This window comes from Sturnira hondurensis, unplaced genomic scaffold (assembly GCF_014824575.4).
Source record: "Sturnira hondurensis isolate 20B ecotype Veracruz unplaced genomic scaffold, ASM1482457v3 Scaffold0006496, whole genome shotgun sequence".
In the NCBI taxonomy this organism is placed as follows: Eukaryota; Metazoa; Chordata; class Mammalia; order Chiroptera; family Phyllostomidae; genus Sturnira; species Sturnira hondurensis.
Window position 1 is genome coordinate 20,391,209 of NW_028079127.1, and position 133,899 is coordinate 20,525,107.

The 133,899-nt window shown below is 57.7% G+C and overlaps 8 protein-coding genes and 1 pseudogene across 20 annotated transcripts in view; all 9 read left to right on the forward strand.

Annotated features, from left to right (window-relative positions):
• The first annotated feature begins 229 nt into the window (after positions 1-229).
• On the forward strand, positions 230-21,821 carry IP6K2 (inositol hexakisphosphate kinase 2). 2 transcript variants are annotated; one of them, XM_037049790.1, is made up of 7 exons: positions 230-338; positions 12,056-12,387; positions 14,138-14,206; positions 14,323-14,545; positions 15,425-15,600; positions 20,412-20,587; positions 21,050-21,821. In XM_037049790.1, exons 2-7 carry the CDS (start codon positions 12,186-12,188, stop codon positions 21,548-21,550), a joined length of 1,347 nt encoding a protein of 448 aa, XP_036905685.1. In that variant the 5' UTR covers positions 230-338; positions 12,056-12,185; the 3' UTR covers positions 21,551-21,821. The 2 variants fall into 2 exon arrangements, with proteins under 2 accessions (XP_036905685.1, XP_036905686.1); XM_037049791.1 differs by lacking the exon at positions 14,138-14,206 and having other exon boundaries at positions 231-338.
• Positions 16,285-19,046, forward strand: LOC118989506 (endogenous Bornavirus-like nucleoprotein 1; annotated as a pseudogene).
• Positions 21,822-23,652: 1,831 nt separating the features above from the next.
• On the forward strand, positions 23,653-33,653 carry NCKIPSD (NCK interacting protein with SH3 domain). The gene is made up of 13 exons (XM_037049792.1): positions 23,653-23,823; positions 26,234-26,343; positions 26,569-26,773; positions 26,912-27,002; positions 27,206-27,696; positions 28,875-29,045; positions 29,207-29,293; positions 29,379-29,517; positions 29,604-29,684; positions 29,817-29,945; positions 30,039-30,131; positions 30,233-30,405; positions 32,748-33,653. Exons 1-13 carry the CDS (start codon positions 23,653-23,655, stop codon positions 32,949-32,951), a joined length of 2,145 nt encoding a protein of 714 aa, XP_036905687.1. The 3' UTR covers positions 32,952-33,653.
• Positions 33,654-37,498: 3,845 nt separating this feature from the next.
• On the forward strand, positions 37,499-74,169 carry LOC118989508 (cadherin EGF LAG seven-pass G-type receptor 3-like). Of its 7 annotated transcripts, XM_037049800.1 has the most exons (54): positions 37,499-41,243; positions 42,704-43,354; positions 43,770-43,995; positions 44,302-44,417; positions 44,744-44,832; positions 44,938-45,095; positions 45,525-45,688; positions 45,803-45,928; positions 46,016-46,185; positions 46,854-47,039; positions 47,588-47,704; positions 48,085-48,256; positions 48,388-48,529; positions 48,635-48,755; positions 49,033-49,216; positions 49,524-49,625; positions 50,927-51,021; positions 51,243-51,452; positions 51,681-51,876; positions 52,083-52,238; positions 52,633-52,807; positions 53,429-53,596; positions 53,821-53,947; positions 54,035-54,241; positions 54,478-54,652; positions 54,878-54,990; positions 55,424-55,503; positions 56,019-56,142; positions 56,478-56,594; positions 56,696-56,844; positions 57,068-57,183; positions 57,500-57,658; positions 58,168-58,368; positions 58,942-59,830; positions 66,549-66,707; positions 66,791-66,930; positions 67,124-67,234; positions 67,791-67,954; positions 68,135-68,299; positions 68,374-68,526; positions 68,708-68,790; positions 68,874-69,021; positions 69,299-69,412; positions 69,530-69,607; positions 69,956-70,051; positions 70,144-70,250; positions 70,424-70,493; positions 71,354-71,446; positions 71,534-71,635; positions 71,996-72,088; positions 72,840-73,025; positions 73,242-73,296; positions 73,563-73,699; positions 73,902-74,169. In XM_037049800.1, the coding sequence occupies exons 1-54, from the start codon at positions 37,499-37,501 to the stop codon at positions 73,914-73,916; spliced, it is 12,195 nt and encodes a 4,064-aa protein (XP_036905695.1). In that variant the 3' UTR covers positions 73,917-74,169. The 7 variants fall into 7 exon arrangements, with proteins under 7 accessions (XP_036905695.1, XP_036905688.1, XP_036905689.1 ...); XM_037049793.1 differs by lacking the exons at positions 66,549-66,707; positions 66,791-66,930; positions 67,124-67,234; ... (15 more) ...; positions 73,563-73,699; positions 73,902-74,169 and adding exons at positions 49,842-49,856; positions 61,593-63,308; XM_037049794.1 differs by lacking the exons at positions 37,499-41,243; positions 42,704-43,354; positions 43,770-43,995; ... (29 more) ...; positions 58,168-58,368; positions 58,942-59,830 and adding an exon at positions 64,726-64,836.
• Positions 74,170-74,247: 78 nt separating this feature from the next.
• On the forward strand, positions 74,248-76,628 carry TMEM89 (transmembrane protein 89). Its single transcript, XM_037049801.1, has 2 exons — positions 74,248-76,082; positions 76,442-76,628. The coding sequence occupies exons 1-2, from the start codon at positions 75,789-75,791 to the stop codon at positions 76,625-76,627; spliced, it is 480 nt and encodes a 159-aa protein (XP_036905696.1). The 5' UTR covers positions 74,248-75,788; the 3' UTR covers position 76,628.
• A 4,398-nt stretch (positions 76,629-81,026) lies between these two features.
• Positions 81,027-91,438, forward strand: UQCRC1 (ubiquinol-cytochrome c reductase core protein 1). Of its 2 annotated transcripts, none has more exons than XM_037049803.1 (13): positions 81,027-81,139; positions 81,394-81,534; positions 85,669-85,755; positions 86,937-87,066; positions 87,254-87,452; positions 88,000-88,079; positions 89,070-89,185; positions 89,400-89,543; positions 89,708-89,868; positions 89,974-90,059; positions 90,368-90,456; positions 90,756-90,831; positions 91,251-91,438. In XM_037049803.1, exons 1-13 carry the CDS (start codon positions 81,071-81,073, stop codon positions 91,313-91,315), a joined length of 1,443 nt encoding a protein of 480 aa, XP_036905698.1. In that variant the 5' UTR covers positions 81,027-81,070; the 3' UTR covers positions 91,316-91,438. The 2 variants fall into 2 exon arrangements, with proteins under 2 accessions (XP_036905698.1, XP_036905697.1); XM_037049802.1 differs by having other exon boundaries at positions 81,028-81,139; positions 81,391-81,534.
• Positions 91,439-94,916: 3,478 nt separating this feature from the next.
• On the forward strand, positions 94,917-125,378 carry COL7A1 (collagen type VII alpha 1 chain). Of its 2 annotated transcripts, XM_037049804.1 has the most exons (118): positions 94,917-95,140; positions 95,692-95,872; positions 96,540-96,699; positions 96,786-96,879; positions 96,971-97,132; positions 97,333-97,496; positions 97,573-97,702; positions 97,805-97,921; positions 98,023-98,169; positions 98,255-98,371; positions 98,452-98,601; positions 98,681-98,809; positions 99,236-99,379; positions 99,465-99,590; positions 99,692-99,835; positions 100,275-100,394; positions 100,531-100,674; positions 101,032-101,157; positions 101,257-101,403; positions 101,654-101,776; positions 102,161-102,307; positions 102,559-102,693; positions 102,778-102,924; positions 103,007-103,143; positions 103,413-103,539; positions 103,616-103,762; positions 103,846-104,018; positions 104,122-104,163; positions 104,247-104,273; positions 104,352-104,396; positions 104,473-104,535; positions 104,964-105,035; positions 105,131-105,166; positions 105,309-105,344; positions 105,497-105,568; positions 105,677-105,754; positions 105,993-106,019; positions 106,097-106,150; positions 106,270-106,332; positions 106,425-106,484; positions 106,608-106,643; positions 106,842-106,886; positions 106,972-107,007; positions 107,366-107,410; positions 107,494-107,529; positions 107,660-107,692; positions 107,903-107,935; positions 108,096-108,149; positions 108,233-108,292; positions 108,385-108,420; positions 108,518-108,598; positions 108,699-108,734; positions 108,919-108,963; positions 109,217-109,288; positions 109,531-109,575; positions 109,814-109,840; positions 110,012-110,041; positions 110,170-110,250; positions 110,326-110,361; positions 110,436-110,471; positions 110,546-110,626; positions 110,877-110,912; positions 111,288-111,350; positions 111,437-111,481; positions 112,428-112,463; positions 112,535-112,570; positions 112,688-112,783; positions 112,906-112,941; positions 113,029-113,064; positions 113,170-113,217; positions 113,549-113,584; positions 113,693-113,806; positions 113,887-114,087; positions 114,183-114,218; positions 114,294-114,347; positions 114,534-114,602; positions 114,679-114,723; positions 114,836-114,898; positions 115,045-115,089; positions 115,423-115,458; positions 115,578-115,613; positions 115,761-115,805; positions 116,024-116,056; positions 116,134-116,196; positions 116,288-116,323; positions 116,403-116,483; positions 117,020-117,088; positions 117,194-117,229; positions 117,303-117,344; positions 117,450-117,494; positions 117,583-117,627; positions 118,236-118,271; positions 118,354-118,413; positions 118,529-118,636; positions 118,810-118,881; positions 119,038-119,073; positions 119,369-119,428; positions 119,549-119,593; positions 119,803-119,838; positions 119,952-119,987; positions 120,068-120,124; positions 120,268-120,339; positions 120,812-120,883; positions 121,089-121,124; positions 121,369-121,449; positions 121,696-121,749; positions 121,823-121,876; positions 121,950-122,012; positions 122,431-122,493; positions 122,598-122,714; positions 122,892-122,969; positions 123,065-123,118; positions 123,267-123,315; positions 123,903-123,935; positions 124,083-124,169; positions 124,324-124,413; positions 124,548-124,745; positions 125,033-125,378. In XM_037049804.1, exons 1-118 carry the CDS (start codon positions 95,056-95,058, stop codon positions 125,047-125,049), a joined length of 8,808 nt encoding a protein of 2,935 aa, XP_036905699.1. In that variant the 5' UTR covers positions 94,917-95,055; the 3' UTR covers positions 125,050-125,378. The 2 variants fall into 2 exon arrangements, with proteins under 2 accessions (XP_036905699.1, XP_036905700.1); XM_037049805.1 differs by lacking the exon at positions 110,436-110,471.
• Positions 125,379-126,365: 987 nt separating this feature from the next.
• On the forward strand, positions 126,366-126,755 carry UCN2 (urocortin 2). Its single transcript, XM_037049951.1, has one exon. The coding sequence runs from the start codon at positions 126,366-126,368 to the stop codon at positions 126,702-126,704; it is 339 nt and encodes a 112-aa protein (XP_036905846.1). The 3' UTR covers positions 126,705-126,755.
• Positions 126,756-128,136: 1,381 nt separating this feature from the next.
• The window catches only part of PFKFB4 (6-phosphofructo-2-kinase/fructose-2,6-biphosphatase 4), a 29,854-nt gene continuing 24,091 nt past the window's right edge, over positions 128,137-133,899 (forward strand). For 2 of the 4 annotated variants that reach the window (XR_005067013.1, XM_037049806.1), the window contains exon 1: positions 131,646-131,810. Coding sequence is in view for 2 of the 4 variants with exons in the window: in XM_037049806.1 (XP_036905701.1) it covers positions 131,714-131,810 (97 nt within the window). In the remaining 2 variants the exon portion in view is untranslated. Of the gene's footprint in view, positions 128,218-131,645; positions 131,811-132,634; positions 132,720-133,899 lie in introns of those variants that run through there. The other 2 variants (XM_037049807.1, XM_037049809.1) reach the window with 2 other exon arrangements.

Here is a 133,899-nt window from a genome sequence, read left to right on the forward strand (position 1 = left end):
TCCCGCATTGCACCCATTCGCCCGGAGCCCATCTGTCCACTTAGCCACCCCCGCCCCCTCACTGACCTCTTCGGCCATCCTCCCTGGGGAGGTAGATAAAGCTCCGCCCCGTGTCCCGCCCTGCCCCGCCCCTCCCGGAAGATGCCGCAGAGAATCCTGGCACCTTAGCAACAGCGCTTTGGGGACTACCCAATCCGCCAGTCGGGCTCCCAGTGCGAGCCAATAGCGAAAGTCGTCGGGAGAGAGGTGTGGGGGGCGGGGTTCGCCGAGGCCGCCGCCATCTTGATGGGAGAGAAACAATAGGACAGAAGCACCGCAGGCCAGGGCTGTGGCCGCAGGTACCGCCCGCTTTTCCGCGCTTCTGGCTTCGTCGCCCTGGGAGCTTTGAGGGAGGCTTTCTCCCGGCTTTTGTGGAGCGAGGTCACTGGCCACTCGGGGAGGGGCTCCTGTTATTGTGGTGCGGGTGGGGGTGGCTGGGAGACTCCCAGGATCTTTGTGGGGCCGCATTTCCGCGGGTCATTTGCGAGACTGTCTTCAGGTTATGGGAAGAGCAGGTCCACCCTGGTTGTGATGGGCAGTATCTTCCCTGGTCGGGGGAGGGAGGCGGGCTCCCGGGTCTTCGCGGGGTTCGGGATCCGCCTAGGTCACTGGGGAAGTGTCCTCGGGTCTTTGGGGGAGGACCTCTCCCGGGCCATTGCGGGGTCTCCCCAGGACGTGCGCGTCCCCGGTCTCCCGGGTCATTGAGGGGGGTTTTCCCTGGGCGGAGGGGTCAGCCAGCGCCTCACGTACTGTTGTCACCTGGGGCCGGCAGGTGCGCAGCCATTTTGAGTGTTGACCGGCCCGGGGCCCGTCCGCTGGTGTCGTGTCGTCCGGTGGGGCGATCTGCACGCCCAACCTGGGTATGCAAAACAGGCCTAAAATGGGTCACCGGGAGCTCTCGTTTCGGCCACACTGGATTTCACAATGTTAGTTGTCTGCGTGCTAGTGACTTGTTTCATTTTACGGTTCGGTCTCATGAAGAAAGCGGCACTAGCAGATAAATGAACACTAATGTGAAAATAAAATATAGAAGCTAGTAAAATCTAGTGCTCTTAAACGCCAGGGGAAATAGAAGTAGGTGCTGCTTGAAATAAAACATTTTATTTCTTGTTCTAGAAAACGTACCTAGAACAAGAACAACATAAAAATCATCTGGAAGAATAGTTTTAAGAAAAAAGTACTGAAACTTTTGAAAAGTGGTAACAAAAATGTTGCTGATAACCAGTTTTATGATAGGTTTCATAAAGCACCATGATTACTGTAATTTTGAAGAATTCTAGTATTTAAAGTATTTGCTGTGCTTGCATTTTCAGCAGGGTAACATTTTAAGTGAACTAAGATTCTTATTTACATAGGTTGTTGCTGGGGAATTTGTATAATGGCATTCTGTAACCTGGTGTTAAGTATTTAAAGAAAGTTTCAAGGTGGCATTGTTTTAACTGTAGCCACTATCAGAATTGGAAACTGGGTATCATATATTTGACATAATAGGCCAGTTGATCGCTTAATAACTTTTTCTTTGGAGAAAAACATCATTTGAGCTGTTAACTGTTACTCCAGTTGGTTTACCTGCCTTGTGATTTTACCTAACAATTCATAGGAATTGTTAGAAATCAAGTGGATGAGAACTAGGCCTAGAGTTGATATAATTGTAAAAATCAATTTAGCAGATGTAATTGACTTATTTGTGTTTCAAAACATTGAAAGCGACAGACAAGCCCTGGCTGGTGTGGTTCAGTGGGTTGAGCACTGGCTGTGAACCAAAGGGTCACCAGTTCAATTTCCAGTCAAGGCACATGCCTGGGTCAGGTCCCCAGTAGGGGGCGTGTGAGAGTCAACTGCACATTGATGTTTCTCCCTCTTCTTTTCTCCCTCCTTTCCCCTCCCTCTAAAAATGAATAAAAATCTTTTAAATTTTTAAAAGATTTTATTTATTTATTTTTAGAGGGGAAGGGAAGGAGAGATATATCAATGTATGGTTGCCTCTCGTGAGTCCCGTGCTGGGAACTGGCCTGCAACCCAGGCATGTGCCCTGACTGGGAATCGAACCCGGATCGTGTGGTTCACAGGCCCACGCTCAATCCACTGAGCTACACCAGCCAGGGCTAAAATTTCTTTTAAAAAGAAAGTGGCAGGCTAGTGCAGTGTATACGTGTAGCAGCCCTGTGTCAGCACAGCGGAGCAGAGCAGAGGAACAGTGCTGACTGACAAAACCAAACTGGTTTCCCTTGCAGTAGGTACCGGAGCTTTCGGAGCTTTCGGTATGCACTGCAGTTGTCATTGGTATCTAGGCAACCACGTTGAGCCTCCCTGAGGCCAGCTTGCTAAGGTAAAAATTTTCCATTGTTTAGCTCATAAAGAGGATGCACTTGGGAAGAATATGTCCTTTAAGTGTTGTACCAGTGAGATAATTACCCTAAACAAATCGATCATATTCTTACAGAGTAGAAAATAAGTAGATGATTACTCTTACATGATGACATTTGAAAAAACTTAAATTTTATCTATTTTTAGAGATAGGGGAAGGGAGAGAAACATCGATTGGTTATCTGTCATACACCCCTGACTGGGACCAAGCCTATAACCCAGGCCTGTGCCTTGACTGGGAATTGAACTGGTGACCTTTTCAGTTTGAGAGTTGATGTCCAACCAATTGAGCCACAGGGACTGGGGCTATTGAACATTTTCAATTCTGCTATTATGAATAGAGGTTTTCATATAGGCAGTGGAAGATAATCCTTCCATGTTTTCCGAGGTGAGTGCCTCTGGGGGAGAGGAGCCGAGTTGTTCTCTTACCCTCTGTTTAGGGTTTGGGTTTTTCTTGCTCTCTGTCCTTATCTGAGTGTGAGAACCCAAGAGCCTCTTCCCCAAGCCCTTGCCCTTTGTAGAGCTTACCCTGGACTTTAAGGGACAGACACCCACCACCTCTCCAGGGCTTGAGGACGTGATGGATGCTTTTCCTACATTGGGTGTCAGGGGAGGACTGTAAGCCCGGGGTGCAGGGGCCTGGGGCATTTGGACAAGTGGACCTTGCACGGATGCCAGCTGGCAGCTGAGAGAAACTCTGGGCCCCCCAAAACTGATGCATGTAGCCAGGTCTGGGGCAGGTGAGGGCTGGGATAGAAAGGAGCAGGCTCCCCCTCTCCCAGGAATAACTAATCTCACTCTCAAAAAGTGTTTTTACTTTGAAGATATCTTACTCATGTAAGTTCCTTGTATGGAGCCAAAGAAAGGAAATAGTGTGGTAGATGACAAAAGTGGAAGTGCCCCTTTTGCCCTCCCTCCAGTCCTCAAATGTGCTCTTGATAGACTGAAGTCACTGTCCTTATCAGAAGCCAGGTGATTTGCTTCAGAACTATGGGTACAATTGAACTTGATTTCCCCAAAGAATTTTTCAGTATTTTGCTGTACTTTATTTTAGAAAGAAATCTCAGAACTCATGAAGAAATTTGGCAAATGGTCCCTGTGATGACATAGTGCTGTGACCTGCTCCCCCTCGCCCCACCCCCCACCCCAATTTGGTTCTTCTCCTGGCTGGGTGTGGAGGGCCAGGCTTGCAGTTCCAGAGTGGTTGGGTGATAAGAGCTGCCAGATTGGTGCCGTGGACCTGGGATGTTTGTAGACTTTCTAGAGGGGTATTTACCTGAGTGAAGTGTTGTGAGGTTCCAGAGGAAATTGTGTCCCCTGAGCACAGGATCTGGCAAGTGCAGGTACACCTTTATCCCTCCAGTGGCAGGTGCCACACTCGGGGGCTCACCTGGGCAGGTTGAGGCCTGGGTTCTGTGACTGCCAGCACATGAGGACTGACTCATTTTTGTCATCCTTTTTTTCAGAGGGTGAGTTCATGTGTCATCTGGTTTGGGAACTGACTGAGAGATGAGCATTGCTCAATATTGACCACAGGCAAGGAGCATGTAATCTTGTCTAAAGCTCAGGGGGTTTTACTTATTGACACAGGAGAGAACTGTGCACCGCATAGATCGAGACCTTAGGTTTCAGCCATAGTCTGCGAGGGTCACCTCTGTGTGTTCCTGTTGTGTAGGTTTCTTGCAGGTGGTGGGATTTGTATGTTACAGCAATGAGAAAGCGACTAAAGATGGAGATTTACCCTTTTTTAAGGAGGACTGAAAATTCTTGTGTGTGTGGAATACATTAGCTTTTTATTTAAAGAAATTTGATATTCTGATAAAGAGGACATGTGAAACCTTAGATTTACTAATTTAGATTTCCTTAAGGGAGTAGTGCTACAGTTTTAGCTAGAAAAGGCTTTTAAATTGCTAAAGCTGTAATTCTAGCACAGTAACTCTGATTAAAGTATTTCCAAGTACCTGAAAGTGTATTCTCCCTGGGCCCCGCCATCTTGGGGCCCTCTGGGCTGTCATTCCAGTCTGGTCTGATGAGGCAGAGATGGGGCAGTATGGTTACACTGGTGGTTCTAGAGAGGAGAGACAATCCAAGAGATTGCTATTTCCCGTAAGGAAAAGCTTGTTCAGATTTTTGGAGCAGAATTTGCTGTTTTCTTTGTCTCTTAGCATTGGAGGACGGATCAGCATTATGATTTTCACGAAGCAGATCTACTCTCAGACCTGAAAACTGCAGGTGTCAGTGTTAGGTAGATGCAGGGCTTTTGTGTCTTGTCTCACTGGCCCTGCTGCTGTGGCAGAGCCACTGCTGTGGCATGGTGGTCAGCCAGCCAGCCAGGCTGCAGTTCCTTTGAACTGTGAGGGTAGGACTGTGAGTCCAGCATTCTTAGCAGTGACTCATTCATCTCAGGTACCTGTGTTTTTCGTGATGAGGCCCAGGTGATGTGGTGACGTCATAGTGCGGCAGTGTACCCTTCTATAAGGGAGGTAATCGTAGTATCTACTCCATAAGGCTGTTGTGAGAGTTAGGTTCTCTCCCTAAATGGCAGCTCTCCTCTTTGGCACGGTTGTGTCCTATTAACATTGAAGGCTATTATCTAACTTCCTGGCACCTTGTACACACCTTAGGGCCAGGGCGTGTTGGGGTTGTTATCTTCACTTGTTTACATGTGGTCCGTGTCCCAGAGTCTCCGTCATGGAGTGGAGCTCTGAGCATGCATGCATTGTAGGTAAGATCAGTGATTTTTGTGGAAGAGTTTAAAGTCTCCAAGAGCTAAGCAGATCTGGGTTTTCTCGTTTTAGTTTTCAGTAAATTCCTTTATTCCCTCCTAATGTCCTCCTAATTAAAAGATAACATGCTTTGAGTTTGAGACTTTTTCAAGAGGTTTGGAACATTTAAAAAAACTGAAGAGAAGGGAGTAATGACATAACTCCTTAGTAAAGACAGATCCAGGGTTTGTGGTACCTGAAGTTTATATAATGTTATATAATTTATAAGTTTATAATTTTAAATGTCATTTTTAAACAAAAGAAGTTACAATTATGAAAATAATTAGGTAAGGCCCTGGCCAGTTGGCTGAGTTGGTTGGAGCATTGTCCCATTCACCATATGATTGTGGATTCAATCCTGGTCAGGGCACATATGAAAGGCAAGTGATTGATGTTTCTCTCTCTCCCCCACCCCTTCCTTTCAAAAATCAATAAACAGCTGTGGCTGGTATGGCTCAGTGGATTGGGTGCTAGCCTGTGAACCCAAAGGTTGCTGGTTCAATTCCCAGTCAGGGAACATGCCTGAGTTGTGGACCGAGTCCCTGGTTAAGGGCTTGAGAGAGGCAATTGATCTATGTCTCGTACACTGAAGTTTCTCTCCCTCTCTTTCTCCGTCCCCCTCTATAAAAATAAATAAATAAAATATAAATAAAATAAAATAAAATAAAAAATACCTTTGGGGTTTTTAAAAAGGTTTTTTAAAGAAGAAAATAAATAATTAGGTAAGAAAGTGACTGTTTAAATTTGCCCTGGCTGGTGTGGCTCAGGGGACTGAGTGCTGGCTTGTGAATCAAAGGTCTCCAGTTTAATTCCTGGTCAGGGCACAAGCCTGGCTTGTGAGCCAGGTCCTCAGTTGGGGGTGTGTGAGAGGCAACCTATTGATGTTTCTCTTGCACATTGATGTCCCCCCCTTCCTCCCTCCCTTCCCCTCTCTAAAAATAAATAAAATTAAAAAATAATGTGTAGTTATGAAAGTTTTATAAATTCAAAAATGCGTAAATAAAATATAATCCCTTTATTGGAGTATAATTTGTATACAATAAGATTCATCGATTTTAAGGGTATAATTTGATGAGTTGTGACAGATTATGCACTCATGTAATCACTTTCCCAGTAACAGCATAGAATATTTCATTATACCTTAAAAGCTTGCCTGGGCCCCTTTGCAACCAATTTTATTCTGTCCCCTGGCAACTGCTTATCCACTACTATAGTTTTGCTTTTTAAAAAAATTTTAATTTATTTATCTTTAGAAGGGAAGGGAAGGAGAGTGGGAGAGAAATATCAATGTATGGTTGCTTCTCATGTATCCCCTGCTGGGAACTGGCCCCTGCTGGGAACTGGCCTTCAACCCAGGCATGTGCCCTGATGGGGAATCGAACCGCAATCTTTTGGTTCACAGGCCCGTGCTCAATCCAGTGAGCTACACTAGCCAGGGCTTAGTTTTGCTTTTTATAGAATTTCATATAAGTGGAATTCCTTTGTGTCCTTTGTGACTTTTTCCACTTAACATAATGCTTTTGTGTCAAATCTTTGTTTACATGTATCAGTATATTATTTTTCACGAATGGTTCATTCCATTGTACAGATACACTGCGATTTGTTTATTTGTACACCTGTTTGATGAATATTTGGGTTTTTCCTTTTAGCTATTGTGAATAGCACTGCTATGAACAATTGTGTACAAGTCTTTGTGTAGACATTTGTTTTTATTTCTCTTAGGTAAATACCTATGAGTAAGATTGCTGGGTCATATAATAAGTATATGCTTGATGAGAAACTGCCAAACTGTTTTCCAAAGTGATTGTATCTTTTTGTATTTCTCCCAGCAGTGTTTGCGAGCTCCAGTGACTGGCCTTTGTGGTGAGGTTGTGTGGTGTGTGTAGATGTGTGCAGCTGCCAGGCGTGGCCCAGGGGCTCAGGGAAGGCTCAGAGAGCGGAGGTGTGGGTGAGGAGGGCTGTTTCTCCATCAGGCTAGTGTCCCTCACACCATCCCCGCTGACTGCCCGAACTTGAGGCTTGTCTTCAGGCAGAATAAGCAGCCCCAGCAGATCCCATTTGTAGCCTCATTAACTAAATTCTAGATGTGTGAGCCGGAGGCTCTCATGAGTCAGGGCTGGTTTATTTGTAGTATTTTAAAAGTTAAGAATATTCAGTATTCTTTCCAGAAGATTCTTAAACCAATATTATAGATTCAGGGGTGTGGGCTATGAGGGAAAGCTGTGTCCTAGCCCAGGATGAATCCTGCTCTGTGTTCCTTATCTGTTCCTAGTTTCATGGACAGATGTGTGAGACAATATAGGAAGCTCAAATAGACACTAAATCTGAAGCCAGTGTTTTACGGTATTCCCTGTCTTCCTAGGTACAGTGTCCATTCATTTCATGGACTTCACAGTAATCATTAGTACTCCAGGATTCTTGGGAAACTGAGCTTTAGACCTCAGATATTTGAAAACCATTAAGAAATCCTGCTGCTCAGACCGCTGTGGAACAGAGAGAGAGAATAGGGGGTGAAAGAGAGCAGGTGCTTTGGGTGCTTTTCTTTTGAGGCTTCTTAGGGAAGTCGATCCTTCATTTTCCTAAAGGGGTAGGATCTGAGGGCCCGAGAACAGAAGCCCTACTTCTTGGTCTGCAATCCCAAATGTGAGAAATATGTTCTAGTGAAGTCATACTTATGTTTGTGTTGAAAGATTGAACATAACTGAAATAAAAGAAGTATAAAACGACTCACCTTATTAGGTGCAGTGCATTGATAGTTACTTGTTTTTCCTTTTTTGTTGTTCTTACATGACTTTTATTTTTCATTTATTTAAAGATTTTATTTATTTATCTTTAGAGGGGAAGGTAAGGAGAGAGGGAGAGAAATAACAATGTATGGTTGCCTCTCCTTCGTCACCTGCTGGGAACTGGCCCGCAACCCAGGCATGTGCCCTGACTGGGAATCGAACCTCGATCCTTTGGTTCACAGGCCCGAGCTCGGTCCACTGAGCTACACCAGCCAGGGCTTTGTTTGTTTTTCCTTCTTGATTAAAACATTAATTTGCTAACACAGCCCACAGAATAGAGATCTACTCCAGGCCTCCCCTCTCTATTTTAAAGACCAGAAAATAGATGATAAAACTTAAAGGGAACCAGGGATTTGGAGACTTCCTCCAAGTAATTAAGTCACAGATCTGGGACCACAGTCTGGCCCCACCTCACTACAGGATAATTTTGCCTGACGTTTGTGAGTTCACTCTGTCATCAGACTTGGCTCAGGTTCGAATGTGCCTTATTTTTCTTGCTTCTCTACTCAAGATAATGATTCTTCTCCGGGGATCAGTGCCCTGTGGATCGCCAGAGTTGGGTGCGGAGGGGAGTGTGGCAAAGTGCCACATCATACCCAGCAGCTAATGATCACAGTGGGGATCTGGGAGGAGGAGGCAGGGACCCTAACCAGGCCTTCCAGCCTCCAGGCACACCCATGACCCATACTCTAGAGAGCTGCCATGAAGGACTAGTTTGTTTCAGATTTGTTATTGGAAATGGAAATGGGTAAGAGATGCCTGGAAAGAGATTTTTCTGTTTACTCGAATACATGTAGGAATCTTGAACAGAGCTGGAATGGGATTTGTATTGTTAGCATTGATCAGATAACAAAAGCAGTTTTACACTTTTATGAAAGATTTGGATTCTGTTTCTAAAGCCTGGCCCATGAGGAGTATCTTGTACCTTCAGAATTTGATGATTGTGGTACCTGGTTCGTGCTTGGGTACTGGAAGGCTGACCATTAGTCAAAATCAGTAGGTTTCTTTTGGCATTTCTTCTACTCAAGAGGTCTTTTCAGTTAGATGAGTATGAACTAGTCTCCATAGACACAGGGAAGGGACTTGTGTGGCCAGGCATCTCAGAGCTCCACCTTATGGAGAGTGTCTGGAATGGCCGGGATGTACTCTTCTAGAACTGATTGCCTGTGTTGCTTCTTGGGTCTCTTCTCAGCACATGCCCTCCTGAGAGCTTCTCTGATGATGAGAAGGTAGGGCCAGGTAAGAAACCAGGACCTTTGGTTTTTCTGCTCTTTGCATATGGGGAAGCTTAATGATTTCTAATTCTTGAGTCCAGTTAGGACCCACAGTTGGTTCTCTCTGAAAGGAGGAAGTAAACACCAGTTTAAACTTGTTAAAAGAGGCTGTAGTCATGTGCCACATAGCGACATTTCGGTTCGATCAACAATGTGCCAGATTACAGTAGAGCTGAAAAATTCCTATCACCTAGTGACGTTGCAGCTATGTTAACGTTGTAGCACAACGCATTCCTCACATGTTTGTGGCAGTGCTGGTATAAACAAGACTGCTGCACTGCCAGTTGTGTAAAAGTGTAGCATATACAATTATGTATAGTGCCTAATACTTGATAATGATGATAAATCACTGTGTCACTGGTTTATATTTTAAAGATTTTATTTATTTTTAGAGGGAGGGAGAAGGAGAGGGAGAGAAACATCATTGTGCAAGAGAAACATCAATCAGTTGCCTCTTGAACGCCCCCAACCAGGGACCTGGCCTGTGCCCGGGCATGTGCCCTTCCCGGGCCCTGATCAGAAATTGAACTGGTGACCTTTCAGTTTGCGAGACAACACCCAGCCCACTGAGCCATACCAGTCAGGGCACTGGTTTATGTATTTACTACACTGTACTTTTCATTATTATTTTAGAGTGTATTCTTTCTAATTATTAAAAAACAAAGGTTTGCTGTAAAAAGTATGTGTGGTATGTTGTCAGCAGCCTCATACACCCTGTGTTTACTATGCCTCTTGATTGCATCATTTTTTCTTGTGCTTGATTTAATCTCATGTTGTTTTGTACAGTAACATGCTGTACAGGCTTGTAGCTTAGGAGAGATAGGCTATACCATATATCTTAGGTATGTAGTAGGCTGTACTATCTGGGTTTGTGTAGGTTCACTCTGGTGTTCATACAATGAAAAAGCCAATTAATGATGCATTTCTCAGAACGTACCCTCGTTGTTAAGTACTTGATGACTTGTATTTTATAAATATATGGTGAAAGCACTCTCATAGGACAAACTAAATGATTTCCCAAGTGTGTGGGAGTGCACACCAAGGCAGAGACCCTGAGCCCTATAACAACAGTCCTGTGGGAGCATCCAACAGATTGAGGTTCATCTGGGAGCTGTGGCTTATTGTCTCTTGCTCTGGATGGGTTTCTTCACCTCCCCAAATCAGGGTTATTGTTTGCAACAGAGAGCAGTGTCTACCTCTTGGAAAGCATCATGAGGACTAAGTGAAGTATGTTTCTGCATTGAACCTGGCACGTAACCTATTACATGCCATCTCCATCAGTGGGCACATCTCCATCAGACCATCTTCACCACCACCACCTCAAGTGGCATATTAGGAACCAGAGGAATTCCCAGTGAGAAACACTGTACAGATACTGAAGTGTGGCCCAAGCCCTGTAAGTAGGGCTAGCAGTGACTGTGTAGTCCACAAATTACAGGCAGAAAACAGAAAACTTGCTTGACCTGCCCTGAAACAGTTAACAGCTGTATATAGGCATGCTTTGCTGAGACCCAGTGTGTTTGGGGGTGCAGAGTCAGGTGTAAGACCCTGGACACCAGAGTGGGAGAAGACTGATGCCCCAGGAGAGCAGCTTTGGTCTAAAGGTGAGCCCCAGCTCAGTGGATTGAGCACCAGTGTGTGAACCAGAGGGTCGCCAGTTGATTCCCAGTCAGAGCACATGCCTGGGTTGCAGGGCCAGGTTCCCAGTGGGAGGCAACCATACATGATGTTTCTCCACCTTTCTTTCTCCCTCCCTTCCCCTCTCTAATATAAATAAGTAAAATCTTGTTTAAAAATTTAAAAAAAAATAAAGGTGTGCTCCAGATTTGGAGATTAGGGTAGAAATGATAAAAGTAGTCAGTGACCTAGAATGCTGTGTATCTTTTTAAGGGGAGTTGGCCTCGATTTGTTTTTAGATACAGATGTTAATTATTAATGCTAAGTCCAATCTCCACTGCTAATAAGGTTAATGAAGCATGTCTTTGGCCTTGGTCGGGGATGCATTTTTATATGCGGGGCGGGGGAGTAAATCTTACTAGATGGTGTGTAAGCAGGTTTTCCCTTTAAATGCATTTCATAAAAACATAATTAATGACCAAGAGTAAACCCCAATGCAAACTGTGATCATGTAGATTTATCATCATTTGTAGCAAGTGCACTGTACCGGTGGGGGACATTGATAATGGGGGAGGTTAGGCATATGTGGAAGCAGGGAAGTTATATGGGAAATCTTAATTTTGCTGTGAACCTAAAACTCTTCTAAAAATGTTTATTAAAAATATATAGGTCTCGGGCCTGCGAACCAGACGATCGCGGTTCGATTCCCAGTCAGGGCACATACCTGGGTTGCAGGCCAATTCTCGGCAGGGGCCAGTTCCCAGCAGGGGATGCATGAGAAGCAACCATATATTGATGTTTCTCTTTCTCTCTCCTTCCCTTCCCCTCTAAAGATAAATAAATAAAATATTTTTTTAAAAAAAATATATATATAGTTTATGAAGAGACTTGGACATCTGTCACCTTAAGTTTAACAATTTTATTAGGAAATGGTAAGATCCAAATATTAGGTTTGAAATTGTGACTCCATCTCAGTGGCTAAGGCAAGGGCTATTTGGACATCTGGAGCCCGTCCCTGTTTGTTGGCGTCTGGCCCCGCCCTGCCAGAGCTCTGGCTCTTTGTTTCTGCAGGTGGAGGCGGGGCTGGAGTGGGCGAAGTGGGCCAGCGCCCTGCGTGAGCTCAGTCTGTTTTGCTACTGAAGGAGGGCTACACTCTAAGGTGGTTCCCAGGCCTCTTCCAATTCCTGTTGCTGTTTGCTTCTGGCAGAGCGTCTTGACCCACGCGACTAAGGAGTGGAGGCCAAACATACCGACCCAGGGACGGAGGACAGACGGAGAACTCGCTGGCTGCTGGACACTGCCACCTCCCCCTTCTCCCTGCCGCCTGTGTTTGGAGAATGAGCCCAGCCTTCAGGGCAATGGAGGTGGAGCCCCGAGCCAAGGGCGTCCTGCTGGAGCCCTTCGTCCACCAGGTTGGGGGGCATTCTTGTGTGCTCCACTTCAACGAGACAACTCTGTGCAAGCCCCTGATCCCGAGGGAGCACCAGTTCTACGAGACTCTCCCAGCTGAGATGCGCAAATTCACTCCTCAGTATAAAGGTGAGCCCCAAGCTGCTGGTGCAAGTCGAGGAGATGTGAGGCCAGGCGATGCAAGGCATTGTGACCTGCAGAGGCAGCCATCCTTGGAGCCCTCACCCCCTCCCACTCACTATGTGTTTTCCCTCCTCCTCCTCCTCCTCTTGGCCCTGAGCCCAGCACCTCACACCCTCAGTTTTCAAGCCCTGGTAAGATTGCTCAATTCTCTGTTGTTTGTGGATTGTTTTGAGTTTATTTTTGGTTTTTGGTGGAAGTGTAGTTGTGTTTTATGTTCAAGTGTCTCTTGGTCACAGTAATCCATAGACCCCATGGGGGACAGCGGGGGAAGACTTTGGGAGGATTTTACCCAGAAAACTTGCTGCCTGCTTGTTGTCCTCCAGAAAACCAGAAGCCCCGGTAATTAGGTAGGCTTGGGAGCAGGGTTGAGTCAGATGGAATGCAGGAGTGGGAGGCCTGTGCTGATTAGCTGAAGCCCATTACTGTTACCGAATGTCCCTGAAATTGCTGTTACAATTTTTATTCACACATGGTGTCTCTTTCTTTTTGTAATGCATTTTGGGGGGATATCCCAGCCACCAGCATGGTGTGGTCTTTCCTGGGGAGGTGGAACTCCTTTGTAAATCAAGAAAGAATCCATTAAGGAAATTAATTTAAAATTGCATTTCCTGGTTATACAAAAGACTCTTGAACAACTTAGTTTCTTCTGGGACTGTTGAAACATACTCTTTGGAGACAGAATGTACTGGGTGCCTCTCTCTGTATTCTGAATATGCATGTGTGTTGTGGGGATGGGGGGTGGGGAGCTGGGGGCCCTCACTTGGTCCTTCTCTGTTGTTTTTTCCAGGACAAAGCCAAAGGCCCCTTGTTAGCTGGCTGCCCCACCCCCTTTTTCTCCCTGGTTGTTTTCCCATGGACACAGGGAAGTGTGGTCCCCGGAATTTCCCACCCCAGCTCCTCTGCGCCCAGAGCCGGGGACCACTTCAGAAGTGTCGTCTCTCTCTGAGCACGCATTCCCCTGCAGCAGGCGGGCAGCAAGCAAATTGATCCCGGGCCAGACAGGTCTGGGAGGAAAGGTGTTCAGCCAGTCGGTTGTAAGGCGCTCGTCGGCACCTGCTGAAATGCTGCCACTTGACAAACTCTCCTCAAAGACTGACTAAATTACACATGGCAGGTTCTAGAGACTGAATGGGGAGAGCGCTGCTTTCAAGGCCACCTCGCGTCCGTCGGTGCTCCCAGCCCAACCCTATTGCCTTGTGTTTCTTTTGTTCTTTTGTGACTTGAGACCTCATGAGACCAATAAAGTAACATTGGAGAAGGACAAAAAGGCTTGGGGCACCCGCCGGGAAGGTGGTGCTACAAGAAGCCTTTGCTAGGGTGTCTGTTGTGCTGTGTGGTTTGTTTTGTTTGCTCCTTTATTTTGTTTTGCTTGCCCAGTCTCCCTTTACACTTGAATGCCTCTTATCCCTCAGGGAGACCTGTATTCTCTGTGGTCGGGCTCTGCTTTAAAGTAAGCCTTGAGGCCATCAGTGTTTCTGTTTAGGGCATAAAATTTCCCACAAGATACAAAGAGTAAATGTTTTTACATCTCTCTTAGGACTAGAAGAATTACATAAAAATTAATAAACATTTTCAATGATGGAAAAATGTGTCTTGTAATTCTTTGGCTCTTGCCTTGTTGAGTGCATCAGAGAGGAAGACTCTGGGCCATGTTTGCTCCCTAATCACTTGTCTTGTATGGTGTCATCTTTTCTAGCTGTTTTGATATTTGTTAGGTTTGCAGATGAGTTTGGGGCCTCTGGCAACATAGAGACTAAGGAACAGGGTAAGAAAAAACCCCACAACTGTTACAATCCTGTAATTTATAACACATGTGGAATTAAAAGTTCTCCCTGCTTCTGTGGAATTAAACATCCTCTCTGCTGCTCACCCCCTTTCCAGGTGTGGTATCCGCGCGCTTTGAAGAAGATGAAGACAGGAACTTGTGTTTAATAGCCTATCCCTTAAAAGGGGACCATGGAACTCTGGACAGTGTAGACAATTCAGACTGTGAACCAAAAAGTAAGCTCCTAAGGTGGACAAACAAAAAACATCATGTCCTAGAAACAGAAAAGAGCCCCAAGGACTGGGTGCGGCAGCACCGGAAGGAAGAGAAGATGAAGAGGTGGGTATACAGGTATATACACTGGTGGGAACCTTGACTCTGGGAGGGAGGTATCGGGGGATCTTAGCTACAGTTCAGTGCCCTAGACCTAAGGACTCACTTAATGGCCTTAGTAGGTAGGTGCCTTTTCACTCAGTGGCCAGTTCTCCTCATGGCATGCTCAGCTTTTCTTTAACTGACTCTGCATTAAATTATGCCATTTTGGGTAGACGGCTGTAGTGACAACTGTAAAAGAATTTCAGTCACTTGTTCCTTCTGTGCCAGGGCCTATGCTGCATCCTGGGGTTGTAGCAGTGACCAAGACAGCCATCTGGTTCAGGTTGCTCACTCACAGAGGGGAGAAAATATGGTCTGCTGGGCATCCCCAAAACTCAGGAGTCCATCTAGGCTGGGTCTCCCACATGCCACGCCTTGACAGAGCTCGTAAAAATGTAAATTGAAGTATGTATATATAGTATAGCTAAGTAGGCTGACTTGAGACCATGGAATTTCAATTCAGATTTCCCCAGTCAGGGAACCAGGATGTACCAGAAGCCAAGGGGGTTACTGCCTAGAAAAAGGGAAATGCAGGCTGCCCTGTAGGGCTGGGCAGCGGCAAAGGCTATTCTTGCACTGTAGGTTCTCCTTATGTTAGATAACCAGTGAGCTGGCTTCCTAATTTAAAAAAAAATTTAACTTTCTTGAGGTATAATATACATACGATGATAATACGTACATGAAATATAATACCCATTTAAAGTGTTTAAAGTGTTTCATGTACAATGAAACCACCACATCAAGATACCAAGCTTCCTATCACTCTAGAAAGTTCCTTTGTGCTTCTTTGGCCCTGAATTTTGATGAGATACTGTGACTTATTGGCTCCGTATCTCTTTATAGCCATAAGTTAGGAGAAGAATTTGAATGGCTAAAGAAATCTGAAGTCTTATACTACAATGTAGAGAAAAAGGGGAATGTAAGTTCCCAGCTTAAACACTATAACCCTTGGAGCATGAAGTGTCACCAGCAACAGTTACAGAGAATGAAGGAGAGTGCAAAACATCGGAACCAGTACAGTATCCTTTGTTCACAGGACATCTGTGCCTTGGGGAAGGCAGGGGAAGGAGCCCCATGGAGCTTGGAGAGAGGGTTGGGAGTTTGCCGTCATGGTTGTGCCAGGACACTGCTGTGTCATAGCTGTGGGCTGGTACCACCCTCCTCAGGGCCAGGGGCTAATCTGGGCATGCAGGTGGTGGGGCAGGGGGTGGAGGGTCTGGGGGGGCGGGGAGTGGGTTCTTGTGAAGGGGCCAGCCTGCATCAGGGGTCTTTTAGCCTAGAGTGCAAGGGGCAGGTTCACATTTCAGACTCCTGTGGAACTCCTCAAAGGGCGCCTACCTGCCAAGGGCCCACCAGGGTGGGGGCACTGAGCAGGCTGGCACGTGAAAAAAGCACAGGGTCCTTTTTTCTCCCCTTTTACCCATTAAGCTATGTTACAGAATTTTGTTGATCTTATGGGAGGAAGTTCCTCATAATTGAGTGTGATTTATTTATAATTTTATTCATTCTTACTGAGAAGGGAGGGAGAAGGGGAGAGAAACATTGATGTGTGAGAGATACATCTATCAGTTGCCTCTCCCACGCCCCCTAGTGGGGACCTGGCCCGCAACCCAGGCATGTGCCCTGACGGAATGGAACCCGTGGCCCTTTGGTTCACAGGTTGGCACTCTGTCCACTGAGCCACACTAGGCAGGGCTGTTTTATTTATTTTTAATATTTTATTAAAGAAAAATTTAAACCTGTTAAAAATGGACTGGGTTGAATTTTTAAATACCAGTCTCCCAGATTCAGCAGCTAACCCACGACACAGTCAGCTTTGTGTCACGACCATCTCTGTACACCCTGTGCCCTGCCACCGGACTGTTTTGGAGGCCCTCTCGTGTGTAGTGTTTCGCCTCTGTACACTTAGCGTGCCTCTCTAAAGGATAAGGATATTTTAAAACATTAACACTATTACTACTCCTTAAAAGTGGACAGTAATTCTTTACTATGAAATTGTTCGTTTCTGTCCATATTTTCCTAATTGTCTCAGAAATATGTTCTTATTCACCTACAGCCCTCTGCTCTACCAGCTGAACTATCAAAGGGAGTATGTGTTTTTATTGATGGTGTCTTTGAATGAATGTGAGACTCACGTGTTCCATTTGGTTGAAATGTTTTACATCTTTTTAAATACCCTTCTTTTTTTTTTCCTTCTTGGAAACTTCTTGCCAAGGAAACTGGGTCTTCTAGAGTTTCCCACTATGTGGATTTTACTGATTACGTTCCTGTGGTGTCTTTTACAGGTTGCTCTGTCTCCTCTGTTTCCATGAAGTTGATTATTTGATCTACAGGCTCGATCAGATTCGGGTTAAATTTTGGGGGGTGGGGACAAGAGCCTCTCAGGGATGGGGTTGTTCATGACCATCAGGAAACAGTGTTTAGTTGTCTTTCTCTTTTGTGTTGTCATTGCCTTAGATCTATTTTTTTTCCGTTAAGTTAAGTGATTTTCTAATTTTGTCATTCCTTTGCTCATTAGCTAGAATCCTACTATAAAGAAAAACTTCTCATACATAGTAATTGGTAAATACGGCAACTCGGCATCCAGTGACCCCATCCAGTAGTGACTGAAGAGGAACTAGTTTCTAAGTTCACGTGAAAAGTTTAGACAATGTCCAACTGCTGTGGATCAGCCATTCCTGATGTTGGTGAGCAAGAGGACATCGAGAGGGCTGCTAAGTCAGTGTTTGATCCAGAGCATTACTCAGCATGTCACCTGCTCGTTGCAAGCCTCGTGTTCTTAACGCTTTCTATTCAGTGGTCTGCATGAGAACTTTCTCTCAGTTGGTGTTGGGAGAGAATCTCACCTTACTGCCCTAATTAGTGGGGAAAAGGAAACAAAAACTCCTTATGGAACAAATCTCAAAGGGAAGACGACCACCCCCACCCCAAGTTTACATCTCTGGGATTGTCCTCAATTATTTGGTATTGCTCTGACCTTTTTTTTTTTTTAGTATTTATTTATTTTTAGAGAGAGAGAAAGGGAAGGAAAAAGAGTGGGAGAGAAATATCAATGTATGGTTGCCTCTAATGTGTCCCCTACTGGGGACCTGGCCTGCAACCCAGACATGTGCCCTGACTAGGATTTGAACTGGCATCCCTTCGCTTCACAGGCCAGTGCTCAATCCACTGAGCTACAGCAGCCAGGGCTGCTCTGACCTTTTGATTGGTGTCATTATTGGATCAAATGACAGAGTAACAGTGAATAGTCTGCAAATCCAGAAACATTTCAAGACACTGGTGGTTATTCTTCAACGGCCTGCCCATGGGGAGCAAGCAGATTGACCTGTTAACTATGACGCAGGTCCTGCTATTGATGGATAGATTCCCAATAATGGGTTGGATCTTATGTGTTTGTTATGCTTAACAGGGAGTTTGAGTCTCCTCGCAAGGAAATGCTTGATCAAATCTGACTCAGAGCAAGGAGGGCACAGGTGACAACATATTACACAATTCAGATGTTCCTAGAACAGCATGGACGGGTCCATTGCGCTGCCCCCCCCCCCCCCCCGGTGTTAGTGGTACCGTAGTGTTTGAGGAGGTGTCTAAGCTTGTGAAGAAGGCACTCAATCAGTATTTTGAATATGGAGGAGCATCGAGGTGCTCCGCCATGTTGGAAACTTCACCGTGCATGTCCCAAAATCTTGCCACAGTGGCAAACTTTTGGCCTTGGAGATCAAATCCAACATGTTATGGCCTCAAGGCCCCTGATACCATTCTGGGGCAACTATCACACTACCGCTTACTCACATGGTATCAGTGAGAAAGGTCTGGAGAGGCTCAGTGTCCTAAGGCAACATGGCATCACAGAGCATGAATCATTTCTTGAATATATATTCAAAACAAACTTTTCCTCATCAGCTACGTGCTTATCCTGAGGTAAAGTTTATCCAGGAAGGGAAGGCAGGTTAAACTTTATTTACTAGATATGTATTTGGAATAATGGGTATGTTTCTTAACATCCTCCGTAAGTGACCAGTGATGGTTTTTGGTTTTTGGTTTTGAGAGAGAAACATTGCCTTGTTCCACTCATTGATGCATTCTTTGGTTGATTCTTGTATATGCCCTTCCTGGGGATTGAACCTGCAACCTTGGCATACCTTAGCTAACAGAGCTACCCTGCTAGGGTGACCAGTGGGGGGCTTTTTAGCTTCATTATGAATCTGTGAATTTAAGCATATTTGACATTGCATTTATCTTTATTGATGCTCAAATTGTCTCATGTTTGGCCAGTGGAAGATCTTTTATTTGATTTATTTTTAAATTTTTTGAAAATTTTACTTATTTTAGAGAGGGGGGGAGGGAGGAAGAGAAACATCAGTGTACATGAGATACGTGGGTAGGTTGCCTTTTGTTCCCTCCCATCTGGGCACCTGGCCTGCAACCCAGGCATGGCCCTGACTGGGGATCAACCCGGCTTCCTCTCAGGTTGCAGGCCTGTGCTCAGTCCACTGAGCCACACCAGCCAGAGCAAGACTTAAAAAAAAATCTTTACCCAAGGATATGTTTTTACTCATTTTAGAGAGGAAAGGAAAGAGAGAGAGAAATGTTAATGAGAGAAAAACATCAATTGGTTGCCTCCTCTACAAACTTTGACTGGGGCTTAAACCCTGACCTAGGTATGTGCGCAGACTGGAGATTGAACCCGCAACCCTTTGGTGTATGGGACAGTGTTCCAATCAATTGAGCCACCTGGCCAGGGAGTGTCAGATCAGCTTTTATCCTCACCCAAGGGTATGTTATATAAATTTTAGAGAAGCAGCGGAAGAGAGAGATTACTGTGAAAGAGAAACAACTCCTGCGTGCCACCCTGACTAGGGGCACATAGTGGGAGACTTTTTAAATAAGCTCCTGTGTGATCACAGCAGTCTGTGATAGATGTCTGTCTTTTACTTTCTGGTACGGAAAGATGTCCAGGGTCATGTAGGTTTCCTGTTCCAGGTGTGAATTTAGTTAGTTATTCCTCTTAAGGCAGGGGCTATAAACCTTTTCCGTAAAGGGCCAGATAGACATTTTAGGCTTTGCATGCCACACTCGGGCATTGTAGCATGAAAGCAGTCATAGATAATGAGTATGACTGTACTCCAGTAAAACTGTTTATGGTCACTGAGATTGGAATTTCATTTTCACGTGCCGTGACGTATTTTATATATATTTTCTGAACTCTTAAAATCGTAAGAACCATTCGTAGCTTACAGGTTATATACACAAAGAGTAGGGGCCGCAGTTCAACCACCCCTGCTGTAGGGGTGCTGGTCTGGACCTGGGGGTGTGCACACATCTGGTCACCATTTCTAGACCTTTACATGCAGCTGGGAGGTAGCACTCATTTTAGAGAGAGACTCCTGATGAGTTCATAACTGGTGTCTCCAGTTTGTTTTTAAATTTTTTAAATTGATTTTTAGAGAGAGAGAGACATTGCTTTGTTGTTCTACTTACTCTTGTGTTCATTTGTTGATTCTTTTATGTGCTCTGATAGGGAGTCAAACCTGCAACCTTACGTATCGGGACAAGCTCTAACCAGGGCTCAGCCAGGGCTCTAGTTCATATTTAAGGCCTGTGTTGAGTCCAGACCCAGGCTGTTCTCAGGCAAGTTCCCTGACAAGAACCGAAGATGCCTTTTAGCCTGTAGTCAGCCTTGGGCTTCTCATGGGAGATGGCAGGACTGATGGGACCCTCTTTGGTCCTGGGTTTCACTGGGTCCTGTGTACAGGCATTATACCCTGGGAGTGCCAAGGACCCATGCAGCAGCACCTCCTCCTTTAGAGGGGGGTTTTCCTTAACCACTCAGAATTTATCTTACTGGAGAACCTGACCTCCCGGTATGAGATGCCTTGTGTCCTGGACCTCAAGATGGGTACACGCCAGCATGGTGATGATGCTTCAGAGGAGAAGGCAGCCAACCAGATCCGAAAATGCCAGCAGAGCACATCTGCGGTCATCGGTGTGCGCTTGTGTGGCATGCAGGTGAGAGGAGAGCTGGTGTGTGGTATGGACTGGCTAGGTCATGCAGTAGCTGCAACTCCCCCCACCCTGGTATAGTCCTATTTTCTCAAAAAGATACCAGATTTTAATAAATCAGGCACTCTGGTTTGAAAAGATACTACGCATGCCTCAGTGATTCCCCTTTGGGGCTGGCCTGCCTGGCAGAGTGCGGGGTCCAGACACAGGAGAGAGAGAAAGGCAAGAGGGTTAGGTCCTCTCCACCAACTATGTACTGAACAGGTGGCTGGGGAAACCCAAATCAGAGGGCTGGATCCTGAGTGACTATTGATCAGAGAGGATAGTGTCTCCTGTGACTCAGCAAGTCAAAGGATCTGATCCAGGGCTGTCATTACTACAAACCACTCCCCAGGAGTGAGCCACTAGCCCAGGGTCTGGGCTTTGAGGTGGCGGTCAGCATCTGACTTGTTGGTCTTTCTTCCACAGGTATACCAGGCAGGCAGTGGGCAGCTCATGTTCATGAACAAGTACCACGGACGGAAGCTGTCTGTGCAGGGCTTTAAGGAGGCACTCTACCAGTTCTTCCACAATGGGCGGTACCTGCGCCGTGAGCTCCTGGGCCCTGTGCTTAAGAAGCTGGCTGAGCTCAAGGCTGTCTTGGAGCGACAGGAGTCTTACCGCTTCTACTCAAGCTCCCTGCTAGTCATCTATGATGGCAAGGAGAGGCCTGAGGTGGCCCTGGACTCAGATGCTGAGGACTTGGAGGACCTGTCAGAGGAGTCAGCTGACGAGTCTGCTGGTGCCTATGCCTTCAAGCCCATCGGTGCCAGCTCAGTGGACGTGCGCATGATCGACTTCGCACACACCACCTGCAGGCTGTATGGCGAGGACAGTGTAGTACACGAGGGCCAGGACGCTGGCTATATCTTTGGGCTCCAGAGCCTGATAGATATTGTCACAGAGATAAATGAGGAAGGTGGGGAGTGAGCTTGCTGGCTACGACAGCACTTGACTCTCTGTATCCCAGGTACAGCTGTGCTGTGTCGGGGAGGTGGCCAGTATGGCCAGGCAGTGTGGCCTCTGCAGCCTGGAGCTGATGTTCAGAGGCCTCGGTGAGTCCCAGCCTGGGCCAGCCCCAGCCACGCTTGGAGTCTCTATTTATTTTAACTGTTTCTTCAACATTCCACATTTGATGATGCAGATACCTCTTTCTTCCCTGAGTGTAAATGTTCTAATACAAACCCTTTTGTTAATTGTACACAGTGCTGCTGTCGTTCTTGCCTGAGGCGAGCAGCCTACTCCCCTCCCAACCCTCAGAAGCCTCCTTGCCACTGTCTCCACTCCATGGTGTGGTCCTCAGACCCCTAAACTAGCACCCTGTGGTCACCCAAAAAGGACCCTCACACATATTTTAGCCGGATTCCTGTGGTGTCTGGTGGCCTTGTGTCCCAGCACCAGCTATGGACAGAACTACACTTGATACTGGTCTTTCTCTGCCCTCGTGCAGCTTAAGCCAAACTTGTAGCAGCTAGTTGGCTGGACATTGTGATGTCAGAGGTCATGGGAGCAGTACTGGGGCCTCAAGGATCTACCAGCCTCTGGTCTGTTGGCAGCCATGGTCTCTAGTGAAGGGTCCTAGGAGGTGGGTGCTCAAAAAGGTCTGTTGCAGGTTGGTTGGTTCCACTCTGCCACCTGTCACCACTCCTGTGCAGCCCTGAGCCCCATTGCAACTGTGCCAGTCTTGGCCTTCATGCAGCTTTAGCCAGGGCAGCCCCAAGGAGAGTGACTTGTGCTCTTTGCTAGGAGGGTTTCTGGGAGGACGAAGTGTGGCAGGAGGTTTTGAACTGCTGATCTGGACACCGAGGAGAAGGGCACGGACCTGGTGCCAAAAGGCAGGGTCTGGATGTCCAGTTTTAGCAGCCTCTACCCCCTCTCCTGAACCTCCCGGCATCACCTCTCCAAGGCCCACTATGCCTTTGCCCACTATGACCAAAAACAGGCCAAGTGCATACACCAGTGTGGTTGTATGGGCCCCTCCCTGGGCCCAGGCTTCCAATGGATTAATGTGGCAGAACCAGCCCCTGTAGAGAAGTCAGATCCCCAGAGATCTCTCTAGGTTCCCCCCACATAGGACTTTAAAGTGCTCTCCCGGTCAGGACTGACTTGTAAAGTGAGTCAAACAAGCTTTTATGGCCACACGTCACCCCACTCTTCATCCTCCACCAGCCCTCCTGTCTTTTTATAAGGGAACATCAGAATTGGAGTTGATTCCTGTCTAATGTGAAACATAGCTTCCTGTGCATCCGGCTGCTGTGAGAAGGAACTGAGTCCCACGCAGAGGAAACAGGCGGCAGGAAGACACTAGGGCAGAGAGGAAGAGAGTTGCTAGTTGAAAGGAGGTGGGGTGGAGAGGGAAGATGGGACGGCTTTGGACCGGAAAGTCCCGACCTGGTTTCTGTTTTTAAGACCCCTTCCTCACTCTTGATTCCCCATTGCCCATCACTGGCGCAGTCTGCTGCCGGGGCTGCCACTATATCAGGGGTCCTATGACCTAAAATACACCGAGGAGACCCGGGTCCCGCGAGAACCTCGAAGTGTCAGATCAGCATTCAACAGCAAAGGGACAAACAACACGGGGTCGCCGTCCTTATTGTTACGTCAGGACTCACTACCCACCCCAGGGGGGCAGGGACGTTAAGGACACAGGCTCTGCCGTTGGGCTGCGGATGGAGCGCTCCTTCGGGAGGTACTAAGGTGCCTAAACACTCGGGCTTGAGCAGGGTAAAGGAATGGAGGGCTGGGCAGCAATCGCCGCGACTCTGGGAGGGGTCGGGGGTCGGGGCTGGGGCAGGGCCCTGGAGTCCGCCCAGCCCAAGGCTAACGAGTCGGTGAACTGTGGAGCTCTGCGGCCGCCAGGCGGCTCTGCGCTTGCGCGCGTGGGCTGACACACTTAGGGGCGGGGCTGCGGCGGGCGCGCGCGCGCACGCGTTTTGTGTCACGGGGCGGGGCGGGTGCGGCGCTCGCGGCCTGAGTCTCGGTTCCACAGCCCCCGCCGCCTACCCTGCCCCAGCGCGGCCCGGCTCGGCCCCATGTACCGCGCATTGTACGCCTTCCGCTCGGCGGAGCCTAACGCGCTGGCGTTCGCCGCGGGCGAGACCTTCCTGGTGCTGGAGCGCAGCAGCGCGCACTGGTGGCTGGCGGCGCGGGCGCGCAGTGGGGAGACGGGCTACGTGCCGCCCGCCTACCTGCGCCGCCTGCAGGTGAGTGTGCCCCGTCCCCACCGGCCCCCCGCGACCCTTAGGTTGGGTCCTGTTACTGGCTCGCACTACCAACCCCAGAATGCTGGGTCCGAGAAGGAGTTTGAGAACCTGACCCATGGCTTCCCCTGGTCTGACGATGGCCCCGTTTCTTTCCAAACCCACCAGGACTAGGACTCCAAGAGCTCGCACCTCCACATTGCACCTGGCCCTTGACAGCCAACTCTAAGGACTTCAGACCTACCAAAAACCTGACTCTGGAACTCTGGGATCCCCGACCCATTGGGATCCCATAGCTGAACGCTCATCTGAATAGAATTCAAGCCCCACCGAATTCTGACCAATTCCCCAGATCCCTAATCGGTCCCTTTCCTGGATCCCAAGGACCCCACACTCTTGCCTCCCACCCTCAGACCCCAATTGGAGCCACTGCTTCCACCATGGAGACCCGGCTACCCTGGACACTTTCCACAACCATCCTCCCTGTCCTCACCGCCCCCCAACTTGAGCCCTGGAGCCATAGACACCCCCGTCCCCTAGATGACTCCCAAAGCCCCGAGACTTCAGTGTCTTTCCCTGTCCTGTACTCAGCTACTCCCTAAGCTCTTCTAAGACCACCCACCCCCTCTGAACCAAGGCTCTCAACTGGAACTCCCCCATTCCCCCAAGTCTCAGGTCCTGACTTTTCAGACTTCCTCTTCTTTGAAAGTGGGGGAGTTCCATGCCTCTTTGTCCCCAGCCTGGAGTGGGGGCTGTTCCCATTGTGAGGAAGTGAGACCTCCCCATGGCCTCCCCTGTTCTGACTGGGCTCTGTATCCTTCCAGTGGACACTACAGCCCTAGTTCCTGTTTCCCCAAGAATAGTCCTGCTGTTGGGGTTTGGATGCAGTGTCACCAGCTGGTCACTTCTGACCACAAGGAAAGAAGGCCTGGAGCCTCCAGGCCTGGCCAGTGCCCGACACCCCCAAGGCCTTCCTAGTCCCTAGACTTAAGGAAACATCCTGTCCCAGCCCAGTTAAAGACAGAAATGACAGGGTGAACTTGGAGATGTCCTCTGGTCTTACCAGAGGAATGGGCCCTGGGCAGGGGACCCTCGGCCTTATCCCACGTAGGGGTGCCTAGTGGGCAGTGGTGGACATCAGGGATGCTGGGTCTGGGGCGAGCATGTGAGACCCAGGCTCTCTGGGGCCAGGGGGCTGCTGCAGGCCCCCGAGGAAAGGCCCGCTTCTTGCACCTGGGCCTGCGAGGCCCCTCCCCGGGCCAGGGCCGGTAGGGCTGGGTGTTTGGGGAAGGCAGAGAGGCTACCATTCGCTCCGCGTCTTGATTTCTCTCTGCATCTCCCTGCCTCGGACACCCTGACGCGCTCATTCTGACTCTCCCTATGTGTGTGTCTTTCTCCGATTCTCTCCGTCTGTCTCAGGCTCTCAATTTCTTTCTGCGTTTTCTCCCTTTGCCTGTCTGCCTCCCCCGCCCCCCCCCAATCTCTGTGTCTTTCTTCCTCTGTGTGTGTAGGCCTTTCTCTTTCTGTTACCATTTCTGACTCCTGTCTCCCTGCACTCTGGCAAGCCCTGTGCTACCTGCAGGGCTTTGCTGACCTCTGTGTCCATATGTCCCCACAATGGAAGCTTTGCTGCCCTGTAGGGATGACATCCCCTCAGTTCTGAGGCTTCTGTGTAGCCTGATGGATCATGTGTGTCAGGGACGGAGAAGGGGTGGAGGTAGCCGGTCCCACTGCTGCCACCCCCTACTCCCTGCCCCATGCCTGGCAGGCTGGGTAGGTTGGGCCTCTGAGTTGCTGGGGTCAACAAAACAGAATCTGGGACAGGTTCTTATGTCTCATCCTTTGCCACAAACACAGAACTGCTGCTTTTGGGGTGGGTCTAGAAGATTCCTGCACCAGCTTGGGGGGATGAGAGCTGGTTCAGGGGTAGGGAGAAGAGATCCCTTTGGCCTGTCATCAGTTACTAGGACCTGCAGAAGCCTCTGTGAGATCAGGGATGTTCTGGAGTGTGACCTTGGTTTTCTGAGCCATCAGCAAGGTTCAGGGTGATTTGTTAAGGGCTCCAGACTCTGCAGGCTCCCTGTGTGGCATCTCAGTCTGAGCTCTGGGAATAGTCAGGCCTGGGGATAGACCAGGTGTGTACTCCTGGCCTCAAGCCAGGGGTCCCTGGCCTGTGTGTTTGCTCTGGACTCCTGGTTTTCGGAGACATCTTAGCTGAGAGCCACACTGTAGGCTAAATGCCTGAGCAGGGCCCCCACATGCCAGGCCTCAGCTCCCTGAGTGACGCAGTTTGAGAACCCCATGTCGCATTCTAGTCCAGCTTTCTGTTTTCACATTTAGCATTCCAGGCCTCAGCTGTTGTGGTTCTCTGTTTGCCCCAGTTCTAACTGCCCCGCCCCGCTCCCCCACCCAGGGCCTGGAGCAGGATGTCCTCCAAGCCATTGACCGGGCCATCGAGGCTGTACACAATGCAGCCATGCGGGATGGTGGCAAGTACAGCCTGGAGCAGCGTGGAGTCCTCCAGTGAGTGGGGGTGGTGGAGGGCACCTCCCAGTGAGCACAGTGGGTGGGGTCCTTCAGTGGGTGCTGGGGAGGCACTGGGGTAGGGCTGAGGTTAGTGTAGAGCGGGGTGGAGCATAAGGGAGGTGGGGGGGCCTGGGCTGCGGGGGACCCATGCATCCCACAGGGAGTATGCAGTGACTCTGGGAGTTAGGAGGTGACAGCTCCAGTGATCTCCCTGTCCCTTAGGAAGCTGATCCACCACCGGAAAGAGACTTTGTCCCGCAGGGGCCCCTCTGCCTCCAGCCCTGCAGCTATGACCCCATCCACAAGTGACCATTATCTGGATTCTGCTGCTGGCAGGCAGCCCAACGGAGTGTGTCGTGCTGGGTTCGAGCGGCAGCACAGCCTGCCTAGCTCTGAGTACCTTGGGGCAGACAGGAGCCTCTACCAGGTACATGGTGAGGACAGCCTGGGGAAGGGAGGTGGGTGGGCTTCAGGCCTTTGTCCAGAGGCCCAAAGGGTCCAGGAGCACGGGTAGGGCAGCCCAGATGGCAGCCTGCCCTCTCCGACCTCACTTGTACCCTCCCAGATCCCACCACAGCCTCGCCGAGCAGCACCTGCCACACCCCCTCCACCCGTGAAGCGCCGAGATCGTGAGGCCCTGGTGGCCTCGGGGAGCGGTGAGAGGCAGGGCTCGGGGAACTGTGGGGGCTCTGTGAGCTTGGAATGCTTGCTCTGCTATGTCAGGGAGTTGGGGGCCATGGGCTCAGTGGAGAGGGTCTGGCAGAGGAACTGGGCCCTGAACCAGGGACAAGGGCTCTGGGCGCCGAGGGATAGGGCCCCTGGCGGCTACCCCAGCATAACATCCACTCTCTGCCCACAGGTGGCCGCAACACCACGCCCTCCGGGGGCAGCTCTGTGTCCAGCGGCTCCTCAGTCAGCAGCGCCTCCCTTGACACGCTCTATACTGGCTCCAGCTCGTCTGAGCTGGGCCCCAGCGGCTCACCCACACCCCCGCCCGTGCCCCGCCGCAGTTCTCATACCACTGTGTCCCAAGCTCAGCCCCCTCCCTCCAAGGTGCCAGCCCCTGAACCCCCTACAGAGGAGGTGGCAGTTGATACACCCTCAGCCCCTGATGAGCTGGAGGCCCTGGGTGCGCTGAGCCTGGAGACCACAGAGGAGAAGGCGGTGGCTGAGACGGTCGTGCCCAGGACCATCGGGGCAGAGCTGATGGAGCTCGTGCGGAGAAACACCGGCCTGAGCCACGAGCTATGCCGCGTGGCTATTGGCGTCGTGGTGGGTCACATCCAGGCCTCTGTGCCAGCCATCTCACCAGTCATGGAGCAGGTCCTCCTCTCGCTGGTAGAGGGCAAGGTGAGGATGGGCTCTAGGGCCAAGGGCCTCCCCATCCTCATACCACCCTGCCACCCCCACCCCCACACTTATGCCCACCCTTTAATTGACAGATGCATATTGAGCTCTAGCTCTGGGCCACCACCAGTGTGCTGGGTGCTGGGACATTTAAGCTGATCCCTTAAGCAGAGTGGGAGGAGGAGCATTCTAGGCAGGGGCTCAGCCTGGACAAAGGCCCTGAGGCAGGACTGAGCCAGGCTCACAGGAAGCAGTGGGACGAGGCCAGCATGGCTGGAACACAGGGAGTGAGCGTGCAGGTGGTGTGGGACCAGATGTGGCCAAGAGTTCTCTCTGGCTTCAGGGAAGGGATGGACGTAGGGCGTGAGTGAGGGCAGTGCCTTGCTGACCTTGGCATTGGAGAGGAGGGGGTGCTTCGAGGACTTGATGGAGGCCTGAGTACTTAGACGTGAGTGAGGTGTGTGGGCATCATAGGGTGGGGCCCTAGTCAGGGAGAGGGATTGGAGGATAGCGAGCCCAGCTTGCACAGTGGGGCTTCCTGGGGCTCCATGGTTCCTGCAACTCAGGTTTGGGGTCAGGGGAGCAGTGGGTAGATGGCTTGCCTGTGCTGGGCATGGCTGGCACTGCTTGGCTGGCAGAGTTCGAGGGGAACAAGGGAGGTGGGTAGATGACAGGCCTGGTGCCCTTTGAGTAGAACTGGAGCTTGGGGTCTCAGTCTCATTTGAGCGGTGACAGAGGCCACAGCCACCTCGTGGAGGAGGTTTATCCAGATCTGAGATGAGAGGCAGTCTGCTGGGAAACACGCACACACGCGCTTCGAGCAGAAGCCTGTCCCAGGAGGTTATCCAGACTGGGGGCAGTGGCGTTACCTGGAGGAGGATGAGGAACTGGGCTGGTATTTGTGGGAGCCCTGATGTTGAGGGGTGGCCCATGGGAACAGATGTTCTTGGAAGCTTGAGGGGAGCAGTGGTGAGGAGGGAAGATAACCTGAGTCCACTTCCCTCACAGGTCCTAGGACACTGACCAGGGGCAGCTCTGGGAGGTGAGGCCTGGATCCCTTGCCTGACACAGCCTGACTCACAGTGACCCCATGACCTCAGGGCCTAGGTTGGGCTCCAGTTTGGGGGCTTCCTGGAGATGGAGGAGAGCTGGCTAAGCCCCACCCCGCCCTTTTCCCCCAGGACCTGAGCACTGCCCTGCCCTCCGGGCAGGTCTGCCACGACCAGCAGCGGCTGGAGGTAATCTTTGCAGACCTGGCTCGGCGGAAGGATGATGCCCAGCAGCGCAGCTGGGCCCTATACGAGGACGAGGGCGTCATCCGCTGCTACCTGGAGGAGCTGCTGCACATTCTGGTGAGGGGTGGGGGCCCACAGCTGTTCCCAGCGTGCAGGGCAGCCACCCCCACCCCGCGCCGTTCTCCACTGCTCAGGAGTCTCCCTTCATGTACTCAGCTCGCTCACATGTGGCCGCAGGGCTCACACTGAGTGACTGGCACACTTCCTCCTCCTCACAGACTGATGCAGACCCTGAAGTTTGCAAGAAAATGTGCAAGAGAAACGAGTTCGAGTCTGTCCTGGCCTTGGTGGCCTACTACCAAATGGTGTGTGTGAGACAGAGGGGCGGGGCCTGGAGGGACCCGGGTGGAGGTGGGCCTCCAGGCGCTAAGCACACAGGTCCCCTGCCAGGAGCACCGGGTGTCACTGCGGCTGCTGCTGCTCAAGTGCTTTGGGGCCATGTGCAGCTTGGATGCAGCTATCATCTCCACGCTGGTGTCATCTGTGCTGCCGGTGGAGCTGGCGCGGGACATGCAGACAGACACGCAGGGTGAGGCAAGGGGATCTTCTTGCCGTCTGGAGAGGGGGGGGTCCTGCCATCTGTAGGGATTCTGACTGCCTGTCTTGCCCCCTCAGACCACCAGAAACTCTGTTATTCCGCCCTCATCCTGGCCATGGTCTTCTCCATGGGGGAGGCAGTGCCCTGCGCGCACTATGGTAAGAAGGCCGGTCACTGACCAGCTCACTGTAGGGAGCCCAGAGCCAGCTGGAGCCAGGATCTATGGCCAGGGAGGCTGGGGATGTGGAGCAGAGGCCAGGGCTGCAGACTTCCGTTTGCCCCTCTCTCAGAGCACCTGGGCACCCCCTTTGCCCTGTTCCTGCTGAGCATCGTGGAGGACGGGCTGCCCTTGGACACCACAGAGCAGCTGCCGGATCTCTGCACGAACCTGCTTCTGGCGCTCAACTTGCACCTGCCAGGTCAGGGTGGGGCCCGGCCTCGAGGTAGCTGGCCACTGCTAGGGGCTCTCTGGACGCAGCCCTACGTTCACCCACACCCATGTCCCTCCTCAGCCCCCGACCAGAACGTCATCATGGCCGCCCTGAGCAAGCACACCAATGTCAAGATCTTCTCTGAGAAGCTGCTCTTGCTCCTGAACAGAGGGGGTGAGGGCCCAGGAGTCCTGTGATTCCATGACCCCATGATTCCTGGGGGTGACTGGGCGCCCCACGAGGACTGCCCTGACGTCTCTTCTGCCGCCTCCTAGATGACCCTGTGCGCATCTTCAGGCACGAGCCACAGCCGCCGCACTCTGTCCTCAAGTTCCTGCAGGACGTGTTTGCCAGCCCCACCACGGCGGCCATCTTCTACCACACAGACATGATGGCGCTCATCGACATCACCGTGCGACACATCGCGGACCTGTCGCCCGGAGACAAGGTGCCCGGAGTGGTCTGCCATAGGGACAGTAGTTGTGTAGAAACTGACACAAAGTGGGGGGACATGACGCTGAACGGAGACAAGGGATGGGGCTGCTCCTGGTGCCAGGTAAGCATGGGAGCCCCCCTGATGTGCCAGGCCCCAGAGGAGCCCGCCATGAGGTGACATAGCGGGTGGTCTGTCCGAGAAAGCTGGGGTGGAGGGAGTGGTGGGTGGTGCGGAGAGGAAGTGGAATGTGGAGGCTGCGAGAGCTTCTCCAAGGAGCGAGGTACACAGGCCCATGTTTGGGGAGGGCCCCTGAGCTAATGGACACCCACGGAATGGCCCATGAGGAAGTGGCTGTTGCTGTCTGGTGGCAGTTGGATGGGCGGGTGGGGGGAGCCTGGGGGAGGGAGAAGAGCTTGGGGTTGGGTGTTGAAAATGTTTCAGGTGGGGCTCGATGCCGCACTCATGTTGAGCAGGCGATGGATGAGGCGCTGCTTGCTGAGGTGGGGAGGAGCCTCGACATGGGGGCGGTAGGAGGGCTCGAGTTATGTTTTGAAGCGTCAAGATTGAGAAGTTCACTTCTAGACGTGTAGGTACAGAGGACGTCAGGGAGGCAGCCGGGACTGCAGAGACACCTTGGCGTTGTCTGTGCGTAGGTGGAGCAGGAAGCCTGTGGCAGTGTGACTGTGTCACAGGAGGGACAGTTCAGAAGGAAGCTTGGGCCCCAGCACGAGACCCTGTGGGGTAAGCAGGGAGAAACCCAGGAGGAAAACCAAGGGAATGGAGCCCAAGGCCACGTGTTTGGAGGAGGGAGTGAGCTGTCTGCACAATTAGGAGCCTGAGTAAGATAAGCACTGAGAATTGGCCACTAGATTAGCCACACAGAGGTCAGTGGTGGTGTACAGGCCGTGTCTGTGGAGTGGAGGGAAGAGAACGTGAGTGGGGGCGTTTGGAAGCAGTAAGTGGAGCAAGTCTGAGCTTCTGTGAAGGGGAGCAGGGAAGGAGGCATGACCGGAGGGAGGGCACAGAGAGCCAGGGAGGGTGCTTTAAAGATGGGAGAGTGGCACACCTCTCGGAGCCAGAGAGAGCCAGAGGGAACCATCCGGGAAGTGCGGAGCACTGGCTGATGTATTGCAGGGCAGGGTGGGGGATGCTGCAGAAGGCGAGTGGGTAAGGTCATGGGGTCCAGGCCCGTGTTGGCGGAGGGCCCAGACAGCTCCTTGCAGTGGGGGCAGGGGAGGTGCCAGTGCTGAGAGAAGACGGGGCTCCCTGAGAGGGGGCTTGTTTTCTCAAGTGCAAGGCCAGCTGATGGGGAGCGGTTTGGGTTTGCAAGACAGAGATGGTGGGCAGTGGCACTTTGAGGAAAAAGTGAGCACAGCTGAGAAAAGCGGGGGCAGCCCCAGACAATGTGTGTCTATCAAAGTTTGTGGTCGGGAAGGAGGTCGAGGGCTGCGCTCAGCTCTGCAGCTGTCTGCTGCTCAGGCACTGAGTCTGACCAAGGGTGGGCGTCAGCAGGGTGCTGCTGCCTAATCTGAGGTAGAGAGAAATGAGGGATGGTGGGGGCGCAGACCCAGAGAGAAAATGCTGGGTCAGGTCAGTGCACTGGGGCCTCAGGGAAGGGAAGGAGCAGCTTGGGGTGTCAGGTTGGAGCGGCTGGTGGAGCTCTTTAACCCAAGGTGCGGGGAGGGTGAGTTGGGGTTGGTAACTGGAGAGGGATTCAGAGCAGGTGGAGGCTGTAAGGTGATGGGGTGGGGTGGGGTTTCGGGTGTGTGCAGAGAGACAGGTTAGAGAGGATGCCTGCAGGTTTGGCCTGCGCATCTGAACGGACAGCAGTGAGTTTGACGGGGGACGTAGGGCGTTGAGGTCCCTTTGAGATATGCAGAGATGACCAGTGGCAGTTGGATGGTTCTCTTCTGGAGCTCACAGAAGTCTAGGCCAAAGGTATGGGTGTGGGTCACGTTTGGAGCTGTGGGTATGAATGCGATCTTCCAGAGTGAGGGGACAGTGAGAAGCAGAAGTCCCCTGAATTCATACAATGTTACCACGAGAGTGCAGCATTGGACGGCGGCAGGGGCTCGCCACTGCTTCTTGCCACTTCACTGAGCCAGGACTTCTTGGGCCAGCCACCTTCTGGGACTGTCCGTGTCTCCGCTGATTCGTTCACTTACTCACTTATTCAACAGCTATCAAAGGCCAGTTCTGTGCCAAGTGTACTCTGGGTGCTGGGCATGTGACCCTGATCTTCACTGGTGTGAGCTGGTCCACAGCCCCAGGGTCCATGTGGCTGCCACGGGGCCTGTCTCTCTCTGGCAGCAGTGCCTCCTTGGGGTCCGTGAGCTTGCCCGCTCTTCCCACAGCTGCGCATGGAGTACCTGTCCCTGATGCACGCCGTGGTCCGCTCCACACCCTATCTGCAGCACCGCCACCGGCTCACTGACCTGCAAGCCACACTGCGGCGTATCCTGGCTGAAGAAGACGCCTCACCCCAGTGCCAGATGGACCGCATGATTGTTCAAGAGATGTGCAAGGAGTTTCCAGTGCTGGGCGAGGCCCCCAGCTAGCACCTTCCTTTCCTCCCTTCCCTGCAGCCCTGGGCAGGGATCAGAGGACTTGGGGCTTGGCCCTAAGAATGTTTTGCACTGACAGTGTTAGGGGGTGTGGTGGTGGAAGGGACCTGAGCAGGGCCCCCCACCTGAAGTAGGGCTAATGCGAGGGGCCAAGTGCAGAATTGAGGACCACACTCTGGGAACAATGCTGGGGCAAAGGTAGTTTGTGAGCTGAAGTCCATCTGCCCTAGGCTGCCTGTTCAGCATGTCCCCCCACCCCCCATATACACATGCACACTCAGAGTCCTGCTGCTGCTGCTGCTGCTCCAGGCTGGGCCAGAGCCCCTGTCCCCACCCGTCAGGTCTGTGTCCTGGGCTGCAGCCAGCCATGTCCTTGGGGTGAGGGGATTTCCCACCAGCTCTGTTTTTTTTTTCTTTGCCTTAGCTTTGCGGTAAATGCTGCTCATGCGCTTCTCCTGCCCCTGGGGTGGGGGGTGCTACCCCTCACTCCCACCCCCAGGGGCCTTGGCCAAGCTGCTGCTTTGAGAGCAGAATCTTGGAATGGGCCACCCATCGAGCCTCACAGAATGGAGTGATGACACTGAGAAAGCCAATGACAGATTCTATTTTCTCTGTAAAAATGCAGACTGGAAAGCCGTGTGTATTTTCCTGTGTGTCACTGCTCACCTTTGGAAATAAATCACAGGCCTCTGCAAACAGGCTTCTCAGTACAGTCCTGGGTGGTGGTGGGAAGAACATGGGCAGGGGCACTGGGACCTCAGAACCCTGTCATTAGCTTGCCCTGGCCGCTCCAGCCTGATGTGGTGGTCCCTAACAGGCCTGTCCTTCAAGGTCCCTAGAGTCCTGTTGAATTCCCACTTCTGAACCACAGCCACCGAGTGCCTTGTGGTCTTCGTACAGGTGACTGCCCCTCTGGGCTTCACTTAAATGTTTCTTTGCCTTGAATGCCCTCTCTCTCTCTCTCTCTCTCTCTCTCTCTCTCTCTCCCTCCCTCCCTCCCTCCCTCCCTCCCTCCCTCCCTCCCCCTGACCCCAGCCCTGGCCTTTCTGAATACCTGGGCCTTGTCCAGCTCTGTTTCGTCATGGGCCCAGCGAGATCTTTCATTATTCAGCTTCAGCAGAGATTTGATCATTATGGGGGGGGGGGGATTCAAAAAGAATAAAACAGGTACGGGTGAGATCTGCACTGTTTGAGGGGAATTAGGGCAAAAACGTTATTTTCCTTACTCGCTCCCAAGTCAAAAGCTCTTGAAGTGGGGGCAGGAGAGTCAAGAAGTTTCTGCTCACTCACCAGAGTGAGGTGTTTTTTTTTCTTAAGATGTATGTTTTTAGAGAGAGGAAGGGGGAGAGAAACATCAGTGTGCAAGAGAGAAGCACTGGATGTCTCTCATATGCACACAGACCAGGGACCATACCCTGCAACCAAGGCATTTCATTTCCCCTGACCAGGAATCAAACCGGCCACCTTGGTCTGTGGCGTGACGCTCAACCCACCAAGCCACACCAGTTGGCAGATTTTTTTTTGGGGGGGGGGCAGGGGAAGGGAGAGAAATCTCAATATATGAGATCAAGCAGTTGTGTCTCACAGGCCTCCACCTGGGGGCCTGGCCCCCAAACCAGGCATGTGCCCTGACCAGGAATCGAACCAATGACTTCAATTTGCAGGCCCACAGTGAATCCACTGAGCCACGCCAGCCAGGGTCAGAATGGTTTTGATCAGTTCCCTTCATTTCTCACCAAGATAATTTTTTTTTAAAAAGATTTATTTTTAGAGGGGAATGGAGGGAGAAAGCAGGAGAGAAACATCAGTGTGGTTGCCTCACATGTGGCCCCCACTGGGGACCTGGCCCACAACCCAGTCACATGCTTTGGTTCACTGCCCATGCTCAATCCACTGAGCTACACCAGCCAGGGCTCATCAAGATTTTTTTTTTAATTTTTAGATTTATGTTTAGAGGGGAAGGGAAGGAGAGAGGGAGAGAAACATCAATGTATGGTTGCCTGTTGTGTGTCCCCTGCTGGGAACTGGCCTGCAACCCAGGCATGTGCCCTGATTGGGAATCGAACCTCGGTCAACTGGTTCGAAGGCCCGAACTCAATCCACTGAGCTACACCAGCCAGGGCTCATCAAGATTTTTATCAAGTGATTGCACACATCCAGAATCCCTGATACTGGGACTTGGGTTCTAGACCTAGCCTTTCTCAGCGGAGCACTGAAGGCAGAGGACTCTCCCAACGAAACCAATGCAGTGAGCAGCACAGCGAGGTCAGGGGTAGGCTTAGGCCCTGGGAAACAGGTTCTTAGGAAGCTGAGGCAATTACATTTGACAGGTAACTCACAGGAGCAAAGCACGGGGACCGATGGGGAGATACCCTTAACTGTCCACTGTCAGAAGGTTAAGCACAGAGGCTCCCCTGGACCTGAGCAAGGGCTGAAATGTTTGGCTCCAGTGAAAGCTCCGTGTTGCACAACATGGTGATTTCTCTCCATCCTGGAGGCATTATGCCTCCCTTTCTCTTTCCGAATGGAGACTCCGGGCTCACTTGGGGTGCTGAAGGCCGAGAACCATGATTCTCCTGAAATACTGTAATTCAGTGGAAAGCACAGGTCCTTGGGAAGCTGAGGCAGGAACATTTGAGATCCTCTGTGCTTTGCTGTCTTCCCCGTGTACACACCTCGTGGGAGGGGGAGGGCTGTGATGTGTCATCTGTCCCGATGCTGGCACTTACAGTGTGGCCCTATGGGCAGGAGGACCAGAGAAGCTGCTGCCAGTTTTCACGGGACTGTCCAAGGGGCCTTTGTTTGACAGGGATGTTTGATGGGGATGCAGATGCTCCTCCATCACGCCCTTAGGAACCCAGACCACACATCCTGCACAAAGCTTCGACCTTAGGGGGTCCTCAGAATCAGAGACAGGAGACCAACACTTGAGCTCATCCACAGGCTCTCCACCGCAGCTTAGGCGGTGGAACCCTCGGGAACCCCGCCTCCCGGAAGCAAAGATGTCAGGGCCAAAGAATGCACTGATTGGTTGGTGGTGATGTCATAGTTACCGGTTGGGGCGGGACAGAGACCTTTGGTAGGGGTCCTCTGCCTGAAGCCGAAGCCGCGCCCCTTGGAGCGTTTGGGGTCCCAGACCTGACCCCTCCTCCGTCCTGGTAAACCCACACCCTCTGCATGTGGAGGTGCAGCCCATTGCCGCGGCTGCCTCTGCACGCCGGTTGGTAGAGCTGGATAATCTTTCTGGCTATCCTGGAACCCGCGGACCCCTCTCCCCAGACAATGAGTCCGCCGTCAGGGGCGGAGCCTCCCATTGTGCCAGTAGACACAGTGACTTTCTGATTGGAACGCTCAGGCGTTCACTCCCCGCCTCACTCATAGCCTCTGACATCTATTCTGCTGCGTCTCCCCATTGGCCAGCCGATGCCGACCGACACCAGGAGTTGCACAGCGCGGGAAGAACAGTATTAACCTGTGGGGAGAATTGAGCTGTCATTAGTCCCTTCAAGGGAATAAGGGACGTTGTCACAGTGAGCTAGTGGTCGGGATCCGAAGAGCCGGGCCGGCAGCTGTGTGGCAACGTCGGCCTCCAGGTGGCATCCCAGAGCACTCAAGGCCTGTGACCTGGAGAGGCAGGCGCACGTAACGTGTGGTGGAGAATCCCCCAGCCACGGGAGAATACTGGGGGCCGTCTAGGCAGGGGAGAGTTTGGCCTCTGCTTCCACCTACGGCGGGTCACCTCTCGTTCCTGCTCCTCAGGGGAGCTCCAAACAAGAAGGTGGTCGCGGCATTTCATGAGTTAAAACTCACTGATCGAACAGTTAAAGCTATTGTTCGGGCTGCTGGCGCCCCAGGTACCGCGCCCCCTGCAAACATCGCCCCCTCTACCCCAGGATTCCACATGATATCTGCCCCAGCAAGAGTCATGAGAACTCTCATTGAGAAGCAAATTTTCAGACCAAAATCCGGGACAGCGTTCGGAACTAGTTCTCAGGAAGGACAACAAGAGGCCCGTAAGCAGAAGAAAGGCTGGGAGACGGAGCAGGGACAGCGCTCTAAAAGGAAAGAGGCGGGTGAGGGCGGTGGCCGTGAGCAAAAAGAGATCCAAAGGCTGTCCCCGCCACACCCTACTCAGCACCGTGGGCAGCGCTTATGCTTTGCCATTAATAAAGATGGCGGCACAAGCTTCAGTAATCAGAGCTGCCATGCGCGACGGTCTGTACCACCGGATTTGGGGCTTTGGGGCGGAGGTGGAACGAACCATCGCGGCGGCCGGGAGCCATGTTGGAGCGGCGGGAGGCGGCAGCAGCGTCGGGGATGCTGTGGTGGGGACGGCAAAAGCCGAAGCCACACTCCAGAGGGGCTCTGGCAGTGGAGTAGATGGTGGCCAGAGGGTGGCGGCGGTGGCGCGGAGAGACAGACCGAGAGGCGGGGGGCCGGGGCGGCGGCAGGGGCCCGGGAGGGGGCCCAAGCGGCGGGGTGGGCCCAAGGCCTGGACCGGAGTGGGGAACGGTGGAGGCCGTGTGGGGAGGCGGAGGGTGATGGCGAGGCAGCCACTTTGGTGGGGCCTCAGGGGGCCGACGACCCCACTACTCCTGCTCCTCCTCTCTTTGTTCCCTCTCAGCCGGGAAGATCTGGGGGCCGGTGGGGGCCAAGGCTGGGACCCGGGGGTACCTGCAGCTACGGGGCCAGGGGCTCAGATCGGCGGCAGGGCCTTAGCTCTTTGTCCCGAGCTCCCCGGAGCCCGAGAGGATGGAGAGCCTGGCCCGGGAATCAGGGAGCCCATTTTCGTGGGGCTCCGAGGAGGAAGGCAAAGCGCCCAGAGTGGTCGAGGGTCTCCTGAGCAGCCGGATGCGGGGCTTAGGGCGGAATACAGGGTTCAGGCATTAGGCAGCCCTGGGCAAGAGATAGGACAGGGACCGGGGTCTCTGTTATGCTGGCGCCCAGAGGTCTCCTCTTGCAGGCGGACAGGACTCTCACGAAGAGATAGCTTGTTGCCACAGGCTCTGTCCCCAGGGGTCCCAGGCCCAGAGAACAGTTTTCCCTTCCCTTCAGACCTTGTGGTTCGGCCCCGTGGTTCCAAGCTGGTGTCCTCCCAGAGGAATGCTGGGAGAGGCGCCCCCAAAAAAGTAGGAGCCACGCGATGCTGTGGAGAATTGTGGATGCCGGGACACAGGGGTCAAAGCGAGAGAACCCTGATATCCCGAGCCAAGAGGACAGTCACCCGGGCGGACTGTACTCCCGGAGCTACGGAATCTGGCCCTGGGCTGGATTCAGCACCGCGCACGACAAGGACAGCTCCTACTTCTGGTTCAGCACCGCGCGGTTATCGGACAGCTCCCGAGCCCACGCCCAAGCGCATGCGCTCCCGTGGTCTCTTCCGCCGCCGCCGCTTCCTTCCGCAGCGCCCGGGGCCGCGACCCCCAGGGGCCCCCGCCGGGCAAGAGCCCTGGAGAATACCCCTAGCAGGCCGGGTCCGACCCCGTCGCGCTGCGAACCGACACCCGCAGTTTCCGCAGTACAACTACCAGGCGCTAGTGCCCGAGAACGAGGCAGCGGGCACCGCGGTGCTACGCGTAGTGGCGCAGGACCCAGACTCAGGCGAGGCTGGGCGCCTAGTATATTCCCTGGCTGCGCTTATGAATAGCCGCTCGCTGGAGCTGTTCAGCATTGACCCGCAGAGCGGCCTCATCCGCACGGAGGCCGCTCTGGATCGCGAGAGCATGGAGCGCCACTATCTGCGCGTGACAGCACAGGACCATGGCTCGCCGCGCCTCTCAGCCACCACCATGGTGGCCGTTACAGTGGCCGACCGCAACGACCATGCGCCAGTGTTTGAGCAGGCGCAATATCGGGAAACGCTTCGTGAGAATGTGGAGGAAGGCTACCCAATCCTACAGTTGCGTGCCACCGACGGCGACGCGCCCCCCAACGCCAACCTGCGTTACCGCTTCGTGGGGCCACAAGCTACGCGCGCTGCAGCTGCCGCTGCTTTTGAGATTGATCCGCGCTCAGGCCTCATCAGCACCAGCGGTCGTGTGGACCGTGAACACATGGAAAGCTATGAGCTGGTGGTAGAGGCCAGCGATCAGGGCCAAGAACCTGGGCCGCGCTCTGCCACTGTGCGTGTGCACATTACAGTACTGGACGAAAATGACAACGCGCCCCAGTTCAGTGAGAAGCGTTACGTGGCTCAGGTGCGTGAGGATGTGCGCCCACATACAGTGGTGCTACGCGTCACAGCTACCGACCAGGACAAGGACGCCAATGGAGTAGTGCACTATAACATCATCAGCGGCAACAGCCGCGGCCATTTTGCCATCGACAGCCTCACGGGTGAGATCCAGGTGGTGGCACCTCTGGATTTTGAGGCAGAACGAGAGTATGCTTTGCGCATCCGGGCGCAGGACGCAGGCCGGCCTCCGTTGTCCAACAACACGGGCCTAGCCAGCATCCAGGTGGTGGACATAAATGACCACACTCCTATTTTTGTCAGCACGCCCTTCCAGGTATCTGTCTTGGAAAACGCACCCCTGGGCCATTCGGTCATCCACATTCAGGCAGTGGATGCAGACCATGGGGAGAATGCCAGATTGGAGTACTCCCTTACTGGTGTGGCACCTGATACTCCCTTTGTGATAAACAGTGCAACTGGGTGGGTCTCTGTGAGTGGCCCCCTGGACCGTGAGTCTGTGGAGCATTACTTCTTTGGTGTGGAGGCCCGAGACCATGGTTCACCCCCTCTCTCTGCCTCAGCCAGCGTCACAGTTACTGTGCTGGATGTTAATGACAATCGGCCTGAGTTCACAATGAAGGAGTACCACCTACGGCTGAATGAGGATGCAGCTGTGGGCACCAGTGTGGTAAGTGTGACCGCTGTAGACCGCGATGCCAACAGTGCCATCAGCTACCAGATCACAGGTGGCAACACTCGGAATCGCTTTGCCATCAGCACCCAGGGTGGCGTAGGTCTGGTGACCCTGGCTCTGCCACTGGACTACAAGCAGGAGCGCTACTTCAAGCTGGTGCTAACTGCATCTGACCGTGCCCTTCAGGATCACTGCTACGTGCACATCAACATCACAGATGCCAACACTCACCGGCCAGTCTTCCAAAGTGCCCACTACTCAGTGAGTGTGAATGAGGATCGGCCAGTGGGTAGCACTGTGGTGGTCATCAGTGCCTCTGACGATGATGTAGGTGAGAATGCCCGTATCACCTATCTGCTGGAGGACAACCTGCCCCAGTTCCGCATTGATGCAGACTCCGGGGCCATTACACTACAGGCCCCACTGGACTATGAGGACCAGGTGACCTACACACTGGCTATTACAGCCCGAGACAATGGCATTCCACAGAAGGCAGACACCACTTATGTCGAGGTGATGGTCAATGATGTGAATGATAATGCTCCGAAATTTGTGGCCTCCCATTACACGGGCTTGGTCTCAGAGGATGCCCCACCTTTTACCAGTGTCCTGCAGATCTCAGCCACTGACCGGGATGCTCATGCCAATGGTCGAGTCCAGTACACTTTCCAGAATGGAGAAGATGGAGATGGAGATTTTACCATTGAGCCCACCTCTGGCATCGTCCGCACAGTGAGGCGGCTGGATCGGGAGGCCATTCCAGTCTATGAACTCACTGCCTATGCTGTGGACCGAGGTGTGCCCCCGCTTCGGACTCCAGTCAGCATCCAGGTGACAGTGCAGGATGTGAATGATAATGCACCTGTCTTCCCAGCTGAGGACTTTGAGGTTCGGGTGAAGGAGAACAGCATTGTGGGGTCGGTGGTGGCCCAGATCACTGCACTGGACCCTGATGAAGGTCCCAATGCCCATATAATGTACCAGATCGTGGAGGGGAACATCCCTGAGCTGTTCCAAATGGATATCTTCTCTGGAGAGTTGACAGCACTCATTGACCTGGACTATGAGGCTCGCCAGGAATATGTGATTGTGGTGCAGGCCACGTCTGCCCCTCTGGTCAGTCGGGCCACTGTGCATGTTCGCCTGGTTGACCAGAATGACAATAGCCCGGTACTCAACAACTTCCAGATCCTCTTCAACAACTATGTATCCAACCGCTCAGACACCTTCCCCTCAGGCATCATTGGCCGCATCCCAGCTTATGACCCCGATGTCTCCGACCACCTCTTCTACTCTTTTGAGCGGGGCAATGAGCTGCAGCTGCTGGTGGTCAACCAGACCAGTGGAGAGCTTCGACTCAGCCGCAAGCTAGACAACAACCGCCCACTAGTGGCCTCCATGTTGGTGACTGTCACAGGTAAGGGGTAGAGGCAGGCAAAATCCTCCCAGGACCCAGTGACTTCAACCTGTTCAGGCTCAGGGACTCCACAGGGCACCACAAACCAAAGAAGGATTTCCATGTCTTCTAGAATCCCTAGAATCCTGTGGTTCCTGCACCCTACAGGATCTGCCATAGGCCTCGCAGATTGTTTCCATAGTCCCTGCTTAGGTTCTTGGGAAGTCTCTGCAGAATCCCAAAAGTTCTAGGGCATCTAGAACTGTCTACTACCCTAGGAATAGCCCTTCTCCCTCCAAAAGCCTGGAGGTCCTGGGATAATGCTCTAGAGCTTGCAGGAAAAGCCAGCCGACACCACACCTCTGTTCACATGATGGGTTACTTTGGGTGCACTCTGACCCTCACCCCATGTGTGTAGGAGAGGGAACCCAATAGTTTCAGTGGTCGAGAACGGCAGCTTCATGCAGAAAGTGGGCCCATATTGGCCTGGCTGCTATCCAAGGGACTGACCAAGTCTCTGCTTTGGAAAAATATTTGGAGGTCCACCTGTCTCTTTCCTGCCTCCAAAACCGCAGGTCTTCACAAAGCCCTCCCTGATAGGAGGGTGTAGGTGGGAGAGGCTCTTGCAATCCAGCCTGCTGGAGGCTGTGGAGGCTGGGAGACAGAATTTCCTGGTGTTTGCTCCCCAGTCTGGAGCATGACTCCTGGCACTGCCCCAGAAGGCACTGCCACCATTTGTCACTCAGTTTACTGAACAACCAGTCCTCGTCGACCACCTAGTGTGTGTATAGTCTGGGGACAAGGCACATGAGCACCTCATCTACCCACTAAGATTGCAGGACCCAGGTCTGTGGTGATGGGCAGCTTGCTGGCCTAAGAATGCTGAAGGTGGAGGAAGTCAGGGTGCAAGACCTGCCGGTTGAGAGGGAGCTTTTGACCTGGAGGGATGGGGTTGAGTGGGTCACAGGGTCAGTGCCCTTCTAATGCCACGGGAAAGTAGTTAGCCGACCAGAGAAAGCTAGGGGACGGGTGATCACTGACCCAGAACTCTCTTTGGTTTTTTTGAGATGTGTTTGCTCATTCTGCAATGTTTGGCAATGTGGGCGGATGGGTGTTCAGTGGCCCTGGCTCCCCTTTGTGTCCTGAGTGGGGGTGGCCTGCTGAGCATGATAACTGGGGGGAGGGTGTTCTGTTGGAGGAATCAATTCGCCACCCATGGGCACTGGGGGTAGGGTTGCTGGTTAATCCCTGATTCAAGCCCCTCCTTGTGTTGGAAGGAGAAGAGAGGAAGCAGTAACTTGTTGATACCAGACACTGCCAGAGCTGGTGGTCACAAGCCCCAGAACCCCCTGTCTCCTAGTACCGTCAGCCTGCTGACTCAGGTGCTGGGGAACTGGGCAGTCACTGGCCCCAGCCTCTTGTGTCCTTGGGTGGGCAGCCGCTGACCCCAGGCTGACCACTGCCCCTACCCCTGGCCGCAGATGGGCTGCACAGTGTGACAGCGCAGTGTGTGCTGCGTGTGGTCATCATCACTGAAGAGTTGCTGGCCAACAGCCTGACCGTTCGCCTGGAGAACATGTGGCAGGAGCGCTTCCTGTCGCCGCTGTTGGGCCACTTTTTGGAAGGCGTGGCCGCGGTACTTGCCACACCTGCCGAGGACGTCTTCATCTTCAACATCCAGAACGACACGGACGTGGGGGGCACTGTGCTCAATGTGAGCTTCTCAGCGCTGGCGCCACGCGGGGCCGCGGCTGGCGCTGCGGGTCCCTGGTTCAGCTCCGAGGAGCTGCAAGAGCAGCTGTACGTGCGCCGCGCCGCGCTCGCTGCCCGCTCCCTTCTGGACGTGCTGCCCTTCGACGACAACGTGTGCCTGCGCGAGCCCTGCGAGAACTACATGAAGTGCGTGTCGGTGCTGCGCTTTGACTCCTCTGCGCCCTTCCTGGCCTCGGCCTCCACGCTCTTCCGACCCATCCAGCCCATCGCAGGCCTGCGCTGCCGCTGCCCACCGGGCTTTACGGGAGACTTCTGTGAGACGGAGCTCGACCTCTGCTACTCCAACCCCTGCCGCAACGGCGGTGCCTGCGCGCGGCGGGAGGGCGGCTACACTTGCGTCTGCCGACCACGGTTCACAGGTGAGCTGGAGGGGGCGAGCCGGAGCTGCGGGAGCTCGGGCAGAACGCGAGGGCCGAACCACACACAATGCAAGTGAGGACCGGGATCTCTCGAACCAACCCCGGGCCAGTTGGGCGCGGTGAGAGCAGCAGCCGAAGAGCCTGGCCCTGAGAGGGGCCTCGGTCACAAAGGGTTAAAGCCGGGGCTAAGGCTGTCAAAGAGGCGTGGCCGTGCACATAGGCGGGGCGGTGGTGCTCTGTTTTAGTGGACTGGGCGGGACCACGGAGGGGCGTGGCCACCGGGCGCCAGACATTGCAGAAGAGTGGGAACACGCCTGCTAGCCCGTGGCCTTGGGAGGGGGGGTGGGCCCGGGTGGGCCCGCCCCGCCCCCCGGGGAACACTCCAGGTTGTCCTGACCGTGGCTTGACCCCCTAGGAGAAGACTGCGAGCTGGACACGGAGGCCGGACGCTGCGTGCCTGGCGTCTGCCGCAACGGGGGCACCTGTGCAGATGAGCCCGATGGCGGCTTCCGCTGCCAGTGCCCGGCAGGCGGCGCCTTCCAGGGCCCACGCTGCGAGGTGTCGGCTCGCTCCTTCCCGCCCAGTTCGTTTGTCATGTTCCGGGGCCTGCGGCAGCGCTTCCACCTCACGCTGTCCCTCTCGTAGGTGCCCGCCCCGTATCTCCCTGGTCCTCCACACCGTCCCTGCTACCTACACGACCCTGACTCAGATTCCGGACTGCCCAACCCCGCAGCCCCACAAGCCGCCCCTCCCTGACGCTCTGCCTGAGAGTCTCAGAGCCTCGCTGCTCCTGACATCACTGCGCTGGCGGCCCCACCCTCTCATCCCAGCTTGGGTTTGCTCCCTCACCTCCCGCCCCGCCCCCTGCCCACCAACCTGGTCACAGGGATGGTGGGTGTGAGGAGGTATAGGCTTGTGACTAGCCCTATCCACTCCACCCCACACAGTTTTGCAACGGTGCAGCCAAGTGGGCTACTCTTCTACAATGGGCGCCTGAACGAGAAACATGACTTCCTGGCCTTGGAACTCGTGTCCGGGCAAGTGCGGCTCACATATTCCACAGGTGGATGCCATGAGGATGTGTGTGGGCAAGTGGGTGCACGTGTTGGTAAGATAGGGGCGTTTGCAAGCCCCGAATCCCTTGGGGTTTGCCTCCCTGCCAGATAGACATCAGTGAGGACCTGGTTTCGGGGGAAAGCCCATCTCTCCAAGAAGGGTGGGCTGCTCCTGTCTGTCCAAGGCACTCTGGTCCAGTCAGCGTGGTCATCAGTGGAGGGAAGTGATCTGATGCATCCAGGGTTATCCTAGAAGTAGCCATGCCTCCATGACTTGGGGGAAGGTGCCAACTTAGCAACTCCAGACAACCCTCCACATGCATCCCCCAAATAGGTGAGTCCAACACGGTGGTCAGCCCCACAGTTCCAGGGGGCCTGAGTGACGGGCAGTGGCACACAGTGCATCTGAGATACTACAACAAGGTGGGCACCACCCTTGGCCTGGGAGTAAGGGGGAAGCTGGGATGCCAGGTCTACCCCTCCGGGGTCACTGTGGGGTCCTGTTGAGTGGTGTGTCTGGGTCTCCAGCCCCGGACAGATGCCCTGGGGGGTGCTCAGGGCCCCTCCAAGGACAAGGTGGCTGTGCTGAGTGTGGATGACTGCGACGTGGCCGTGGCTCTGCAGTTTGGTGCTGAGATTGGAAACTACTCGTGTGCGGCTGCTGGCATGCAAACAAGCTCCAAGAAGTGAGGCCCCCCAGCCCCTGATTGCCATGCCCCGTGCTTTCCAAAGCCCACCCCAGTCCTTCACCAACCCACTTCTCACTCTAGCCTGCCAGACTCTACTTCCTTCCCCCAAAGGCAAGATTTTCCTCCCCCGACTAGGACCCTAAAACCTTACCTCACTTCTCTATCCACTACCCCAGGCAATCTACACACCTCTCCTCCTAACCCTCACCCCTGCTCTTCCACATTTCCCCAGACCCTCTGCCCATCATGAGCTCTCCTTCGCATCCCCAAGTGAAAGAAGGCCTCAGCTGCTCCCCCAGCCTGGCCTTACCCTCCCTCCTCCATCACCTTGCCCTCCGAGTCCTACCCCCTCCACTTCCTGTGGCTCCTAGGAGCAACCCTGCCCTGGCTCCAGTCCCGCCAATGACGTGGGCCCCTGACCCCCAGGTCCCTGGACCTGACGGGCCCTCTGCTCCTGGGGGGTGTTCCCAACCTCCCCGAGAACTTCCCCGTGTCCCACAAGGATTTCATTGGCTGCATGCGGGACCTGCACATTGATGGCCGCCAAGTGGACATGGCGGCCTTTGTTGCAAACAATGGCACCATGGCAGGTAGGCCATGTCCCCATCATAGGGAGGAGGCGGAGGGCTACGTGGACCCCCTATGTCTGTCTAGCACTTGTGCCCCCTCATGTCTCATGTCCTTCATGTGTGTTCCTTTCCCAGGCTGCCAGGCCAAGCTCCACTTCTGTGACTCAAACCCATGCAAGAACAATGGCATCTGCTCAGAACGGTGGGGTGGCTTCAGCTGCGACTGTCCTGTGGGCTTTGGTGGCAAAGACTGTCGACTCAGTGAGTAGGCAGCGTTGGGTAGGAGGGGACTGTAGGGTAACTTCTCCTCAGGTGGGGCCTGTGACCACTTTCCTTTTATCCCCTCAGCCCTGGATCATCCCCACCATTTCCGTGGCAATGGCACATTGAGATGGGACTTTGGAAATGACCTGGCTGTGTCTGTGCCGTGGTTCCTGGGGCTGGCATTTCGGACACGGGCCGCACAGGGGGTCCTGATGCAAGTGCAGGCTGGGCCGCATAGCACGCTCCTCTGTCAGGTGTGTCTTGTCCTCCCGACCCATCCCTCGACCTTCAGCTCTCATCACTGATGCTGCCAGCAGCGCTCCTGTTGGTCTGGGGCCTGGTTGGATGGCACCCTTCTCTGCCGGGTGTGCCGACCCTGCCGGCTCTGTACTGGGCTCTAGCCCTCGGCTCTCCTTCCCACCATGATACCCGCTGTGGGTGCAGGACGTCAGCACAGCTCTTGTGCTGGCTGCACCACTCCGCAGCCTCCTGTCCCAACTTTCGGCCCTCATCCTCCTTCAGCAGCATGGTGTCCCTGGGCAGTGTCCCTGGGCGCGGTGCCATATGTGCCAGATACAGCCTTGCTGCTGTGGTCCTACTCTTTGATATTCCTTTTTTTTAAAGATTTTATTTCTTTATTTTTAGTTAGAGGGGAAGGGAGGGAGACAGAGAGGGAGAGAAACCAGGTATGGTTGCTTTTCATGCACTCCGAACTGGGACCTGGCCTGCAACCTATGCATGTGCTCTGAAATCGAACCAGCGACCCTTTGGTTCACAGGCCGGCACTCAATCCACTGAGCCACACCAGCCAGGGCTACTCTTTGATATTGTTGACCTGTGAGCCCACTGATCTCACCTCCTGACACTCCCAGCCCCAGCCCAACTTGGGGCTCTGACCCCAGGTCTGTCTCTCTACCCACAGCTGGATGGGGGGTTGCTGTCCGTGACGGTGACCAGGAACTCAGGCCGTGCTGCCCACCTCCTCCTGGACCAGGTGACTGTCAGTGACGGCCGGTGGCACGATCTGCGGCTGGAGTTGCAGGAGGAGCCAGGTGGCCGGCGGGGCCACCATGTCCTCATGGTCTCACTGGACTTTAGCCTCTTCCAGGTCTGACCTCTGACCCTGGGGTAATCCCTTCTCAGTCTTCCAACCAGTCCACCAACCAGCCCAGGCCCTCTCAGCTCCGTCCCCTGCACATAGACTGACATTTTTCTCGCAGTCTGCCCACGTCCTTGTGCCCTGCTCTGAGCTGCCCTAGCACTCACTGGCCAGCCAGGAGGGTCCACTGCCAGGCCTTCCTCACGTCAGGGAGACTACCCAGATTTCTGGCTTGGTCTTGGGGTAGCCAGCACTTGGCCTAACTCCTGGAAACCCTTTCTGGTCTCTGCCCCGATCTCCCCGCTCACAGCATAGGACTTCAGGGTTTGTTCTGGATCCCAGAGAAAGGGGCCTGTCTGAGCCCATCTCTCCACTGGAACCTCCCTGATATCCACCTCCCGTGCTCCAGCAAGTCCTTCGTGCTCAAGAGCAGCTGGCTCCCAGACCATGCCCCTGGCGCCAAGGGACAAAGTGTGGTTGCGCAGGGCTAGGATGGGCCCAGACTGAGGTAGGGCAGGGCTCCCCCGCCCCCGGTGCTGACTGTGCCCCTCCTCCAGGACACTGTGGCCGTGGGGAGTGAGCTGCAGGGCCTGAAAGTAAAGCGACTCTATGTGGGAGGCCTGCCCCCTGGCAGTGAAGAGAAGGTTCCTCGGGGTCTGGTTGGCTGTATCCAGGTGGGGGTCCACATGGGAACATGATATGGGACATTAGGGTGAGTGGGCAGAGATCAGGGGGTCTTGGGACCTGAAAAAGCTGCGTTCACATGAGGAGCATTCGGGGGTGGGGGTGCTTTCAGCCGTCAGAGACAGATAAGCCTTTGGGTACTGTCGGAGGTCAGAGTCTAGCTCAGATTATCAAGGGTCCTCAGAGGTGGGTGTCAGGGACAGCACCATTAGGGGTCCATCGGGGGCTGAATTGGGGATTTGGGGGTCAGGGTCTGGGGGTTTTAGGGAGACTGCATGTCAGGAGTCATCAGACCAGGTGGCTGGCTCTGCAGGACTTGGGCCTGAGGTGCTTTGACATGGGTCTCACCTCTGGCTGGCTGGACTCACAGGGGGTATGGCTTGGTTCCACGCCTTCGGGGTCCCCGGCCCTGCATCCACCCAGCCAGCGAGTGAACGTGGAACCTGGCTGTGTCGTGAATAACTCCTGTGCATCTGGGCCCTGCCCACCCCACGCCGACTGCCGAGACCTCTGGCAGACCTTTTCCTGCAAATGCTGGCCAGGTGGGACCTGGGTGTGTGTGTGATCCGGGTGGGAACCCAGGGCTTCTGGTGAAGACTGAGGGACCTGGTGAGCTTGGAGGGGGAGGAGCCTGGGAAGGGTGGGGGCCTGAGCTCTCTGACCCCACCTACAGGTTACTATGGCCCAGGCTGTGTGGACGCCTGCCTCTTGAACCCCTGCCAGAACCAGGGGTCCTGCCGACACCTCCCGGAAGCCCCCCACGGCTATACCTGTGACTGTGCAGGTGGCTATTTTGGGCACCACTGTGAGCACAGGTAAAGGGCTGGGGGCTGAGAGGCTGGGAGGACCTGGTGAGAGGGGGTAAGGAGGATCTCTGAGCTGGAGACATGGAGACACCTCACCTGGCTGTCTATCCCCAGGATGGACCAGCAGTGCCCACGAGGCTGGTGGGGGAGCCCGACCTGCGGCCCCTGCAACTGTGATGTTCACAAGGGCTTCGACCCCAACTGCAACAAGACCAACGGGCAGTGTCACTGCAAGGTGTGGCTGGCCCCCGCCCCCGTTAACTCTTCCCTAGCTATGATGTCTGATTCTGATCCATCTTGCAGGCCTCTGCCTCCTGACTAAGTCTCTGACCCATTTACCTGGCCTGTGACCATCCCTTGTCCTTGACATCTAACCCCTCTCTGAAGTTTCATTTGAGGCAGTCTTCCTTCTGGCCTGTGCTCCTTGTTCTCTTGACCCTTCGTCCTGCATTCTTCTCCTGCCCCCCGAGCTCTGACCTCTGATCTCAGGTAACTGACGTGCTCTCAAACAGGAGTTCCACTACCGGCCGCGTGGCAGTGACTCATGCCTCCCGTGTGACTGCTACCCTGTGGGCTCCACCTCCCGTTCCTGTGCCCCCCACAGTGGGCAGTGCGCTTGTCGCCCAGGGGCCCTTGGCCGCCAGTGCAACAGCTGTGACAGTCCTTTTGCAGAGGTGACGGCCAGTGGCTGCCGAGGTGAGCAGGCGCCACCCAGCTCCACATATGGAAGGCTTCCTGCCTGCAACCAAGTTTCGTGGCATGCTTGGCTTCCTGGGTAGGGACTCTGGGGGGCTTCTCTGAGGAGACACTGACACCTAGGGGTCTCCACATTTGCCCCAAGTACTTTGATGACCCATCACTGAATCTGACAGGCCAGGTCCTAGGAGGCTAACAGGGGAGTGGTGGTGGGGTGGGCCTGGGTTGAATGGTGGAGGGACAGTGGGTGTGGCTGTCACTTGTCCCAGCCCCTGGCTGGTTGGCTCAGTGCCTCCTTTCTCCCTAGTGCTCTATGATGCCTGCCCCAAGTCCCTGAGATCTGGAGTGTGGTGGCCCCAGACCAAGTTTGGCATTTTGGCCTCAGTGCCCTGTCCTCGGGGGGCCCTGGGTGAGTACCTGGGAGGTAGGAACATCGCTGAGGGTGAGGGTGGTCCTGTCTTTTGACTGCTAGGGCCACCTCTTTTCCTGAGTTGGGTGGCCTTGTTCCTACAAGAGGTGGGAGTGGGGTAGGGGTCCACGTGGGCCCCTCACTACCTCCTAGGGGCTCTGGGTCTCTCCCTGCACCTCACTGAGCCTCCGTCTGTTTCTCTTGGCTTCTGGGCAGGATTGCGGGGTGCAGGTAAGGGGTACGTGTTTGCTCAGGTGTGCTGCCCCTCCCACTGCCAGAGCTTTCGCAGATCCCTCCTGCTGCCTGACGTCCCTGCAGACCCCTCCCCACTGCCTGAGGTCTCTAAGAGCTACTTCCAATTTCTTGAAGTCTCTAGAGGCCCTCTTCCTGCTGTCTGAAGACCCTAGGGCCTCCTCTCTGATGCCCCAGGTCCTCAGAGACCCCTCCCCACTGCCTGAGGACCCTGGTAATCCCTTCCCACTTCCTGAGGTCCCCACAGGTATCCCCCTGCTGCCTGAGTTCTTGAGAGATGAACACCCCCCACCTTTGCCTGAGGTCCCTGCAGTGGCTGGACAGAGACTGTGTGTGCATGCTCGTGTGCGTGTCCTTCTGTGCCTGCGCACGTGTCTGTGAGTCTGTCTTGGGGGGAGAGGATTCTGTGTTATGGTTAGCCATCTTGCTGACGGCTACAAGCTCCATGCTGGGTCAGGGCAATTTTTATACAACTCCTGTCCCACTCCCATGGACAGTGGAGAGATGGCAGCAGCAAAGTCATCACTGGGGCAGTTAAAACTCCTGTGGGAACAGAGATCCCTGGAGAATCAGGCCTGTGTCGGCAAGTGTGTGTGTGTGTGTGTGTGTGTGTGTGTGTGAGAGAGAGAGAGAGAAGGCATCGTGTGTCTGTGGCTTGTCCTGGTGCACACTTCTGAGGGTGTGCAGATAGGCTCATTGGGGTGTGTGCGTGCTCAAGTATGTGCTTGCCTCGGGCCACCTGTCTGTGAACCTGGCCTGGCCTGTATGTGTGTACATGTGTGCATGGACCTGTGCACAGTCCTGCCCTTGTGCTCACCCTCATAGTTGGTGGTACAGAATGGTCCACAGACCTTTCAGGAGTCAACTGACAAGCAGGTGGGGCCTGCCTGGCCCTGGGGGCTGGGGTTGCTCCACCCAGAGGTCTAGCCAGCAATGCCTACACTCTGGTCTCTGACTCGGAGCTTCCCCTGGGAAGGGAGAAGGTGCTGTGGTCACCTTCTTAGGAAGGAACGCAGGTCCCAGGCCTGACCAGGCTCGCCTGCCCCCAGGGACTGCCGTGCGGCTGTGTGATGAGGACCAGGGTTGGCTGGAGCCTGACCTCTTCAACTGCACCTCCCCTGCCTTTCGAGAGCTCAGCCTGCTGGTGAGACTGCCCAGACCATGCCCTGCATTCAAGACCTGCCTGGCCCTGGCCTTAGCCCCGGTCTCAACTGCCCCAGGCCTGTGGTAGGCCCCAGCCGTCATGCCCCAGCCCTTGACCTGGGCAATTCCTGGTTGCCCTTGAATCTGGCCAAATCCTTCCTGTGAGGCTTTTTTAAAAGGCCTAAGGGACCACAGTGACCACCCCCACCTTTGTCCTGGCAGTTGGATGGCCTAGAGCTGAACAAGACAGCATTGGACACTGTGGAGGCCAAGAAGCTGGCTCAGAGGCTACGGGAGGTCACTGGCCAAACTGACCACTACTTTAGCCAAGATGTTCGAGTCACTGCCCGCCTACTGGCCCACCTGTTGGTGTTCGAGAGCCACCAGCAAGGCTTTGGGCTGACAGCCACACAGGATGCCCACTTCAATGAGGTAAGGCTGTGCCCTGTGTCCTTGCTCCCCTGGCCCTCAAGCCCTCGATCCCTTGCTCGGCCCCTCCTGGCCCCAGGGAACTGAAAGCCCTGGGTTCTCCCTCTTCTCTGGTCCTCCCCAGACCCATCCTCTGCCTGCCAGAGTCCCTCTGAGCGCCTGGCCAGACCCCTTAGGTCTGCCCTGACCCCTCACTCCTGGCTGAGCGTAATTCCCTCCCCCTCCTCCCAGAATCTGCTGTGGGCAGGCTCTGCACTGCTAGCTCCGGAGACGGGGGACTTGTGGGCAGCGCTGGGGCAGCGGGCCCCAGGGGACGCCCCCGGCAGTGCGGGGCTGGTGCGGCATCTGGAGGAGTACGCGGCCACACTCGCCAGGAACATGGAGCTCACATACCTGAATCCTGTGGGGCTGGTCACGCCCAACATCAGTATGTGGCGAGCGGGGGCGGGTGGTGCTGCGAAAGGGTGAGGACCAGGAGGTCTGAGGGCCTGGTGGCTAGGCCCTCTCAATGCTTTGCAGGGACCCACTCTGTGCTGATAGCTAGGAGGCTCTGGGTTGTGGGGGAGGAGTGAGTGGGACCCTCAGCATGGGGAAAAGATCGTTGATGGTCTCCTTTCTCTTCCTCCTGGGCAGTGCTCAGCATAGACCGCATGGAGCACCCCAGTCCATCCCGGGGGACCCGTCGCTACCCTCGTTATCACAGCAACCTTTTCCGAGGCCAGGATGCCTGGGATCCTCATACCCACGTGCTACTGCCTTCCCAGGCCCCACGACCAGCCCCACATGAAGGTAAGAGCGTTGGGTGACCCCTGGGCCAGGTCCTGTTCCCCCCCCACACACACACACACAGCTAGATACCACCTCTGCCTCCTGCTACTTCTCCCCTTGCTGGATCTTCTGTGAGAGACTCTCTCGTGCCAGCCCTCCACCCCACACCTGGCCACAGCACTCGCTCACCTCACCAAACCCTCTGCCTCCCCTCAGATGCCCTTCCCAGGCCTGATAATCAGGATCTGTCCCTGGGGTCCATGCTCCCTTCATGGGCTCCAGCTCCCCCACCCCCAAGTTCTGGACCTGCAGAGAGGGAATTCCCAGGCTGGATGCTGGGTTGAGTTCAGAGCTAGATTTATGGGTGCCCAGGGTTGCAGGTCATTGACATTGGCTCCTCCCCTTCTCCTGGCAGTTCTGCCCACAGGCAGCAGCAGCATGGAAAACTCCACCATCTCCAGTGTGGCCCCACCACCAGCCCCGCTGGAGCCCGAGCCCGGGCCCGGGCTCTCCATCGTCATCCTCCTCGTCTACCGTACCTTGGGGGGGCTGCTTCCGGCCCAGTTCCAGGCCGAGCGCCGCGGTGCCAGGTACACTGGTGGAGTCATCCCAGGCCCCTCACCCTGAGCTTCCTGCAAGCTTTTACCAAGCCTAGTACCCCCTTTTCGGTGGGCAAGTGAGCAGGTTCATAGTTCACACACAGATGGTTGTATGCACAGCTTCAGGAAGCCTTGTCCACACTGGCTGGCTTCCGTGGAAAGTGCAGAGGCGTGTAGAGTGGTAGACAGACACAGAGCCACAGTGAGGGTAGTCACGTAAAGAAAAGGGGAGGGAGCCAGGTCCAGACGGGCACACTGGCTCCCAGAGACAGGCAAAGACAGGCCGACCAATGGAGGTCAGGAGCCGGTGGCAAGGAGGGCAGTTTGAGGCCAATAGTCTGGAGCTGCTTGGGCCTCCTATCCCCCTGTGGGCTGTGGGTCTAAAGCCCCTCTGCTGGAGAGAACCTGCCATTTCTGCAGAACCATGACACCCCAGCTAGGTCATGGGCCCCTGGGCTTGAGGCAGCCCAGCATTGGCTGAAGGGCTTCTCAGAAACGGCACCCCCTCGGGGCATCCCAGACCGGGGTGGGGTGTGGCATGAAGTCAGCAAGGTAGGTAGTCAGAGCTTGGACCCAAGTGTGTGTTCAAGCCCAAGTGGGGTGTCTTCTCAGGCTTCCCCAGAACCCTGTTATGAACTCCCCGGTGGTCAGCGTGGCTGTGTTCCACGGACGCAACTTCCTGAGGGGTGATCTGGACTCCCCAATCAGCCTCGAGTTCCGCCTACTACAGACGGCGAATCGGAGCAAGGCTATCTGCGTGCAGTGGGACCCACCTGGCCCGTGAGGACCTCCACTCTGGGAACTCTTGTTCTCCTATTAGTCCCTGGGAGGCCCAGCCTGTTCCTGGGGTCCCCACAAATGCCCCTGTGCACCCAGCCCCCTGAGGAATGCTGCTCCCCACCTCCAGACACCCTTGGCCCTTCCTACCATTGGTCACAAACCGCCACCTGACGCTGGGGCACTCCTCAGTGCAGACGGTAGGTCTGACCACCCTGTGGCCACAGGACGGACCAGCACGGAATGTGGACAGCACGGGACTGCGAGCTGGTACACAGGAATGGGTCTCATGCCCGGTGTCGCTGTAGCCGGACAGGCACCTTTGGGATCCTCATGGATGCCTCCCCCCGTGAGGTAGGGCTGTGCTCAGGGTCCCTAGGGAGTGAGAGGGTCAAAGGGCAAGGGTGCCCAACCCCCCAGCAACCACCCCTGTCCCTACAGCGGCTAGAGGGCGACCTGGAGCTGCTGGCTGTATTCACCCATGTGGTTGTGGCCATGTCTGTAGCTGCGCTGCTGCTGACTGCGGCCATCCTGCTGAGCCTGCGCAGCCTCAAGTCCAACATGCGTGGGATCCATGCCAACGTGGCGGCCGCCCTGGGGGTGGCTGAGCTCCTCTTCCTGCTGGGGATCCACAGGACCCAAAGCCAGGTGCAGGGTCAGGGTCAGGGGACCCGTGTCCTGGTGACCTCAGCTGGTCCAGGAAGGCCTAGGGCCAGAGCTCAGGGTCAGAGGTCAGGGATGCTTCAGCTGTGGCCAGGGCGTGGGACAGGGTACTGGGTAAGGTGCTGTGGTTCAGGAGTCAGAGGTGGGATGCAGAGGCCTGGGCGGGTCTGAGGCAGGCCGGTGAGGCAGGAGCCATCCTGACACCCCTCCCCTGCCTTCAGCTGCTATGCACTGCCGTCGCCATCCTCCTGCACTACTTCTTCCTCAGCACCTTCGCGTGGCTCCTCGTGCAGGGGCTGCACCTCTACCGCATGCAGGTCGAGCCTCGCAATGTGGACCTCGGCGCCATGCGCTTCTACCATGCCCTGGGCTGGGGCGTCCCTGCTGTACTGCTGGGTGAGGGCCCCGCTCACTGGCCCATCCAGGCTGTGGCCCCTGACCTCTGCCCATCACATGGCCTGGCCCTTGCCCTTGCCTCCAATCCTGACCGTGACCCCAACCTCTGGCCCCCATGCTGTCTGCTCCGGGGGAGCCTGCTCTGCTCACCATTCCGGCTTCTCCCCACACATGAGAGGCTCAGCAGCTCTAACACAGCCCTCCCACCCTGCGTCCCCCCTCCAGGCCTTGCCGTCGGCCTGGATCCCGAGGGCTATGGGAACCCCGACTTCTGCTGGATTTCGGTCCATGAACCCCTCGTCTGGAGCTTCGCAGGCCCTGTTGTCCTTGTCATTGTGGTGAGTGCTCTGCACTCAGTGCCACCTGTGTGCTCCCCTGGGTGGGGGCAGCCAGCCCTGCAGCAGGTGTGGTGGGGTGAGGTGAGGGGTTCTGGTTGGCAGCCTGCAGGCTTCCTGGTCTTGGCCTCGATGCCCCCTGCTAAGCAGGCACAGAGATGGAGGCGTGGGGTTCAGGGCGGCCACCTCTCTCTGCCTCTGCCTCCCTGTGTCCCTGCCTCCCTCCTCCGTCCTCTGTCACGATGGCCCTCCCGGTGCCCCGCCTCTGACTTCCCCTGTGAGTCCAAGCTTCTCTGTCTCTCTTGCTCTCTAACCTGTGCGTTGCATGTGTGTTTCTCTGGCTCCGCCTCTCTGTGAGTCTTGGCCTCTGTCCGTCTGTCTCACTGTCTCTCTTTCCCTGCCTTGCTCCGCTCCACATGTCCGGCTGTGCACCCAGATGAATGGGACCATGTTTCTCCTCGCTGTCCGCACATCCTGCTCCACTGGGCAGAGGGAGGCCAAGAAGGCCCCTGTGTTGTGAGTTGGCTGTCGGGGGGCTGTGGGAGGATTCTTACCCCTCCTGAGTAGGATCTGGGGTCCTCAGAACACTCCTGGTGCAGGCCAGGCTCCAGGTTCTGGGTAGGGGGCGGAGGTCAGCTGCCCTGGCCTGCAGTCCCTCTCTGGTGCCCTCAACAAGCTCTGGCCCCACACGCGCTTCGACCCTGCTGTCTCCCCAGAGTCTCCCCTGGCCTGGGTGGCTCACTTTGCCCCCTACCTATGTGTCCCCACCTATCCTCCATGTTTCCTCTCCTGCCCCCGTTCGTGTGTTTTATCCCCATGTCCCCTCATGGCTCTCTGTGCACCCCATTCTTTCTGTGACCTGTCATATCCCCCAGTGTCCTCCTGAGTTCTCTGTGTCCCTATGTGAATCCTTTCCTCCCATGTCCTCTGTGTGCCCCCTGCCTGACCCCTGTGCTTCCTCCTGTGTGTCCTGCATGAGCCCCGTGTGACTCTTGTGTGTCCTCCTGTGTCCTTCCTCGTTGCCGCGGCAGGACCCTTCGGAGCTCCTTTCTCCTCCTCCTGCTGGTCAGTGCCTCCTGGCTCTTCGGCCTCCTGGCGGTCAACCACAGTGTCCTGGCCTTCCACTACCTCCACGCTGGACTCTGTGGGCTCCAGGTAATGCTGGCATCACTCTGCCACCCCAGACCAGGTGCAGCTTCAGCAGTTGGGGTTCCAGCACTGGGCAGGGCGTTGGCCCAGGCCTGGGGCTGACTCCACTGGATGGCTGGCACCAGGCTGGGTCTGGTCCTAGACTGCCCTGTGTCGACACTGAGGCTCCTGACCCCTTGCCTGCTGGCTCCACTGACCTTTGCTCCCTCCAGTCACTCGGGCCCCTTGGACCTCTCACTGACTTGGCTGACCTTCTCTGTCTCCCCTACTGGGTCCCTGACTGACTCCTGATGGCCCCACTCTGCCTCACCTATCTCTCGCTGACCCTTGCTAACCTGCAGGGCCTGGCCGTGCTGCTGCTCTTCTGTGTCCTCAATGCAGATGCTCGGGCCGCCTGGGCACCGGCCTGCCTGGGTGGGAAGGCAGCGCCTGAGGAGGCTAGGCCGACGCCTGCGACGGTGAGGGGCTCTCAGGACTGGGGAGTCAGGCTGGGATCCCCAGGAGGCTGGGTGTTGACTCTTTGCCAGGGCTAGCTCATACCCTGTCCCTCACCCACCAGGGGCCTGGCGCTTATAATAACACGGCACTTTTCGAGGAGAGTGGCCTCATCCGCATCACCCTGGGCGCTTCCACCGTCTCCTCAGTGAGCAGTGCCCGGTCTGGCCGGACCCAGGACCAAGACAGCCAGCGGGGCCGTGGCTGCCTCAGGTGAGTGGAGGGGCCTCCTTGTGCTGGGGGCCGAGCTCAGACCCATCCCACTTTACCAGGGTGGGTGCCACCAGGTCCCGCGTTGGCCATCTGTGCCTCGGTTGCTGCCCGGCTGCAGCTGGAATGCCTCTGGAGCCACTCCCCAAATGCACACAGATGCCCAGCCTCCAAAGCACCCCATCGCATCCCTCTTTGACGGGGGGGGGGGCTCCTGCATTTCCAGGGACAATGTCCTGGTTCGACATGGCTCGGCTGCTGACCACACTGACCACAGCCTCCAGGTTCACACTGGCCCCACCGACCTGGACGTGGCCATGTTCCACCGAGACGCTGGTGGAGGTGGGGACCTGGGCCAGGGAAGAGGGAGGCAAAGGGTTGCTCCCCAGTGTCCTTTTCTTCTGCCCCAGGTTGGGAGCAGCAGCTGACCGCAGTGAGCCAGGCTTCCCTGGTCACTGCCCCAGGAGGCCCCCAGCCAGCCAGCTCTGGTTCTCCTGACAAATCCCAGCCCGTCTGTGTCTGTGTCCACTCCAAGCTCTCTGCGGTCCCCAGGGCCCCAGCCCTACCCTCCTTGCCGTAGCCACCCTAAGGTTCCCCTGAGTCCCTCCCCATCCCAACAGGCCGCCGTACCTTTCTCCTTCCAACCTCCCACCTCTAGGTGCTGACTCCGACTCTGACAGTGACTTGTCCCTGGAGGAGGAGAGGAGTCTGTCTATCCCATCCTCAGAAAGCGAGGACAACGGCCGGACACGGGGCCGTTTCCAGCGTCCCCTCCGCCGGGCGGCCCAAAGCGAGAGGCTCCTCACCCAGCCCAAAGGTGATGGGGCCTTCTGGCTGCGTGGGTGACCACAGGGCACCCTATATTCTACTTTGTTGTGACCCAGGGACCTACTGTCCCCTTGGGGTTCCTGGGACCAGGCTGTTGGGCACCTGGTGTCATCACTAGACCCCAGCACTCCCCCACCCCAACCCACTAGCAGGGTTCTGCTGGCTAGAGACCCAGGGACAGCCCAGGTGACAGGAGAGCAATGTCAGGGACGTTAAAGGGTGACATGTCACCCCTCCAGCCCTTGGTCTTCCCCGACGGGGTTCTGCTCTCAGCCATCGGGTGTCCCCTCCTCCGGTCTCTGTCCATGCCCCCAGCTGAGTGTGAGGGCCTGTTAGTGACCCCTCCCTGGATGGTTCTTTCAATCGCTGAGAGAGGCCTCCTGTGCTCAGTGGGAACAGCCAGGGTTGCAGGGCTCATTAGGGTCAAGGGTCACAGAGTCTGGTCACAGGGGCCAGGAGTCAACCCAGAGGCCCCTGTAACCTGTTCTGGCTCTGCAGATGTGGATGGCAATGACCTCCTGTCCTACTGGCCAGCCCTGGGGGAATGTGAGGCTGCTCCCTGTGCTCTGCAGACCTGGGGCTCCGAAAGGCGCCTGGGGCTGGACACCAGCAAGGATTCGGCCAACAACAACCAGCCAGACCTGGCGCTGACCAGTGGAGATGAGACCTCCCTGGGTCGGGCCCAGCGCCAGAGGAAAGGTACGATCCCAGACCTTAGACTGAACCTCAGGGACCCCAGGGGCCACCAAGCCTGACTCAGGCTATTTTATCCTCCTGATCCCAGACTGCTTCACAGGGATCCTGCAGCTCTGACACGGGGGCGGGGAGGTCTGCCCTTCTGCCCTTCTGCTCTGCAGCGCAGTCCCTGGGGACGCCCCATCATGGCTGGGGCACTGCCTGTCCCATGCCCTGGTCTGCCCCACAGCACCCCCAGGGGCTCCTCCTGCCCCCTCCTGGGGGGTTTTCTGCCCTTTGACCCCATCTGCAGCACCAGGACCTGGGGCTGTCTCTTGCCCCCAGCCAGGTAGTGGGGAGGTTTGCCCCTGCCTCTGCACGTGGGCCTGTCCTGCCCTGACCCAGGTGCTCACTGCCTCCCCACTCTGCCCTCTGCTCTGCTGCCTCTCTGGAATTGCCAGGAGCTGGCTCTGTCCCTCTCCAAGGGGTGTCTGGCCCCAACCCATGTCACGGAGATCCCAAGGCTGCCATGTTCCCAGGCCAGGGAGTTCTTGCCCACCCATACGCACACCCTGTCCCCTACTTGTCCCCCGACAGGCATCCTGAAGAACCGATTGCAGTGCCCACTGGTGCCACAGACCCGAGGTGGCCCTGAGTTGTCCTGGTGCCGGGCAGCCACCTTGGGTCACGGTGCCGTGCCGGCCGCCTCCTATGGTCGCATCTACGCTGGAGGGGGCACAGGTAGCCTTTCGCAGCCAGCCAGCCGCTACTCCTCCCGTGAACAGCTGGACATGCTTCTCCGGCGGCAACTGAGTCGTGAGCGACTGGAGGAGGCACCTGCCCCTGTTCTGTGCCCCCTGAGTCGGCCAGGTTCCCAGGAACACTTGGATGCTGTGCCAGGCCGCCTGGAGCCCAGGGGTCGGGGCAGCACCCTACCACGGAGACAGCCACCCAGGGACTACCCTCATGCCATGGCCAGCCGCTTCAGGTCGAGGGATGCGCTGGACCTAGGGGCACCCTGCGAGTGGTTGAGCACACTCCCTCCGCCCCACAATGCCCGGGACCTTGACCCACAGCCCCCACCTCTGCCCCTGTCTCCCCAGCGGCAACTCTCAAGGGACCCCCTCCTGCCATCCCGGCCCCTGGACTCTCTGTCCAGGAGATCGAACTCAGGGGAGCTGCTGGACCACATGCCTAGCCGGCACCCCTCCCGAGAAGGCCTCGGGCCACCCCCGCCACTGCTCAGAGTTCCGGAGGACCCTGTCAGTGCCCCCAGCCACGGCCCCTCCACAGAACAGCTGGACATCCTCTCCTCTATCCTCGCCTCCTTCAACTCCTCGGCTCTGTCCTCCTCTGTGCCGTCGTCGAGCACGCCCTCGGGCCCTCATACCACTGCCACGCCTTCTGCCACTGCCTCTGCGCTCGGGCCCTCCACACCACGCTCTGCCACGTCCCACAGTGTCTCGGAGCTGTCGCCAGACTCAGAGTAAGCAGGGTCCAGCTCATGGCCTCGTCAGCTTGGGGCAACCTCCTGCGCACTGCACTCTGCCCTGAGTTCTGCCACAGAGTGGGGGGTGGGTTGGCAGATGGCATGGGCTCCCCCAGCTCAGCACAGCCAGGGGGCCGCAGGCTTAGGGCAGAAATCTGGCAGGGAGTGGAGCTGCAATTAATAGGGGCTTTCTGGCTATGCTATTGGGTCAGCCACCCTCTCCTGCACCCCCTGGGCTACAGGGGAAAGTTAGATGCCATACCTTGCAAAGGGCTTGAGCTAGTGGCCAAGTGAGGGCAGGAGCCAAGGCTGAGGCGTGGAACGGGCAGGGAGGAGACAGAGTCCGCTCAGGAGGCCGTGCATCGGGGCAAGTGTGGGGCGAGGGCGAGTCAGCAGTAGTGCCAGGCTGAAGAGCTGGCTTGGACAGTACAGCATGCATCCACTTATTTATTTATTCAGTCAATGTTAACCTCCTCCTGCCTGTGGGCACTGTGGGTCTGGGCATACAGGGATTGAGGTGGGCCCTGGGGTGTCTGTGGGGCAGGGATGGCAGATATACCCAAGAAGCAGCCGCATACACAGGAGTTGGAGAGGGAGGGAAGGAACCAGGAGTTGCTAGGTCTCAGGAAGCCAGAAGGAGAATTGACTTTTTAAAAAAATATGTTTTATTTATGTATTTTTAGAGAGAGGGGAAGGGAAGGAGAAAGAGTGGGAGAGAAACATCAATGTGTGGTTGCCTCTCACATGCCCCCTACTGGGGACCTGGCCTGCAACCCAGGCACGTGCCCTGACTGGGAGTCGAACTGGCGACCCTTTGCTTCACAGGCTTGTGCTCAATCCACTGAGCTACACCAGCCAGGGCTGACTTTTAAGGAGGAGGAACAGCTAGGTCAGGCCCTGTGGAGGTCTGTGGGGTGAGGAGGCTTTGCAGGGAGGGGGACCTCAGTAGTGGGACAGCAGAGCCACAGAATCTTTTCAGAATTCGGGGAGAAGAAAGGAAGGAGAGGGAGGCAAGGGATTTGGGGGCCTGGTGCCAGGCTCTGGGAGGATGTGGGGGAGGGAGCAGAGGGAGCTGTGAGCACCAACTGGGGGCTCCTGCAGTGGAGCTGGGCACGGAGCAGGGTTTCAGGGTTTGGAGCCCCCTTGACAGCTCTGAGCCTCAGTTTCCCTATCTGTAAAGTGTGTCTGTATAACGAACTCTGAGGCGTAGAGGGTTTTATTTTTTAGATCTTTAAAAAGATTTTATTTATTTATTTTTAGAGAGGGGGAAGGGAGGAAGATAGAGAGGGACAGAAACATCAGTGTGTGGTTGCCTCTCACGTGGACCCCCCCACTAGGGACCTGGCCTGCAACCCAGGCATGTGCCCTGACTGGGAATCGAACTGTTGACCCTTTGGTTCTCAGGCTGGCACTCTATTCACTGAGCCACACCAGCCAGGGCAAGATGTGAAGATTTTTGAGACAAAAATCTGTCAAGTGCTTAACGTGGTGTCTGTACATAGTAGGTGCTTGCTTAGTGCTTAGGGAGAAGACAGAAGTGTCCAGCCAAGGACCCTCGATGGCGGGCCTGGGGGTCCAGGATGGGTTGAAGGGATTGGAGAACCCCAGAACGGGCATGAAGGGGCTAGGGACTGGGAGGCAAGGGTAATGGGGGAGGTGAGGGGCGGTGGCCAGGTCCTGTCTGGTGGCTGGAGTCCAGAGTCACCTGACTCACCGTCCCCTCAGCAACCAGCTTTGATCTCCTCATTGGACCCTGCAGAGTTCCCAGAAGTGAGGGCCACTCCTGAGGGGCAGACGGACGGGCAGGACCGCCGAGGAGCAGCTGAGGGCAGCAGAGGATGCGGGCTAACAGGAGACTCCAGGAGTCTGGGCTGATTCCAAGGCGGCGCCCAGCTTTCCCCCGTGGCTGCGCTCACTGCTGAGCTTCCACGCTCGTCTGTGAGCGTGTGAACGTGCGTGTAAGAGGTGTGCAGGGCCTGGGACTAAAGGGAGGGCTTTTATACCTTTTGTACCTTTGTAACCAGAGAGATATGCCTATGTTATTTTTCAGCTTTTCCGTTGCCTGGGGTTCTGAGGCTGGGCTGGGCGGGGGTGGGGGGCAGAAGGAAAGAGGTGCAGAATTTGGGCCCATCTGGGCTCCTGGCAAACCACGTGCTTTTTTTTCTCATCTTACTGGGGTAGATTCAGGCAAATGCTTCCTGGGACCCCAGGTTGACCTGAATATTGTCAGGGCCCAAAGTGCAGAATTGACTTTTGCTTTTTCTTGGATGCCCCGAGGGCCAAACTTCTGAGACTGGCGCTTGGTCTTGGAAACAAGGGTCCTCTGACCTCCTCACTGGGGGGTCGCTCAGCGTCCCCCCACTCCCCGTGGATGTGGATGTTTATTACGTGGAGTCCCTGCCACTTACTGCCTTATGACCTAGGACTGATGCTGTCGGCCCTGGTGGAGCAGCAGATGTCGTGTTTACAGAGCAAGGCTTCCTTTCTCCCACGGGGAGGGGTTCAGGCCTCGAATCAGACTTTCCTGCAGAGGGTGGACTCAGGGGTCTTTCTTCAGTCCCTGCTGTGAGCAGAAGTTGTCTGTGGTGCCATGTAAACCCCTAATACTGCCCCCAGGTAGAATTTACTCTGAAGGATGGGGTAGGAGGGAGAAGGGAGGGCAGGGATGGGGAATGGAAGGCACAGAATGTTTACAAGAACCTCCCTGGCCCCAGGCACCGGGGCTGCCACTGCTGGAAGTGACTCAGTTCCACCCCTCCGTGGCTCCCTCCTAAAGGGGAAAATGACTGTTAGGACCCTGTTCACAAAACTCTCGTTTTTATTACTTTGTCTGATGTCCAGAACTGGGGACTTTTACATTTTGTTACTTTGTTTACAGGTCAAGATTTAAAACATTTAAAAACTTTGTTTACAACTTAAACGTTTGAATTTTTACACTTTGTTTACAGTTGAGAATGTTTTCCACCCCTTTGTTTACAAGAGGAAGGTAGAAAAAGTGGGAGAGGGGCCGAAGATCCCACCTATGAGGCCCCGGGCCTGGCCACCTGGAGGGACTTCTGACCCCTAGCTCTCCCGGGCCAAAGGTCAGCCCTGAGCTCCCTGCTGAACAGCAGGCCCAGAAGCTCAAGAGTAGGCGCCCTCCTACCACTGGGAAAAGTGGTGTGTAGGGTTGTGTGTAGGGGGAGGGGTCTGTGCAGACCCCCCTCCCTCATGCATAGTCTTGGGAGGCAGTTTTCAAGATTACAATTCCTACTTTACTGACAGGTGCCAAATCCTGCCAGCCAGGACCTCAGCTCTCCTTAACCAGAACGATGCCCACCCTGCAAGGGGTTCAGGGGGCCCCTGCAGGGAGAGGGGGTTGTCCTCGCTGTGTCCTAGGTTCCATAGATGCCCCTGTCCAGGGTCACCCCTTCAGCCCTGTGGCCCCGTTTCCTGTCTGTGTAGATTGTTCCGTGAAGCCTCGCTCTGTTTTGGGAATAAACTTCTCTAGAAAATGGTTATTGCCTCTTTCGTTGGGTGCAGGAGGAAGGTGGCTGGGAATGATTCAAGCCAGGCTGACCTTTGGGAGAAACCTGAGCACTGCCTCCTCCTAGGAATGTTCAGCTATTTTTAGCCCATTTCACAGGAGGTTTGGATGGGGTTCCCATCCCTTTTGCCCTCAGTTCTGGCCTTTGACCTTGTGATTGAGGCCTGAAGTAGGAGCGCAGGTGCTGGGAGTAAGGTCCTGAGAGAAACCCCCTCCTTCTTCAAGGTGTTAGGATAGATAGCGAACCCAGGCAGAGAGGAGGAGGGAGACAGGGCTCACTACTGCGCTCAACAGGCCTGAGCCTGGTCGGTAAGACTGCCAGGCACTATGAAAATCATGAAAAAAACTGCCACAGCGCAGGAGGAGGGTAGCCCTTCAAATTGTGTGTATTGTTTCACAAGCTGGGAAAGAAAGTGTTTGAAACTGTGCATTAACCCCAAGATCTAGAGAAGGGAGGAAGAGGGGGAACCTAGAAGTTGGCTGCCAGCATGAAACCCCTAAAATCCCATTGGCCCGGACACCCAGACTAGCTGGGTGCCTGCTTACAACTTCGTGCTCAAGTGTATTTCACAAATAAACTTGCGCTCTCATTTCCACTATATGTGTTATTTCTCAACTGAAATCATCTCTTGCGAGTTAAGACAAGAACGGAGGAGGCGGAGCCCCATAACGCGGGTCTCCCCAGTGACAGAGGCAGCAGTGTGATGACTTCCTACTTCTTACAGGCTGCAGCCTTAACCCTCATTTGCCCTGGCCAGGGGTCAGACTAATTCTAGGAACTGTCCTTGCTAACCCTTCAGCCTGTTGACCACCCAGACCCCGAGTCACCAGCCTCTCAGATTTAGAGCCACTCAGGACATCTGCGTTCCTCAAGAAACCTCGAGCAAATGGTCCCTGCTGTGCTACTCGCGGGGAAGAGAATCAGCCTCATTTCAGGTCTGGGTGTCCAAAGTTGAAGGGAAGCTTTGGGCATCTGCTGTCTCAGCGACATGACCAGTCTGAGGGGAGAAGCCTAAGGGTGGCTTCCTCAAAGAAATGCCCCACGGACCCAGATACCCCACACGGAGGGCTAAGGCTCTGGTCACTAGCCGCACACATCCCTAGGCGTCCTGTCCTGCCTACTTGGGGGTTTTCCTTCCCCATCCCGTGGGGACCTTCCGCAAGGAAGTCAGGACCTGGTATCAGACCCATCCCACTCAGAAACCTGGGGCCGCGGATCCCAGTTCTGCAGGTTCACCAGGCTCAGGCAGGAGAGCCGGGAAAGAAAGGGTTAAGTCTAAAATCTTTCTCCTCTTGGCGCGCCCCGCCCCCGAGACCGACGCCGAGGCCCCGCCCAAGCAGGTTGATTGGCCCAAGTCTGAGACCAGGCCTCAGTCTCAGCCCCGCCTTCGGGTCCTTAGCGGACCCCGGCCGGAGCTGTTAGAACCGCTGGCCCCCGCGGCAGCGCGCCCGCCATGGGGTTGTCAGAAGCGTCGGGGTGAGTGCACAGCGCGGCCCGGGACCCCGGTGTCCAGGGGGCACGGGCCGCCGCTCGGCCCTCGTGCAGGCGCCCGGCTTGGGTTAGCTCGGAAAGAGTACCGCTAAGTCTGGAGCAGCCATTTCCCGCCTGGATCGCTTTGGTTCACTGCTTTGCTGACTTTCTGCTGGCGACTGCCCAACCGCGGCGGGAAGGAGGATGGTCAGAGTCGGTGCGACCCCAGACCCTGAGCGCTGTGGGGAAGGCAGCTCAAGAGCTGCTTGGCGGCTAGTTAGGGGCAGCAGGGAGGCGGCTAAGGGCGGAGGGGCCTCGGCCTTGGAGGTGCGCCGGTGGGGCGCGTTGGTGCCGGAGGTCGCTGCAAGGGAGACCGTAACGAGGGCCTGAGTCCACTCAGCTGTACTACTTACTGGTCCGGGGATGCGCGCTGGTATTCTGGCCACTGTGCTCTCCCTGAGGGAGGGGCCGAGGCTCTTAGCCCCGCCCCACAAGCTCGGGTCTGGCTAAGGTAGGGGAGACCTGAACCACTCCACCCAGGAGGAGGGGTTAGGGACTCGGTTATCTGCGAGACCGAGGTGCCAAGTCCGTGTGGATCTTTGCACCACTCCACTCGCCTCCCACCGGGACACCCAGTGTAGAGGCCTTACCCAGGTGAGTTCCTGCTCCTTGGGTGGGACCCTCCTGCTACAGATCGGAACTTTCCTGATGGGTGAGAGCTTTCTCAGTGGGGCGGGGCTGGGGGGGCCGCTTTCCTCCAGGTGAGATGACCCCTGTGAGATCCCAGGTGGGAACTTCGCCCAGATGAGAGCTTCCCTTAGGTGGGATAGTACCCTCCAGACCACAACTTTCCTGGCAGGTGAAAACTTCCTCAGTCGGTGAAAGCATCTGGCCGCATATAGCTAGCTCTCTCTCCTAGTTACTGTTTCCAGGACAGGACGGCTTCTCCCCAGGTGAGAGCTTCCCCCAGATCTCCTATTCCCAAGTGAGATCACCCACCACTACAGGTGGGAGCCTCTGGGCGGACCAGAGATTCCCCCTGGGGAAAGAACCTACCTGGCGGTGAAAACTTTCCTGTCAGGTGGGAGCTTCCCTTTCCAGATGGAAGCCTGTCCCTCCAGGTGAGACCCCTTTCTCTCCAGGTGAGAGCCTGGCTTTCCCAAATTGGGCTGAGCTTGTCTACAACCTGGCCTCTGGGGCTGGAGATGCAGGGGCAATCTTAGCCCCAGTACCTTCCTTCCCTTAGAGGAGAGGGGCTCATCTGAAGAGGGGTGTGCCTGGAGAACCGGACTGCTGGTTTGCTGGGTCCTTCCTTGCCTGTCAGCCAGCACTGGGTTCATGGGGCAGCTGTTCAAGGACTCAGCCTGGACAGAGACTGGCTGGGGGAGACCGCGGGGCTCAGGGAAGGAGGCTGGAGGGGCAGTCGGGCTGAGCTGGGCTGGTAGAACACTCGGGGCTGAGCAGCCACCCCGAGGGCTGGGAGTGTGTACTGTACTCATCCTGCTGTCTCTTGGTTGGGACTTTGGTCCAGCAAGAGGTTTCCACTAGCCGAAGTTCAGGTACTACCCCTACCTGAGCGTAGGGCCAGCTAGAGTCTGGAGCTACCTAGGTCTTGGGGTCTAGAAAATTCGGGTGGGTGACTCTCTGTCCAGTTGGGGAGGTGTGGGGGAGGTTGGGCCATGGGTGCCCTCACTGTGTCTCTGGTCTCACCACCCTAGACCAAGGGACACACAGGTGCTACTGGCCTCAAGAGAAACCATGGAGCTGAAGAGGCCAGACTTCTGCATGGAGCGGCCACTGTTGAACCAGGAACAGCTAGAGGCGCTGGGGCACTGGGGCCCGGCCCCTGGGACCCTCCAGTGGCGAACCTGGTTACAGTAAGGCTCAGGAGGGGGGGCTGGGGGGACCCTGGCAGGACTTAGGCAGCCCCTGTCCTTAATATTGACACTCGCCTGCCCAGGTGCTCCCGTGCTCGGGCCCGAGCCCTGCTGCTCAGATACCTCCCGGTTTTGGCATGGCTACCCCGGTACCCTGTGCGTGACTGGCTTCTGGGGGACGTGTTGTCTGGCCTGAGTGTGGCCATTATGCAGCTCCCACAGGGTGAGTCACCCCTGACACAGAGGCTGTGCCTTCAGCCTTTGGGTAGTGACCTTGGCCTTGAGATCTCCCTCAAGAGAACCCTGAATCCATGACCCCTGTCCCCTGTAACTATGGTCCATGAGCTGGTGCTGGGATTTCCTCATCCTTTCAAGGGCCAGCCTCCAAGCCCATATTGCTGCCATTCCTCCTCCAGGCCTGGCCTACGCTCTCCTGGCTGGACTGCCCCCAGTGTTTGGCCTCTATAGCTCCTTCTACCCTGTCTTTGTCTACTTCCTGTTTGGCACTTCCCGGCACATCTCTGTGGGTGAGTGGAGCCAGACCCAGCCTGTCAGGAGGATACCCACATCTCCCATGGAGTACAGGGTGAGGGTGGACTGAGCAGGGCAAGGGAACCTAGGAAAGAGGGGAGCATTGGTGCAGGGCACTGGGAGACTCCCCCAGGGGTCCTTCCCAGGCTGGACTAGGCCTCTGAGCAAGGGGCCACAGACTCAGGGACCTAGAGGTCCTGGCCACAGGAGGACGTGGGTGGGTGAAGCAACGTGAGGGGCCCAGGACTTGGCATGGGCCTGACAGCTTGAGCCAGGCTGTGGCTCCTTCTCGGTTCCACCTTTTGTGCGGGCAGTGGCCCTGAGCCAATGCACACAGGTAGGGCGGGGCAGGTGATGCAGGGCCTACATTGCTAGCTGCCCCGGGAGCCCTTGAACCCAGGTTTCCCCCCGTGACCGCTGGTGTTGCTTCTACTGCATGGCGCAGTCTGAGGATATTTGTCCCGAATTGAGGTCTCCTGGGCTCTCCCTTATGACCGGGGCTCCAGGGTAGGACAGTGTCCTCTCCCCTTCAGACCTGCCCTGTCCCTACAGGCACCTTTGCTGTCATGTCTGTGATGGTGGGCAGTGTGACAGAATCCCTGGCCCCGGATGAGGACTTTTTGCAGGCCCCGAACTCCACAGTTAATACGACGGCCAGAGATGACACCCGGGTGCAGCTGGCCTCCACGCTCAGTGTTCTGGTCGGCCTGTTCCAGGTATGGAGCAGCTGGGAATGTGTGCCTCCCCTCCCCCCCCCACCAAACCCGCTGCCACCTCCTTAGTGTCTGACCATGATCGTCCTCATCACGCCTGCCTCTGGTCCCTCTTGCCCTTGGCCCTGGTTCAGCCACCCCTGGGCCCCCTGTCTCCCCTGACTGCTCCTGGCCAATCCACAGGTGGGGCTGGGCCTGGGCCACTTTGGCTTTGTTGTCACCTACCTGTCAGAGCCTCTGGTCCGAGGCTACACCACCGCCGCGTCCGTGCAGGTCTTTGTCTCGCAGCTCAAGTATGTGTTTGGCCTCCATCTGAGCAGTTTCTCTGGACCACTGTCCCTCATCTATGTGAGTGAGGGCAGGAGAAGGGATGGGGGGTGGGCACCGTGACCTGGAGTGCTGGTTGTGACCCCCGTCCTCAGACAGTGCTGGAGGTCTGCTGGAAGCTGCCCCAGAGCCTGGTTGGCACTGTGGTCACCGCAGTTGTGGCAGGAGTGGTGCTCATGGCGATAAAGCTGTTGAATGACAAGCTGCGGCGACATCTGCCCCTGCCGCTCCCTGGAGAACTGCTCACGGTTCGCATTCTAGGGGGCAGGGTTTAGGGGCAAGTGCGGCTCTGTCCCTGTGGGCATCCCCTGGGCACTTCAGGGCCAGGTGGGGTGGGCACGGGTGAGAGTTCCTGGGGGTGAGGAGACCGGGCAGAAAGCCCCTGGGTCAGCATCTTCCTCCCTCCTCCGACTCTCGCCTCTCCCGCAGCTCATCGGGGCCACAGGCATCTCCTATGGCGTGGGCCTGAAGCACAGATTCGGGGTGGATATCGTGGGCAACATCCCTATAGGGTGAGCTCTGGCCCGTGGAGGTCAGGGAAGGTTGGGCAGCTTGGGCTGCTGCCTTCCTTTGGCCTCACAGATGCCCCTCACAGGTTGGTAGCGCCCGTGGCCCCCAGCCCCCAGTTGTTCACCAAGCTGGTGGGAAACGCCTTCGCCATCGCTGTAGTTGGGTTCGCCATTGCCATCTCGCTGGGGAAGATCTTCGCCCTGAGGCATGGCTACCGGGTGGATGGCAACCAGGTCTGGGGGATGGGACGTGGGGCGTGTGGGGGTAGCCTGGTGCACAGGCGACCTCAGGGCCTGGGAGGGTGGCATACCAGGGGGACATGGGGGCAGCAAACAGGTGTGCTGGGACCGTGTGGGGACTGAGGGTGGGAGAGCAGCAGGACGCTTGGGACAGCTTGTCTTTGGGGCCACTGAGGAGGGGCGGAGGTTGGGGGTGTGCAGGTCGAGACAGAGGGGCACAGTGACCAGCCACTGCTAGTGACATCTCCTCACAGCTGTGCTCCCCCACCAGGAGCTGGTGGCCCTAGGCCTCTGTAACCTCATCGGGGGCATCTTCCAGTGTTTCCCCGTGAGCTGCTCCATGTCTCGGAGCCTGGTCCAGGAGAGCACCGGGGGCAACACACAGGTGGGCTTCTGGCATGGGTGGGCCTGGGCTTCTGCACACACAGGTGGCTTGACCGAGCTGTGCCCCCCGCTCAGTGCCCCTGTCTCCCCACTCCCCTGTCCCACTCCTACCCTTCAGGTGGCTGGAGCTATCTCCTCCCTCTTCATCCTCATCATCATCGTCAAACTTGGTGAATTCTTCCAAAACCTGCCCAAGGTGAGCCAGCTCCCACCTCCACCCCACCCCAGACAGGCTTGAGGGCCTTGGCCAAGCCAAGGGCTCAGATCAGTCTGTCAGGTGACGTGTGAGGGGCAGGGATACAAGATCATGCGCTGTTTTTCAAGGCTGTGATCTTCGGGGGTGAGATTTGGAATCAAAGGTCAAAGTTTCAAAACTTTTAGAGTCAGATATAAGTTGTCAAGTTCAGGGGGTGAGTGGTAGTTAGTGTCTGTTTGTGGTTATTATGCCCAAGTGCTTGGGGTCAGTCTGACTCATGCCTGGGGGGCATCAGGGTGTCAGCATCTGGGACCCCTCAGCAGCCCCGTGACCCTCCTGCCATCACAGGCAGTCCTGGCAGCCGTCATCATTGTGAACCTGAAGGGCATGCTGATGCAGTTTGGGGACATCCGCTCCTTCTGGAAGGCAAACCGCATGGATCTGGTGAGAGGCCTGGGAGCCCAAGGGCTGGGGTGGGGATCTCCAGCCCCAGGGGCCTCACTAGGCCTCATTGACCACTGCCCTTCTGTTTTTAGCTCATCTGGCTGGTGACCTTCGTGGCCACCACCCTGCTGAACCTGGACCTGGGCCTGGCCGCGGCAGTAGCCTTCTCCCTGCTGCTCGTGGTGGTCCGCACGCAGCTGTGAGTCTCCCCTCAAAGCCGCACCCCCCCCCGCAATTCCAGCTGGTGATGGGTGAGATCCACACTGGCTCCCCCCTGTTTCCCACATCTGGGGGTGATCCCAGGCTTCTGGTTCCTTCTCATTGCCCCCTCCTCCTGTACATTCCCCTCACTCACTCTCAGTCTGTCCACAGGCCCCACTACTCTGTTCTGGGGCAGGTTCCAGACACAGATGTTTACAGAGACGTGGCAGAGTACCTGGAGGTGAGCAGCGGGGGCTGAGCAGGAAACAGGTGTGGAGGGGGCAGCGCGGAGGCACAATGGGCCTTTGTCGGTCCCTTCCACACCTGAGAGGGACACTTATGTCTTTGGAATTTCAAGGGAGGAAGTTGGATCTACAACTCCCACTCAGATTATGAGGGGCTAGGATGGGCCAGAGGACGAGTGGACAGAGATGGACCTGGTGACCTGGGGAGGCGTCTCTGGGAGCCAGCAGTACAAGTCCTATGCTGCAGAGCGCCCCCCGGGTGGGGGATGTGTGAGGGGCAGGATCCTGAGGCACCAGGGTGTCAGGAAAGCTTGTTTTTTTTTTAATCTGATGAAGTCATTAAATCTGTCATTCACTGATCTCCTGAGAAGTCCCATAACAAGTGCTGGGAACAGAGATGGGGGCTCTGGGAAAAAACAAGCCCATTCCCCCTGACATGGAGCCTTGAAGGCTGAGCACAGTACGATCAGGCAGAGTGGGGGGAGGGTATGATGGGAGGATGAGCAGCTCAGCTGGGTGGAAAGGGAGGGATGGGGGTGGGAGGCACAAAGTGCAGGCCTGAACACTGAGCAAAGTCTTTGCACGCCCAGGAGGAGGCCCGAGTGCCACTGACACCTTGCCTGGGTAGTAGCAGGAGGGCAGGGGAGACAGGGCGGAGGGCTGCAGATGTGCTGGAGGAAGCCTGTCGGGCAGATGAGGGCCCGAGCAGAGTGGGAGCAGGATGGGGAGTCAAGATGACCCGCGCTATAGGCTGGGCCCCTGCCGGCTGGGGAGCAGAGTGCTGGGGGTGGGCACTGGGCACACGGGAGGAAGGACAGGAGAACAAGATGCCGCCCCCACCCTGACCCATCCCCAGGCGAGGGAGGTCCCAGGCGTGAAGGTCTTCCGCTCCTCAGCCACCATGTACTTCGCCAATGCTGAGCTCTACAGTGACACGCTAAAGCAGAAGGTGAGGCCTGGGGTCCCCAGGGTCAGTGTCAGGAGGTCCCTCGCCTCCCCAAATACCCACAGCCCCTACCCTGACGTTTGTCTCTAGTGCGGAGTGGACGTTGACCGCCTCATCTCCCAGAAGAAGAAGCTGCTCAGGAAGCAGGAGCTGAAGCTGAAGAACCTGCAGAAGGAGCAGCTCCGGACACAGGCAGGGGTCCCCCTGGGCCAGTGACTCCTGCCCCACCCCAGCCCCTGTCCTGCAGCTCCCTGTGTCCAGCCTCCTCCCGGCCTCCTGGGCTCCTGACTCCCCACACCCTTTCTCCCTGCTCATTCCCTGTCGGTGGCGTTTTGCTTTTCTCCCACCTCCGAGCTGCGGGGACAGCACGAACCACCACAGTCCTCTTCCATTTGCGGCTGTTCCCAAAGGCTTCGGCCTGGCTCAGGTCCCGAGCTCCGGTTCCTGGCCCACCAACTGCCCAAAGCCAGAGGTCAAGACCAGGCCTGCCAGGCACAGCTGCTGTGTGGCAGCTGGGACGACTCTTTCCTGTCCTCTCCTTCCCCTGCCTAGGCTGCTGCTTCCAAGGGCACGTCCATTTTTATCAATGTCAACACTAGTGACAGAGACATCAAGAGAAACAACGTGGAGGGCTCCAAGGCCAAGGTGAGGCTGGAGGCGGTGGAGGTGGGACAGGCCCCACCTCCATGAGCTGCAGGGATGTGCGTGCCCCGACACATCCCGTGAGGAAAGCCACGGACCTTTGTGTCGGTGGCCTGGAGAATGGGGCGATGGATCAGACACTGTGGAGGGATCTCTAGCAATATGCTGTAGAACTCCGCTGTGGCTTCCTGTCTGTGACCTGAGGTCTTGATGAAGGACTTGAATTTGTAGAGTCTGCAGGACCCCACAGTCTCTGCTTTTGGGCAGAGGGGAAGGCATTGGGTGTTGGGGGAGAAACGTGGGATCGAAGGGACGCCAAGCTCCACTGGAGATGCAGGCGGGGCGCCGAGGTGTCCGTGCACGCAGGGCCGCACGTGTGTCTTCCTGTCTGTCCCTCAGCCCCCTTCCTGCTCTGCCCCAGCTGACTGAGGCCGGGGCACGGTCTCCCAGGGCACTCCTTCTAAAGTGCCCCTGTTGAGCCTGGACCCAGGATGTAACAGCAGGACGTTTGTGCCTAGGTGTCCTCTCCCGTGTGTCCCTCAGTGTCCCTCCTGCCTGCATGCAGGAGGCTCCCCATGCCCATGTCCCTGTGTGTCCCCTGCAGGCCCCATGTTTGTGGGTGTTTGTATGCCTGTCCCACACCTGACCCCGAGTGTCCCTGCCTGTCTGTGCGCAGTCCCTGCTTCACCCACTCCTGGGCAGCCCCTGTCTGCTTTCCCAGCATCTCATGGACAAGTGCTGTCTGCTTTCCCAGCAGGTGAGCGCAGGGAATGACCTGGAGGACACAGCAGCCAGCGGTCAAGAAGATGCCGATGCCAAGGCCTCAGACCAGTCCACACTGGAGGCTCTGGGCCTGCCTCAGCCAGACTTCCACAGCCTTGTCCTGGACCTGAGCTCCCTGTCCTTTGTGGATACCGTGTGTCTCAAGAGCCTGAAGAACGTAAGGGGCTGGGGGCACCCTTACAAAGGCGCTCGGGGAGGCCACAGTTCTCAAGCCCCTACCCTGACCTCATCACTTGCTCTGAGCGCCCTCTGAGCCTTCAGACCCCCAAACCTGCTGAATTTCTCCCCTAAACTCTCTTCCCCCAGCCTGCCAGGGTCTCCCCGCCCCAGCCCCTGAGCCTCCCTCTAAAGCAGGCCCCCTTTTCTGCTGCAGATATTCCGAGACTTCCGGGAGATCGAGGTGGAGGTGTACTTGGCCGCCTGCCACAGTACGTGGGACAGGGACCAGGAGAGTGGTTTGCGGGGAGCATGGGGTTCTCCTGGCCAAGGAGTCCGCCAGGAAAAAGTCTTTCTCTGAAACTGGAGGTCAGAGGTCTCCTGGGAGGTGGGGGTCAAAAGTCAAGAGTACTTAGGCCTTATTAGCTGTCGCCTCAGGGGGAAGCCTTGGAGGCATGATCAGAGTATCATGCTGGTGACTGGAACTGGGGTTCCCAGTGGCTCTCGGAGTCAGGAGAGACCCGCTTTTCGCCGACAGCTCCTGTGGTCACCCAGCTTGAGGCGGGGCACTTCTTCGATGCGTCCATCACTAAGCAGCACCTCTTTGCCTCTGTGCACGATGCTGTCATCTTTGCCCTCCAACACCCGAGGTCCAACCAAGTCAGCCCTGTTTTGGTGAGCTGACCTCTTGTCCTTACCCTGACCCCAGCTCCAGGAAGCCCCCACTCTGCCTGGGTGCCTCTAACCCCAGTGGACCCACTGCCTTCCCCTGGTGCCTTTAGGTGAACCTGCTCCCAGGGCAGAGGTTGCTGTCGAGGGGAGGGCTGGTATGTGCCCTTGGTAACTGCTCAGAACCTCCCCTCGTCTGCCCACTCAGGTCACCAAACTCTGACCATGCTGCCACCCTGCCTGAGACTGCCTACCTCTGGAGCTTGTGACGGGGCACCTGTGAGAACCCCTGTGCTGCCTCCACTTGTCACCCAGGAGTCCCCTTTGTACATACACACACATACACAGACAACTCAGGGATGGAGATCCTGGGATTCCAAGTGCAGTGCTGGAGGCCTGGGTTGGGGCACTGGCCAGGGCAGGGGTGGGGGAGCATGCGTGTTTTCCACTTCAGGAATAAAGACTCATTTGCCTGACAGCAGGCTCTGCTGTGGCTTGGTAGAGGTCGGAGGGGGTTGGGGGCACAGCCCTGGCTCCTGGCCCATCTCATGCTCCAAAGTGGGAACTTGAGCTAAAAGTTGGGGGCAGGCGGCAGGGGCAGTGAGAGTATACAGTAGGCAGGACAGGTGTGGGGCCAGGTCCAGGTGGGGACACACAGGTTCAAGTTTCTCCCCACCCACACACAGTCCTCAGCACCTGGATCTCGGTTGTGAAGTGCACAGTTGGAATCAGCAGCTTCTCAGGAATGGTCTGGTCTCAGGAATGACAGGCAGGGGGGGGCAGGGCAGGTGCCACTGGAGGGGGAGGGTGGCAAGAACTGCCCTTAGCGGCCAGCTGAGGTGTTCGAAGGTGCTCAAAGGTGCTGCTGGTCCACATTTAGAAGTAGAGCCCACATGACTGATTTACTTGGGAAGATGCCTCTGTGTATTACTAGGTCACCTGGGCTTGGCAGGTCACTGCCAGCTGAGAAGTACGTGCCGATCTCTGCCGCAAAACAGCATCTGGCCGTGTGGCCCCGTGGGCATCAGCCGGCTTTCTGGCCAGAGATACTCTGAGTGATTGGCGGGTGGGAGGCCCTGAACCCCACTGGGCCTGGGGTGTCCTCACCAGGAGAGCAGGAATAAAAACAGTACCCGCCTCCTGTGTTACTCAACTAGCATTCAGTGAGGAAATGCCACACAGAGTGCTGGGGCGGCGCTTGGGCCAGTGGACGGGGGCTGCGCCGCCCTCCAAGTCACTGAGGCACCTTGTCTGCTCTGTTTCCAGCTCAGTGTGGTCAGTGCCACCCCCAGAACCTCAGCCCAGGAAATCATGGCTTTTGTCTACTCTGTCACCCTGTGTCCTGGCACCGAGGACCGTGCCAGGTACCAGGAACAGTGAGTGTGACACATGGCAGCACTTGGCAAATATTGGTCGAGTGAAGCTTATGTGCTGGAGTGGGGACAGACTTCTAACAAGAGATTGCAGCTTCTTAGAAAGGCTTTGAAAAAAAATGAACAGGGTCACTCAGGGAGAAGTGACCTTGCTGCCCAAGAGGATCATGGGAGGGAAGCCGGGGTGGTGGAGAACACCAGCTGTGAGAAGGGCCTTTCTAGGTGTGAAGGACAGGACCCCTGCTGTTGGGAATGCTGTTTTCCGGAACATGGACAGGTGGGGCGGGCGGGAGGGGAGGCCTTGCAGGCCAGGGTGGGCCTTGGGCCTTATTCCAAGGGGGAGCCCCACACTGTGGAGCACTCACTCTACTTCCATGTGTGTGTGGAAGTGCATGTCCCGCAGGCTGGCCATAGGGGTCAGTGAGCTCTGCTGGACAGCAGCATTGGGGTGGTAGGGTGAGGATTTTAGGGGGTGGGTGTTAGGTGTGGGGCACGGCAGGGGAAAGGAGGTGGCCCTTCAGTCCTGGGCCCCGAGCCTGCCAGCCATCCTCCCAGGCCTGGAACTGTACCCACCACCATGCTCCACCACGTTTTCTGGCCAGGCTGTCCTTGCCGAGAGGCCTGGGGCCCTGCTGGAACCCGCAGCCCCTGCCAGGCCTGCCGCAGGGGGAGGAGTGTTCCCCTGTTGCCAGGCAACGGGTTCCGAGGCTCCCACTGCAGCCATGCTGGGCGCTCCGTGCTTCCTGCTCTTGCTGCTCCTGCTGGCAATGTCGGCTCCCTCCCAGGCCTGGTCTCGGCCCCTGTGGTACCAGGTGGGCCTGGACTTGCAGCCCTGGGGGTGCCAGCCAAACAGCCCGGAGGGGTGTGGGACCAGCCTGGGCTGCCCCAGCCACTGGATGGGCCTGGGGGTGAACCCCATCTACCCCGTGGCGGGCTTCACGCTCACCACCACCATGATGCTGGTGATCAGCCGCAAGGTGCTCCAGAGGCGGCGCTCACAGGGCATCCAGAGTGAGGTGAGCACAGCTCTGCGCTGCCCCCCCAGCCCCCTCCCTCCACAGCCCACCCATCCTCCTGCCCACGTCTGCGGGGCTCCTGCTGCCCCACCCCCACCACTCACACCCCACAGTCCCTACATATGTCCACACCCATCAGCCCCTGACCACACCCCATGGCCAGCACCCTGCCCCCTCTGTCTCCCCTCGGCGCCCGTTCCGCACCCTGCCCCACGGGCCCCATGCCACTGTAGCCCACAGATCCTCCGTCAGCCTGACTCCTCCTTCCCGGCCCCTTCTCCGTAGCTCCATTGCTGCCACACATCACACTTCCTCCCTGTCCCTCTGCTCTTGCTCCTGTCCCTTGGTCCTGTCCTCAGCACCCGGAGGTGACCACGGATGTCTCTGGACCCTGTAAACAGCGGACCCCGATCTCAGACCACGCCATACTCCTCACCGTCCTGCACATGCTGGATGCCCTGCTGGCCCAAATCCAGGGCCACCTACAGCATCTAGCCACTCAGCAGCCAGTGCAAATAAAGGGGACTCCCACCCTGAGTGGGTGACCTAACATATGCCTCTCTTTGCCTGGCGGCCAACTGGGGTGGGGATGGCCCAAGGCGCCGGGCCAGGCTTGCACCTGTGTGTCTGTTCTCCCAGGCCAATGTGGACCCTGTATACCCTTTCTACCTGTAGAACCCACACACCTGTTGAGGCCTCGCTGCCCACGATGGGTGGGGCCCAGGCTGGCTCACACTGCTCCACCGCCCTCTACCAACTGACTCCTCCTCCCTGTGGACTTCACCAAGAAATACAACTGCTATTCTGGGGTTCCTCAGGGCCCCTCAGTGGGGTGGGAGGAGACTTGACCATCGGGCTGGACTTGGGTAGTCCAGGGAGGGATACCCGGAGGCGAGAACCTGAACTGGGGAGGTGAGCCCTGGCTGCTGTCCTCTCCGTGGTGTCTCAGACATGCGCTGGCACCTGAGTGGCCCCAGGAGGTGGAGTGAGGGCGGGGCCTCCCCAAGGGGCCCTCATCTGCTCCCTCCCTTCCTCCACCACGGGCAATCCAGGCCATCCTCTGCCACGTGCCGAGTGGGCACGAAGCCTGGGCATTTCAGGGTCTCTGTTTTAGAAAAACAATATGACATATGGTTTTGAAAATAGAGACGTGAATTGAAATAAGAAATCATGACAAATTACAAATGTTAAGAAGTTGGCAAACACTACAATGCAAAGTCCAGGACAATAACATAGTTGTGGTGTCTCCTTGATGTGTTTCTGTAATACTTTTCCCCCTACATTTTCTGGCCGCTCACTCTGGTGGCCTGTATGCAGAATAAGGATTTTGTGATTTGGGGGGAAATATTTCCCCTATAGAGAATAGAAGGAAAATTCAGTCTTCTAACATGGTTGAGATTTGTGTTTTAATTATTGATAGTTTAGAAAATGTATTTCCTTTCTTGCTGTTGATGGTGTCATATAAAGGGCCTGGGTGGTTTTCAAATTTGGGAAACTTTCATCAACTTTCGTAAGAGATGCTGAATGATTTAGAAGAATTTTCCACGGATGGGCCTCTGGCTCTACTCATTTCAAGCCTTGTTTTCCCTCCATCACGCACAGTTTTTCTAGCCCTGGGCACTGGGGGGCAGGTTCTACTGTAAACACAGCAGGACCTTGTACTTCTGCCTCTTGACCAGCAGGAGGTGCTTAGAGGCCATTCCCACATCAGGACAGGAACACTGAGCTAACCATACTCAGTAGCGGAGCAACCCACATAAATATGTCACAGTAAACTGAAATCACGTGTGTCCCTGTGGTAGGTGTTCGGCCCATGCCCCGCTTCCAGGAGGGCCTGTTGCTGCCCACCCCGGAGAAGGTAGCAGCAGACAGGGCTGGCTCAGCTCAGAGAGCCCACCACAGCCCGTGTTCTCCACCCCCCGCCAAGGCCCATCTGAAAGGCCCCACTGGTAAACATCCTGGTCTCTCTCCTAGCACGTGCTTCCCAGAAAACCCAACCTGGGACAGTCCTTAATGCACCTTCCTCTTGGCTGGGCCCCCAAAATGTCGTAGCTTCTCTAACGTCACTAACATAAGGGGAAGTGGGATGGAATTCTAACCGGGTGTAGTAAGACTATCTTGATTTTGCAAGTTTTCCAAAAATATTTGCCCCTGTGAGCACACTACTGGGAGGTCCTCACAAGGCCAGGAAGTAAAGGGCGTTGAGCTTCATCAGCCTCTTGTTAGGTCCACTTCCATAGTCTACAAGGTTTAATGAGCACCTACTGTTTGCCAGGATGCGCAGAACACCACTGGCTCCTCCCTCGCCCACTCACAAGTAGGGGAGGGTGGTAGTGACAGCGAAACAGACTCGGAAAGGCAGTTACTCTGCAGAGGTGTGCTGGCCCGGTCGGGTGGGCTGATTGCTGGGACCTAGGACGAATGGGGTTGCGGGAGCAGGGGGAGAGTGCTCCAGTCAGAAGGACAAGCACATATAAGGGTGTGGTGGGGGAAGAGACCTTGACCTGTTCCAGGAACTATAAGGTGGTCAGGACTTCAGGGGAAAGAGCGAGCTCCGGAGAGCAGGAGGGAGCAGGCCGGGAAGGGGCAGGAGCTGGCACCCCCCAGGGAGGTGTGGTAGGCAGAATAATTGCCCCTTAGGTTAACTGTGGAGTCAATGAATATGCTAGATGAAAGATCTTAAAATAGGGAGATTATTCTGGATTATTCTGGTGGGCCCAAGTAACCACACGAGGCCTTAAAATATTCAAAGTGTGAGAGGTGCTTCGCCCTCTGCTGCTGGCTTTGAAGAAGTTCTGCAACCCTCAGGGTTTGCATCCTGTCAACAACCTGAATGAGCGAGGGCACGCTCTTCCCTGGACCCTCCGGAAAGGAACGCAGCCCTGCCGTTGCCTTGACTTTAGCCCGATGAGATCCATGTTGGACTCTGAGCCTGCTGAACTGTGAAATAATAAATCTGTGTTGTTCTAAGCCATTAAGTCTGTGGTAATCTGTTATGGCAGCAATAGAAAACATACAGATGTTAGTATCAAGGGTGAGATCTTGCTACGACAAATTTTTTAAATGTGGAAATAACTTTGGAATTGGGCGGGGAGCAAAGGCTGGAAGAATTTCAAGGAACATAACAGAAAAAGCCAAAATTGCCTTCACGGTGGCTCAGCAGGAGCCACCCCAAGATGTGCCCCAGTGGTGCGTGGGGTTGTTCTGATTGAGCTAAAGGCCCCCTGGGTTCATGAGAGACTCCTGTCTACGGCCCCCACCTTAACTATCTACAGGCTTTTGAATGAGGAACTTTGCTCATAATAAGAACTTATGAAAGGTAACTTTTTGTGACCTACTTATATGAGCAGGGTAAGCTTCTTCTTTTTTAAAAAAATATTTTATTTATTTATCTTTAGAGGGGGAGGGAAGGAGAGAGGAAGAGAAACATTAATGTATGGTTGCTTCTGTGCATGCCCTGCTGGGAACTGGCCCCTGCCGGAACTGGCTGGCAACCCAGGCATGTGCCCTGACTGGGAATTGAATCGCGATCGCCTGGTTCGCAGGCCCGCGCTCAGTCCACTGAGCTACGTCAGCCAGGGCAGGGTAAGCTTCTTCTTAATTACTGGACATGTATTCCCTTCTGAAGCCCCAAAGTTCTTTACCTCGTCTCTAGCTCACGATGTCTTTAAAAAAATTTTTTTTTATAGAGAGTGGGGAAGGGAGGAAGAGGGAGACAAACATGAATGTGCGATTGCAACTCATGTGCCTCCAACTGGGGGCCTGGCCTGCAGCCCAGGCATGTGGCCTTACTTGGAATTGAATCAGCAACACTTTGGTTCGCAGGCTGGCACTCAGTCCACTGGGCCACACCAGCCAGGGCCCTGGCTCACAATGTCTATACACACATTCTCCCTTTGTTTCTGAACTTTTCTGGCATGAGGGGTCTCTGACTCTCCTACTATGTGGGGTTCCCCTGCAGTGGAAAATGGGACTTGATTTTCTCTTGTCATTTAGTCTCATTGATTTGACTACTCAGCCAGCCAGAGGAACCGGAGGAGGGAAAGGAGAATTTCCCCTTCTCGCACTTTCAACCATTAGCAGAAATCTGGACTTTAAGAATACTGCCAATTATGAATTGGCCCTGGCTGGCATAGCTCAGTGGATTGAGCGTGGGCCTGTGAACCAGACGATCGTGGTTTGATTCCCAGTCAGGGCACATGCCTGGGTTGCAGGCCAGTTCCCAACAGGGGACTCAGGAGAGGCAACCATACATTGATATTTCTCTCCCTCTCTCCTTCCCTTCCCCTCTAAAGATAAATAAATAAAATCCTAAAAAAAAGAATGCTACCAATTATACCTGGAATTAATATAAAATAATATGGAATGTCAATTGTAATTAAAAAATAAGGTTAAAAAAACGCTGCCGTTGCCAATAATAGCTCATAGGGAAATGGGGAATATGTAATTGGAAACTATGAGAAAAGAAAGGCACCGTTGTTTGTGGGGGTGTGTGTTGCTTTCCAAACAAGGAACCCATTTCACAAATTCGTCTCAACTGCTCCTTTTTTCCTTAGCAATATATCGTTAAATTCCACGTCAACGTCTGAATTTACTTCATTCCTTTAAAGGAGAAAACCGTGTCTTTCGGCAACTGCCCTTTAGTCCCAGGAATCCTCGCTGGTGCTTTAGCCTGCTCCGAGCACGCAGTGAATTAGGGGGGCTCGAAGACCGTGAGAAAAACCACTCACCCTGCATCCTAAGGATGAAAGGGGCAGACTGGTTGGACCGCAGACGGACCCGCGCAGGCCGACAGACAACCCAGCGGACAGACGCCCGCAGGTACTTGGGGACAGCGCGGATAGCACTACCCACCAGCCAGAAGTGAATATCCTGGGATTCCGCCAGGGGGCGGCAGAGCGCCAGGGCTACGGTCTGCGCCTGCGCCTCGGACGCCGTCGCGTCCACAAACGCATGCGTGACGCGACTCCCGCTGACTGAACTAGAAGATGGCTGCTTCCGCGGTTTGCCGGGTGGCCGGCGCTGGGACGCGAGTGTTGCTGCGCACCCGCCGCTCGGTGAGGTGGCAGCGGGGGGCGCAGGGTTATCGGACGTGGGACTTTGGAACGCTGACCTGGAGTGGGCTGTTAGCCGTGGCGCGTCGAGATTGAGGAGGTTGGGGGTCAGGGCCGTGCGAAGGTCATGTCCCAGGGCGGGGATAGCAGTGTCGCGGCTGGCCTGGGGGCGGGGACGGGGATACCTCTGCGGGCCTGGGAGCCGAGGAGTGATACCCCAACCCAGTCCTCAGTCCCTATCGCCCGGTTAACTGCAGCCGGCCCTGCTGAAGTCGCCTGCCTTGCGGAGCACGGCCACCTTTGCCCAGGCCCTCCAGAGCGTGCCAGAAACTCAAATCAGCCAGCTGGACAACGGGCTACGAGTGGCCTCGGAGCAGTCCTCACAGCCTACCTGCACGGTGAGTCGGGGCCCGCTGTCCAGAGGGGACCTCTTTATTGCCTGGGAGTCTTCCCAGGTCAGGGTGTGACCTTGAATACGAGGTCTGTGGTGTGGGTCATTCCTGCTCATTCACCGCTGGGTTAACCCTTTCACACCAGTCCTGACTCCAGTCCTACCTTGACTACTTGCTAAACTAGGAATGCATTGCAAAGGGAGGTTTTAGTGACTTTTCCAAACAAATGCAAATCCTCAAAATTGGCTCAAGGATAGACATCCTGATTAGATACATGAATAGGAGAGAAGATTCTCAAGAAGTAATCCTCCCCTGCTCCCCTCTACATACTCCAGGGTTAAGTGGTTCTGTGGTGAAATCTCAAGAAAAGTAATGTCCTGTGTGATGCTCTTACAGAATACAGCAAAGAGTGATGGGTAACTTCCTTACTATATGGCACCTCTATAAGCCAACCCAAAGCCTGTTAAGAAAGCTTGGCAGAGAATGCTGTATTTCCTGGACTGGAAGATGCTCTAGCTGTAGGGAGCATCAGAGAAAGAGTTGTGTCAGTTATACTCAAAGGAAACCATGGGTTGTAAAATGCATCTTTTTTTCCAAGATGTTAAGTGCGAAGTAGATGTTCATGTAAGAGTTTATGACATATGGTTGTACATCAATATCTCTTAGGAAAGTAGATGTGAAATTTTTTTTCAAGATTTTATTTATTTATCTTTTAAGAGGGGAAAGGAAGGAGAGAGGGAGAGAAATACCAATCTATGGTTGCCTCTCATGCGTTCCCTGTTAGGAACTGGCTTGCAACCCAGGCATGTGCCCCGACTGGGAATCGAACCGCAATCGTCTGGTTCACAGGCCCGCGCTCAATCCACTGAGCTACACCAACTAGGGCTAGATGTGAAATTTTAAGTCAATTATGGACAAGTAGTAAATTAAAAGACTAAATCTGTGTGACATATGGGGTGAGTGGTGTCGTTTGTTTCACAGCACACCATGAGGCTATTAAGAAAATTAGAAGATTCTTGCTCTGGCTGGTATGGCTCAGTGGTTGAGTGCCAGCCTGTGAATCAAGGGGTTGCTGGTTTGATTCCCAGTCAGGGCACATGGCTGGGTTGCAGGCCAGGTCCCCAGTGGGGGGTACACAGAAAGCAACACACATTGATGTTTTTCTTCCTCTCTTGCCCTCTCTCTTCCCCTCTCTAAAAAATAAGGTAAATAAAATCTTAAAAAAATTTTTTTTAATTACAAGATTCTCCTTGGGCATCAAGGAGACATTTGGCGTTGTTAGGTGTTCAGGTCTGCTGTAAAATTTTTGGGGGGGGCTTCCGGTCAAGATGTGTGTGTAGGTAGACACACGCCTCGCCGCATTATACAATCATAAGAAGGAACACAACTAACTTAAAAATGAAAACTACCCAGAACTGCCAGAAAATCACCTAGAAAAACATCCAGAACTGTATGGGAGTCTGACAACCAAGTATTTGAAGAAGCTGTATTTATCCAGACAGGTAGGAGGGGCTGAGGTGGGCAGTCGGGGTGGGGAGGACTTGGTGTGCCGGTGGCGAGGCAGCAGTGGCTGGAAGAACAGGCAGCCTCACATTTGCGTGTGGTGTGTAGAAATCAGGGAGACGCTTTGTGAGCCAGAGCGCCCAGCCCCGGGTCATATTGCACAGCCCAGGGCTCCAGCACCAGCAAAAAGGAAGCCTCATAACTTCTGGCTGTAACCCCAGCAGGGGCTGGGGCAGTGGAAGAAACTGCCAGTTTCTCAGGAGAGCTTGGGGTACATGCAAACCCACCCACCGGAGAACCACAACCAGCACAGCCTCTGGAAGGGTGCCAGTCACTTACGGGAAGTGGGTGAAGGGACTGGAAATGGGGTGAGGGCCAGACAAGCCCCCAGATGTCAGGCAACGGTGGGATTGTCCCACTTTTGACCCCACCCCCACACAAGGAGCCATGGTTGCCCCACCCAGGTAAACACCCAAGGCTCCGCTCCACACACCTTAACAGATGCGCTAAAACAGAATCAAAGCAACTCTACCTGGTACATAGGCACAGGGAGACTGTCGGAATCAGGAGACAAAGAAATACGGCCCAAATGAAGGAACAGAACAGAACCCAGAAAAAGAAGTAAGCGGTGCAGAGCTAGGCAGCCTATCAGATGCAGACTTCAGAACACTGGTGATCAGAATGCTCAAAGATCTCATTGAGTACAGCAAAAGCGTAATGGGAGAAGGGAAGGCTCTACCAAAGGAAATTAAGAAAAACCCACAGGGAACCAACGGTGAAGAGAGGGAAGCTGGGATTCAAATCAATGATTCGGAACACAAGGAAGAAATGAACATTCAACCAGAACAAAATGAAGAAACGAGTTTTCAAAAAATGAGCGTTTAAGAAGACTTGGGGACATCTCCAAAAGGGCCAGCATCTGAATCAGGGATACCAAGAGGAAAAGGGGAAGAGCAAGAAATTGAAAACTTACTTAAAAAAATGATGAAAGAGAACTTCCCTGATTTAGCAAAGGAAGTAGACATACAGGTCCAGGCAGCACAAAGACTGCCCAAATAAGATGGATCCAAAGAGGCCTATACCAAGACACATAATTAAAATGCCAAAGATTAATTAAAGAAATTAAAGATAAAGAGAGAATCTCAAAAGCAGCAAGAGAAAAGCAGATAGTTACCTACAAAGGAGTTCCATAAGACTGTCAGCTGATTTCTCAAAAGAAACTTCAGGATAGAAGAGAGTGGCAAGAAGTATTCAAAGTGGTGAAAAGCAAGGACCTACAACCTAGATTACTCTGTCCAGCAAAGCTTTCATTTAGAGTGGAAGGGCAGATAATGTGCTTCTCAGACAGGGTAAAGCTAAAGGAGTTCATCACCACCAAGCTCTTATTATAGGAAATATTAAAGGGACTTTCTTAGGAAAAAGATCAACGCTATGAACATTAAAATGATAACAAATCAACAACTGAATCTAAAAAAAAAACTAAGCAAGCAACTAGAACAGGAATAGAATCATAGATAAGGAGACCATTTGGAGGGTTATCAGCTGGGAGGGGGAAGGGAGAGAATGGGGGAAAAGGTGCAGGGATTTAGAAGCATAATTGAGTAGGTATAGAATAGATGGGGATGTTAAGAACAATATAAGCAACGGAGAAGCCAAAGAATTTATCTGTGTAACCCATGGGCATGAATTAAGATGGGATAGCTGGAGGGAAGGGGGAACCAGGCAAAGGGAGAACAACTGGGACCACTGTGATACCGTAATCAATAAAATATACTTTTAAAACTTTACATGTGAAAGCTACTTTTTTAAGATTGATTGATTGATTGATTGGAGATGGGAGGGGGAGAGAAATATCTCTGTGAGAGAAAAACATCAATTGGCCCCTCTTGTACTCGCCTGACTAAGGACTGATCCCTGCAACCCAGGAATGTGCCCTGACTGGGAATTGAACTAGCGACCTTTTGCTTTGCAGAATGACACCAAACTGAGGCACACCAGTCAGGGCAGGCTCTTTTCTTAGTACAGAATGTTCAGTGTCTGAACCAGTGGCCTCCTTCCTTAATGGTGAAAGGTTAAAATCACCAGAAGAGGGCAGAGTATAATTTTTAGAAAGGAGAAAATAAGTTGTAAATCATGTGTTACTTGCCTAGAAGAAAACAACTGAAAATCGAGACTGAATTTAAGAATTCCAGTTTCATGTAGTGATTCCTTTTGGACCTGCCGAAAGGTGATGCCTGGGGGAGTGGCAGGGACAGGGATTGCACTCCAGAGGCAGAAGCCTGGCATGCAGGGGCCCCTCGCCTGGCTTTAGAGGATGGCTTTGCAGTAGGGCAACCAGGGCTGCCAGGCCTGGGTGATGGTAGCGATGGTACCAGGGTGGGCGTACCCAGTTAGAAACTTCTGTGGGTGTCCTTGCTAACTGGTCAGGAAGTGCAGCAGGGAGGAGAGGTGATGAGAGTGACTGGTCATTTAACTGGTGGTGCCCTGTGCACCTCTAAACATGATGGTCCTGCTTGGAGACAGCTGCCCCCCACTTGGGGACTGAGAGCCTCGGCTTTAGCCTCTGGGTGGGTGGGGTCCTGGTGGGGTGGGTGTAAGTGGGGTCTAGAGTGGTCTGTTTGTTAACTTCTTGTCCAGGTTGGGGTATGGATTGATGTTGGCAGCCGGTACGAGAATGAGAAGAACAACGGGGCAGGCTACTTTGTGGAGCATCTGGCTTTCAAGGTGAGGCTCCCGAAACCCTGTCACTCCCCTGGGCTGTGTGTTGTTCCTCCTGAGGATGCAGGCCAGGAAAGGCAGCCTCCTCAGGGCCTTCAGCTGGGGAGTAGCCTCTGGCTGGCCTTTCTGGAAGGAGCCATGTGGCTTAGCCTCTTCTAAGTGAGCACCTCTCTGGTGGGCCCCTGCGCAAGGCCCCCAGAGTCAAAAAAAAAACCAAAACGAAACAGGGAGCCACGGGAGCCCTACTCTTCACCAGAGAGGCCAGGCCTGTGTGTGTGTACTGACGAGTTGTGGAACACGTGTAGACAGACACTCATTGTAACACACCCATGGAATGGGTGAGCGTGCACTCTTGGGCAGCGCTCTGCTTGGGTGGACTGCCTCAGCAGCTCTCATCTGGAAGCAGCTGCTGAGCTTTGCTGAAGGTGGGGACAGTCGCTGCTGTAGCCCTCAGCCAGCCCATGTTGGCTCGTAGTAGAGACTGAAAAAATTTTTTAAAGACTTTATTTATTTTAGACAAGGGGGGAGAAGCATCGGTGTGTGATTGCCTCTCGTGTGCCCCCAGCTGGGGACCTGGCCCACAACCCATGCCTGTGCCCTGACTGGGAACCTAACCAGTGACCCTTTGGTTCGCATGTCGGTGCTCAATCCACTGAGCTACACTAGCCAGGACTGAAATGTTTGGATTTATGGAGAAGGAAATACAGGTTGGGTGGGGATGCATAGCAAGAATGACAGCCTAGTCAGCTGTAGCACCCATGTGTATAGATCTTCATGCGCTTGTGTGTGTGACGTGCACAACTAGGGTTCAGTCCCACAGAGGCCACTGCTCTTTAGCCACTGTACACAGGTGTGTGTATGGTGTGTAGGGAGAGCAGGTAGTGGTAGCAGCACCTGCACACAGGTGTGAGAGTACCTGACTGTGACTGTCAGTAAGGGGGGTGGGTGCTGGATTTCAGGAAACACTTGCTGTGGCTGTGCCCTTCTTTCCTGGCCTCTGGCTGTCTCTGTTTTGTGGCCTCAGGTAGCTCAAGCCTGCTTAGTGCTTGGTTAGCACGAACTGTGGGCCCTCTATCCCCACGCTCTTTGCTGAAGACCACTGGTTCTGCCAAGACTTTAGCGTCTGAGGATGGGGGTCCTGGGCTCTCAAGTGGCTCCTGATTGGTGCTTTTGATGTCTGGTTCCAGGGAACAAAGAATCGGCCTGGCAATGCCTTGGAGAAGGAGGTGGAGAGCATGGGGGCCCACCTTAGTGCCTACAGCACCCGGGAGCACACGGCTTACTACATCAAGGCACTGTCCCAGGACCTGCCGAAAGGTGATGCCTGGGGGAGTGGCAGGGACAGGGATTGCACTCCAGAGGCAGAAGACTGGCATGCAGGGGCCCCTCGCCTGGCTTTAGAGGATGGCTTTGCAGTAGGGCAACCAGGGCTGCCAGGCCTGGGCGTCCGTGTTACCAGGTCTCCAGTGGCCCACCTGATGCCCAAACCTGCCCCTGCACCCAGCTGTGGAGCTCCTGGCAGACATTGTGCAGAACTGCAGCCTGGAAGACTCACAGATTGAGAAGGAGCGCGACGTGATTCTGCGGGAGCTGCAGGAGAACGACGCATCTCTGCGGGACGTGGTCTTCGACTACCTGCATGCCACTGCCTTCCAGGGCACGCCTCTAGCCCAGTCCGTGGAGGGGCCCAGTGAGAATGTCAGGTGAGAGCTAGCTGAGCCCCAGGTGGGGCTCGTGACCCCATTCCGGCCCGGCTAGGCCACGTCCATGCAAGTTTGGTTCTAGCTGGCTGCCTGTGCTCCTTATTTTCCTGATTCACGCTCTTGGGAGCGTGGTCCTTGTGGATCTTCTTTGAGTCCCATGTGGCCTTTGCTCGAATTCAGAGCTTGCTTTCAGGACGTGCTCCCACGTGTGTCCTGGCATCCTGTGGGCGGGAGTTTCTGGGTCTCCTGTCCATGTGGCTTTTTGTCCTGGGGTGGGTGGGCTCTGATGCGGCCCCTCAAGAAGCCACTGGGTCAGCCCACATTGTCCTCACCGAGGACGGCACACCTGTCCTGAGGCCAGGTGAGTGCTGCCCTCCGGGCCCCAGAGGGGTGGGTGGTAGGCATGGGGAGGGGTTGGGCAGAGTACTCAGGCTTGTTCTCTGGAGAAGCCATGTGTCTCCTCGACTGTCTCCTCAGCCCCATTTTGTGTGATTCGGGTCGCACTGGTTCAGAGCAGGTGTTGACCCACTGTCTATATGTGTTGCAGGAAGCTGTCCCGGGCCGACCTGACCGAGTATCTCGGCCAGCATTACAAGGCCCCTCGCATGGTGCTCGCGGCAGCTGGAGGTGAGCGATGGACTCGTTGAAACCCTGTGGTAACGGGTGGGTAGGCACTGGCCTGGGTTCCCCAGGTGCTGTGTTTCCAACTGCAGGGGACCCTCCACTCCTGAGCACCCTGTTCCCACCCAGTCTTGATGGGAGCAGCCTCTGTCCCTCGTCTCCGAGGGGGATGGGTGTCTTCCCAGCTGCCAGCACCAGAACTGCCGCCCAGGGTGCTGGTCCTCTCAGCACAGGCCTCTGGGGGCCCTTCAGACTTAGGACGGGGTGAAGCTTGATGACAAACTGGGAAGGGCCTCGAAAGGGAGGCCACAGAGGGTCGGGGGTTTTAATGGGAGACTCGAAGTTGGAAGTTAGGGCTGCTTTTGAAGCGTGTGTTGTGTGAACAGATGCCTAAGGAGTAGTGGGAGTCGGGTGGGGAGGGGGCGACAGAAGAAAAGGCAGAGGCCTGGGGGCTGTGCTCCAGGGAAGACTGCCCACCACCCCTGCACCCAGAGGCTGGGGTGCTAGGGCAGCAGGGGCCCCTCTCGTTGAGGTGACGCCTCTCGGGTCCTGAGGGCACGAGTGGGTGACGTTACTGCTAAGTGTGCTCAGCCCTCGGGCCCCTAGAGCTTGTCACAGCTCTGCATTGTTACCTCTCTGTGCCGTGTCCCTCGCACCCCTCACAGGGGCAGCAGCCAGGATTTGCCTGAGGAGGGCTAGAGGGGCCCAGCCAAGCAGGTGGCCTTGTGCCTGGGGACCCCCAGCCTCGGCCTTGACTCGGGTGGGGTGCATCACCCGGGAACTGTTCTCAAGTTTGGCTGCTGCTGTTTTCCTTTGCTGCCCGTGAGGCAGAGCCAGAGCCTGAGCCTGGCCACAGAGGGTCTTCTCCCCAACCCCGTCTTGAGGTCGTGTCTTCCTTTTGCTGTCTCCCACCAAGAAATAGCTCCTTTGGGTGGTTCCCCCTGCCCTGTGTCTCAGCCCCTGGCTGGCCAGTGACACTGGTGTCTGCCTCGGCAGGGGTGGAGCACCGGCAGCTGGTGGACCTTGCCCAGAAGCACTTCAGCAGCGTCTCTGGGACGTACGCAGAGGATGCTGTACCCACTCTCTCTCCATGCCGCTTCACGGGCAGCCAGGTAGGCTGCCTGGTGGGCAGGGGTAGCACTCTCAGCCGGGGCCACTGGGAGGGCCCTTGTGTGCCTCAGCAGGTGGGAAGGGGCCGTGTGGCTGCTACCTCACAAGCACGTGTTCACACTTAAGCGCACACACACACTTCACTCACACCTAGCACCTTTTCTGGTTGCCTGGGCAGTCTGGCTGTCACTCATTTTTTGCCATGTACTGTTTCAGATATGCCACCGTGATGATGCCCTGCCCTTGGCCCATGTGGCCATTGCAGTGGAGGGGCCTGGCTGGGCCAACCCGGACAATGTGGCCCTCCAAGTGGCCAATGCCATGATCGGCCACTATGACTGCACTTACGGCGGCGGCACGGTGAGTGCCAGGCTGGGTCTGGGGCCTTGCTTTCAGGGAAGAGAGGGTTCTGGGACTGTGCGCTCATACCGTGGGGTGCAGGGTGTGGGCTGCCCGCTGGCCTGGGTTCCCCAGGCCAGGGTGCTAGGGAAGAAGCGTGGGTGCTAACCCCTGTGTCCCGGTAGCACCTGTCCAGCCCTCTGGCGTCAGTCTCTGTGGCCAACAAGCTGTGCCAGAGCTTCCAGACCTTCAACATCTGCTATGCAGAGACGGGCTTGCTGGGCGCACACTTCGTCTGTGACCGCATGAACATCGATGACATGATGTTCTTCCTGCAAGGCCAGTGGTGAGTGCCCACCCAGCCGCACTAGGTGGGAGAGGGGCCTTGGAGCCGGCGCCTGGGAGGCTGGGAGACAGCACCGGCTCTCAGCGAATCCCTCCCCGGCTTCAGGATGCGCCTCTGCACCAGTGCCACGGAGAGTGACGTGCGCCGGGGCAAGAACCTCCTCCGAAATGCCCTGGTGTCTCATCTGGATGGTGAGTCCTGCAGCCCTCGGGGTGGCGTGCACCCTGGCAGTGACAGCCCCTGGGTGACCACCACTCCTAACCAAGGCTGGAAAGGAAAGCTTTGAAGGCTGCAGCACTCCCCAGCACCCTGCCCACGGGCTTGGGTGGGCCAGGGCCGCAGCCTGTTGCCTGTTCTGACAGTGACAGGTTGTAGAAGTGAGGGGGTGGGCATCTGAGGTCAGACCAAGGTTCAGGTGTGAGCTCAAGCTGGAGTTCAGGTGTGTGCCGTGGGCCAGGATGCACTGGGAGGACCCGTGGGCCTCGCCTCCCCCTTGCAGGCACCACTCCTGTGTGTGAGGACATCGGACGGAGTCTCCTGACCTACGGCCGCCGCATCCCCCTGGCTGAGTGGGAAAGCCTGATTTCGGTAACGGGCCCCTGGGAGAGGTTCTGGAGTTCTGATCTGGCTGACGCTTGGTGGGCGGGCAGTTGAGGCCTGACAGTGCGGACTCCCTGGGGTCCCAGGCAGTGTCACTGGGAGGCTAGCCCCCAGGAGGAAGAGGAGGGCAGGCAGCGGCGCTGGCTGTGGGCGGTGGGCGAGCCCTGCTGCCTTTGTGCTTTTGCGCCCTGGTGCGAGGGGAGGGACTGTGTTGGTTGGGTAACCTGGACAGGCTGAGGTGGTCCCCAGGTGCCTGTCAGCCAGTGTGCTCTCTGCTTCCCCTGCAGGAGGTGGATGCCAGCGTAGTCCGTGAGGTCTGCTCCAAGTACTTCTATGACCAGTGTCCAGCGCTGGCTGCAATGGGTGAGTGACCTAAAGGCCCTGCTCTGTCTCTCTCCCTGAGCCGTTCTTTTGGCCTTTCCCACCCCCAACCTCCACTGAAAGCAGCCAGTTGAGGCCCCCAAGAAGCTCTGCCCGTAGTCTGGCTGCCAGGGAGTTCTTGCTCAGAAAACCTGTCCCAGCAGCTCCTTGACTCCCTGCCAAGGTGCCTCCGTCAGTACCCGACACCCACCAGGTAACGGACACCTCCGTGTGGGGGGTGGGGCTCCAAGGGCCGGAGCGTGAAGGGACAGGCTCAGCACCCCTGGAGGAATGTTCTTTCCCTCTGCACTCAAAGCCTGTCTTGTGCTGCTCTGGGCAGCTCTGAGTTGGGTGTGGCGCGGGGCCAGGTGTCCCTGTACCAGCCAGGTGCCCCACCCTCATGCCCCACCCTCTCCCTACAGGCCCCATTGAGCAGCTCCCCGACTACAACCGGATCCGTAGCGGCATGTTCTGGCTGCGCTTCTAGGCAGGAAGCCTGTGTAGGCACGAGGGCAGGGCTGGGGTTCACGGTCCCCCCACCACAGACACGCCACCTCAGCTCCTCAGTCCTGTGCTGCACGCTGCCGCCAATAAAGTCCTGTGTTGAGAATTGCGCTGTTCTCTCGTCTCTGGCATCGTCCACTGGGCAGTGGATGGGGTAGCAGGGACTCCCCCCCCAAGTTCTGTATACCCGGATCCTTCCGCCTTCCCACAGGCTGATGTGTCCTCAGCCAGGGGCAAGCGTGGGGCCTGCGGCAGGGAGTCCGGAAGCCTTTCATGTCTGCAGGGAGCTGGGGCCAGATGTTCCCACTTAGCCACGTGGGGGATGCTCCTGGCCAGTCTGTCCCAAGAACGAGGCGTGGCAGCCCATGGGAACCGCACGCACAGCCTTCGCCTGGATGGAGGGCCCAGCCTGGGGACGGGCTGGGGGGAGGGGGGTTCAGGTGGGAAGCCTCTTGCTGTGGGCCCTGGGCCCCTAGATGGATCAGACGGGAACACGGACTCCCCGAGGAGGCCACCCTCATAATATTGACTCTGGATCCTGGGAGGAGACTAGCCTGGGGCGCTGGGTTCCCACTTGCTTGCTGACTGCTGCCTGGGCAGGCAGAGTGAAAACTCCTTTGCCCCGGTTTGCCTGCCGCTGACTCAGGCTCCAAGAATATCCCTGAGCTCAGTGGGGCCTGAGCCCCCTCCCTTGACTAGGTCTCTCCCAGGCAAGTCCTGAGCTGCTGGCTCAAGGGTCCCTCCCCATGTCCCTGAGGCAGCCAGGACCTGGCAGAGCTCTCGGCTCTCTAGTCCCCTTGCCACCTATGGGCCCTGGTCCAGGCAGGCAGGGCCCTCCCCCTGCACCTTGCCCCTCTGCAGTTGGGCACCCCGGGAGCCCCGGGGAGTTGGGAGTGAGGGGCCTGACTCTGCTGTGAGGAAGGTGAGCAGGGTGCTGGGTGGGGCTGTGGAGAACTGTTCAGAAGCCCTAGCACCCCAGCTGCTGGAGAGAAGCCTGAGGCCGTGCAGACGCCTGATGGGCCCACCCCCTGGTGCTGGCAGAGGCAGCACACCAGGCTGAGGAATGGCGAGTGCTGGGTCTGTTTCCCGAGGTTTGCGCTCCTGAGGGACAGGACTTGGTTTCTAAGCTCAGGCCTGACCCTCAAAGGCATCAGGTGTGCTGGACACCAGAGCTCAAGCTACCGGACCTTCATGCCAAGCCAGGGAATTGGATCTTTACTCCGGAGGCCCGTGGGGAGTGCATTGGAAGTTCCTGGGAAGAGAGCTGCCTTGGTCAGCCTGAGATTTCGGGTGGGGGCTCCTGGGTTGGATTTCCGTGGTGTCCTGGTGAGCTGCCTTGTGGCAGAGCAGAGGCCATGGCTGTGGGGGTCACGGCCAGGACAGCATCCCCAGCGGGGCCGGGGTCCCCAGGGGAAGAGCAGGGTGGAGGAGGATGACCAGCCCAGCTTTTGGCCATGGTTCTGGGAGGAGTTTGGAGTGCCCAGGACAGTGGGATGGGTGGGGCTAGAATCCTAAAAAGAGGCCTTGGCTGGAAGCAGATACAGGTGCCGTCTGGTGGAGGGGCAACTGAGGAGATGTCCAGGGGCACGTGGAGGGAGGATGGCACTCGGGGGCCCCACTGCCCCGACAGAGGGCACGGGCCTCTGGGGCTGTGTCAAGGTTGTTTGCCTGCCTGGAGGCTGGGCCTCAGGACCACACCCCTGCCCCTGAGCCTCCCCGAGAGCTAGACACACACTCAACCCCAGTGCAGCGTCTGCCTCCTCACCAGCATCTCCCAGCACCCTCTGAGTGAGTCCCTCTTGCAGCAGGCAGCGCTCCTCTCTTTGGGGCCCCCGTGGTTCTGATGAGGTTGGCCTGGACACCCTCTCAGCTGGGCCTCTGGTCTCCCCCACAGGCTCAGCCCACACCTGCATCCAAACCCTGTGTGCCAGCCCATCCTGCTCTCGCCACCCCCGCTGTGCAAGAGAGGAGAGGGCCAGGGGCTGCCTCACATGTACGTGTCCGGTTCTCCGCTGCCCTCACCTGTGGGACAGCTTCAGGGAGGTTTGCGTCCCCACGAACGGGAGGCTTTGACCTTGGAAGAAGGTTCTGGGCCCTGTGGGTCATAGCACTGCCTCTCAGGATAATTACGGGGTGGGGTCAGCGACGAAAGGTAGTCTCTGCCAATAGGCTAACGGAGAGCCTTGATGGACTTTAATGCCCCCAGCTCTGCCTGGCCTCGGAGCCTCAGACCCTGGAGGAGTCTGGGGGAGACAAGTTTAACGGAAGTGCTGTCCCCACGTCTCCCCACTCAGCCTGTGGACCCCCAGGGGGGCTGTGGGACCAGGCATGTTGGAAGGGGCTTGACAGCAGTGATAGGAGTAGATGGATGTACTTTCTGGGCGTCTGAAAATTATCCAGGACTGGCAGAAAAACTGGAGGCCTGGGCTCTTGAGAGCATATCTCTCCCAACAAGTGAACACATAGGCATATACAGAGTCACCTCCTCAGGACAGTGGCCTTGACCCAAGGGCGGGGGGTGTTGGAGGAGCCAGCCCCCAGTCACAGAAGCCAGCTGAGGATGATGAGGGGAAGGTCGGGCTAACGGGGGAGAAGCGGGGGCAAGGGTAGTGATGAAGCTGGAAGCTGTAGGTGGACCGTGAGGGCAGGAAGGAGAGAGGCCTGGGCTGACCTCTGGGTCTGGTGGGGTGACGGGTGGAAGTGGGCCTTCAAGCAGAGTAGACGGAAGGAGGTGTAGGTAGGGGGACCTGCCCTGAGGCAGAACACAGGGGGCACAGACAGGAAGAGGTGAATTCCTGAGACATGAGCTGTTGATGTGGGTGGTCCGAACCTCTGCACAGGGATAGCCCCTCCCCGCAGGCACAGCTGGATGGCATCTGTCTGGGCCTGGTTCAGGGCATAGTGGGGGGTGCAGGACACTGGGATGGACACGTATGCATGAGCATGACACAGATTCTCTCCCGGATCCGCTCTCCGCAGAGGGGTGCGCATTACTTGGGTGCAGCCCAGTGGTGCCTTGCTTTCCTTGGGGTGAGCTCTGTGCCCTTATTTTCTGGGAGCTGCTCTGCTTATCAAAGGGACTGGGGTGCGGCACAGGAGACCCAACAGACAGAGGGACGGCTGAATCACGGGAGTGGCCGGCGGGACTCATGGCCCGGGGGTTTGTCTGGGCACCCCCATGGGGTGGGGGGGGTGAGTCATTTCCAGCTGCAGCCTCCCCCCCCGCCCCCCCCCACCATCCTGCTGCTTCTTCAGTCCCCAGGAGCTCGTGGGAATTCTAGCCTCCAGCAGTCACTTCACCAGTCACTCTGCGTTTTGTCTAAAGCAGCCAACACCTATGACCTGAGATGGGGTTTTAGGGGGCTCCCCATCAGCGTCTGTCTGTAGAGAAACCCTTCCATGGGATTCCCAGAAGCCATAGGAGGTGGGGGGCTTTACTCTTGAGTCAGATCATCTGTCCAGGGAAGAGGGGGGCGGTGACCTCTGGGAGGTGGGTAGGGGCGGGCCCCTGGGTCCCCGCCTGCCGCTCCGCCCCCCGGGATTAGGGACTTTTCTCCACTGTGGCTGAGGGACTGCAGCGGCGGCTGGCGGTGGGAGCCAGCGTACCGGACCGGCAGGCAAGACTGGGACTGGGGGTCGGGGAGCACTGGGCTTGGACCCACCAAGGCCACGGGGGCCAAGGGACAGAGGCAGGGTCCTGGCTGACCCTTTCCCCTACCCAGGATGAGGCTGCGACTCCTGGTGGCTGCATTCTGCGCCGGGATCCTGGCAGGGGCACCCCCAGTGCGGGCCCAGCACAGGGAGAGAGGTGGGCACACCAAAGACGGACCCCTTCCAGGGCACTGCACCCTGTCACCTGCGGCTACACTCTGCCTTCACCCCGGATCCCCACCCCCTCTCCCCACGACCCTGGGAGCAGGCCTCCTAAGTCTCTGCGGACTCCCTAAACCCTCCACAACCTCACCCTGTATCTCCCAAACTGCACCCAGACTATGCAGACCCCAGCTCTGACTCCCCAGACGCAAGCTGGGTTTCCTGCCTCCTGACACTCGGGCTGACCTTCTGAGGCCAACCGCAGCCCCAGATCACCCTGCACCACCCGCCGCAGACAACTCTCCTTCCCCACCAGCCCTCCGGGGGATGGGGCATAGGGGTGCGGGAGTCGCCTCCCTCTGGAGGCCACGGCCACCTCGGCTCCTCTGAGGCTCCCAGGCCCCGGCACTGTGCTGGCGTGCACGGCAGATGAGGGCTATTCCCCTATCCCAGGCCCTAGTCCCAAGAGACCTCAGAGCAGTGGGGCGGGCAGTGGGGGGGGGGGGCGCTCCAAGAGGAGGTGGTGATTGCTCCTCCCCGCCCCAGTGTCCTGCACGCGCCTTTATGCCGCTGACATCGTGTTCCTGCTCGATGGCTCCTCTTCCATCGGCCGCAGCAACTTCCGAGAAGTGCGGGGTTTCCTCGAGGGGCTGGTGCTGCCCTTCTCAGGAGCAGTCAGTGCGCAGGGGGTGCGCTTTGCTGCGGTGCAGTACAGCGATGACCCCCGGTGAGCGGCTGCTGGCAGCGGGGGTCCAGCAATCCCACCAGGACCCCTCTCCCAGGCAGGGGCAAAGATCCCCAAAACACTTAGGCCAGGCTTTGGGGAACCCAGAGCCCCCCAGCCAGGACCTCCTCTGCAGACAGAGCAGGCATCTCCTAGATAGAGCCCTGGCACCTGAGACACCCCCAGACTGACGCCCTGCCAGAGACGGCGGCGGGGCGGGGGGGGGGGGGCTCTGTATCCTGATCTGAAGAGGGAGAGGCCAGGAGGGGGCCCAGGGCCTTCAGAGGCCCCCTGCCTGCTGGCCTTCCCACGTTCCAGCCCCTGATGCCTTCAGTCTCTCCACTCACCACCAGATGGCCTTCCTGTCTGGCCAACGTCCACCTCCCTACAACTGGGCCCTTCCTCCTACAATGCTTAATTAACCAGACATCCTGTCCCCTGAGGCTGAGAGCCCCAAGGCTTGGCAGCCTGCCCCAGCCCAGCCACAGGCAGGACAGGGCACCTGAAGAATTTGTTAACTTGGGGGCTTCAGAAGTGGAGGGCGGGAATCAGAGGACCAAGAGGACAGACCCTCAAGGGGGCCTGGTACTCAAAACCCTCACCCCAGAGGCTGCCTCGAGACCAGGGCCAGAAAAGGACCTGGCCTGTTGCCACTCCTCAACCCCTACAGGACAGAGTTTGGCCTGGATGCGCTCGGCTCTGGGGAAGAAGTGGTCCGTGCCATCCGTGATCTCAGCTACAAGGGGGGCAACACGCGCACAGGGGCTGCGATTCTCCATGTGGCAGACCGTGTCTTCCTGCCCCCGCTGGCCCGATCTGGTGTCCCCAAGGTGATCTTGCTCCCCACCACGCCTCCCAGGGTGACCCCAGTTGAATTGTCTGAGGCAACCCTGACTTGACCCCCGCACCTGCCCAGGTCTGCATCCTCATCACGGATGGGAAGTCCCAGGATCTGGTGGACCCAGCTGCCCAGAAGCTGAAGGGGCAAGGGGTCAAGCTCTTTGCTGTGGGTCAGTACCCAGCTGGGATTCCAGGTTGGCTGGGGCAGGCACCAGCCAGAGAGCATGTGGGCAGCTGGGCCCTGATTGGACATCACCTCAGGAATCAAGAATGCGGACCCCGAGGAGCTGAAGCGAGTTGCCTCACAGCCGACTGGCGATTTCTTCTTCTTCGTCAACGACTTCAGCATCCTGAGGACATTGCTGCCCCTCGTTTCCCGGAGAGTGTGCACGACAGCTGGAGGCGTGCCTGTGACCCTGCCCCGTGAGTCCCTGCCAGCTCTCTGTGTGTGCCCTGGCCCAGACCTCCCACCCCAAGCCTGGTTCCTGTGCTCCTGACAGCTGCCTCTCCTCCGATCCTGCCCTGGAGGTGGTGCCCAGACCACTGTGCTCCTGACCCGTGACCCCAGCGCCTCACCGTAAGAGCTGACCCCTGATCCTGCCATCTGATTTTCCCTTTCCTAGCCGATGACTCCATCTCTGGTCCACGAGACCTGGTGCTGTCTGAGCCGGGCAGTGAGTCCTTGAGAGTCCAGTGGACAGCGGCCAGTGGCCCTGTGACTGGCTACAAGGTCCAGTACACTCCCCTGACAGGGCTGGGACAGCCACTGCCAAGCGAGAGGCGGGAGGTAAAGATGTCAGGAATGGTGGGTGTAGGACTGGGGACTTGGCTGGGCAAAATGAGTGACCTCTGACTCTGGGCAGGTGAGCGTCCCTGCTGGTGAAACCAGCATTCGGCTGCAGGACCTCCAGCCACTGACCGAGTACCACGTAACTGTGGTTGCCTTGTATGCCAACAGCATCGGGGAGGCCGTGAGTGGGACAGCTCGGACCAGTGAGCAACCCTGCTACCCTCTGACCCCACCCCCTGACCACCCATCCCACTAGCCCCTCCCCACTCCTGACTCCACTAACCCCTGGTGGAACCTTCCCCCAGCTGCCCTGGAGGGGCCGGAGCTGACCATCCAGAACACCACAGCGCACAGCCTCCTGGTAGCCTGGCGGAGTGTGCCAGGGGCCACTGGCTATCGTGTGACATGGCGGGTCCTCCATGGTAAGCGAGAGGTGTGGGTTGAAGGGAGTCCCCACACCTCACATAGGACGGTAGAGCCCTGAGTCTGCAAGACCCCTGAGCCCTCTGTGCGCCCTGTACAGGTGGGGCCGCGCAACAGCAGGAGCTGGGCCCTGGGCAGGGGTCAGTGCTGCTTCGTGGCCTGGAGCCGGACACAGACTACGAGGTGACCGTGAGCACCCTGCTTGGCCGTGGTGTGGGGTCTGCCACCTCCCTGACTGCCCGCACTGGTGAGAAGGCTGGGTGCTCTCTTAGGGATGGGTGGACAGGCAGACAGGGAGAGGACACCGCTGACCTCCCCTGCGCTCTGGGCAGACCCTTCTGTGGAGCAGACGCTGCGCCCGGTCATCCTGGGCCCCACTTCCATCCTTCTCTCCTGGAACTCTGTGCCCGAGGCCCGTGGCTACCGGCTGGAGTGGCGGCGTGAGAGTGGTCAGTGCAGGGGGGACAGTGGGCAGGCAGGGCTGGGGCTTGGCTTCAGCTGGCCTGATCCTGCCCCCGTCATCGCGCAGGCGTGGAGGTGCCTCAGAAGGTGGTGCTGCCCTCTCACGTGACCCGCCACCAGCTGGATGGCCTGCAGCCAGCCACTGAGTACCGCTTCACACTCTACACCCTGCTGGAGGGCCGGGAGGTGGCCACCCCTGCGGCTGTGGTCCCCACAGGTGAGGGCCTGGTGGGCCCGGCCAGGTGAGAGGGGGGGACGGAGCCCTAGGCGGACTCTCATGCTGTGTCCTCCAACAGGGCCAGAGCAGCCCGTGGGCCCGGTGACAGATCTACAGGCCACTGAGCTGCCAGGGCAGCGGGTGCGAGTGTCCTGGAGACCAGTCCCTGGTGCCACCGAGTACCGAGTCACTGTACGCAGCACCCAGGGTGAGGTGGACATGGCCCACATACATACTTAAGTTCCAGTCTTTGGGGTCTGACTGCACCCTCACCCCATCTCCCTCCACTCCTGGTTTCCAAAGCCTCCTCCAGGCTCCTTTTCCATCCGCCCACCTGTGACCACTGTCCACACGGACCCCTCAGCCCATGTCCCTAGCCAATGCTGACCCCTATCACCCTGCGTCACTGTCAATGACCTGTCGGCTCACATCGTGTCCACTGCCCCCATCATCCTGTATCCCCGTGTGTCCCTGGCCTTGCTTGTCCCATGTCACTCTGCATCACTGACCCTTGTTTCTCATGTCCTCACCTGTCACCCTCTTCACCCTGCGGCCTGTCCCTCTGCCCATCACCGGTGACTGTCAGCCCACACCCCTCTGTCTAATGGCCCGGCCTGCTTCCCCTCTCCCTCAGCGGTTGAGCGGACCCTGGTGCTTCCTGGGAGTCAGACGGCCTTTGACTTGGAGGACGTCCGGGCGGGGCTGAGCTACACCGTGCGAGTGTCTGCTCGAGTGGGTGCCCGAGAGGGCGGCGCCGCCACCCTCACCGTCCGCAGGGGTGAGTGCAGCAGGGGGCCGCGGGGGCTGGCTGCCTGACCCGCTGGGTCCTAGTCTTGACCCTGGCCTCTGTCTTTAACCCCCAGAACCGGAAACCTCCCTTGTGGTCCCAGGGCTGCGGGTGGTGGCATCAGATGCCACTCGAGTGCGAGTGGCCTGGGGACCTGTTCCTGGAGCCAGCGGGTTTCGGGTCACCTGGAGGACGGACAGTGGTTAGTGCAGGGTGTGGGGGGTGTTGCTGAGGGGAACCATCAGGGTGTGGGGGCTCGAGGGGGCAGGTGGGAGCCATGCCAACACTTCTCTTTGACCCTAGGTCCAGAATCCAGCCAGACGCTGTCCCCAGAATCTACTGTCACAGATATCACAGGGTTGCGGCCTGGAACCTCCTACCAGGTGGCTGTGTCGGCGCTTCGAGGGAGAAAGGAGGGCCCCCCTGTGGTCATCGTGGCTCGCACGGGTCAGGCCCCCAGACCTTCCCCTCGGGTCCCCAGTCTCCCCCTTCTGTCCCCCCGGGCTCCTCCTAGGCCCCCGCCTCTCCAGATTCCTCTGCCTCTCCCCTGTGACCCTCTGTCTTTGCCTTCAAATTCACACCCCCCTTCTCTCAGGCGCCCCTTGCCTTTTCCGCTGGACTCAACTCTCCTCAGACTTCCGTTTTCCCCTTTGTCAGGCCCCTCGCTGCCTCCCATTGGCCCCCTAGGAGCCCTGCTACCTTCCCCGTCAGGCCCTCTCATCTCTCAGATTCCCCTCACCTGCCACCTCGGATTCACATTGTCCCCTCTGTCGGGAGCCCCACTTCTTCTGTCAGATGCTGGCCTCCTATCAGGCTTCAACAGGCTCCCCCTGAAAGATGGCCCCGACACCTCCCCCATCAGACCTTCCATTGCCTCTCCCCTCAGACCCGCTGAGCCCAGTGAGGACAGTCCACGTGACTCAAAGCAGCAGCTCCTCTGTCACCATCGCCTGGAACAGGGCTCCTGGTGCCACCAGATACAGGATTTCCTGGCATTCGGGCCACGGTGGGGACCGGGGGTTGGAGAGGGTTATGGGGGGCAGGTCTGGGTGGAATGCCAGCTGTTTCTTCGGGGTCCAGGCAGGCAGGGCATGGGGCCAGAGCCTGGCCAGCCCTGGAGCTGCCTCCGTCCTTGCTCCCAGGCCCAGAGAAATCCCGGGTGGTTCCTGGGGAAGCCGCAGCGGCTGAGCTGGATGGGCTGGAGCCAGACACTGAGTACACAGTGCGTGTGTGGGCCAGTGTGGACGGTGTCGAAGGGCCCCCCACCTCTGTGGTAGTGAGGACCGGTGAGTGGACCCTGGACAGCTGCCAGCCACGTCTCCTCAGCCACGCTGCCTTGCCGTGTGTTCCTGACCGCTCCGTCTGCCCACTCCATCACTGCTCCGAGGCTTCTCTTCCCATGCTGACCCCTCCCCCCACCACTGACTCTGCGCCCGCCCACAGCAAACTCCTGGCTGCTTCGCACTGCCCGCACCGAGGCACTGACCTCCTCCCTCTCACGGCTTGCCTAAACTGACTTGTCCACACTAACCTCACGTGGACCTTCAGACCTCTCTCTCCACACTGACCACGCCTGCACTGCCAACTTGTTTGCTGCCAGCCATCCACGGACCTCTGACCCCTCGCCCTGCCTCTGCCCCCAGGCCCTGAGACGGTGGGCAGCGTATCAAAGCTGCAGATCCTCAATGCTACCAGCGACGTTCTGCGGATCACCTGGGTGGGGGTCCCTGGAGCCACAGCCTACAGACTGGTCTGGGGCCGGAGAGAGGGTATGGGTCCCAGACACTGCCCTTGTCCTCTGTGGCTGCGATTGCCCCCTGTGCTTAGCCACCCCACCTCTAACTCTTGATCTGTGCTCACCTGGACAGGTGGCCCCACAAAACAGCAGATACTACCAGGAAACAGAGACTCAGCAGAAATACGGGGCCTCGAAGGCGGAGTCAGCTACTCAGTGCGAGTGACTGCACTGGTCGGGGACCGTGAAGGCGCACCTGTCTCCATTGTCGTCACCACGCGTATGAGAAGCTTGGATTGGGGCGAGCCTTGGATTGATGGCCTGGACTGTTTGGGGGTGGGGTCTGTGCTCGAAATCAGAGTAGGGACCACAGATCGGTAGCGAGCCTGTGGGGGCGGGGCCTAAGGATGGAGGTGGAGGAAGCCTTGTACCCACAGAGGACCAGTTGGTTGGGGGTGGTATGTGTTCCACGGGCTGGCGCAGGGACCAGTGGGGGTGGAGCCTCCGTGATTCCCATGCTTTATCTCAAGCGCCGGAGAAGCCAACCACCCTGGAGACCCTCCACGTTGTGCAGCGAGGGGAGCACTCGCTGAGGCTGCAGTGGCAGCCAGTGCCCGGAGCACGCGGCTTCTTTCTGCGTTGGCGATCCGAGGGTGAGAAGTGCCCCCCGTGGGCAGTTAGGGGCTACTAGGGGTGGGGCCATGGGCAGGCAGGGTCAGCGTAGTGGGCGAGGTTAGGTGTAGTGGGCAGGGTCTGTCAGCGGGGATCTGCCGCATCTGCGACCATCTGGGGATCAGCCAACCAGGTGGGTGAGATCCCTGGGGGTCAGTCCGACAGAGTCACTAAAATGGGCAGGGTCAGCAAGAATAGGGCAGGTCAGTCAGGAGCATGGGCCTGCTCACAGGGGTTAGCCAGTGAAGCTGTGAGGTCCTTGTCAGTAAGGTAGGTGAGGGTTGGTGAGGCGAGCAGGTGCATTAATGCTGAGCTGTAACATCCTCCCCCCATGCCTCCTGCCCCTGCCCTCGCACCTGCCCCAGGTGGCCAGGAACATTCTCGGTTCCTGGGGCCTGAGGTCAGCAGCTATGAACTGGACGGGCTGGAGCCGGCAACCCTGTACCATGTGTGGCTGAGTGTCTCGTGGCCTTCTGGAGAAGGGCCCCCCACAGAAGTGACTGCGTACACTGGTGAGCCCAGGGGGCCCACCCTTCCTGGTGTGCTCCTTCCCCCCACTCATGACCCGTCCCGAGTTTCTGCGCCCCGTGACTTTGAAGGACTTCTCATGTAGCTCCCCTGCCACTCCCAGCCCGGGGGTGACCCCAGCATGACTCCAGGACACTCGCTTGGCCAGGACGGCCCTGCTCAGGGTCTCCTTAGATCTCTCCCCCCGGGTTCTCAGGATGCAGGCTCTGACCCTGGTCTTGGATTCCTCCTGTAGAGTCACCTCGTGCCCCAAGCACCGCACTGCGTGTGGTAGACACTTCAGTTGACTCAGTGACTCTGGCCTGGAACCCAGTGTCCGGGGCGTCCAGCTACGTCCTCTCCTGGAGGCCACGTGGAGTCCCCAGCGAAGGTGAAGGAAGGGCCAGGGCTGGGGAGGGCCGGCAGTGGGGCTCCCCGGAGGGCCTTCTGCGTGACTGAGTGCTGTCCTCTGCAGAAGCGGTGGGGGCCTCCCAAACGCTTCCCGGGATCTTGAGCTCCCAGCGGGTGACAGGGCTGCAGCCCGGCACCTCCTACCTCTTCTCCCTGGCACCTGTCCAGGACGGTGTGCGAGGCCCTGAGGCCTCTGTCACACACAGCCCAGGTACGGTGGGCACGGTGGGCAGAGCAGAGGGGGCAGCCAGGCGCTGCGACCACATTGTGGGTAACTCAGCCCCCTCCTGCAGTGTGTCCCCACGGTCTGATGGACGTGGTGTTCCTGCTGCACGCCACGAGGGACAACGCACACCGGTCCGAGGCTGTGAAGGCAGCCCTGGGGAGGCTGGTGTCTGCCCTTGGGCCTCTTGGGCCACAGGCAGTCCAGGTTTGGTCCCAGAAGCAGCTCGACCCCTGTCTGCCGCAGCCGCCCCCAACCCTGGCCTCCACACCAGCTCCAGTTTCCCCACCCCACCATCGGTCCAGGCTCTCTCCCAGCCCTGCCCCACCCCAGGGTCCAGATCTCCTCATCTGCTGCCTGGCCCCCTCTCCTACCATCACTGCTGACCCCTGATAGGTCAGGTTTAGTCTCCCCCCAGGCCCTGTGTCCCCCATCCCTGCTTTGTCATCCTCCCCATGCTCTGTGTCCCCCCACAGGTTGGCCTCATCTCCTACAGTTACCAGCCCTCCCCACTGTTCCCGCTGAATGGCTCCCATGACCTTGGCGTCATCCTGCAGAAGATCCGCAACATCCCCTACGTGGACCCCAGTGGGAACAACCTGGGTATGGACCGCAGTGGACGTGGACTCTTCCCCTCTGGACACTCGGCGCCCGGGTTCTGACACACTCTTCCTCCCAGGCCAGGCCGTGGTCACAGCTCATGAATACCTGTTGGCACCAGATGCTCCTGGACGCCGCCCGCAGGCGCCAGGGGTGATGGTTCTGCTAGTGGATGAGCCCTTGAGGGGTGACATCTCCAACCCTCTCCGAGGGGCCCAGGCTGCTGGTAGGTGCGGGGCTGGTGGGGAGAGGGTCTGGCACAGGGCGGGCCCCGGCAGGGTTGTCATGTGGGTGCCGGACCCTCCTTAGGGCTCAAAGTGATGATCCTGGGCCTGAAGGGAGCTGACCCGGCGCACCTGCGTCACCTGGTGTCTGGCATGGACCCTATTCAGATCTTCTTCGCCGTGAATGATGGCCCAAGCTTGGACCAGGCAGTCAGTAGTCTGGCAACAGCCCTGTGTCAGGCCGCTTCTTCCACCCAGGTTTGGAAGGGGCCCCTGGGGTGGGGGAGCTAGGTCATAAAGAAGAGGAGGTCTGGGGGCTCTTGGTAGAGCTGCCTCCCTCAAGGAGACCCTGTACTCACAGCCACAGCCACAGCCACAGCCCTGCGTGGTGCACTGTCCAGAGGTAAGTGTCTGGGGTCGAGGGGTGGGCGAGGGCCACTCCTGGGGTGAGCCACTCTGACTCTTGTCTGACGTGTCTTTGCCCAGGGCCAGAAGGGTGAACCCGGAGAGAGGGTGAGTAGCTCTGGTAGAGGAGGGTTGGGGGACAGAGGCAGGGGCAGCAGCACTGGTCTCACTGGCCACTCTTTGCAGGGCCCGAGAGGACAAGATGGGCCTCCCGGCCCCCCCGGCCTCCCGGTGAGTGCCACCCCCACATACCTGTTCTCTGTGCCCTCACTGGCATGTAGCCTTCTTACCTGCTCTCTCCTCTCAGGGCAGGACCGGTGCTCCTGGCCCGCAGGGTCCCCCTGGGAGTTACGCTGCAAAGGGCGACAGGGTGAGTGTGGAGACCACTGAGGTTCCCGAGACGCTCCTTGACATTTCCTGAGCGTTTTTAGAAGAGCAGACAGAGCAGAGTTAGAACCACGGGGTGTCCCTCGAAGCCTTGCTGGGTAGTATGATGCCCACCAGAGACTCTGGGGAGGTGTCTGCTGCAGAGAGGCCCGTGGGCTTTCGACACCCCCTAGAGAGCCTGGGGGAGTCCCTGGTCCCAGGGCAGGAAGACCCTCCACCTCATCGCTGCCCCTGGGCCTGGGCTTCGGCTCCATCCAGCTCTAAGCAGCCGCTCCACTGCCCCGCCGCCCACCCCAACAACACTCGGGGCCTGTGGGGTGAGGGGTTCCGATGAAGAGCGGTCTGGGCCCCACAGCAAGCCGGGGGCACTGAGGGAGGGCCCTTTCTGCCCTGACCGACTTGCTTTCTCAGGGCCGCCCCGGGACGGATGGGGATCCAGGCAGCCCTGGCCTCCCTGGGATTCCTGGACCACCTGGCCCAAAGGTGAGTGAGCCTTGCCCTTCGAGGTCACGTGGTGGAACACTTTGCTTGAGTGGGAGGGGTGATACAACTGTCCTGACTCTGGCTTCCCTTTACAGGGCTCCCCAGGGGGGCCTGGCCTCCGTGGAGAACGGGTGAGTTGGCTGCCCCTTCTCTGCTCTCCTAGCGTCTTCCCGGAGTGGGGACCTGGGGTGGCAGGGTGCTGTTGGCCCATGGGGGCCCTCCCTTGGACTCACCTGAGACCAAGCGTCACCCTTTGCTCTGTTTTGTCCTCAGGGAGAGCGAGGACCTCAAGGCCCAAAGGGGGAGCCGGTAGGTGAAAGGGGCAGGAGGATCAGGGGGGCCGCAGGCTGGAGCCTGCAGGGCCTGCGGCATCGCGCGGAATAGCCGGGGCACCTGCTGGGGCTTCTCCCGCCTCAAGGCTCCACGGCCAGAATCCAGCCCGCTGCTCTCTGTCCCTGTAGGGAGCGCCTGGGGCAGTCACTGACGGGGAGGGCCCGGGCCTTCCTGGCAAGAAAGGGGACCCTGGACCTCCGGTAAGTTTTAGGGGATGTGGAAGCAAGTGCTGTGTGGCAGGGAGTCACAGGAGGCAGGGCCAGAGTAGGGCAGTGGGGTCTTTCTTCATACTTTGTCTCCTCCATCAGGGCCCTCCTGGACCTCGTGGCCCACTGGGGGACCCAGGACCCCGTGGTTCCCCAGGACCTCCTGGAATAGCTCTGAAGGTGACAGCATGACCCCCACATGGTCTCATGACCTCCATGTGATCCAGTGACATGGTGACTTCATTTAAACCCTACTGGTCATTCTGAGCCCATGTGAACCCTTGACCCCTCCCCCCATGACCCCTCAGTCCCTCCATGACCTTCATAATCCAACTGGACCCTATGACCCTCATTGCTGCTGGTGACTTGGGAAGTAGAGATGTGGTCCCGGGTCATGATATCACACTCTATCTTCCAGGGTGACAAAGGCGATCGTGGGGAACGGGTAAGTGAGGGACAAGGTGTGTGGTGGGCTGAGTCCGCCTCCCCTTGTCCATCCCCTGACCTGCTGTTCTCTCCCAGGGCCCCCCGGGGCCAGGCGCTGGTGGCACAGCTGCAGGGGAACCCGGGCTGCCGGTAAGACCCTGAGGGCCGCGCTTGTGGTGCGGACGGAGGAGCTGGGGGCTCTGATGGGGCAGTGGGTGGGTGCTGGGCTGCCTACTTTGGGGCTCCTATTTTTACTCACTTCCTCCTAGGGTCTTCCTGGAAGCCCCGGTCCCCAAGGCCCAGTTGGCCCCTCTGGGGAAAAAGGAGAAAAGGTAGGACACCACATCTTCTGGTGTCTAGTTCTGGGGCTGGGGACTCTGGGCGCCGGGGGGCAGGATTTTCTGCCCATCTGTTTCTCCTTCAGGGTGACTGTGAGGATGGAGCACCAGGCCTCCCAGGACAGCCTGGGACCCCGGGTGAGCGGGTGAGTGTCTCTCCAGGGCTTCTGAGTGGGGCCACAGGGTGGGCGCAGCTCCAGCCCTGACCCTCTGCCGTCAACCTTCTGCTCCACCCTATTCCCAAACCGAAAGCTCTGGACCTTTTCCAGGGCCTGCGGGGACCTCCTGGAGACATTGGCCCCAAAGTAAGTGCCATTGTATGGGAGGTATGGTATGAGTGGGGAGACACACAGGACCCTATAGGGTTAGGGCAGGCGGGAGAGTTGGGAGACACAGGTTCCTCCAGGTCAGAGGTTGGAGTTTCAGAGACGGGTGGTCAGAGCGTGAAACACCTTGTCTGGGGTTCCACGGTCGAGACCCCTTTGGTGTCTCTCACTCCTCAGGGTGATCGAGGAGTGCCAGGGGCTGTGGGTGAGACTGGAGAGAAGGTAAGTGCCACCTGGGGGCACTCTCGGGGCCCCAGGGGTCAGGGTGTGGGGCCAGACTCAGCTCCGGCTCGTTCTGTTCCATCAGGGCCAACGCGGATCCCCTGGCCTAGCGGGACCCCAGGTGAGCCCACTAAGCACAAAGCCCGTGCCAGCTGACCAGGCTCTGGGCCCCCTCCTGGTTCTGACTTTTCATCTTTGACCCCCACTGCCCCTGCCCCTTGACCACACCTCACAAGCTCCTAGTCTGTGCTGACCTGTGCAAGCCCTAACCCCCGACTCCGGAATCTGCCTTCAGCTTTCTGACCCGGCTGAACCAAACTTGAGTCCCGCTGACGTGGGGTTTGGTTGCCTGGAAGCAACCAAGACCTGTGTCTGGACCTCATCTGACCCCTCTTCAGCCACGCCCACCCTCTAGCCCCTGTGCACCACAATTGCCCCGTTCCTGCCCCTTGGTCAGTATTTCTGCTCCTCACCCCCAGGGGCCGCCGGGAGTCGCTGGGCATCCTGGAGCAGAGGGTCCTGAAGTGAGTTTGTGACGGTGGTGGGGTCAGTGGTGGGGCTCTCACGAGCTCCTCCTCTCCCGGGCTCACACTTTCTCCACGCACAGGGGCCACCAGGACCCACTGGCCGCCGAGGAGAGAAGGTGGGTCATGGGCTGGGGGTCAGTGCCCCGCCCCCCGCCCCCCATAGCAGGGACCGTGGCAGGTGAGACACTGAGACCTTGGTTCTGAGGCGGCCTCTGTCCCATCTCTGCCTCCATCCTTTCTGCGCAGGGGGAGCCTGGCCGCCCAGGGGACCCTGGCACGGTGAGTGGCAGGGGCTCCCAGCATGGTGGGGGCGGTGCCGTCCCCTGAGCAATGGTAACTAACTAGTCGCTCCACCCCCCCACCCCCGTGACTCTGCGGCCTCTGGGCAGGGACTGAGCTCTGTCACTCCCAGCTCCGCGTAGTGCCCCAAGGGTACGGCACTGAGCCCCCCAGGCCAGGACAAGCTGTGTTTGCCCCATTTGTTTTTAGGGACCTGCTGGTGCAGGGGTCAAAGGAGAGAAGGTATGTCTGGGGAGAGCAAGGGGAGCCCGTCACATGGCTGAGGTCAAGGTTACAGGGCCTGCTTGGAGGCCTCTGGAGGTCATGAAGGTTGTGGCCTGATGGTTGCGTGACGGGGGTCCTGGAGCTGGGGGCTGGCACTGATGACCTTTGTCACCTCCAGGGAGACGCAGGGCCCGCTGGGCCCAGAGGAGTTGCGGGAGCCAAAGGGGAGCCGGTGAGTGAAGGGGAGGTGTTCGGGGGGGGGGGGGAGCAGGTGAAGGCCACCCCCACCCCGACTGCTGGTCCTCCCACCTACAGGGTGCACCTGGCTTGGCTCTTCCTGGAGACCCTGGCCCCAAGGGAGACCCTGGAACCCGGGTAAGTAAATGTGGGGATGGGGAGTGTGACAGAAGGGGGGTCATGCCTGAGAGCCCCAGCTAAGTCCTGTCTCCCGTCCCCGTGCCCTGCAGGGTCCCATTGGCCTCACTGGAAGAGCCGGACCCCCTGTGAGTAACTGTGACCTTGGGCCCTGTCAGGGTTCCTGGGGCCACTTTCCTCCGGGGCTGGCTACCCCATGCAGCCCCATCCTTGCCTCCTCCACAGGGTGACTCGGGGACTCCTGGAGAGAAGGGAGACCCTGGGCGGCCCGGCCCCCCAGGACCTGTTGGCCCCCGAGGACGAGATGTGAGAGGGCTGGGTGGGGGGAGTCTTCAGGGGCGGGGAGAAGGCTGTTCCCGACATCACCAGGGGTCTTGGGACCTGGGCTGACGCTCGTGTCTCACAGGGTGAAGTTGGAGAGAAAGGTGCCGACGGCCTCCCGGTGAGACTGCCTCCCACTGTGGTTTCTGACCTTTTACCTTTGAACTGTGATCCCTGGGCAGGCAGCTCCGCTGGGTCATCCCGTCCATCCCCCTGCCTCCTGCCCAGGCCCTCCTCTGTCCCCAGTTCCTCAGTTAGTCTGAGCCTGGCTCACCGGGTCCATGTGACTTTCTCTCTACCACCAGGGTGACCCAGGTTTGCCTGGAAAAGCTGGCGAGCGTGGCCTTCGGGTGAGGCTTGGCAGGGAGAAGTGGGGCGGGGAGAGAACCTGTAGAAAGTGGGCTGGAAGGTAGCAGGAACCTCTGCGAAGAGAAAGGGTAATGGGGGAGCCCAGGGGGTTGGGGGTACCCTAGAGATACCCTAGATGCTGTGATGGGAAACTCTGGCATTTTGGGGGTAATGGGGAACCTGGGACAGCATGGGGGTCATGGGGGAACCATCAAAATGCTGGGAGGGTTTGGCTCAGACCGGCTGCTCCCCCAGGGGTTACCTGGAGCTCGGGGACCTGTGGGTGAGAAGGGAGACCAGGGAGATCCTGGAGAAGATGGGCGAAATGTGAGTTCTAACCCCTGACCTCTGACCCCCAACCTCAACTTCAACACCCTGCCGTCCAGTTTTCACCCCTGATCTTGCCACCCCAACTCCAAAATGCTATACCCTCATGACCGGCATTTCTGTGACTCCTCCATCACAACCCCCAAAGGCCACCCAGATTCCCGTGAGTCCTTAGGGTGTTTCCAAAGCTCCTCAAAATTGCTGCCTAAATTCAGTGTCCCTGACCTTCTAACTTTCTGCAGGGCAGCCCTGGAGTGCCTGGACCCAAGGGTGACCGTGGGGAGCCAGTGAGTGGTGCCAGTGTCCTGGGCTTGGGAGGGAGGGAGGTTTCCAGGGCTCCATTCAGTTAGCACCCACGGAAGGGGCCAGGCAGTCACGGTGGGGAGACTGATGGTCACCTCCAGGCACGACCGGCCTTCTGGCTGCCAGTGTCGGGGTGCCACTGCTGGGGATCTGGGAGGACAAGCCTGAGGCGTGCCCGGGGACCTCAGGGCTGCTGTTGACGATGATTATTTCCTTCCCCAGGGTCTCCCAGGAGTCCCTGGACGGCCGGTAAGCATCCACCGGGGTCTGGTCCTCTGTTACCTCCTCCTGCTACCCCTGCAGGCTCCACACTGTGGCCTCTTATCCCCACCTCCCCCCGTGGCCCCTGGTGTCCTCACCGATCCCGAAGCCCTTCCCAATGCCATCAGACCTCCCTTCTCACTCTCACTCCCTCCACAGGTGGACTCGGGACTTGGAGCCAGAGAGAAGGTATCAGAGTCTCGGGGGGAGTGAAGCTCTGAGCACAGGAAGGCACCCCGGGGCCCCCATGACAGACTCTGCCTGGGCGCGCCTGGGGCTTGAGGGCTGCTCCCTCAGCCAGCTTGTCTCTGCCACAGGGAGAGCCTGGGGACCGTGGACAGGAGGGTCCTCGGGGGCCCAAGGGTGACCCCGGCCCTCCTGGAGCCCCTGGAGAGAGGGTGAGTGTGGTTGGCCCTGTGGGGAGGCGTGGGCCTTGCAGGGCCTGCTCTGATTTTGTCGATCCTCGTCCTTAGGGTGTCAACGGACCTCGGGGACCCCCAGGCTCACAGGTGAGTGATACACTTTGCCCCTCAGCTTGCACTCCCATCTTGCCCTCACCTCTCACTACCCTTGGTCCCTCCAGGGGGACCCAGGTGTCCAAGGCCCAGTAGGAGAAAAGGTGAGAGGAAGTGGGGGCCTCTGACTGCTGCTCAGCTCAGCCTTGGGGGCCTCTCACCATTTGGTTCTCCCCAGGGCGACCGGGGCCCCCCTGGCCTGGATGGCCGCAGCGGGCTGGATGGGAAACCAGGAGCCCCTGGCCCCCCTGGGCAGCACGTGAGTCAGGGTGGCCACTGCCTGGCCATGCCCCTGCCCTCGATCCTTCCGGGGACCCTCACCTCACACCCGTCTTCTTGGCCTTGATGGGCTCTGGGGCCAGACGGGTTCTCGGTGTCTTCTCCTGGAGCCCCGCCTGGGTCAGGGGGTTGCTGCCTTGCATCCTTGGGCTCACAGGAGCTGGTGGCCCTGTCAGCAGGAAGACCCCCCTGACCACTAGTGGGCTCCCTGACTCTGGGTCTCTCCTCAGGGTACTGCAGGCAAAGCTGGGGACCCAGGAAGAGATGTAAGTAAAGGCAGATGTTAGAAGGCGGGCAGCCTGGGTGTTCAGCACAAACTACAACCAGGTGGTCAGAGTCAGAGCAGGGGCGGGGGGTGGGGGCAGGGTCCAGCCCAGTCCCTGGGAGGGGTCTCAGTCCCAAAGGCCGGTTGCAGCAGTGTCTGGCTTTCTGACCTTCCCTGCCCTGGGGGCCCTTCTCTTGGGATTCTCAGCAGGGAGCCCCATAACCCTTGGGGTCTCTGCCTTAAGGGACCTCAATGGCACCTCCCAATTCAGAGGACCTCTACATGAGAGGAGCATTTTAGTGGGGTCCTCCCAGTCCATGGGTGGGCCCAGAGACTATCTCCATGGTCCGTCAACCCCAGCAAAGACATTTTTCAGGGGCTTCCGGGCCTCCGAGGAGAACAGGGACCTCCTGGCCCCACTGGCCCCCCTGGAGCACCGGTGAGACTTGGCTTTCATGGTGCCCTTTTGCCCCCTTACCGCCCTCACCCCAAGACTGACCTCTGACCAGTGACCTCTTCCCACAGGGAAAGGCAGGCGAGGATGGCAAGCCAGGCCCGAGTGGGAAACACGTGAGTGTTCAGGGAAACTGCTGAGAAACACCAGATGGGAACACAGTGCAGACGCACAGACACAGAGGGCATTTGCGCAGACGCGCACGGAGATGCGCTGGCACCTGCCGCCCAGTGCAGACGCACAGGCGCACCCCGAAGCTCTTGTCTGCGTGCACACACAGGCAGCTGCACAGGGAGTCCAGTGGACGGGCAGCTCTGTGCTCCGCCGGGCATGCACATGTGCACGTGCTAGAATAACCCGCAGCCACTGCACAGGCAAAGCACCAGGGGCACAGACTGGGGTGCAGACACAGGGCTGGGGCCACACGCAGGGGCACTGGGAGGCGTGCTGACACACGAACACCTCTACCTGTCCTCTGATGGGCACTAAGGCATTGGCCTGGGGCCGCATGTGGACCTGTGTAGAGATGTGGTGAGACTCTGACACAGGGCATTCTGGGACATACTGACACATGCATTTGTGTCCACAGTCACTCATATACTGAGATATACACAAGACCCGCAGACAAGTCACGCAGACAGTTCTCAGGGCACCAGGGACGTGCAGACACGTGTCTACCCTGTGCCCACCCACATACAGACACAGTTCAAGAGACACCAACCTAGTGTCTCCTGCCAGAACACAGACCCCCCGGAGCTGATTACTACACAGACCCAGGACAGGCCACACTCACCACCCCCAGAGGGCGCAGCTGCGGGGGTGCATGTGGGGAGCCAGAGGCAGGAGGATGCCTGCAGTCGCGTGTGGAGGCAAGAAGACCCACACGGGCACACCCTTTAGCATGCGGCAGCTCACTCAGAGGGTCACAGGCCACGCCCCCAGACACACAGGGTCTTGGAGCTACTGGCGCAGGCAGCCGCCGTCACTGGAATGCTGCCAGGACAGGGTCTGGCAGCCGTGTGCTAGTGAATGTTTGGGCTGATGTGAGTCCTCTGTCTGCAGGGAGAACCCGGGGACCCCGGAGAAGACGGGAGAAAGGTAAAGCACCCACTTGGAGTTTGCTCTGGCGGCAGATCAGGGCTGTGTCTAAAGCACCTTGTCTTCCACAGGGAGAGAAGGGAGATTCGGGCGCCCCTGGGAGAGATGTAAGTGCTGGTGTCTTGTGAAACCTCTGATCCCTGACCCTGACCCAGACCCTGTGATATATGGCTCCAGGCTTTTCTGGGGTCTCAGGGTCCTGATGCTGGCTGCATCCCCCACAGGGTCACAATGGCCCCAAGGGCGATCGTGGAGCACCCGGCAGCCCTGGACTCCCAGGCCCCCCGGGCCTCCCCGGGCAGGTCGGCCCTCCTGGCCAGGTGAGTGTTCAGGGTCAGTCTAGGACTTGGGAACCACAGGGACCATTGCGTTCCCACCAGACGCCCTCCTAGGAAGAATGCCATGGTCCTGCGTGACTGCTATGTGTTCCGTCCTGTCCCAGGGTTTTCCTGGCATGCCGGGAAGTCCGGGCCTCAAGGTGAGTGTGTGTACGCTGGGTTGGAGGGGTGGTGAGGGGCTGACCAGGGGTGGGGCATTCCTCCACATGGTCATTCCTTGTTCTCAGGGTGACCGAGGGGACAGTGGACCCAAAGGCGAACAGGTGAGGCCCCTCACTTTCCCATGCCTAGGTAGCCACAGCACCCACATACACACCCCCCACACACACACAAGGCGGGTCCAATGGCTTGTCTCTTGCTGTCTCCAGGGCCTCCCCGGAGAGCGCGGCCTGAGAGGAGACCCGGGGAGTGTGCCGGTGAGCGAACCTGGGGCCTGGCCTCAACTCTGATGTGCCTGCCTCCAGGCACTACCTCTGTCCCCCTTGCTATGAGGTCCCACGTATTCTGTCCTGAGTGCTCAGCCAACTGTCCTATCGGGATCACTGTAGCCTACCCTCAGGGGAACCTGGGCAATGGGGACATGCCAGGGAGGGGCTTCTAGTGGCCTTGAGCCTCCTCAACCAAGGGCTAAGGGTTCTCTGGTAAAAGGCCCGGGGGAGAGGACGTGGGCACTATTTCTGGGGACAGTGTGGGGCAGGGACAGGGCTTCTCCTCTGTGGGAAGCCCCTCACCCGCTTGTGTTTCCAGAATGTGGAGCGGTTGCTGGAGAATATCGGGATCAAGGTAGGTTGCTTGGGGCTGCGTATGGGCAGTGGTGGGGGCCCCGTGGGCCACACCAGAGCATGGGGCCCCCGTAACGGTCCCTGCCCCTGACCCCTCGTTGCCACTCAGACAGCTGCCTTGCGGGAGATCGTGGCGACGTGGGATGGGAGCTCCCTGCTCATGCCTGAACACTGGCGTGGCCCCAAGGGGGACGCTGGCGAGCGGGGTCCCCCAGGCAAGGAGGTGTGTACTGGCTGCTTAGTTGGGGTGACCTTGGGGGGTGTGGTTGTACAGCCGCCAGTATCCACTCTCTACTCTTCCAGGGGCCCGTCGGCTTTTCCGGAGACCGAGGGCCAAAGGGAGAACGTGGAGACCCCGGTCCTCAGGGGCCACCTGGCCTGGCCCTTGGGGAGAGGGGTCCCCCTGGACTTCCTGGCCTCGCTGGGGAGCCTGGAAAGCCTGGTATTCCTGGGATCCCTGGCTCAGCTGGGGGCGTGGGAGAGTCAGGAAGGCCAGGAGAAAGGGTGAGCCTGGGGGCTGGCCGGGAGGCCGGGGAGTGGAGTCAGGAGGGGTTGGGCTGCCCACAAGCATGGCCCCCACCCTCCTATTTGCACTTCAGGGAGAACGGGGAGAGAAGGGAGAACGCGGAGAACAGGTGAGTTGCTCGCAGCCTCAGGGTGGGATGTCCTGGAGGCTGCGCTGGGCGGCCACCCGTTTCTCTTTTCTGCAGGGCAGAGATGGCGCCCCTGGACCCCCCGGTCCTCCCGGCATTCCCAGCACCACGGTGATTATCCCAGCCCTGCCCTAGGCCTGTGGCCGCTGTCACTAGGAAGCCACCATTAGCATAGGTCCCAGAAACTCCATGTGGTGTCACTGCCCCCCTGACCCCCTGGGACCCTGTGATCTGGGGTGACCCCTCCATATGCCTCTGTCACAGACACATCTCTCCCCCGTGACATTGGGCTTATAGGTGGATGTGGACAAGCTGGGACCTGGATTACCTGAAAAACAAGGACCCCCGGGGCCCAAGGGCGCCAAGGTCAGTGAGTGGGATCGACCTGGGGGCCACCTCCTGCCGTGACCCCAGGGCCTGGCTTGACATGTCATCCCCACAGGGGGAGCCAGGCAGTGACGGTGAACGAGGCCCCAAAGGAGACAGGGTGAGACCTCCCACCCCACTACCTTTCCTTTCCTCTTTGGGAGCCTGCAGGGGTGGAGTGGATGTGGCCATGTGGTGGTGACTCGGGGCTCGGCATGACACTCCCCTTGTAGGGCGGGCCAGGCATCAAGGGAGACCAGGGAGAGCCTGGAAAGAGGGGTCATGACGGCGGCCCGGTGAGTCCTCACCCACAGGCCCATGGGCCAGCACACGGCCCTTATGTGCTCTGTCTGGGCTGGAGTCTGCAGTGCCTGGGACTGCCTGGGACTGCCTGGGTTGGGGGACAGCACAGTGTGGCTGGCCTGAAACCTCTTCTCTCCAGGGTCTACCAGGAGAGCGTGGTGTGGCTGGGCCTGAAGGGAAGCCGGTAAGTGGTGGCGGGAACGCCCTGACCTGGGCTCTGTGGAGTGGCTGCCCTCTGCCACTGGCTGCCATGGGCAGGTGGCACCAGTGCTCAGCCACAGGGAGTGGGCCTGCTGCCCGCCTGTGCACATGGGTACAGGATGTCTGTGCGCATGTGTGTACATGTGCACAGGCCTGCGTGTGCTCTCCATGAGGGGCAGCCCATGGGTGCGGGGTGGTTCATGCCTGGTGGCGGGGGACAGCAGGGAAGTGGGCCTCCCAGGAAAAGACTCCCATGAGGTGGGGACAGGCCTGAGTGACACCCATTTGAGGCTCAGCAGTCCCCTTCTCTACTCAGGGTCTGCAAGGTCCAAGGGGGAGCCCTGGCCCTGTGGTGAGTACCCCATAAGCCTCCATCCTGTGCCCAACCCCCACGATGGGCAGAACTGCCTCAGTTTCCCTGGCGGAGTGGTACCACTTGACTGGCTCCTTACTACACTCTCTCTTCAACAGGGTAGCCATGGAGACCCTGGACCACCTGGTGCCCCGGTGAGTGACAGAGAGAACACTGCTTGATAGGGTGGGGCAGGGGTCAGCCCCCCCCCACCCCGATGAGTTAGGCCTTGTTTGTGTTAATCCCTGAGCCAAGTGGGATAACTCTGACCCCTGTCCCCTGCCCTTGACACTTTTCTTTAGGGTCTTGCTGGCCCCGCAGGACCCCAGGGACCATCTGGCGTGAAGGTGAGTAGAGGTGTGTGTGGGGTGGGGGTGTGGCTGGAAGGAGGAGGCGGCTCCTTCAAGCTGGGTCTGCACCAGGGTGACGTCTGCCAATCTCCTTCGATGCTACTGCCCTGGGGCTAAACTCCAAGCTGTCCCAGCTCTGGGGGCTCTGCTTGTGGGCTAGGGCTGGGGACCACCTGTCCTTCTGTGGGCTCACGTGGTCTCTGGGCTTTTGGCAGGGAGAGCCTGGGGAGACAGGACCACCAGGACGGGTGAGTGGCCTAGGTGGTGGGTCAGAGTCACAGGGAGGAGGTGGGGTCGGAACCTCGCTGACCTATTTCTCCCCCAGGGCCTGCCTGGACCAACTGGACCTGTGGGACTTCCCGGGCCTCCTGGTTCTTCAGGTCTTGTGGTGAGTGAGTCCCCTGTGGCCCTAGCAGGGACACCATGTTCCTATCCCAGATTCTCCTGTGTCCCCCTCACACGTGACTTCTCTCCCTCAGGGTCCTCAGGGGGCACCAGGTTTGCCCGGACAAGTGGTGAGTCCTGAGGGTCGGGCCTGGGCTCCAGGGGTCAGGGGGAAGCAGGCAGGCCCCTGACAGAGTTCCTTCCTCTCAGGGGGAGACGGGAAAGCCAGGAGCCCCAGGTCGTGATGGTACCAATGGCAAAGATGGAGACCGAGGAGCCCCTGGTGTGCCGGTGAGTGTTCTGGGGGAGCTTGCTGCAGGCCTGTGATGGGGCTTCTGGAGGAGCAGGAGGAAGGGGAGCAGGAGGAGGATGGAGAAGGAGGAGCAGGAGGAGAAGGAGCAGGAGGAGCAGGAGGAGGAGAAGCAGGAGGAGGAGCAGGAGGAGGAGGAGCAGGAGGAGGAGGAGAGGGAGGAGGAGAAGCAGGAGGAGAAGCAGGAGGAGGAGGAGCAGGAGGAGGAGGAGAGGGAGGAGGAGAAGCAGGAGGAGGAGCAGGAGGAGCAGGAGGAGGAGGAGCATGAGGAGGAGAAGCAGGAGGAGGAGAGGGAGGAGGAGAGGGAGGAGGAGAAGCAGGAGGAGAAGCAGGAAGAGGAGGAGCAGGAGGAGGAGGAGAGGGAGGAGGAGAAGCAGGAGGAGGAGAAGCAGGAGGAGGAGCAGGAGGAGGAAGAGCAGGAGGAGGAGCAGCAGGAGGAGGAGCAATAGGAGGAGGGGTCGGGGCTGGGCAGCCTTGGAAGGTGGTGGAGGCAGGTTCTCACACTGCTCTGCCACAGGGGTCACCAGGTCTTCCCGGCCCTGTCGGACCTAAAGGAGAGCCTGGACCCATGGGAGCCCCTGGACAGGTGATTTTTGACCTCACCCCCAGCCTAGATTGCACCACCCATCTAGGACAGCAGGGTGGGGGGAGACAGCAGGAGACGAGGTAACTCACTAGGCATTCCCCACAGGCTGTGGTCGGGCCCCCTGGAGCAAAGGGAGAGAAGGTAAGTGTGGGGGGTCTGGGGAGAGGGGCCAGTGGTGGGGCCCAGGAACCCCGCTGAGCCCTCTTCCTCACAGGGAGCCCCTGGAGCCCTTGCTGGAGACCTGGTGGGAGAGCCGGTGAGTGTGGATCCTTTACCAGCATAGTCCACCCCCACTTACGATCCTCAGCTTCCATACCATGCCCCACACTTGACCCCGTTGCTTCCTGACTCATCTCTACAGGGAGCCAAAGGCGACCGAGGACTGCCAGGGCCTCGGGGTGAGAAGGTGAGGCAGACCTGGTCCCAGGCCTGAGCACGTGGCAGGGAGGGGTAAGGTTGGGTGGCCAGACCCCCTTAGCACCCTCTCTGTGCAGGGTGAAGCCGGCCGTCCAGGGGAGCCTGGAGACCCTGGGGAAGATGTGAGTCTGGGGTTTGGGCAAGCCAGAGCCTGGGTTGAGGAGTGCAGTTGCGGACATGGGGGAGTACTCCTGGGCCCGTGCACCTGCCTGACCAAGCCTGGCTAGAGGGCCGGCGGTGTTCAGGACCCTGCTCCTGGAGCACTCCCCCCAGCTCTCGGGGCCCCATCTTTGCTTGCGTGCCTGTCCTCAGCCTTTGCTTCCCCCCCTGGTCTGATCTCCCAGGTCTCCGGCCTCTTGTTGGTCATGTTTATGCTGTCCTTTACTCCCGCCCCATCTACACTCCACGTGTCTGAATTGACACGTGTGGGTGGGGCATGTCTGAGTTCCTGCTCCTGTCCGAGTCCGCACATGTCTATGCTCACATCCCACGTGTCCGCTCTCGCGTGTGAGCACCGTGTGTTCCGTGGTCACGCCTGAGTGTTCCTCTCTGTGTGCCTCATGAGTTCTCATCCTCTCCTAGTTCCTGCACGCCAGTCCTTGGTCATGCGCCTGAGCTCCCACGTGTTCGCAATCACGTCCGTGCTCAGCGGGGACTCTTCTGGGGCCGTGTCTAAACTCTAGGTGCATGTTCTCACCCTCTCATGTGCTGTTTACTTCCCCCTGTTTAGGGCCTTAAAGGGGCTCCAGGACTCAGGGGGCAGAAGGTATGTGTGCCCCAAAGTGTCCCTGCTGGGGTTCATAGTCCTGAGACTCCACGAGCCTAATCTGACCCCTTTTACCTCGAAGGGTGACCCAGGAGTTGGGGTCCAGGGCCCCCCTGGGCCAATTGGTCCTCCAGGTCCAAAGGTAAGTTGTTGCCTCATCCCTTGTGGTGGGGGCAGTGGGCAGGTGGGAAGAAGAGGTCATTCTGGGGGAAGGGGTCCTTCTGGGACCACTACTCCCTTTGCTCTCTGTGTTCCAGGGAGACTTGGGCCCCTCTGGCCCTTCCGGCGCTCCTGGTATCGTTGGCTTCCCTGGCCAGCCAGGCCCTCGAGGAGAGATGGGTCAGCCAGGCCCCAGCGGAGAACGGGTAAGGGTGCTGGGAGCGTGTGTGCAGACGTGGCAACTTCAGGACCTCTGGAGCCAATAGCGAGTGAGGAGGAGGTGGCCTGGGCCCTGCCTCAGGGCTCCAAGTCTTGGGAGACTGAGGAGGACGAAGGTTCCCAAGTCACCTCTGCCTCTCCTGCCTCGTTTTTCTGGTAGGGTCTGGCAGGCCCTCCAGGGCGAGAGGGAGCCCCAGGTCCCTTGGGGCCGCCTGGACCACCAGGGTCAGCGGTGAGTAGGAGTGCTCCAACTCCCCACGTGTCTGATTCCTGTGTTGAAGTCTGTCCACGCTAGAATCTAGGTGGGGGCCATGCCACACTGCTCGGCCGGGCACGTGTGTGCCTTTGAGGGGTGCAAGACCCTCACCTCACCTCATTCTGCCCACAGGGAGCGCCCGGGGCCTCTGGACTCAAAGGAGACAGGGTAGATGCCACAACCCTGTTGGCGTTCTCCTGTGCCCTGTCACTTCCTTCAACCTCTACTGACACGTTACCCTCTCCGACCTCCACTGAGCTTCATCCTCCCCACCAGCTTCCATTGACCCCCGCCACCCCTCCAACCCCACTGACCCCCATCTCTCTGTCCAACCCCCACTGACCTCCATCTCCCCATCAAACCCCCACTGACTCCCATCACCCCATCCGACTCTACTGACCTGCCACAACCCTGTTGCCCACTGATTGCCCATACTCATCCCCGGTGTCCTGTTGATCTCCAGGGAGACCCTGGAGTAGGGCTGCCCGGGGCCCGTGGAGAGCGTGGGGAGCCAGGTGTCCGGGTACGTACGTCCTGCTCTGTAGCCATGCCCACTGCAGGGAGCCACACTGGGACTCCCTTTATTGCTGATCTCCTCGTTAAATCCGACTTCTGATTCAGTGAATTTGACATCGCCATCTAGGGTGAAGATGGCCACCCTGGCCAGGAGGGACCCCGAGGACTTGTGGTGGGTCCCCTTGGGGAAAGCACCAGTGGTGTGACTTTATTATTGGCCTGTACCCTTGGGGCACCCTGCAGCCCCCCACAGCCCTCTGGTTCTCCCTGTCTGCTCTCTGGTCCTTTGTCTCCTCTGCTCCCCTGGCTGCCCAGTCCTCCCCCACCCCCTGACCTGTCTCCCCATAGCCCCTTAGCTCACAGTCTTCTTCTCTCACACAGGGCCCCCCGGGCAGCCGGGGAGAGCGTGGGGAGAAGGTAAGGACATGGAGAAATGGCCTCTGCCGTGAGTGGGGGTGGGGGATAGTCTTATAATTCAGGACTTGGGGACTCACCCCTTTGGGTGAGACTCACACTCTTCCATCCAATAGGGTGACCCTGGAACAGCAGGACTAAAGGGTGACAAGGTGAGTGTGGACATGGAGGAAGGTGAGGGCAAGAGACTAAGGGTGCTCCTGACTTCTCTGACTCTTCCCCATCCACTCAGGGTGACTCGGCTATAGTTATGGGGCCTCCAGGGCCACGGGGTGCCAAGGGGGACACGGTGAGTGGGTCTGCTCTTGTGCTGACTGGGTCTCCCTTGGGTGTGGGTGGGATTCCTATGGGGGCAGGGCCAGGAGATCTGAGAGTTCAAACCCTCAGAGGGTTGAGGGGCCTCCAGCTCCTGACCCCTGACCTCTGACTTAGGGTGAACGAGGGCTACGAGGTGCAGACGGCGAGAAAGGACCTCGGGGAGACTTTGGGAGCCCTGGAGAGAAGGTACAGGGAAGTGGGGGCCACTCCATGTGAGTCCTATGGGCTGTGAGGATAAGGGGGAGTGGGGAGGGGACAGTGAGTACTGGCCTTCGAGGAATCAGAGGGGAGGGGTCTTGTGTGGGCCTATGGAGCCGCTGAGCAGGAGGGGCCTACAGAGGGCTCAGGGGCCTCAGCCAAGGTCACGAAGGGAGCTCTGGGGACAGAAAGGGTCTCCTTGGGGATTAGAGGCCCTCCAGGTAAATTTAGGGGCTCGGGGGTACGAGGGAGGGACAGGAATCTGGGTTACCTGGGGTCTGTGGCCCACGTCACTCAGTCCCTAGGGCCAGACCCCCAGCCCACCCTGCCGCGGCACAGGCGGGAAGGGCTGGGGCTGCAGGGGCAGTGGGTGGCCGTGGCACTGGGGAGCTCTGGCCCAGCTGGCAGGTTCCAAACCTCTAGCCTGGCTGGGTACTGCCTCTCCTGGTCCCTCCTCCAGGGCAGCAAGGGAGAGCCCGGTGACAAGGGTGCGGCTGGATTGCTGGGGACCCGTGGACTCACAGGACCGAAGGCAAGTGCTGCTCCAGGCACAGAGCCAACGCCACACGTCACACACGTGTCTGCTGAGTGCCGGCCACGTGTGTGTTCACACAGGATCTGGGCGGGACCCAGAGCCACCAGGCGGCTGTGCATGGAGCAGATAGGCTGGCAGGGGTCGGTCACACTGAGATAGTCACACTAAAGAGCCACCTCCCTTCCCCCTCTGTTTCCCACAGGGGCAGCCTGGTGATGCAGGGATTCCTGGTGACCCGGTGAGATGCCCTGGTCCCACAGGCCCCATTCCCCTTGTGGTGACCCCATATTCTCATGGTGTTGTCAGATGGCCCAGTGTCCCCCACCTTCAGAGTGACCCCTGTGACGGTTCCACCCTGTGGTGACCCCCTGCTGGTGGTGACCCTTGTTCTCATAGAAAATCCTGCCCCACCCATTACATCCAGACCAATTCCTGTGACCCCTCACCGGCTCCTTGACTTCATGTTGACCTCTCTCCCCCAGGGACCCCCAGGAAAGGACGGAGCCCCTGGCATCCGAGGAGACAAAGGAGAGATGGGCTTTATGGGTCCTCGGGGCCTCAAGGTGGGAAGGGGACTGGGTTTCTTTCCCTGGTCAGGAGGCCTGTTGTTGGAGGGTGAGGTGTCTGGGCTCAGAGGTCAGTATCCAGGATCAGATGCTGGGGTACCCAGAGTTGAAAGTGGTGATGTTAGGCCCAAGGTTGAAAGGGGAGAGGCTGGTGTGTCTGAGACCAGTTTGGAGAGTGGTTTGGGGCCGAGGGGTTACAGTGTGGAGTGTCCAGAAGTCATTGCCCACTGCTTTTTTCCTCAGGGTGAACGGGGGCTCAAGGGAGCCTGTGGCCTGGACGGAGAGAAGGGAGATAAGGTACAGAGGTGAGGGGATGTGGGGGGCTGCAGGGCCCGAGGCCTCAGGCTGACGCCTCCCCTGATGCCCGCAGGGAGAAGCTGGCTCCCCGGGCCGCCCCGGCCTGGCGGGACGCAAAGGAGATACGGTGAGTGCGGGCACACCCAGAACTGGGGGAGGATAGGCAGGCCAGGCCCTAGCACACGCCTTCTCTTCTCCAGGGGGAGCCCGGCGCGCCAGGCCAGGCAGGGGCCCCGGGCAAGGAGGGCCTTATGGGTCCCAAGGTACGGGATCTCCCAGTAGTGGGCAGCAGGGGAGGCAGGATGGGCAAGGAAGGTCATGGTAGGGTCACGAGAGTTTCAGGTGAAGGAAATTGGGGGGGTTGGGACACAGTGGGGGAGGGGGCTGGTCTTGAGGTTTCAGGGTGGGTCAGGGTCACAGTGGGCTTTAGGGTGGAGGGATGGGAGGTCTATGGCGGGTGGAGGAGGAGGGTAGCGGGTCAGTGTAGGAAAATTGGTGGAGTTGGGGGACATTGTAGTGGGGTTGGGGTCCTGGGTGTCGCAGTGGGTGGAGCATCCCAGGCTGGTAGGGGCACAGGTGCTTGGGTTGAGGAAGGCTGTGGCCACTGCACCCAGGCACTCACGGTGGCTGAGCTGAGGGAGGCCAGGGCAGAGGGTCTCCCATAGTCCTTTCTGTTCCCAGGGCGACCGAGGCTTTGATGGACAGTCAGGACACAAGGGTGACCAGGGCGAGAAAGGAGATCGGGTGAGTTGAGGCCAAGGTCATAGTGAACTGAGGAGACTGTGCTCTCTGGAAGTGGCTCCATCTCTGGGGGCTCTGATCACCGACCCTGACCTGTTTCTCCCCAGGGGCCCCCAGGAATCGGGGGCCTCCCAGGTCCCAGGGGCAATGATGGTGCTAGTGGTCCCCCTGGGCCACCTGGCAGTGTTGGTCCCAAAGGATCTGAAGGACTTCAGGGCCAGAAGGTGAGGGGCCCTGACTCTGACTCCTGACCCCTGAACCTCCCTGACTCTCCCAGCCTTGCTGACCTCTGATCCTGTTCCCCATCTCCCATATCCCTGCCCCAACTTCCGCACCTACAGTCCCTAACTTGCCCTATGTCTGACCCCTGTACCCCTGACCCTGGTCATTGCGCCTGACAGGGTGAGCGAGGTCCCTCTGGAGAGAGTGTGGTGGGTGCCCCTGGCGCTCCTGGGATCCCTGGAGAGAGAGGGGAACAGGTGAGTGGGGATTCCTGAGCTTGTGGTCAGAGATTGGGGTGACCTCTGGTGTTCCTGAGGTCAGAGGTCACAGCCCCATCCCCCATTGCACACAGGGGCGGCCAGGGCCTGCTGGCCCCCGGGGTGAGAAGGGAGAAGCCGCGCTGACAGTGAGTGTGCACCGGGAGGGAGGGCCCCGCCTCCTGCCCCTAGTGCCCTGACCCCTGACCTGATGCTGCCCCTCCATCATCCCTGCCTCACATGGGTCCTCCCTGGGGTCCGGGGCCCTTCATGATCCTTGTGGTCTGGTGCTCCCAGGAGGATGACATTCGGGGCTTCGTGCGTCAGGAGATGAGTCAGCACTGTGGTGAGCGAGGCCCCATGCCGTCCCAGAGCCCTAAGACAGGGTCAGGCAGGGTCCCCAGGACTTATGGGTGGCGAGGAGTCAAGGCGATGGTGGACAGGGGTGGACACGCAGGAGGACACACGTGCTTCTGGATAGGGCTTTCCCAGCGGAGAGGCCAGCAGAAGTGGGTGGACATGCAGGGGGTCAGGAGGCCCAGCACAGCCACGTGGGGGGGGATGGAGGTGGAGGCAGGGCTGCCCTCTGGGCCTGACATGGGGCATCAAACAGTGAAGGTCTGCCCCTCCTGTCCTCTGTCTGCGCCTGCTTTCACGTTGCCTCACATGCTTGTTTCTGTCACTGTCTCCCTCTCTCTTGCCCTTGGCTGACCTGTCCCAACTTCTCTCTCGTCCTTTCTGTTTCTACTCTGCATTTCTTCCCCTTTCTCGCTCCCTTTCTCTGTCTCTGCTTCCCTTCCTCTGCCTCCTCTGTTGGTCTCCCTGTCCCTCCATGTGTATCTCTTCCGCCGTGTGTGTCTCACTCGCCCTGCCTCTTTCTACCTTTGTCTCTTGCTTTCTCTGTTATCGTCCCTGCCCCTCTGCCCCTTCCAGCCTGCCAGGGCCAGTTTATCGCATCTGGATCACGTGAGTAGTTTTCTGGCATTTTCTGTTCCTGGAAATCCCCTCACCCCAGGCCCTGCCGTGCCCATCACCTGGCCCTCTCAGCAGGGGCTGGGCTGGGGTGGCCACCATGCTAACCCCAGGGCGCTGTGCCCCTGCTCCTTGCTCCAGACCCCCTCCCCAGTTACGCTGCGGACACTGCCCACAGCCAGCGCCGCCCTGTGCCCGTGCTCCGGGTCTCTCATGCTGAGGAAGAAGGTGAGGACAGCTGGACCCATGGGGCATGTGGGAGAGTGCTCCTGCACGCAGGGCACATGTGTGCACACACACAAGAGTGTGGGCTGGAGCTGGGCACCAGGAACCTGGCCCAGCGGCAGCCCCCTCACAGCACCCACTCCGTGCCCTGTGGCAGACCAAGTACCCCCAGAGGACGACGAGTATGAATACTCTGAGTACTCGGTGGAGGACTCCCTGGACCCTGAGGCCCCTTGGGACGGCGATGGTGAGGGTATTGGCTGGGCTCAGAGGGGCGTGGGGAGGGGCAGGCAAAGCTGGTTTCTGCGGACCCCTTGTCAAGCCCAGGCCCTATCTGACTGCCACCATCTCTGCTGACCTCTTGCCCCCCGTGGACCCCAGACCCCTGCTCGCTTCCACTGGACGAGGGCTCCTGTACTGCCTACACCCTGCGCTGGTACCATCGGGCTGTAGCCAGAAGTACAGAGGGCTGTCGCCCCTTCATCTACGGTGGCTGCGGAGGGAATGCCAACCGCTTCGGGACCCGTGAGGCCTGCGAGCGCCGCTGCCCGCCGCATGGTGCCCAGAGCCAGGGCAGAGGTATGGGCCTGCCCTCTGCCCCACGAGGGGCTGGGGTGTTCAGCCTGCCCAGATCAGCTCCCAGGTTAGGGTCCTGGGTCAGAAGGCCCCTTTGACTGGGGCACCTGGGACAGACCCCAAGGCCAAAGAGCTAAAGAAAGAACCCACCTGTGGAGTCTCCAGTATGGTCCCCTCTGTTCTCTCTCCTTGAAAGACCTGATAAGGAGCCCCTCCCCCACTGTCCTGCCCTGTGGCCACGTGTTCGGGAAGGTCAGGTGGCTGACACAGCTCTCAACCTGCCCCGCCAGGTGCTCTGCAGAGCTGAGGCCCAGGGGACGAGCTGAAGTTCAATGATCCCTGGAGGAGATGGCATCTCAGCAGGACACTCCTTTCCTTTCCTTGGTGCTAAAGGCTTGTGTGCCCATGAGCGCGCATGAGTCTGTCCGTCATTTCAGTGACTTGTTCCCGTGGGTCTCGCCTTCCCCCCTGTGGACAAACCCCCATTGTGGCTCCTGCCTCCCTGGCAGATGACTCAGCATGGGGGTGGGTGCGGGCAGGGAACGGATGTGACTACATCTGACCTGCCCCTTGACCCAAGCCTGTGATGACATGGTGCTGATTCTGGGGGGCATTAAAGCTGCTGTTTTGAAAGACCCTTGTTGTGGCTGCTTGGGGAGTGGGGTGTCAGGGGCAGGTTTCCCAGGGAGATCAGTGCCATCCTGCATGGGCGTGGGGTCCTGCTGTCCTATGACCCTCAGACCCCCACTTGTCCCCAGAAAGGAGTATGCAGGGAGGGGGCTGAGGGTATGTCCTCACTGCCCCCAGGAGGGGATGAATCATGGGTAGGGGCTGCCTCATGCCAGGAGACGTGGCCGCGCTGCCCCCCGCAGGGGCTGAGAGGGATAAAAGGGGCAGGTCAGGCGCAGCACAGGCGCCTGGCCCTGGGCAGCCGTGGTGGCCCTGACTCACCCCGGAGGAGGCTGCTGCTTCTGGTAGGACTGGGTCTGGGGGGGACGGGCAGCGCCTTGGGCGAGTGGAGGTTTCCGGACCTGAGGGCGCTCCGGGGGCCCCAGCTGCTTCTCCCGCTCAAGGACCCCCATCGCCACCCCTTTGTCCTGGACTCTTGCCTTGACCTCAGGCTGCCCTTTGTCCCTCCGTCTCTGTTTCTGCATCCTTATCCCCACCACAGTGTCTGGACCTGGCCTGGGTTCTTCCTCCCTTTCCTCCTGGCTCCCTCTCATCCACCTCCATCTCTTTCTCACCTTCCCTCCCTCTGTATGGATATAAATACAAGTATAAATATAAATATAATCTCTCTCTCCGCACACACACACTCATTCGCTCTTACTCTCTATCTCTGACTCCCCTCTCCCCTCACTTATCTCTGTCTCCCTCATTCTCACCCTTTTGCCTCTCCTGCCCCTTCTCTGTGTCACTCTGGTTCTCTCCTTGTCCCTCCTTCCCTGACCCCATCCCCCTCTGTCCCTGGCCTGTTTGACTTTACCTCTCAACCCTACCTACTCCTGGCCAGTCTCTCTCTCTATCGCTCTGCTTCCCCTCCGTCCCTGTCCCTGTCCCTGAGCCACAGCTGACCCCAGCCTCTGCCCTGAGCCTGTTCTCTCCTTGCAGCCTGACCACGCAATGACCAAGTGGGCTCTTCTGGTGCTGACGGCCCTGACGCTGAGCAGGGTCCCGCTTGCCCCGGCGACCCCACTGCCACCCTTCCAGCTCCAGGCTCAGAACTTTCCTCAGGCCACTCCCTGCCCTGTTGCCACGAAGAGCCCCTCAGCCGGCACCACGGGCCCCTCCACTGCTCGGAGCCACCCCAGCCCTGGCCCCCGTCCTGGCCCCCGCATCACCCTCTCACTGGACGTGGCCCTTGGCCTCCAGCGGATCCTACTGGAGCAGGCCCGGGCCAGAGCTTCGAGGGAGCAGGCAGCCGCCAATGCGCGCATCCTGGCCCACGTTGGCCGCCGCTGAGCCTGAGGGCAGGGGCCGCTTGGAGGGCAGTGGCAGGGCTGGACTTCTGCTCTGGGCACAGCGCACCTGGATGCCGCCATGTGCGGTCGCTGCCCTGTCACACCTGAGTGCTGCAGCGCGTCTGGATGGCCATGTCCAGTGACTGCCAAGCGGAGTCGTCTGCACCTGGGAGCCCCGCAGACCTGCAGCATGTCTGGTCGCTGCCATGGAAGGCTGCTGCCTGTGCAGCCTTGCTGTGTGGGGGGGCCCCACGATCACAGAGCTTCTGGACCGCGCCCTGAGTGGCCACTCTCACCCGCTCTCAGGGACCTCCACGCAGGAGCCCACCACTGCCTCTGAGACCAGCCCACCTGAGACCAGACCCGGCAGTCAGCCCTTGCCCCCACAGGCCACCACACGGAGGTGGTGGCTGATGGTCACATGCATGTTTGTGTTCCCAAGGCAGCACCCACCCTGGGTGGATGGGCTGTTGGGGGCATCTCCAGGCACAGGTGGCCATAGTGGGAAGTCTGTGGCTTTGGCAGCCTTGCCTCTGGGGATGAGTGTGTGTATGTGTGGCTGCATCTCTGATGTCTGACAGCTTCAAGTGTGTGTGACAGGTGAGGGCATGTGACAGGGCTTGGAGGAACAGGTGCTTGTCGCCCAAACCTGCATGAAGCGTGCTGAGCACACAGCCAGGCACCGTCCCAGCTGCAGCCCGGCACGCCCAGCCTCAGCCCTTGGATGCACAGGGCTCAGGAATCGCGGGCTCAGGATGCCGGCGCTTGGGCCCAGCTCTGCCCCTCCCTGAGCAAGCTGTCCTGAGTAAGTGCGCTCACCTTTCGGAGCCTGTTTCCTCATCTGTACAACAGGTGACACCGCCTCGCTTCTTGTGAGCACCGAGTGACAAGGGCACATCAAGATTCTGGCATGCAGGCGGAGCTCAATAAATGCAGTGTCAGAGACTGGAATGGCTGAGAGTCGCACAGCCGTGTGCACCCAGGCAGTGACACACGGTGGCGGCGGCACTGCTGGCTGTGCTGCCCCTCTGCCCACTCCCTGCTCCCCACACCTGGTCCCCTGGTGTGGAAGAGTAGGCTTTGCCTTAACTCGTGCGAGGGGCTCTGTTGCGGGTCCTGAGAGGGACTGACCTTCCAGATAGTGCGGACAGGTTTGCCTGAGGATGGGGCAGACACTCTGGGCGGTGTAGACAACCCCCGCTGGAGGTGAGGGCAGAAATGGGCGGTATGGACAGCTCTGCCGGGAAAGAGGCAGTACCGGAGGGAGGGTGGCTGCCTGGAGTAGGGGCACTGAGGTCGCTCTCAGTAGAAAGCAGCGGTGGGGGGCGGGCCCAAGGCGGGGCTGGGGAGGCGGGGCCACGGGTCATGCTCTTCTCCCCAGAGCCAGAGGGCGGGGTTACGGGACTCCACCAGCTGCAGGGGGCGGTACCCGGGCCAGTTGGGTTGCAGGATGGACAGAGGCACAGAAGGAGGCAGCCTCCTGACGGACCCTGGGTCAAGGAGCAGCAGGCAGGGTAGGCGCAGGGTGGTGTGGAGAGGGTGGGGATTGGGAAGTGACCTGGGGGCAGTGGGGGTGGTGCTGGATGGGGTGCAAGGTTGTTGGGGTCTCTGCAGGTAGAGGGGTGCTCTGAGGGGTATCAGCCTGTCAGTGGTCTGGAAGAGGGGGCATGCTGTAGTCTAGCGGGAGAGAGGGAGCTGGGCCAAGGGGGAGCTATAAATAGCTCCTTCCTCCAGCCCGAGGGGAGGGACAGCCAGCTGGAGTGCTCAAGGCCCTCCCTCAGGGCCCTTCGATAGCCTCTGGGTGCCCCATCAGGGGTCACACCAGTTTGGGGAGGTTCAGAGGTTCATCTGGGAAGTTTTTCGTATGATTCTGCTTTAGCACTTAAAGCAGCATTTCTACGGCACCTACTGTGGGCTTTGTGCCCATCCTGAGCTGCACTAAGCGCCTACTGTGTGCCCTGTGCCCTAGGGGGTCATGAGCCTCTTGGAGCCCTTTCTGTGTTTCCTGGCTGGTTCTGAGTCACAGTGAGCACCACTGTGCTCCCTGTGCCAGGCTGGAAGCAGCAAGTGCAGATAAGGGTTCCCGGGCCACTTGGTCACATGGCCCTATGCCTCCAAATTGGAACCTCACACCTCCTGTGAGCTCTGGGCGCAGGGAGGCACAGGGGATGATCCTTGGCCAGAAATGGCCAGAGGAAGCTCAAACTCCTGAGAACTCCCTGAACCACCCAGTGGCAGCAGAGAGGACAGGAGGAAGGGAATAAAGGGGAAGGAAGGCAGCAGAGAGCAGCCGGCCCCAGGCGCAAGGCCTGTCAGCGTGTGCACACACTTGCTTCAATGTGTGGGTCTGTGTGGTATTCGCCGAGGTCCCTGGGGCCTCATGCTGCAAAGGGTGGCTTGGTGGCTGGCCAGGGCTGGCCCTCAGGTACAGGACAGCAGAGTTTGAGCACTGAGAATTGAGGGTTGAGGACTCCAGCCACTCCACAGCTGTGGCCTGGGACACGGGAGCAGGTCCATTGGTCAGTGCAGAGGGCACCACAGGAGGCAACCAGGGCCAGGCAAGGTGGGTTCATGGTGGGGAGACTGAGTAGGACATGTGCACACATGAGTGCATACTGACATCCTGGCACACTTTCCACGGACAGCTGGCTCACTTTGGGGTGGCCCCAAGGAGACAAAAGCTTTGAGGGCACCTACTGACGCTGAGGGCGAGAAAGCCAGGAGAGCACTTCAATGGAGGGAGCGCACGGTAGCCCAGGCCAGGAGGTGGAAGTGCGGCAGGGCAAGGTGTGGGCCCTGAGGTTCAGCTGCAAGTTGCCGGGAGACCATCCTGCTGGGGTGGGGCGGGGCTGGCTCTGCAGCACGACTCCCCTTCCTCAGCTTCTCCCTGAGAAACGGGGCCATGGCAGGGCACATGGGGAGTATCCTCAGAGCAGACGTGAACCCTGGCCTTGGGGAGGGGCCCAGGCTCCTGCGGCTGACCTGTGGCCTCCTACTGGAATCCAGGACTTGGGAGGGTATGTCTGAGTCAGCACAGGCTGTTTGGAGAAGAGTGGGAGGTGAGAGCTGCTGCACTTCCTCGGAAGCCAGACTCAGCCTCTCTGGGTGTGGAGGTGGCTCCCCAGACAGGGCCCTGGGAAGAAGTGCCCTGCCCTGGTTGTCTCCTACCCCGAGCCTTTGAGCACATCCTCAGAGAGGTGGGGAGGAGCACAGGCAGGCCTGAGGAGGTGCTGGGTGTTTGTGGGTGTGAGAGGAGGCGGCCTTTGCAGTGAGTGTGGGGGGATGGACAGGGTGTAGGCATACGGTAACAAGGTCTCTAAGGCCAGAGTGGCCCCAGGATGACCTTGGCAGTGGCCAGGAGACAGAATGGTTGGCTGTGCCAGAAACAGAAAATGAGTGGCTTTGGGGGAGAAGGAAGCAGAAGGGTGGTCATGAAGGGTTTCCTGCTCATCAGAGGCCACACATGAGTGTGCTCAGAGGTGCTGGGTGTGGGGTGGAGGGAGGTGGGGGTGGACCCTGCAGGGGAAGGGGGAAGTGGCCGAAGCTGTCTGAGGTAGGGCATCCCCAGGGGAGGCAGCTAGAGCTGGTTTCAGGGAGGGTCTAGGTGGCCTCCCAGCACGAGGACCTCCTGATCCTTCATTTCCTGGGAGGCAGGTAGGCCATCTGTGTCAGAGCCAGCCTAAGCTTCCTTGCCAGGCTCTGAAGGGCTGGGTGGTGATTTGGAGCACTAACTCAAGGCAGGGGTGTGGTGAAGAGGGCTGAGGGGGGGTTGCAGCACCTTCAGTGTACTGGGGTGACCCTCCCTTGCTCACACCCCTAGCACCTGGCTCCTGACCGGGCACAGTTTGGTCAGAGGGAACTCCAGGTAGGGTACAGTGATCCTGTCAGGGGGAGTGATGGAGGGCCTTGCTGGAGGGCTGTGTGACAGGTTCAGCAGGGGCCCCAGGGCAGAAAACGTCCAAAGCTTGGAGCGGCTGAGTGATGACAGCAGAGTGGCCCAGGGGTTTCTGAGCCTCCAGCCTCCTGCCTTGCTTCCACTGCGTTTTAAGAGACAGTTGACAGCAGGGTAATAAATAATAACATGAATGTGCTTTAGAGTGGATTTTTTGGACACTGACACGTTTACTCTATACCAGGATCTTGTAAGATTGATGACCTGCACATTCCGTTTTCAGTGGAGTCCCCACAGAGCTTGGTTATGTCCCACTCCCACTAGCATCCCACTCACTTGCTCCAGGTTGCCTGGGGTTTAGCCTGAGCTCCCCAGCAGCTAAGGCAAAAGGAGAAACACGATCAAGTTTGAAATATTTCCTGGGTCCCCGTCCATGAGGTAAAGGAACGTTTTTAGCATGGTGGAGCGGATCGCTCCTGTGGGCTGGGGGAAAATCCCGGGACTTGGAGCAGACGGGAGGGTCGGGGCAGAGGGGAGTTGACAGTTGGGACGTCAGGCCAGTGATTACAGTCGCGCAGAGGCCTCTAGGCTGGTCCTGACCAATCAAGCCTCGCGTGTCACGTAGACTGTGCCCCACTGCAGGTAGTCCTCCCTCCTGGGGTCCCTGAGGTCCCGCGTGGTAAGGAGAGAAATTTCAGATTCCTTGGGGCGAGGCGGCGATTGCCCCGGGAGTGGCCTTAGGAGAGACCCCTGGAAGTCAGCGCGGTCGCGTTGGGTGTGCTGGACCTGTTCACCCGAGGCTGGGCCTGCACCCCCACCCCCTCCCGCCCCAGGACTTGGGCCCGGAGGGATTTGGGCATGCGCTGCCGTATTCCCGCAGGAAGGGCAGGCCCACAGAGGTCCGGCTGGTCCGCGAGTTGGGCATGCGCCGCGGAGGCCCGGCCCTCTTTAGTTAGGGTGGAGCCTGCTCGGTCTGGGGCGGGGCCTGCGGGGTGCTGGCCTTACATCACGCGGCGGGGAGGAGAGGCGGGGCCGAGGGGCGGGGTCTCTAGTGGCACCAGTTGGCCAGGCTTTTGGGGCTCGGGAACCGCGCACTCCCGACTCCTCCCGCCTCCGGGATGGCATCCCCAAGGGAATTGACTCAAAACCCCCTGAAAAAGATCTGGATGCCGTACAGCAACGGGCGGCCCGCCCTGCACGCCTGCCAGCGCGGTGGTGAGGCGGGGTCCCCGGGGAGCGGGGAGGGCCGTCCACGGGGATGGGTGGATAGGGCGGCCTGGGCAGTGGTCTCGCATGGAGAGGGGGCCGAGAACTGGTGCGGATCGGGGGACAGGTGAGGATGCCTAGACTGGTGGGAGGGGAGCAGAAACAGGTGGTGGGTCGGGGACAGGTGTGGCAGGGCAGGAGACGGAAACAGGGATGTGGGGAAATCTTGGCTCCTTGGGGACTAGGTCTTGACGTCTTCACCTCTGGGAGAGGCCCCAGCCCCTTAGCACTTCAGTGTCCCCACTGCCTCAGGCCAGGGGAGGACCTGGAGTCCTTGCCCTGTCCTCTCCGCTGGCCAGAGAGCGTGGGCCTGGTAATTGGACCGGGTCTGAGCTGTGTCGACCCTAGAGAAATTGCTTGGCCTCTCTGAGTCCAGAACTTTCAAAGGCCCAAGTGTAGGCTAGCCCTGCAGTGGGAAGGAGGCTTGCCCCTTGGCCTTCACCACCCACCTCTTCACCTAAAATCGAGTTTTGGGAGGAAGGTCAAGGATGTGCAACTTTGACTAGGATAGAGGGCGAGGGCACTGTGCTGTACCGGCCTGTCTTTGTGTCCAGGGGTGTGGAAGCACTCCAGTGGGATCATGGGTAAATGGTAACATTTGGGGTGAAACATGTAGGAGCCATGCTGAAATTCGCACTGTTAAGGGGCTCACCTTTCCTGGGGTCCTGGGCGTTTAATCCACTGCCTTGACTTTTTACATGTCCTTAAGTGAGTCTGCAACCTTCTTATTATGAAGAAAAACAAAGATTTGTTTTAGGAGTAGTGAAACATTGTGACGAATTTGCAAGTTGGCAAGGACCTCAGAGAACATCTAGTCCAACTCCTGGTACACGTATGGAGTGGAGATCAGGAGACTGGGTATGTGTGAGGGTCTCCGGGCACACTCCTGACCTCTGCTGCTTGGGCCTGATAAGGGAGGGGAAAGCATTCGTCTGGCTTGGAGGCCAGTCCAGGGCCTTGGCTTTGACCGTGATGTGAGTCCTAGGGAAGAAGTGTGTATCTCTCCTTCCGCACTGTGAGTCCTGACAGGCGGTGGCCATGGCTTTGACCATGATATAGGTCCTGATGGGGGATGGAGCCTGTGATTATACTTTTAGTCCCGGGCCCATGGCTTTCCATGCAGTGCTCTGAGTCCTCCTTCCAGGCTTTTCTGGAGGTGTGGAGGCTGAGGCCCCTCTTCTGTGCTCCTGGCCACTCTGTGTTAGGGCTGCATTGTCTGCACTATGTGGTAGCTGCTGTTCTCACACAGAGGAAGGAGTAAGAATCTGGACTTTGGAGGCAGGAACACTCAAGCTGTCTCCTGGCTCCAGTGGGTGACCTTGGGCAGAAAGCTGAGCCTCTAGGCCTCGGGCCCCTCGCTTGTGGAATGAGACTGTCACCATCCTGCTCCATGAACTTGGGGTGAGCCTCTTAATGAGTGGGTGCTCAGTAGGGGGTTGCTGGCCATTTTGTAATCTCACCACTCTTTGTTCACCTCTTGTCACCTCAAAGTCTAGGACTGAAGCATCAGCTCTGAGCTAACCCCCATTACAGGTAGGAAGGGAGCTGCAGCCCAGTGGTGAAGGGACTTGCCGAGATCTCACAGCCCCTTGGGCAGAGTCTATATTCTTCCAAGCTCCAAGTCTGTGATGAAAGTATGGCTCTGGCTTGGGCAGAAGGGCTCATGCCCGTCACACTGTGTTGCAGTGGGTGGGACTGTGGGCTGGCCTAACATCCCAGGTGCTTCCTGGAGAAGGAAGTGGCACCCAAGAGGCCAAAGATGAGACCTGCAGATTGTGTGGGGGTTTGGGCCCCAGGTTAGGGTCCCAGAATTCACAGCAGGGTGTGACTCAGCAGCGAGCGAACTTGGAGATGGAGCCTGTGTGTGCAGCAGGTCCATTCCCCGGAGGCTGCATTCCTGCAGCCTTTATGCTCTACAAAGCGGACCTATGACTGGTAGGAGGGCCACGAGGACAGGTGTGGACCTGAGGGTGGGTGGTGCATAGGAGTCCACTCGATCTCAGGCGTTTGCAGAGAAGAGGGTGCGGGGCTCACGGCT

Coding starts and splice junctions, on each gene's coding strand:
- COL7A1 (XM_037049804.1), top strand. CDS start 95,056: ATGAGGCTGCGACTCCTGGTGGCTGCATTCTGCGCCGGGATCCTGGCA. Junction 109,841..110,011: donor CAGGAGTCCCTGGACGGCCG/GTAAGCATCCAC, acceptor CTCCCTCCACAG/GTGGACTCGGGACTTGGAGC. Junction 112,942..113,028: donor CGGGAAGTCCGGGCCTCAAG/GTGAGTGTGTGT, acceptor CCTTGTTCTCAG/GGTGACCGAGGGGACAGTGG.
- TMEM89 (XM_037049801.1), top strand. CDS start 75,789: ATGCTGGGCGCTCCGTGCTTCCTGCTCTTGCTGCTCCTGCTGGCAATG. Junction 76,083..76,441: donor CACAGGGCATCCAGAGTGAG/GTGAGCACAGCT, acceptor TCCTGTCCTCAG/CACCCGGAGGTGACCACGGA.
- IP6K2 (XM_037049790.1), top strand. CDS start 12,186: ATGAGCCCAGCCTTCAGGGCAATGGAGGTGGAGCCCCGAGCCAAGGGC. Junction 12,388..14,137: donor ATTCACTCCTCAGTATAAAG/GTGAGCCCCAAG, acceptor CATCTTTTCTAG/CTGTTTTGATATTTGTTAGG. Junction 14,546..15,424: donor AAGGAAGAGAAGATGAAGAG/GTGGGTATACAG, acceptor ATCTCTTTATAG/CCATAAGTTAGGAGAAGAAT.
- UQCRC1 (XM_037049802.1), top strand. CDS start 81,071: ATGGCTGCTTCCGCGGTTTGCCGGGTGGCCGGCGCTGGGACGCGAGTG. Junction 81,140..81,390: donor TGCTGCGCACCCGCCGCTCG/GTGAGGTGGCAG, acceptor CCCGGTTAACTG/CAGCCGGCCCTGCTGAAGTC. Junction 90,060..90,367: donor CCTGGTGTCTCATCTGGATG/GTGAGTCCTGCA, acceptor TCCCCCTTGCAG/GCACCACTCCTGTGTGTGAG.
- NCKIPSD (XM_037049792.1), top strand. CDS start 23,653: ATGTACCGCGCATTGTACGCCTTCCGCTCGGCGGAGCCTAACGCGCTG. Junction 26,774..26,911: donor CAGACAGGAGCCTCTACCAG/GTACATGGTGAG, acceptor GTACCCTCCCAG/ATCCCACCACAGCCTCGCCG. Junction 29,294..29,378: donor TGGTGGCCTACTACCAAATG/GTGTGTGTGAGA, acceptor GTCCCCTGCCAG/GAGCACCGGGTGTCACTGCG.
- LOC118989508 (XM_037049800.1), top strand. CDS start 37,499: ATGGCGAGGCAGCCACTTTGGTGGGGCCTCAGGGGGCCGACGACCCCA. Junction 43,355..43,769: donor CTGCCGACCACGGTTCACAG/GTGAGCTGGAGG, acceptor TTGACCCCCTAG/GAGAAGACTGCGAGCTGGAC. Junction 57,659..58,167: donor GCTCCTCACCCAGCCCAAAG/GTGATGGGGCCT, acceptor CTGGCTCTGCAG/ATGTGGATGGCAATGACCTC.
- UCN2 (XM_037049951.1), top strand. CDS start 126,366: ATGACCAAGTGGGCTCTTCTGGTGCTGACGGCCCTGACGCTGAGCAGG.